General features: G+C 45.3%; 1 protein-coding gene across 2 annotated transcripts; it reads left to right on the forward strand.

The window, feature by feature from the left end:
• Positions 1-13,874: 13,874 nt before the first annotated feature.
• Positions 13,875-78,283, forward strand: NFE2 (nuclear factor, erythroid 2). Of its 2 annotated transcripts, XM_077483792.1 has the most exons (5): positions 13,875-14,425; positions 34,964-35,091; positions 62,727-62,878; positions 65,299-65,464; positions 77,022-78,283. In XM_077483792.1, the coding sequence occupies exons 4-5, from the start codon at positions 65,420-65,422 to the stop codon at positions 78,063-78,065; spliced, it is 1,089 nt and encodes a 362-aa protein (XP_077339918.1). In that variant the 5' UTR covers positions 13,875-14,425; positions 34,964-35,091; positions 62,727-62,878; positions 65,299-65,419; the 3' UTR covers positions 78,066-78,283. The 2 variants fall into 2 exon arrangements, with proteins under 2 accessions (XP_077339918.1, XP_077339916.1); XM_077483790.1 differs by lacking the exon at positions 62,727-62,878.
• Positions 78,284-144,179: the final 65,896 nt, after the last annotated feature.

The following is a 144,179-nucleotide window of genomic DNA, read 5'->3' on the forward strand; positions in this document are numbered from 1 at the left end:
ACCCAGCCATACTCGGTGATACCCTGCAATACCCAGCCATAGACCCCCTCCTCGCTGCCCTCCGGTATTTCTACCAACTCGCCAATACGATCAAAGCCAGAATCTTTTTATTTATTTTTTTATTTTTATTTCAGGCTTCCCAGCCTAGAGGTGACATATGGGGTCTTATTGACCCCATATCTCACTGTAAAGAGAACCTGTCATCCCATATTCCTATTACAAGGGATGTTTACATTCCTTGTAATAGGAATAAAAGCGATCAAAAATTTATTTTTGGGGAAAAAAATGTCAAACTAAAATAAATAAAGTAAAATGAACAATTAAAAAATAAAATTTAAATTTAAAGCGCCCCTGTCCCCATGTGCTCGCATGCAGAAGCGAACGCATATGTAAGCCTCGCCCACATATGAAAACGGTGTTCAAACCACACATGTGAGGTATCGCCGTGAACGTTGGAGCAAGAGCAATAATTCTAACCCTAGACCTCCTCTGTAACTTAAAACATGTAACCAGTAAAATAAATTTAAAGCGTCGCCTATGGGGATTTTTAATTAGCGATGTTTGGCGCCATTCCGCGGGCATGTGCAATTTTGAAGAGTGACATGTTAGGTATCTATTTACTCAGCATAACTTCATCTTTCACTTTATGCAAAAATTGGCCTAACTTTACAGTTTTTTTTTTTTAAGCACAAAACAGTTTTTTTCCCCCAAAAAAACGCGTTAGAAACTTGCTGCGCAAATACCGTGTGAGATAAAAATTTGCAACAACCACCATTGTATTCTCTAGGGTCTTTGCTAAAAAAAATATATAATGTTTTGGAGTTATATGTAATTTTCTAGCAAATAAATGATCATTTTTACATGTAGGAGAGAAATGTGAGAATTGGCCTGGGTGTTCCAGAATGCCTGATGGCGCTCCCTGCATTTTGGGCCTCTGTATGTGCCCACGCTGTGTAAAAATCTCACACATGTGGTATCGCCATACTCGGGAGTAATAGCAGAATGTGTTTTGGGGTGTAATTTGTGGTATGCATATACTGTGTGTGAGAAATAAACTGATAATATGACAATTTTGTGAAAAAAAAAGGAAAAATAAATCTTGATATTGCAAAGAATTGTGGGAAAAAATTACAACTTCAAAAAACTCATCATGCCTCTTACTAAATACCTTGGAATGTCTTCTTTCCAAAAAGGGGTCATTTGGGGAGTATTTGTAATTTTATGGCATGTTGGGGTCTCAAGAATTGAAATAGGCCGTCAGTACTTCAGGTGTGATCAATTTTCAGATATTGGCACCATAGCTTGTGGATTCTATAACTTTCACAAAGACCAAATAATATCCACCAATTTGTACTTATTTTTACCAAAGATATGTAGTGGTATAAATTTTGGCCAAAATTTATGAAGAAAAATTACTAATCTGCTAAATTTTATAACAGAAACGAAGAAAAATTCATTTTTTTTACAGAATTTTCGGTCTTTTTTCTTTTATAGCACAAAAAATTAAAAACCGAGAGGTGATTAAATACCACCAAAAGAAAGCTCTATTTGTGTGAAAAAAGACAAAAATGTCATATGGGTCCAGTGTTGCATGATTGAGTAATTGTCATTCAAAATGTGGGAGCACCAAAAGCTGAAAATTGGTCTGGTTATTAAGGGTGTTTAAGTGCCCAGTGGTCAAGTGGTTAAAAGCAATCCTAGTGGCTAACTAGATGACTAGTTAAAAAAATCTTGATAAAACCCGCGGTTTTATCAAGATTTCCCATCCAACTGGGAGTCCCGTTCAACCAGCTGGTGCTTCTGATCATGGAGCCCAGCAAAGACTTGGTTCGGCTTTGTTGGGCTCTAAGATACGTCTCATCACTTCTGGGTTACCCAGATGTAAACGCCACCATATTAAAAAAAATCAGAAGCATTTGATCTTGGTATGATGCTTTTAAGTGCAAAGGAGGGATTTGGGATCTTATAGACCCCATATCTCTCCATAAAGAGTACCTGTTGTCACATGCCTATTGCTGTCAGAAGGGATGCTTACATTCCTTGTGACAGAAATAAAAGTGCTATAAAAAGTCAAAATTACAGTGTAAAAATAATCGTCTCACACATGTGAGGTATCACTGCAAACGGCAGAGCAAGGGTAGTAATTCTAGCACTAGACCTCCTGTTCTTAATTGGTAACTTGTAAAGGGCTTTAAAACATCGCCCATGGATAGTTAGATTTACGTAATTTGTAGTTTTTGCACAGGCGTGTGCAATTTTAAAGCGGGACATGTTTGGTATCTATTTACTTAGCATAACATCATCTTATATATTTTATCAAAAAATTGGGTTATGTATTGTGTTTTTTTGCATTAACAAAAAAAAAGTTTTTTTTCCTCCAGAAAATTGTGTTTGAAAAACTGCTGCGCAAATACCATGTGACATAAAATATTGCAAAACCCACCAATTTATTCTGTAGGGCCTCTGCTTTAAAAAGGCCAGAAAAGGCCTTGAGGTCAAGGGGTTAATATCACTTTAACCACTTAACGCCCACCCGCAATGTTCTGCATATGTACTGATATGTCGCTGCCTACTTCCAGGTTTAGTGGGCACACATGCGCCCAATGATTCACAGCCGGGACATGCTGATTGGCTGTGTACATTCAAAGTCAAGAGCTCTGTGTTAACATTCCACACAGAGCTCTGTACATGGGGGGGGGGGGGGATCTCTGTTTCTCATTCCTGCAAAGCAGGGTTGAGAAATTGAGAGATCATTAGTAAAAAGCAGCACCCTTTACACACCTTACACAGAGTTAGGCACATATTTAATTTAACCCCTTGATCTCCCTAGATGTTAACCCTTCCCAGCCAGTGTCATTAGTACAGAGACAGTGTATATTTTTAACACTAATCACTGTAAAAAATGGCACTGATGATGTCAGTGGCAGTTAGTCATTTCCCCCCCAGCATCTGTTAGTGTCAGATTGTCCCCCGCAATATCACAGTCCTCTTATAAGTGGTTGATCGCGGCCATTAGTAGTATAAAAAATGTAAAAAATTCCAGTATATATAGAATAGTTCGAAGACACTATAACGCAATCAATATACTGTACACTTATTCTGAATTTTTTCACAAAACATGCAGCAGAATACATTTTGACCAAAATTTATGAAGAAATTTGTTTGTTTTTTTACATTTTATTTATTGAATATGTTTTTTAGCCGAAAGTAAAAATTTTTCTTTTTCAAAAGTTTCAGTCTTTTTCAGTTTATATTGCAAAAAAAACTCAGTAGTGATCAAATACCACCAAAAGGAAGCTCTATTGTGTGAATTAAATAATATATAATTTGTTTGGGTACAGCGATGCATGACCATGCAAGCAGCACTTAAATAGAACAGTGCCGAATAGCAAAAAATAGCCTGGTCATAAAGGGGTAAATCTTCCAGAGCTGAAGTGGTTAAAGCGGGAGTAAACCCGCTGACTTTTTTTTTTTTTTACACCTGCAAGGGAAAAGGCATAATAAACGTATTTATTTATTAAAATGCTTAACCTACGCAGTCTTACCCGAAGGCCTCGATGCGCAAAAACAAAAGAACATTGACATTAACCACTTTCAGACCGGACCATTTTGCTGGTAAATGACCAGAGGTCTTTTTACACTTTGGCACTGCGCTGCTTTAACTGGTAATTGCGCGGTCATGCAATGTTGTACCCAAACAAAATTTGCGTCCTTTTCTTCCCACAAATAGAGCTTTCTTTTGATGGTATTTGATTGCCTCTGCGATTTTTATTTTTTGCGATATAAACGTAAAAAGACCGCAAATTTTGAAAAAAAATGATATTTTCTACTTTTTGTTATTAGAAAAATCCAATAAACTCAATTTTAGTCATACATTTAGGCCAAAATGTATTCAGCCACATGTCTTTGGTAAAAAAAAAGTCAATAATTGTATATTTATTGGTTTGCGCAAAAGTTGTCACATCTACAAACTAAGGTACGTTTTCTGGAATTTACGCAGCTTTTAGTTTACGACTGCCTATCTCATTTCTTGAGGTGCTAAAATGACAGGGCAGTACAAAACCCCCCCAAATGACCCCATTTTGGAAAGTAGACCCCCTAAGGAAATTGATAAGAGGCATGTTGAGCCCATTGAATATTTTATTTTTTTGCCTCAAGCGATTGAATAATGACAAAAAAAAAATTTTTTTTTTTTTTTTACACAAAGTTGTCACTAAATGATATATTGCTCACACATGCTATGGGCGTATGTGAAATGACACCCCAAAATAAATTCTGCTGCTTCTCCTGAGTACGGGGATACCACATATGTGGGACTTTTTGGGAGCCTAGCCGCGTACAGGGCCCCGAAAACCAAGCACCGCCTTCAGGCTTTCTAAGGGCGTAAATTTTTGATTTCACGCCTCACTACCTATTACAGTTTTGAAGGCCATAAAATGCCAAGATGGCACAAAACCCCCACAAATGACCCCATTTTAGAAAGTAGACACCCCAAGCTATTTGCTGAGAGGCATGTTGAGTCCATGGAATATTTTATATTTTGCCACAAGTTGCGGGAAAATTACAAACTTTTTTTTTTTTTTTTTTTTTTTCACAAAGTTGTCACTAAATGATATATTGCTCATGCATGCCATGGGCATATGTGAAATGACACCCCAAAATAAATTCTGCTGCTTCTCCTGAGTACGGGGATACCACATATGTGGGACTTTTTGGGAGCCTAGCCGCGTACGGGGCCCCGAAAACCAAGCACCGCCTTCAGGCTTTCTAAGGGCGTAATTTTTTGAGTTCACTTCTCACTACCTATTACAGTTTTGAAGGCCATAAAATGCCAAGATGGCACAAAACCCCCACAAATGACCCCATTTTAGAAAGTAGACACCCCAAGCTATTTGCTGAGAGGCATGTTGAGTCCATGGAATATTTTATATTTTGCCACAAGTTGCGGGAAAATTACAAACTTTTTTTTTTTTTCACAAAGTTGTCACTAAATGATATATTGCTCACGCATGCCATGGGCATATGTGAAATGACACCCCAAAATAAATTCTGCTGCTTCTCCTGAGTACGGGGATACCACATATGTGGGACTTTTTGGGAGCCTAGCCGCGTACGGGGCCCCAAAAACCAAGCACCGCCTTCAGGCTTTCTAAGGGCGTTACAGTTTTGAAGGCCATAAAATGCCAAGATGGCACAAACCCCCCCCCCCAAATGACCCCATTTTAGAAAGTAGACACCCCTAAATTTAGGGGTACACTAGTGAGACTAGGTAATAAATGGCGGGTGCCCTGAAACTATAAAAAAATAACTAACCAACCAGCGTCACCTGTAACAGTTATATGGTGATCACTGGTGAAAGGGTTAACTAGGGGGCAATCAGGGGGCTTTATGCGGTAGTATATGGGGGTCCCTGGCGCTATAAAAAGCTGCGGCGAACCTAAATACCTACCTGCCTAACTAGCGTCACCTGTGACACTAATACAGCGATCAGAAAAACGATCGCTTATTAGGCTGGGTTCACACTGGAGCGATGCGGGAACGCCACGAATGTGCGGCGGGTTCCCGCATCGCATGCCTCCCGGCGGCAGTTCACACTGCCCTATGCGAACTGCTGGGAGTGTCAGTGAAATGTTAATGACACCCCCAGATCAGTTCGCATATCGCAGTGCGATCTGCAAACTTGGATCGCATGGTGTGAACACCCATGCGATCCGATTCTGCTGCGGACCAAAAAAAGGGTCCCGTGCGAGTTTGCGGCGGGTGCGGCGGGTGCGACACGAATTCAGCCATACTATCTGTATAGCTGAACTCGAATCGCACAGAGATCGGATGTGATTTGCACTGCAGTGCGGTGCGAATCACATCCGTTCTCATAAACCGCTGCAATGTGAACCCAGCCTTAGTGACACTGGCGACGGGGGGTGATCACGGGGTTAAACCTTTATTGGGGGGGTTAGGGGGGTACCTTAGAACTAAAGGGGGCTAACCCTAACTGCCCTAACAGTTATTAGTCACAAATGACACCTGCCGGGTGATCAGGGGGTTAAACCTTTATTAGGTAATAAATGGCGGGTGCCCTGAAACTATAAAAAAATAACTAACCAACCAGCGTCACCTGTAACAGTTATATGGTGATCACTGGTGAAAGGGTTAACTAGGGGGCAATCAGGGGGCTTTATGCGGTAGTATATGGGGGTCCCTAGCGCTATAAAAAGCTGCGGCGAACCTAAATACCTACCTGCCTAACTAGCGTCACCTGTGACACTAATACGGCGATCAGAAAAATGATCGCTTATTAGGCTGGGTTCACACTGGAGCGATGCGGAAACGCCGCGAATCCGCGGCGGGTTCCCGCATCGCATGCCTCCCGGCGGCAGTTCACACTGCCCTATGCGAACTGCTGGGAGTGTCAGTGAAATGTTACTGACACCCCCAGATCAGTTCGCATATCGCAGTGCGATCTGCAAACTCGGATCGCATGGTGTGAACACCCATGCGATCCGATTCTGCTGCGGGCCAAAAAAAGGGTCCCGTGCGAATTTGCGGCGGGTGCGGCGGGTGTGGCGGGTGCGGCGGGTGCGGCGAATGGCTGAACTCGAATCGCACAGAGATCGGATGTGATTTGCACTGCAGTGCGGTGCGAATCACATTCGTTCTCATAAACCGCTGCAATGTGAACCCAGCCTTAGTGACACTGGCGACGGGGGGTGATCACGGGGTTAAACCTTTATTGGGGGGGTTAGGGGGGTACATTAGAACTAAAGGGGGCTAACCCTAACTGCCCTAACAGTTATTACAGTCACAAATGACACCAATGCAAAAAAAAAAAAAATAAAAAAAAAATGACATTGGTGTCACTGTGACTGGGGGGGCAGGGGTAATTGGGGGGGTGATCGGGGGGTAAAGGGGGGGTGTGAGTGTGCCTGGCATGTTCTACTGTGTGTGGGATGTGTTGGTGCAACTCACTGATCCGCTCTCCTCCGTGTCGGAACGAAAAATACCGACACGGAGGAGAGAATACATCACTTCCTCTCCTGTGTTTACATTACAGGAGAGGAAGTGATGTCACCGGGGATTTCCATTCGTCGGGAGCGATCGCGGGGGGGTGGCCATGAATGAATGGCCGTCCCCTCGTCCGGGATCGCTCCCGAACGAAAACCGACCGCCGCAGGCACCGGGCGGGGGCCCGATCGGGCCCCCGACCCGCGGGAGGCAAATCACGTACATGTACGTGCTTATGCCTGCCCGTGCCATTCTGCCGACGTACATCGGCGTGAGGCGGTCGGCAAGTGGTTAAAAGACCTTAGGAAAACCAACAAACCAGCATAGCAAGATACAGAATAAAAGACAGGGAGTCTGCCCATCACACCTCAATTAAAAATTAGGTGACTCCTAAAGCTTGTACAAAAAGTATGGTTTTCACTTTCTTTCGAAATTTCAAAAAGTCATTCTCAAGTCTCAGTTTCAGAGGCAAGGAGTTCCAAAATACAGCTCCTTGTACTTCACTTGTTCTCCCTCCATATGTTTTCTTTCTAAATGTTGGAATCTTCAGTATGGCCAAGTTTGCCGATCTCAAGGATCGGGTAGGCACATACTTGACAAATTTTTCCTTTAAATACTCTGGGCCACGTCCATGCAGTGTCTTATGGACAAGACATCCGGTTTTAAACAGAACCCGTTCTTTCACGGGCAGACAATGCAGGGCTCTAAGGGATGGAGTGATGTGGTCACGGCGACCAAACACCTGTCAGTAACCTTGCTGTGGCGTTCTGAATCATCTGGAGCTTGTAAATGGTACAAGCAGGTAAACCCAAATACAGGGCATTACAGTAGTCCAATTGACTGCTGATAATGGCATTGACCATGGCGATCTTATCAGAATCTGCGATATAGCGAAAAGTCGACCTCAGGAGTCTCAGGTAGAAGTGACATGAACTCACCACCTGATTTACCTGAGGACTCAAGTTCAACCTAGAGTCAAAGATGACACCCAGGTCCCTGACCTGAGTAGCTGGAATCGGAAAAGGTTTGAAAAATTTGGCCATAACGGAAACAAGTTGGGATACACCTGGTTACTAAAGATGATGCATTCAGTTTTGGTGCCATTTAACTTTAGATAATTGGCACCCATCCAGGACTGGATTTCCTCCAGACAGGATGCCAGCTTTACCTGATCCTCCCCTTTCTTGGATAGTTTAAAGTAGATCTGGGTGTGATCAGCATATGCACAGGTTATACACACACATTTTAAAAGCAAAGCATGACTGTGATATGTTAGTAAGGGACAGACTGATTTTGTATAGCTAGTAGGGTTGTACCAATACCGGTATCAGTGCCCATACTAAGCATTTGTATGGGTATTGGTACTCGTGCAAATGCACCAATACCCAAAACCGTTGCCTTCTGGCTCGGTTCGTTCAGCTGTCAGAGGGATTTCCCCCTAACAGCTGAAATGTAAGGAAAAGAATGTTGGCAATTATTGGTTGTTAATTATTGGTTGAGCAGAGCCGCCACATCCTTAACAACCAATGACATTTCAGCTGTCGGTGGGATTCGCCTCCCCCCCCCCTCGCCAGCTGTCACCCACCTGTCCTGAAAGACACAGAGAGCAGTGCTATCTAAGTGCAGTATGACCACAATTTAATGTATAAAAGGTGAGAAATATAATATAAATTATGAATATGATGTTCATCCGCTCTACTCTCAGATGGTAGCCACTGGTGTGTTGGCAGCCAGAGGTCCAGGGGCACTGATCATGTCACTTCCAGGTACTGCTTATACTGCTAGTCTCGGTAGATTTTGATCGAGATTTATTTCTGTCACTACTGTGCTGCTCGCTGTTCTTATTATAGGCTCTGACATGAAGAAGAAAAAGCCCTTACCAAAATGGACACCTCAACACAGTGCAGGTCAAGGCATGGTAAGGCAGTAATTGGGGATGAAGATCAACTGCAGGGAGACCACAGGCAATGCATTTGTCATGGGTAAGGCAGTCAATTAAAATAATTGGGGTACTCTACCCGCGACGTGCATACGCAAACATGCATGCACAGATCTGAACTGAGCCTCATATCACATTCCTGTTCTTACATCACTATCCTTAGTTCCCTCTTCACATCACAGTTCCCTCTCCTTCACATCGTCAGCTCCCATTTACTGTCCTCAGCCCCACAATACTGTCTTCATCCCCCCATTACTGTCCTTAATCCCCCCTCACACTACTGTCCTCAGCCCCCCATCCCATTACTGTCCTTAACCAATGTCCCCATTACTGTCCCCAGCTCCTCCTCCCACCCCCCTCACTGTACTATTCTCAGTCCATTACTGTCCTCAGTCCTCCCATTACTGTTCTCTAGTGTTCACAGCAGGTCTGAAGAAGGAATGGGAGCTGCAAGCTAGTAAATGGTTGCTAGGAGTGCCCTGTTTCCTAGCATCCAATCGCCTGCTTGTTAAATTAGCAACCCCTGCTCTACATCCAGAACTGTCCTGCCTTCCACTGTCGGCTCTGTAAAAAGTACAACAGCTGGGCAGAAAGGCTCCTAAATGGTGGGACTGTGGCAGTCCGGATGAGACATTGACTGGCCAGGAATGGGACCGTGGCCTGCCATTTAGTGATGCCTACTATAGACAGACTGAATCATATATGTATTTTTATATTACCCATAGTTCCACTTAAGTGTATATAAACTCAAACAATTAATTTCTCTTATTTGCTCATATTTGGTCTCCTAAATTACCATTGAAAGTGTTCTGTTGTGTTTGCCTCTAACTGCTATCAGTTAGCATTGTTCCAATCTCTATCTCTGTGAATTGGAGAACATCCCTTTATGTTATGAAGAAAAGGAGAGGAAGAAATGTTCTGTGGTCCAAATCAGGAGTGAGCCTACCCTAGAACATTTGCTGATCTGATTCTGACGGCAGAATGTCCCACTGTCAGAATACAATATCTTGGCAAGGGGATTCCTCCAAACACATTCCTTGTGCGTGTGGGTGGGACTCATCGCCGGATGAGGACGCCTTTGGGAATTCACTGGCTATTGCTTGGGACATAGGCATAGGGGCTATGGTCATGCAAAAATCAGCATTAAGGCGGAACCCCAACTTAGAAGCAAGCTATTGCCTTGTACAGTTCCACTTGATACACTGAGAACTTTACTATAAAGTACTTGTCCCATGTAACCGCACACCTTCTCCTTCTATGCAAATGCAGCATTTCTGAGGGGGCACCGTAGAGCCTGTGTCCCGCTCCACCAGCACAGCCCCAATTGGCATCTTACTGCCAGTGACAATGAGAAGATCATGTCATGCACATAGCGCAAACTTCTGTTATTAAGGAGCTACTGTATATACTTTGCTTGGATACAGTTCTCTCTCTCTCTATCTCTCTCTCTCTCTCTCTCTCTCTCTCTCTCTCTCTCTCTCTCTCTCTCTCTTTCTCTCTTGCCATACCACCAGGCTAGGTCCATAGGTTCCCTGTGTTGTGATGTCAGTCCCGGGTATAGAGTACTGATCGCTAGGGAGGGGGTCAGGCTCACCAACCCCCTCACTTCCAGGGTTACCATCTCCCATGCCGAGGCACTAACTTCCTCTGGCTGGATACTATAACATTCTTCACCACTTCACTAGTATCTCATGACAAGGGCACAGGGTCGCAATTTCCGCCAACTTATGATTACCGTAACCCTTCTGTAATGACCCTCTTACATCTCCTTTTCATTCCCCCTTTTTTTTCCCATTTAGCCCACTGACCTAATGAAAAAAATCAAATCATCTATGGACAACTTAAGGCAACATCCCTGCTCCTCCATAAATACAGTACAGTGAGTGGATGTTGCCATCCTAGGTCTGATAGTGTGTTAGTGGCAGGATCATTATGGGACAATAAAGAAAAAATATAAAGCTTGAAAAAAAACTAAATTAATGAAGCCACCACATCTAAGGACTCGTAGGCTGCAATATATCACATTTTTGTTCCTGGGTGCTCTAAAAAACTTTAGCTGATGTTGGGCTTTAGGATCTTCAACAGCTCTAGCAAGCACATCCTACAGGAAGAATGCACAAGGAATTTATGAAACAGCATTTATAGAAATGTCTTGGGATCCTATGGGAAGAAATGGAGTCCACACCTGGGCAATAGTCCAGCTTGGCTTCTGTACCTACATTTTAGAAGAGAATAAGTGATAGAAATATTAATACATATATATATTTGGTACATATTACAAGCTACATGTGCAGATGTGTATTTTAATACCGCTTGAAACATTTCCAACCAATCACATGTGGATTAACAAACAAATAAATATATTTATGTATGCACAAGGTATTCTAACAGGCCCATAAATAATAGCAGTCACATTAACAGAATAAAATATACATCTATATGCTGTAAGATGAAACTATAACGTAACACAAAACAGGAGCAAAGGCATGCATACTCTCAGCAGGGCCCAGATAAGTATTCTCAGTACAAGTTCTTACTATGCTGATAACAAAGTTTTATCTCTGGCCCACAGGGAGACATTTTTGCTCTACAGCCAGCTGTCCAGTCGCATACACAGCCACAGTCTCACATGCTGATACTTAATTACTACTACACACTGCTAAGAACATACCAGAAAGAAAGGTCATTTTGTATTGGTAGTTTTGGAAAGAGGCTGGTAAACCATGAAGCCGGAGATTATAGTGTCTATCTGAGCCTCAGCAGAAGCCAGGGGGTGGGAGGTGGTGTGAAGCTAATGGGACCAGAAATTCGGGTCATGTCCCATTGCAACACAGACCCACTTGCTGCAGGGACCAATATGAATGTGCTTTCCACTGAGTATGGCTGTTGTAGATGGAGCTAGTCTGCATTTAAGGTCTAGTTCACACAAATTAACTAGAGCTACACAGATCGCTTACGGCCATGTAAGGGCTGTATTTACCCACATAGGGATGTACAGGTGTTTCATGCATGCTCACTCTGGCACTCCCATTCATGTCAATTGGGATGCAGCGGCTGAGTCAGGGAAGGCTTGCCTATAGCACATACAATGTTTCCAGGTGTGCGCATACGCAATCCGGCAACTGGCTGGGCAGAGGTTCATACACGTGTGCATGCCCAGGCGCACGCCTGTCACCAATACAGGTGACAGACGAGCTATTTAAACAGGGCCGCAGCACTGGCTCATTGCTGTTTGCTCTACAGTGTTCTGTATTCTTCATTGCCTGTTCCTGTGCTTGACCTCTGATCCTGACCTGGCTTGCCACTGACCACACTTGTATGCTACATGCTCTGACCTCAGCTCGTCCCTGGAATCTGCTTCACCATTACAGACCTTGGCCGGTGACCTAACTACTCTTCTGCCTGCTGTTTATGCCTCATCTGACTGTCTATTACTGACCTGGCGTGCCTGACCCTGCATCCTGTTCATCCAGCCTGCTATAGCACCCCCCGTCCAGTATGCTCACATCTGGTCCCTGCTTGCTTGCCAAACATCTGCAGACTGTCGCTAGCCAACCAAGCACCCGCTAGTCTGCTACCAGCCAGCCCTTTGTCTGTTGCATCCGTCTGCTGTCAGCTGTCTTTTGGCTTCTTCCCAGTGAAGCATCGGCTACTACCAGCACAGGCTACTGGTCCATTACAGGCACTCATATCTCGCTGTGCTCCCGCAGCCACTGTTCCACTCCCAGTGGTTCCTGAACCAGAGCTGTAAGAGAGGCCTTCCTATTCATGTCAGGCTCAATAACCAGGTACATGACAGGCTGCCAGGGCACTGCTGATGCTCCCAATTTTGACATCCATGCGGGTGTGGGTGCACAGTCTCAAACACACACTTTCTTCTTCCGGAGCTGTGCACCTGCATACAAATTGTGAGCAAAAGCTGTGTCCATGCTGCCACTGTGGACCCCCCTGTAGTACGTCCATGTGAATGAGGCCTAAAGATCGATGCTACTACGCATATGAACTAGCAACACAGTGTTATTACCTTCCTGTCACTACTGCACATGTATCAGGTATTGCCACCATTTTGGCTTATCCCAAAGAGTCTACAGTACCCCAGAGCAAAGCTGCCATTTGGTGACATTGCCGCTGTCTGCTGTCACTAATACATTTTGGTTCCTACACGTCACATGATCTGTTGAAGAGGAACAAATAAGTTATTGGTTATAGGAGACTGCCTGTGGCAGGATAATCAGACACCAGAATATGACGCCCATTGTGAATTCAGTCTTGTCTGCAAAGGTGAACTTTCTTCCGTAAATTTATATTGACAACTTTCCTTGACCCAATATCTGTGAAAATTACGTGCATCACAACTTTGGCACAAATACATTTTATTTTTTGTTTTCCAGTTTGGATTGAATGCCTGTCTGGTTGACCTCTTACACCTGACCTCTGGCTTGTTAGTTGACTAATTTGTTCAACTTTTCTGATACTGTATTTTGTCCCTACCATGCTTAGTTTTACCCGATGATAGTTCACCTGCCAGTCTAGTTCTGACCCAGGACTGTTTGGATAGTCCTTTTCCTGCACCTGATTGGGGACTAGCACATTGTTCCTGCAATGTCATACCCCACAAATATTAAATAATTTTACTGACTAATGTACATTTCCTTTTTATAACTCAGAGTAAAACTAAATAAATAATTAGATGGTAGACTTTGCTTTCCTTTAAATACTATAGCAGTCTTAGCAGCTAAAATATATCTACAACTTTGAAACTTTTCTATACTGATTCTGAAAAGCACACAAACATGTAACTTGTTTATTTTTATCTCGCTTAAACAACTGTCCCTAATCTTTACTCATGGACATCAGTGCCTATGGAGGAGGGAACTGTGATCAGGAGGGTGGGGAGAGCTAAGGGTGGGGAGAGGATGCCCCTGTCTCAAGTTTGTGGTTTTACATCCTAATACAACCAGCAATAGCTGATATAGAACTATGTGCAAGAAACACTTGTACTGATATGTCCCTAACTTTGTCATGTTGGGTACAGAAAGGTAAGGAAAGAATCGATCAATGGAGGGGAAAGCTATGGATACTGAACTATAAATTTGACATATCTGGATGAACGGAAAGAAAGACTGATAGACGGTAAAAAAGGCAATTTTTTTAAGAAGAAAAGAATAAGAAGAATGTAATAGTAAATACAAAAAGGGATCAAGACACAGAAGAATGAAAGTCTGATACAAAGTCAAAAAAGGTCAATTATTAAAAAAAAAAACAAGAATAAGAAGAGGAGATGCAGACAATGAACATTGCATTTTATATTAACAAGGTAACAATTATACATGGCAATTCTACAAAGGAAACCTATTACAGTTTGTAAGCAGTATTTAACCAAGACAGCTGATCACCCTGTGCCTCTACCTACAAAGAAGGATACACTTCAGTGTGAATACGTCTGGATTCCGTCAATTTGGAATTGACCATTGCACCACCTAGGTAAGATAATTCTATGAAACAACTTTAAAGTTGACTGTACCCATGAGATGGGAGTTGGATATTCTGACCACTGAGCAATCGTCTTAATGACTTAGAACCTCCATGTGTTCACGTTAATGTACATGGAGGAGAGAGTTTGGACAGAACCACAGCCTTATGCCCCTTACACACGAGCGGATTTTCCGGTGGAAAAAACTTGGATGGTTTTTCAGACGGAATTCCGCTCAAGCTTAGCTTGCATACACACGGTCACACAAAAGTTCTCGGGACTTTCGACCGCCAAGAATGCGGTGACGTACAACACTACGACGAGCCAAGAAAATTAAGTTCAATGCTTCAGAGCATGCGCCAAATTGTTTATGAGCATGCATAGGAATTTTTGGGTGTTGGAATTGGTACAGACGATCGAAATTTCCGATCGGAACTTTTTACGACCGAAAAATTGAGAACCTGCTCTCAATCTTTTGCTGGCGGGAGTTCCGCCAGCAAAAGTCCGATGAAGCCTACACGCGGTCGGAATTTCCAACCAAAAGCTCACAGCGGACTTTTGCTGGCGGAATTTCTGATTGTGTGTACGGGGCATTAGTTAAAGTACATTTATACCTGTGGATTGCCATTCCTGGCTGCTGTATGAAAACACTAGCTGCCTGCATGTGTGTGCCTCTACTAATTCTCAAAGACTTGGATTATTTTAGCAATAGATTAAATTCAGAGTTATTAAGAATTATTAGGGATTCGTTTAGTAAAGGCAAATAAGCTGTTTTCTTTGCAAGGGAATTTTTCCTTAGCTAAGTGAATGAGTTTGCTAGGAATACCCAAGCGTGTGCAAGGAAAAAAAAAATAATTTCTTGCACACAACTGGATGTCAGAAGTCCGCAGAGCTTCACCTCATTCAATGAGCAGAGGTAAAGTTGCAAAGTGAAAATCCTTAATTGCTTTTAGTAAATCAACCATTTTAGCTTAATTCTTGTTTCAGATCAGCGGCAAATATATTAAGGCCAAAGTTTCAGCATAAGATCTCAGGCAACTAGTATACTCAAGAGGGATCAGCATTTTGACAGCCTACATAGTAATTTTCATGGCAGGTTTCCTATAAGGAAACAGTAGCCGGTGACCAAACAATACAACCATGATGATTGTTTGTTTCCTCAATTGGAAGTGTCTTCTAGTACCCAAAGATATGATCTTACCGCTATCTGGCTAAAATCAGCCAGATCTTGTGAGAATTATCTCCTGTCTGTGGAGATTTTAAATTACGCAGACTAGTATGGCAAAATACTTAATTTAGTCTATCTGTTAATCCAAGCTTAAACGTATCTAAACCCAAAAACAAAAATGTATTATATTGCCGCTTACCAATCCTTATATGTGGTGGTTGCCTTTGTCTTTTATTTATTTTAAATTTATTCTTAGTTGGTGATCTGGCCAGTAACACTCTGTCGTAAGCCTAGTACACGCGGGATGAATGCCGGGCAGCATCGGGCAGTTTAATAAAAACTGGCAGACATTTGGCCCGTGTGTATGGCATCCGGGGATGTCTTCTGGTCAAAGGGTCATGATGAAATAAGGTCTGCTGATCAGCTCCTGATCAGCGCTCACAGCTAATGGCTGAGAGCGCTACCTAGAGTGTTCTGGAAGGGGGCATAATAGAACAGCAGAGGAGATCGCCGTATTAACATCAGATTGTTAGTACGGCGGCTCCGACCTGAACTGTCTGTTTTTTTTTCAGTCAACCCAGCTAGTGGTGTGTACGAGGCTTTAGGCAAGGTTCACACTGGTGTGATACGGGAACCACAGTGATTCCTTTGCAGGTTTCCTCATCGCATCTGAATCGCAGGCAGTTCACACTGCTCTCTGTGAACCTCTGTTTGTGTCAATATAAAGTTATTGACACTCCCAAATGGGTTCGCAGAACACAGTGCGAACTGTGAAATTGGATGGAATCAGATCGCATTGGGTCTGAACACCCATGGAATCTGATTCCAGTGCGGACAAAAAAAGGGTCCTGCTCCTTTTTGGTGCGAATGTAATGTGATTTAAACCATACATGGCTAAATTCATAATGTGGGGTCTCTGTGACTCCTGATCACCGAGCTACAATCCTCAAAGTCGATCTTTTTTATTATTATTTTTGGGGGATTTTTTTTTTTTGGGGGGGATTTTTTTTTTTTTGGGGCAAATGGGCCTATCTTGAGAAAGAGGCCTGGAGCTGCAGCTCCAATAGCCCCTATGTTAATCCGGCCCTGCCTGTAAGTGGTAAATGGTTTGTCTCAACCCTCTAACTGCTAATTTATTAGGACAGCTCGGTCTGTTAAAGAAAGTTGAAAAAAACATACTTACTGGCCAAATCACCCAAGGGGAAAAAGAAAAAAAAAACAAAAAAGAAAATGAATTCAGCAATCACATTTAAAGTGGATCTAAAGACATTCTCTCCCCCCCCCCCCCATATTTACCTGAGCTTGATCTCGATCCAGCAGTGTACATGAGAGCAGCTGCTCCCTCCTCATTGGCTCAGAGACAACAGCGATTAGAGTCAAGAGCCATTAGCTCCTGCTGCTGTCAATTACAGTCAGTGAGAAGAAGAGGGGTACTGGGCTGAGCAGCGCTCTGTGTGTCTATGGACACAGAAAGCTGGCTCAGGAGCACAAAATTTCCCTGAAGCAAGTGGCTTGCTATGTTGGTCACTTAGCGGCCTTGTTAAAAGTACTAATTAACAGGTTAATGTTTGTGACCAGTCTCTTCCATTCCCGTTGCTAACAGTGTTAATAGGTGTACCTCTGGTTCCTGGAGATAGTTCTTAATTGTAATGTGTAACAATAATTCTTTAATTTACTTAAATAACTTTTGTGACCTTCATATGAAAAAATAAATCTTTGGAATAAAGCACACAGAGGCATAATGCATACTAGCATTAGGAGTAAACCTGTGCTGTGTTTGAAACAAGTTGAATTAACTAGAAGTTTAGGAAGGCAGTAACAGTTCTGAGCCCAGGGCAGCCATCAGAAAGTTGGGGCCCCTTATACATCTTTAGGCCTGAGCCCCTGGTGCCTGACCACCAACATTCCCCAGGGCCCGCCCACTGGCCATCCCACCAAATGTGCCCATAATATACACTGATTTGGGTTATTTTCACCAAAGAAATGCAGTAGTATACATTTTGGACTAAACTTTTGAAAGATTATTTATTTGCAAAATTTTATAACAAAAACTAAGAAAAACACATTTTTAATTTATAAAAATATTCGGTCTTTATTTTTTTATTATAGCAAGGTATAAAAACCGAGTGGTGATTAAATACCACTAAAATAAATTTGTATGAAAAAAAATTATAACAATGTCATATGAGTACAGTGTTGCATGACCGTGCAATTGTAATTTAAATTTAGATAGCGCTGAAAGATGAAATTTGGCCTGGGCAGGAAGGGGGTGAAAGAGTCCTGTATTGAAGTGGTTTATTTATAAGGAACATAACTATACACTCATATATACTGTACATATGTATATACCGTTCCATTGGGGAGGGAAGAGGGGATGAAATGGCCATGTGAAGGAAGGAGTGGGTGGAGTGAAATGTACATGTCCATTTTACCTCTCCTTCCTTTACATGCAGTGGGCATGTAATAGAGGGGGGAGGGGTAACATTTCCACCCTTCCTTTACATACCAATTTCATTCCCTCGACTTCTTTCTTTACATGCCCATTTCATTCCAAGCCACCTAAGAGATGGCCTAATCCAGCAGAGACATTCCCCATATATTCAGCAAAGAGACATTCCCATATAATTCAGCAAAGAAACAGCCCCAATCCAGCAAAGAGATAGCCCCATCTGGCAAAGAGATGACCCCCATATAGCAAAGAGACAGTCTCAACCAGCAAAGAGATATCCCTATCCAGCAAAGAGACCTCCCCATCCAGCAAAGAGACCTCCCCATCCAGCAAAGAGACCTCCCCATCCAGCAAAGAGATGTCCCCATACAGCAAAGAGACAGTCTCCATGCAGCAAAGAGACAGTCCCCATTCAGCATCCAATGCAGCAAAGAGACAGTCCCCATGCAGCAAAGAGATGGCCCAATAGAGAAAAGAGACAGTCCCCATGCAGCAAAGAGATGGCCCAATAGAGCAAAGAGACAGTCACAGACAGGCTGGCAGCACTGGAGGACCACATCCACACATGTAGCCCCTCAGCATCCCCGTAACCCCAGTCTGCAGGAATGTCTGCTCAGCATTATAGGAATTATGCAGCAGCAAGTACCTTCATTCAATGGCAGGCCGCCCATCCACAAAAGCTCCCGCAGACCCCCTTTCCTCTTCACTGCAAACGTGCCACCAACCAACTAAACTCAAAAACAGTCAGTGACTGATTGCTGTCCGTCCCCTGTGTACACACTACCCGCTCCATTCAACTTTGTCTTCTGGATTCAGTTTGAGTGTGCCGCACTCGTTCCCACTGGTCACGTGACAACCGATTCTCTGCCCACCCGTCGGCCAAGCAAAGGAAGCTGTAGGTCTCCCCTGAGCTATGTTCTCCGTGCTCCCTCTGGAAGAAAACAGCGTAGCGGCATGCTGCTAGTGCTGCCGGTCACTGGGGGGCAGCCGGGTGACGGGCCCCTCAAGACAGCAACCACAGAGGCAACAGAACATATTTATTTATTACAGGTACTTACAGCGCCTTGAATAAGTATTCATACCCCTGGAAGTTTTCCACATTTTGTCATGTTACAACCAAAAACTTAAATGTATTTTATTGGGACTTTATGTGATAGACCAACACAAAATGGCACATAATTGTGAAGTGGAAGGAAAATGATAAATGGTTTTCAATTTTTTTTTACAAATAAATATGTGAAAAGTGTGGGGGGAATTTGTATTCAATACTTTTTGGGTATTTCTCTATCAGCTTTGCACATCTTCTTTGCAAAATAGCTCAGGCTCTGTCAGATTGGATGGAGAGTGTCTGTGAACAGCAATTTTCAAATCCTGTAACAGATTCTCAATTTGATTTAGGTCTGGACTTCGACTGGGCAATTCTAACACATAAATATGCTGTGATCTAAACCACTCCATTGTAGCTCTGGCTCAAGTCTTTTGCAGACTCTAAAGCCCCGTACACACGAGAGGACTTATGTCCGACAGACTTCCAAAGGAGTTCCGCCGGAGTTCCGACTGAGTTCTGACAGACTTTTCGGCCGAACGGACTTGGCCACACACGATCACACTAAACTCCGACGGATTCGAACGTGATGACGTAAGACCCGACTCGAATAAGGAAGTTCATAGCCAGTAGCCAATAGCTGCCCTAGCGTCGGTTTTAGTCCGTCGGAGTAGCATACACACGAGCGGATTTTTCGAAGGGGACCGGGTCCGGCGGAGTTCCGTCGGGAAAATTTGAAGCATGCTTCATTTCTAAAGTCCGTCAGACTTTGGTGAATCAAAAGTCCGTTGCAGCCCACACACGATCAGATAGTCTGACGGACTCGGTCCTTCGGACTTTGGATGTTGAAAAGTCCGCTCGTGTGTACGCGGCATAATAGGTTTTCTTCTAATGCCGCGTACACACGATCAGACTTTCTGGCAGACTTGGCCCAGCGGACCGGAATCCTTCGGACAATTAGATCGTATGTGGGGGCTCCAGCGGACTTTTTTTCCCCCAAAAGTCCAGCGGACCTAGAAATAAAACAGGTTTCAAATCTATCCCACGGACTAAAAAGCGTGAAAAGTGTTCATCTGTGTGCTAGTCCGACGGACCAAATACGACGCAAGGGTATCTATTGGCTACTAGCTATTAAACTTCCTTGTTTAGTCCCGTTTAAGTCATCACGTTGAAAACAATCTGACTTTCGAATGGACTTAGTCCGCTCGCATGTGGCCAAGTCCGTTTTGTTCAGAAAGTCCGTCGGACTTCCGCCAAAAGTCCCTCGGGAAGACCGTCGGACCTAGTCCATGGAAAATATCAGTCGCGTGTACGCGGCATAAGATTGCCCTGTATTTGGCTCCATCCATTTGCCGATCAACTCTTACCAGCTTCCCTGTCCCTGCTGAAGAAAAGCATCCCACAACACGTGCTGCCACCACCATGTTTCATGGTGAGGGTAGTGTGTTCAGAGTGATGTGCAATGTTAGTTTTCCGCCACACATAGTGTTTTGCTTTTAGGCCAAAAAGTTAAATTTTGGTCTCGTCTGACCGGAGCACCTTCTTCCACATGTTTGCTGTGTCCCCCACATGGCCCCTCGCAAACTGCAAAAGGCTCTCTTTCAACAATGACTTTCTTCTTGCCACTCTTCCATAAAGGCCATATTTGTGGAGTGTACGACTAATAGTTGTCCTGTGGACGGATTCTCCAATCTGAGCTGCGGATCTCTGCAGCTCCTCTAGCGTTACCATGGGCCTCTTGGCTGCTTCTCTGATTAATGCTCTCCTTGCCCGGCCTGTCAGTTTTGGTGGACAGCCATGTCTTGGTAGGTATGCTTTTGTGCCATACTCTTTCCATTTTTGGATGATGGACTGAACCGTGCTGCGTGTTCAAAGCTTAGGATATTTTTTTATAACCTAACCCTGCTTTAAATTTCTCCACAACTTTATCCCTGGCCTGTCTGGTGTGTTCCCTGACCTTCATGATGCTGTTTGTTCATTGAGGTTCTCTAACAAACTTCACAGAACAGCTGTATTTACATGAGATTAAATTACACACAGTTGGACTATTTACCAATTAGGAGATTTCTTAGGCAATTGGTTCCACTGGATTTATCAGAGTAAAGGGGGCTGAATATAAATTCATACCACACTGTTGAGATATTTATATAAAAAAAAAAAAAATTAAAACCATTTATAATTTTCCTTCCACTTCACAATTATGTGTCACTTTGTGTTGGTCTATAACATAAAATCCCAATAAAATACATTTACATTTTTGGTTGTAACATGAACAAAATGTGGAAAATGTGGAAAAGGGGTATGAATATTTTTTTCAAAGCACTGTATATAGCGCCGTCAATTTACGCAGCGCTTTACACATCTATATCGTAAATTCACATCAGTCCCTGCCCTCAAGGAGCTTACAGTCTAAGGTCCCTAGCTCACATTCATACATACTAGGGCCAATTTAGACAGGATCCAATTCGCCTTCCAGCATCCAAAATGGTCATACTGTAGATGGATGCTTCAGCAAGAATGATGTGCCCATCCTTAAATGAACCCACACTTTGCTGGGGTCTGCAGTTATCAACTTTCCAACAACTGATATCTTTAAAAGAAGGCCTCTGCTTTTCCTTCACTACAGGTTTCCTTGAATATTCTTAGAGCATGTCATACATATTTTTGTATTATGTAATTGAATCATAGCATACATTTATTTATCATCTATAGAAATGAAAATTAAGCAATCTTTATAGTTTGCATTTAATACAAATCAATAGGGCATGTGTTTACATTGCCAAGTCACATTATTTCGAGTAAAAAAATTGTCTTTCACAACTTCCAGCCTAAGCAGTCCAGGTATTTTGTCAACAATCCTTACTGTTGTGTACATATTGTTTTTCATCAGCAGTGAGTTAAATCAAACAGGCTGCCCCGTGTAACAGATAATTTCAAAGTATATAAATGTTTTTTTTAAATGAATTTTATGTTGATAAAATGTATAATAACACTAAGTGGATTTATCACACATATACTAAAAAATTGCTAAGAAGAGTTACTGTACATTTCCTATTTGTATCCTAGTGAACTAGGTAGCGATAAGCACCCCCAAACACACACACACACACACACACACACACACACACATACACAGCTATAATTTCCTTTTCTTAAGAACGTGTACAAATACAGTATCATTAGCCAAGTCCTCTGTGTCACAATGTTCTGAGCCAGTTATGCAATAACTGAAAAACCTGCATTGCCACTACTGGGCACATCTGTTTAGGCTTTTGTGCTTAGTTAATAAATGAAACAGTGTTGTGCGGTAATTCATAGAAGCCAATAGGAAATCCAATTTCAGCAATATAAAATAACGTGACTGCTAAGAACTGATTTCTCAGTTTAGATTATGTTACTGAACACATTAGTCTTTGCACTTAAAGTGTTACTAAACCCAGGACCCTGCATTCGCTTTATCTGGTCATTCACAGTACACAGAACATGGAAATGCAATTATTTTAGTAAATATAAACTGCTAAATACCTTTTCTCATTGACGCTATATAGCAGTCTTGTGACATCTGGTTAAAGCTTGTGGGAGGAGTTTTCATTCTACGCTGACTGTCCATTGAGGCTGCAGGACCCCTGACCCTCTGTCTGGAGAGTGCTAATTGGCCCTGTGCTGATCAAATGCACTCTCTAGCAATACACACCAAACTGAGCATATGCAGAGTGACTCCAAAGGCTCTGTTCTATCAGGATATGTATTATGGACAGTGGAAAAAGGGAAGGATCAGAGAAGACAGGATCAGGCAGCCTTTTTAGACGATGCAGATGATTAACCATTTAGGTTACACAGTGAGTATAACAAGCATGCTTTACTGCATATACAGACTGTGTTTACTGTTGTGGGTATAGTAACACTTTAAATATCAAACAACACCAAATGTCCCAATATAACATACCAGTTCCAGGTGAAACTGGGTATGAATTTGTGTAGTTGCATTGATTCACCTTGGACCAATATAAGTATGCTCATTTCATACTTGAGCAATTCCTGTGAAAGTTGCAAATCACTGTAGTAGTAGCCGCCACTACAGTGATAGCAGCAGTCTTCTGGTTTCAGTGCCAAGAAGCTGCCCTTCTCTATAATAACCACAAGGGATTTCTCACTCAGCACTGCCACCATGCACAGAATAGTAATATACATAAATGTACGTGACTTAGCGCATAACCTTTGTGATCTGTTTACCACACAAAATATAACGATAATAATTTACCATATGTGCATCAAAAAAACATTAATTTGGACGTGCTCAATAAATAAAGTGCATTAACAATAAAGTGCATCAAATAGTCCAATATATAAAGTGCACTCCTACTGTTAATGAAAATGCATCCATTATAGTCCAGTGGTAAGGTGAGTTCATAAAGTGCACTCCACTGCAGGCAAAGATAAAGTGATGACAAATAAATATGTGCAAAATGCAAATCTTATAAAGTGCAAACAAATTCTGTGCCAAAAAATCAAAAATCTTGTGTCAATTCACTCCCAATTGCAGTGATTCGGGGTGCGTTGTGAATCCAATAAAGTGCTCTCAGTGCCTTTACCTCATGGGTTTGGGAAAAGCACTCTAATAGATTACACCGATCCTGTCCCCACTTCCGTATATGTAGGTCAATCAATTCGGCAATAAAGGTTAGGTATGGGAGATGAATATCAGCTTAGGCTCCATAGTATCCACATGTAAAATAAATGGGTCCCCAATAGTGCATTACCCAAATAACATAAATTTTATTTATAAAAATGGCTGCTTACATGTAAGTAGCTAAAAATAGGCCAAACTCAGAGTACATCGACGTTCCACGCCACTTCTTACGTTAGTTCCGGCCCGTTGTAAAGACTTCCGGCTCGTGGTGTTTACTTCCGGTTTTACGTCCTACATGTTACGCCACGCCGCACACCTCGTGACTTCATCAGGAAACTGGATTGGATGTTACACACATCCATTTATATCCAGTATACAGGAAGTGGTAAAAATGCCATTTTGTTGTAGACCAAAGAGCCCAATCTACGAAAATCGGTGATTGCTAAGGATAGACTGTATAATCCTTCAAATTAGATAATATGCCTCCCTTTCTGATTCAAAAAACTTTATTGGGAAAATATAATTAAAAAATGCACAGAATGTCTTCTAATTTTTTTTTTCAATTAATACAAGGCATTCTCTAATTGGGCAAGTTGGAAAGGATCTCCACCTTGTCCAATTAGAGAACACCTTTTGTGGCTCTGAACTTGGAAGATTTCTATCACTGTAGCAATGACAACTACTAAAGTGAATTGCAGCTTTCACAGGAATCCCTCAAGTATGTGATATCTATACTTACATTAGTCCAAGCTGGACCAATGTAACTATGCAAAAAAAATCCAAAGTTTTAAAGCATATCTAAACCCCTTAAAAATATGATGTATTGCAATTTACCAGTCTTTAAATGTGGTGGCTGCATTCGTTTTCTTTAACCGCTTGCCAACCAGCCGCCGCCATTATACTGCGGCAGGTCGGCACATTCTCACGAACCGTCATAGCTGTACGTCACCTCTTTAAGCAGGGATAGCACTGCGGGGGTGTTGATGCCTGTGGCTGGCGGACGCGATGACCACCGGCCACGAGCGATCGCGGCCACAAGAGCCAAAAACAGGGACAAGTGTGTGTAAACACACAAATCCCTGTTCTGTGAGGAGAGGAGAGACAGATTGTGTGTTCCTACTAGCTAGGAACAACATTCTGCCATCTCCTCTAGTCAGTCCCATCCCCCTACAGTTAGAACACACACGAGGGAACACAGTTAACCCCTTGATTGCCCCCTAGTGTTAACCCCTTCCCCGACAGTGACATTTCACAGTAATCAGTGCATTTTTATAGCACTGATCGCTGTATAATTGTCAATGGTCCCAAAAATGCGTCAAAAGCATCCGATCTGTCCACCATAATATCACAGTCCCGATAAAAATCGCTGATTATAATAATAATAAAAATGCCATAAATCTTTTCCCTATTTTGTAGACGCTATAACTATTGAACAAACTAATCAATATAGGTTTATCGCGATTTTTATTACCAAAAATATGTAGCATACATATCGGCCTAAACTGAGGAAAAAAATTAGCTTTTTTTAAAAAAGAATTGGAGATATTTATTATAGCAAAAAGTTCAAAATATTGTGTTTTGTTCAAAATGTCACTCTTTTTGTTTATAGTGCAAAAAAAGAGATGATCAAATACTACCAAAAGAAAGCTCTATTTGTAGGAAAAAGAAGACATACATTTTGTTTGGGTACAGCATTGCACGACTGCGCAATTGTCAGTTAAAGCGACGCAGTGCCGTATCGCACAAAATGGCCTGGTCATCGAGCAGCCAAATCTTCTGGGGCTGAAGTGGTTAAAGAGGAATTCTTTAAAGCCCTTCCTCCCCTTCTTGGGTGAAAGAAATAAAATGCCCTTGAAGACTCCTGGGATGTATGACATCATTTTAGCCCAATCCAGAAACCAGGAAGCGACTGAAGAAAATAAACATATTATGCCTTGCTATCTATACACTAATGCTAGCAGCATAAGGATTAAATACAGTTAAAAGAGAAGTATAGCCAATGCTATTTTGCCTGTACTTCTCCTATGGATCACAGGAGTGCAGTTCATTCTGCACTCCTGTGACCTGTTTTCAGCCTACAGCAGGCTAGTCCACTGTCGGCTGACATCACAGACCCAGTCCAGGCTCTGAAACAATCCCAACCAAATGGTCTGGATCCACCCAGAAGCCTGGACCAGCAGCTGGTTCAGCCTCTTAGCAAACTATTTCCTTCACTAACACTTGCACCCACTGTACAAACTGTATGTAGCATTAGCAGCAGAGTATACAGAGCTGTGTTCCAGCAGTGGTACGGCAACTTTCCGCTCTGTTCCTTGAACAAAATTAAGTCAGACTCTTAACTGCTCATAATGGGTATATATCCATGAGCGCAGTCTCAGAAGCCCTCCTGGTGTTAGTCACCCAATACAGCCGGATTTGTTCACACACCGAAATCCCATCAGAATAGCTTGTATACAGATGGTCACCAATATCCTGGGATAGGGAAATAAACAAAGGACATATAGTGCTCTCTGCTAACAAGCATAAATCTGCTAATCAGAGACATAGCTAGAATCTTCAGGGCCCCGGTGCAAGAAACCATGAAGGGCCCCCACCAGGGGTGTTGCTAGGTCTACAAAAGATCTATATATATATATATACCGTATATACTCGAGTATAAGCCGAGATTTTCAGCCTCTTTTTTGAGGCTGAAAGTGCCCCCCTCGGCTTATACTCGAGTCATCGCCGTCTGACTGCTCGATCAGCGTATCGAGCAGACAGACGGCGGACATACTACAATTTGAAAGCCGCGCCTCCTTCTCCGCCTCCGCCTGTGATAGGCGGAACACTGAATTTCCCAGCAGCCTGTGTTCCGCCTATCACGGACATCGTCTCATCCTCGTCCGTAGTACGAGGATGAGACGATATCGGTGATAGGCGGAACACAGGCTGCTGGGAAATTCAGTGTTCCGCCTATCACAGGCGGAGGCGGAGGCGGGGCTTTTGAATTTTAGAATGGCCGCCGAGGCGATCCTGGCAAGGCACGGGACGGAGGCAAGGCAAGGCACGGCACGGGACGGGACGGAGGCAAGGCACGACACGACACGGGACGGAGGCAAGGAGGCAAGGCACGGCACGGGACGGAGGCAAGGAGGCAAGGCACGGCACGGGACGGAGGCAAGGAGGCAAGGCACAGGACGGAGGCTCGGGACACAGGTAGGCTGGACACACACACACACACACACACACACACACACACACACACACACACGGACACACACACATGGACACACACACACAGGGATGGATGGATGGAGACACACACACACAGGGATGGATGGATGGATGGAGACACACACACACAGGGATGGATGGAGACACACACACACAGGGATGGATGGATGGAGACACACACACACAGGGATGGATGGACACACACACACACAGGGATGGATGGATGGATGGACACACACACACACAGGGATGGATGGATGGATGGACACACACACACACAGGGATGGACGGACACACAGGGACGGACACACACACAGGGATGGACAGGCATATCTCACCCTCGGCTTATACACGAGTCAATAAGTTTGCCAGTTTTTTTGGGGGTAAATTGGGGGCCTCGGCTTATATTCGGGTCGGCCTATACTCGAGTATATACGGTATATATATATATATATATATATTACATTAGAGAACCCTTACATCAGGGTCCCCAGAGAGCCCCCACTTACATCAGGGTCCCCAGAGAGTCCCCACTTACATCAGGGTCCCCAGAGCTCCACTCTTACATCAGGGTCCCCAGAGTTCCCCTCTTACATCAGGGTCCCCAGAGAGCCCCCCTTACATCAGGGTCCCCAGAGAGTCCATCCCTCTTACATCAGGGTCTGCAGAGGGCCCCCCTCTTACATCAGGGCCTGCAGAGGGCCCCTCTCTTACATCAGGGTCCCCAGAGCCCCCCTCATTACATCAAAATCCCCAGAGAGCCCCCCCCCTTACATCAGGGTCTCCATGTACCTGGCTGGTCTCCGCTGTTTGTGCATCTCCAACCCCAAAGCACATCTCTGTACCTCCCATCTGGAGGGAGGTGGAAGGCTGCGATTGGCAGCTCTATGGTGCTCGCGGGCGGTGGGATCTCCCTGAGGCTAGTAGTTCTCTTCCTGAGTGTATACAGTGGAGAGGGGAGGGGCCTCTGACCCGGGCATGTATCAGCAACAGCGTACAAGCAGTGACTCACTTGTACACTGAAGAGTGAAACTGATACATACCCAGGTCAGAGGCCCCTCCCCTCTCCACTGTATACACTTGGGAAGAGAACTACTAGCCCCAGGGAGAGCCCGTGGCCACCATAGAGCTGCCGATCTCCCCCTCCCACCTCCCCCACACTGCATACTAAACTGACAATAAGAGGTGCAGGGCGAGATACCAGGTCTTGGAAGCCCCCACAGCGGCAGAACGCCAGGGCCCAGTCGCAGGTGTGACTGCTGTGACCCTGATAGTTTTGCCACTGCTGCTAAGAAAGATAAAAGAAATACACTTACAAAACAGGCACTTCTACTAAGTGCCAGCATATGATCGCTTGTACATAACATCACAAGGAGATGGCCGTGGGTATGCAAGCTATTCTGATAGCTTGCGGATATATACCCATTATGGGAAGCCATATCCCCAACTTTTTGAGCTGGGAATGGAACGAGGGACACCTATTAGAAAAAGTATGTAGGCATAGGACACACCCCCACCACACCTCCTTAAAGGCGAATTATACAAGAAAAATGATTAGTTAAGGCCATAAGTGCTTTTTTTTGTACCACTACTATTCTTTTTTCATTTTTTTATTTATTTATTTACAAAGGCAGCAAGTTAGAAATTGAATGAAAGATTTAGCACTGGGAAACACTTTTTGAAAGATAAAAAGTGCATTTTATATACAACTATATAAATCAGACCAAAATGAGGGACAAATGAGGTGGAAAGAAGGACAGAGGGACATCCAAATCAGGCACAGTTCCTCAAAATCAGGGACAGTTGGGAGCTATGGGAAAGTCTATGTGACCCTTTGTTATTTCAGGAGTCCTGCTGTTGAGGTGAGAGGCTAATGCCCCGTACACACGACCAGACTTTTCAACATCAAAAGTCTGACGGAATGATTCCGGCAGACTATTCGAACGTGTGTGGGCTGCAGCGGACTTTTGATTTGCAAAAGTCTGACAGACTTTAGAAATGGAACATGTTTCAAATTTTTCCGACAGAACTCTGGCGGACCCAGAAATCCGCTCGTGTGTGTGCTAGTCTGACGGACTAAAACCGACGCTAGGGCAGCTATTGGCTACTGGCTATGAACTTCCTTATTCTAGTCCAGTCATACATCATCACGTTCAAATCCGTCGGACTTTGGTGTGATTGTGTGTGGCCAAGTCCGTTCATTCAGAAAGTCCGTCAGAACTCTGTCAGAACTCCGTCAGAACTCCGTCGAAAGTCTGCCGGACTTAAAGAGGGATTCCACAAAAAAAAAAATATTAAAAGCCAGCAGCTATAAATACTACAGCTGCTGACTTTTAATAAATGGACACTCACCTGTCCCCGGTTCCAGCGATGCCGGCAGCCGAGGCCGATCGATCGCTCGGCTCTCGGCTGCTGCCGCCACCATTCTAGGTGAGGGAATCGGGAAGTGAAGCGAATCGGCTTCACTTCCCGGTTCCCTACTGCGCATGCGCGAGTCGCGCCGCACAGTAGGAAATCTCCGCGCTGTCACTGGGACCCGTGTGTGTCCCAGCAGACAGCGCGGCAGGGCAGGAAATGGCGTAGACTCCCACGGGAGTCTATGCCCGGAAGTGGGTGTAAATACCTGTCTTTGACAGGTATCTCCACCCCCCTCCCCCCTGAAAGGTGTCAATTGTGACACCGGAGGGGAGGAGGGATCCGATCAGCGGAGGTTCCACTTTAGGGTGGAATCCCGCTTTAAGTCCTGTCGTGTGTACGCGGCATTAGAGTGTCTATGACATGGAGTCCATTCTCTTAAAGGCACATCCTCACTTTATTTGGAATATTTTCTTAATAGCGCTGCACTATTTTGCACTTTATTAATCTGGGGTGTTGTAAAATAACCCGGAGTGACCAGCTGCTGTTATCATTTTTGCTCCATAAATTTTGCGCTGGTTTTTTTAATTATTGTGATTTTCATTACTGCTCAGCCATACACAGGACACTTTGTATTTTATGAATAAATACAAGGCCCTCTGTGAATAGCTAAGCAGTGCTCAGCCCATTTTTGTTGCGGGAATGGGACAGGACGTCCTTGTACCACTGCCAGAACACAGTGCTGTATACTGTATATAGCTGATACTACATACAGTTTATACAGTAATCCCAATGTGCAGGTGTATTGGTAAAGGAAATAGGTTCTTTGGACCAGTTTGTTCCAAACAAACTATTTAAAGTTGAATACAACTTAGAATTCATCTTTAAGGCATTGCTTGCATGTGTCTCATTTACTTTTTAATGATGGGTGTGAGGGCCAGGATGACCTATACTGCACTGAGGCAAATGTTTCCTTCTGTTGTTTCAGTTTATACTTTAATATAATATTTATTTCAGATGAAGTAAATTCTGTGAAAAAAACTTATCATTTAGGCTTGGTTCACACAGGGGCAACCCGACTTACAATGTGACTTTGCATGGCGATTTGGAGGCGACTTCAGAACGACTTTAAGTAACTTACAATGTGACTTAAAGTTGCCTCCAGGACAGGTGTTTTTGGCTGTGGCCAATCAGAGAATAATCAGCTCTCTGGGAGGGAGGGATTTGTCTGGGTAAACTAATTTATTTTCCTGTAGTCGCTTCAATGTAGGTGGAAATCCAACTTGGAGGCGACTTCTATTGAATTCTATGGGTACAAGTCGCCTAGAAGTCGCCTTGAAGTAGTACAGGAACCTTTTCTGAAGTTTGAGCGACTTCAGTAGTGTACATTAAGACGGCTCTCATTAACTAGAATGGAATTTCTGATGTCAAGCGACTTGGGGCAACTTGAGGTCTGACAAGTCGGATCCCAAGTCATGGCAGTGTGAACTGAGCCTAATAGGGGTGAGAACATTTTGGAGTGTGAAAAAGTGAGGACAAACAATTATTACTTGTAAGGGCTAATATTTCCACATGCAGAAAATGTGGTAAACTGACAATTCAGGAGCACGTGGAACTGACAATACATAAAGCAATGTGGTAACCTGACCTCACCAACAGTTTACAAGCTTGAAGCCAGTAGCTAAACTTATAGTAATTTTACTAAGCATTTACAGCCTGTTTATCACTAGCTTAGCCGTAGTTTCTCCTTCATCAATGAAACGTCCATGTGTAAATAATTCTGTTCTTGAAGTAATACAATGGGAAAATGTAAGGCTAAGGACAGGAGGGGTTAAACAGATAAGAGCATATACCAGACTGAGAACATGATAAAGACCAAAACCAAATGATACCATGGGCATGGGCATGAGATAGGAAATAGCAAGCAGGGCATGTACTCAGGACACTGGAATAAAAGTGTAGGAGCTACGAGCACAAGTCAAAAGCTGGTCAAGGGTCAGATGAGAATATTGTAGAACAAGGAAAATGGACACACATTTAAACAGTTAGCAGAAGTGTAGAAAATCTGGATATGTAGAAATATTGCTGCCAATCACTGAGGGATAGGCAGGAGGCAGCAAACAGTTGGAGGAAAGACAAGAGAGGTATGTGCAGTAAAGACAGTACACCAAACAAGCAAAGTATATTGCTTCCATTCCTTAGGTTTGTTCTTTCTTTAGCAATGAACAGAATTTTACGATTGCATTTTTGTGATATTTTTGTTAGTTATGTTGATCATAATGAAGTAAGTATTTCTGTGCAAATTAGAATTCATCGCTAGTATAGCTAGAAGTTGTTAGTCACATTAAATTGGCCTTGTTCTTTAACCCCTTCATGACGAACGGTGAAACAAAACCTAAACATTGTTTTACAACCTTGACAGGTTTTAGTAAAACTGTACATGCAGTATCGTCACACCTGCTTAGTGTATCTAGATGACGTATGCCTTGTTTTTATCTGGACAAATTGGGCCTTCATTTGATGGTAAAGTAAAAATAAACATGTTTTTCATTTTAAATCCCAGCATGCATCCAATAGATTAACTTTATTGATTATACCATCAGCAATAGTTCTTTACTACTGGTCCCATTGAGCCATCAGCAATAGTTCTTTACTACTGGTCCCATTGAGCACTGCATTTTTGTTTATTTTAGCTGTCTACTTTTCTTCCAGAAGTTTGCAGCCGTACTGGTGTCCAGCTATAATTGTTATGACATGACATAAGTTCCCAATGACTGCCAGTTTTAGCACTTTAGAACTCTTTTTTGTTTTCTGTAAAGTAAATCTCCTGATTTTCTTTTATTATCCAAGGAAAATTGTCACAAAATAGTAACAAAATATATATCTTTTTCAAATTTAGCTGTATATATCTTGCTATTATGATAACCTAAAATAAATTCTTCTACTCCTGACCGTCGCAGCAATACCACGTGTGTATGTTATTTGTTGTTTGTACCAGTAGCAGGGTCTAGAAATAATAGCGTGCATTTTTCTTTTTTTAATCGTACATGAAACATACTGACACTGTCACTAATTTAAAAAAGCTTTTTATTTTTTTTAATTGTTTTTTACTCCTACCAAAAATAAAGTGAGCAAAAACGTGGCAACCACCCCAGCCTATACCTGGCCTTTGCAGAAATGTACACATGGAAGAGCAATGCACATCACAGACAAGCAAAAGATTTCCCAGCACACATTTACCAGCCAGCCTGCAAAACAATCAAATTGAACCTGTTTAACAGTTTATGTTAAAAACAGAGGATCCATTTGGTTGTTTTACAGGCTGGCTAGTAAGTGTGCTGGGAAATATTTTGTCTGACCCTGACCTTTGACCTGACCGTTTGTTTTTGTCTACATTTTTCTCCCCTAGCAAGGAGAGAAAAAAAACACAGGGGATGGGCTGCACAATGACAGTGACAGAATATACTCTGTTAATTCCAGTAATATTGCAATTGCTTTGGTATCTAGTAAACTGGTCAGTCTGAAACTAGAAAAGGAAATGGAGCAATTAACCACAGAAATGTAGTGTCTATTGAAAAGCAGTATAGTAGTAAGATGAAGTACAAACGGCACCAGAGAGGTCACTTTTGAAACCGCAGACTTCAAACTTGTTCAAAGAGGCAGAGTTAAAAAAACAATGCTGCTGTGCATGGTGTCGTAACCCACAGTATCTACCAAACTAACCTTAGTTATGTCCAGTGACCAGGAACAAGTGATTAGTCCATAGAGTTTAAAAACTGCTATTCTCCATACAGGTTCCAGGTCATTGACTCACTAGGCAGTGAAGCCATGCTCAGGATTACTGTTCCATAGATAACCCCTCCCCACCCCCACTGTAAATTAGCTTCTTACTAGCAAGTTTTACAGGATGTTTATAAAAATGCGCTTTCCAAAACTGCAACACCCTTTGGAGATCACTGTAATCCCCTGGGAAGGGGAGAAGATCACCCGCTAGCTGTAATAAGAGATCGGGGGGAGTGGGGGCCGGTGCATCTGTAACATGTTACATGTTACACCCTGAACACTTATTCTTTAACTGATGTGTTTTATGTGTTGAGCTTTTTCGTGAAACTCCCCTCTGTTTCAGGGAGGCACCTTTCTCTTGCAATATCCTATGAAGTCACACTTGCATGCAAGGACTAGAGCTGTGTCTCCTTACACCATGGGTGTTCAACTTATGGCCCTCCAGCTGTCACTAAACTACAAGTCCCACCATGCCTCTGCCTTTGGGGAGTCATGCTTGTACTATCAGCCTTGCAATGCCTCATGGGACTTGTAGTTCTGCAACAGCTGGAGGGCCATAGGTTGAGCACCCATGCCCTACACTGTGTGCATCAACATAAACACACTGTGCCATAGTCAAGGAAAGCAAGGCACTCCTCCCTTCTTCTAGCTAACAGACTGATTGGAGGTGGCACTGTCCAGTCTTGACTGGAAATTCAGGGAAGCAGCACTGGGAAAGCAGGAGCCAGCAGTATTTAAAGTTAGAAATTTTAAGTGCTGGGGTGAGAATAGTAACAAATAATTTACTAGGTAATGTTTATTTTATTGTGCTCAATGTTTTAAGCTAAAAAACACCAGAGTTTAATACAAATTCAACCAAACATTTAGATCTGGATTTTTGTGTACCCTAATGTGGTGGTAAAGGCTTTAATGCATTTCCTGCAATAAAGTAAAAAACCTTCTGTGTGTAGCTCCCCCCACCCCCCTAAAAAAAAATATTATCTGAGCCTGATCTCCATCCAGTGCCTGATAGCAGGGGCACTGCTCTGCCTCCTCACTGGACTCAGTGAGAGCAGCAGGAGCCATTGGCTCCTGCTTCTGTCAATCAAATCCAGTGATGAGGGTGTGGGGGTGGGGTCGAGCCATGCTGTGTGTTAATAAACTAACACAGAGGTGGCTCATGATCGAGCCTGCACGAGTGCCCCCATAGCAAGCTGCTTGCTATAGGGGAACTTGGCAGGGGGAGGGGCCAGGAGCATTGGCAGGGGACCCCCGAAGAGGAGGATCAGGGCTGCACTGTGCAAAACCACTGCACAGAGCAGGTAAGTATAACATGGTTGTTACTTAAAGTGAAAATCACTTTAAGTGGTTCTAAAGCCAAGGAATACTTTGGAGCATTCCCTGCATTAAAGTAAAAAATGTTCCACTATTTGCTCCTTCCTCCCACCTCCCTAAACACTTGCCTGAGTCCTCTCCTGATCCAGCGTAATGCATGTCTGTGCCTGTCATCCTCTCCTCTCAGAACTCACTAATAGCAATCAAATCCTGTGAGAAGGGAGTGAGGGGCATGCCGAGCTACACTGTGTCTATAGGGTAGAAATGTCATCAGCACACCAAGGATTCCTCAGAAGGATCCAAAGCTTCATTCATATGGTCACCGTTTTCGGAGCCATGCAGGGCCTCTTCATCAGGCCCTGATGAAGGGGCCCTGCGTGGCTCCACAAACATTGCCGTATGTGCACCGTGTTACCATATGAATAAATATTTGGATCCTTCAGAGGAATCCTTGGTGTGCTGATGACATTTGTACCCTTTAGATTGCCTACGGTTTCCCTCCGATAATCATTACAGGACACAGCATTACTATAGCCATTTTCAGGAACATGTGTGTGGGGAATATTACGTTTTTTTTTTCTTTTTTACATAGAGACACACAGCCCGGCTCAGGAACGTGCCTGCATGAGTGCCGGGACACTTGGAGAAGAGGAGAAGCAAAGAGTGCTGGTGGGGGAATCCAGAAAAGGAGGAAAGCGGCAATACCATTGCACAGAACAGGTGAGTATAACAAGTTTATTCTTTGTATTTGTTCCTATTATAAATAATTGAAACACATGGCGCTAAACTAAGTGACTATTACACCACTAAATATTATACTACAAAGTGCATAAAATATAGCTCAAAAAATTGTATACATAAATAAAATAAAAAAATGATGATTAAGTCAAGTGAATGACGAAACATGTCGGGACGTGGCTACTAGGTAACTGAGAGTGAGAGGAACCATCGGACGGCTCACGTCTATCTTCACCAAGGTGCTGGCGAGGCCAAGGAGTGGTGAGAGATTTAAAGAGTGTGTCTCGCATACCCTGGGTCCGCTAAAAATCACCAATGCTTTGGCAATCAGCTGTGTTAAAGTGTGCTGTGGCTTGACTTATTTGGCGTGGTTACAAGTTTATAAATGTGAGTGTAACTTAAGAGGATCTTCTTATGTGTGATTAAAAGTTTTTTTACGGTATCACGCTATGGGAGCATTTCCTTTTTTGTATTTCATGAGAGAACTGTCTATGAAAGTGTCAATTGGGTCAGCTTTTCTCCCGCTGAAGTGAAGGATCGTATGCCTGTCATCCACATCCCTGCAAAAAGGGTTTGGAAAGTGCTTTTCTGTCAAACACGTTGAGTGTGAGGCTTATTTAGTCGGTGAGTTAATTCACATTAGGGGGAGAGGAATCACATTTCACAGCGGTGTGGTGAAGGAAAGGCGGTTTGAGAGAGAAAAAAAACACTGATCAATATTGCTTGTTAAAGTGAAATATGTTTTGGAGACTCAGGCCGCGTACACACGCGCGGACTGTTCGCCCAACTTTGTCCGCTGAACAGTGTTTGGGCGGACAGTCCGCTCGTGTGTGGGCTTTCAGCGGACAGTTTCAGCGGACAGTTTGACGAACAAGGTTTTACGGAATTTCCGAAAAACTGTCCGCTGAAACCTTGTTTCAGCGAACAGTCCGCTCGTGTGTAGGCTTGTTCGTCAAACTAAGTTCCGCGCATGCTCAGAAAGGATTTACACGCCGAAAGTTATAATGCAGTGTATAGGACGTCGTATTTTTCGTCCCGTCGTACGTGCCGTTCACGTCATCGCGCACGGTTTCAGCAAACTGTTCGTCCGTCGTGTGTGGCCATGTCCGTCCATGCTAATTTTGAGCGGACTGTTTGCCGAAACTGTTTGACGGACAAAGTTGGGCGAACAGTCCGCGCGTGTGTACGCGGCCTCACAGACTTTTGCAACATTGTATGAACACTGCATATGCTCTGCAATACTCCCTTAGGAGTGTTTAAATGTATAGTGTGAACTATCACGTATTCACTGGGTTATTTATTTTTATTTAATGTTTATTTACTATTAATCATTTATTTATTTTTATTTATGTATACAATTTTTTTAGCTATATTTGATGCACTTTGTAGTATAATATTTAGTGGTGTAATAGTCACTTGGCTTAGCGCAGTGTTTCTCAATTCCAGTCCTCATGGCCCACTAACAGGTCATGTTTTCAGGCTTGCCATTATTTTGCACAGGTGATTTGATCAGTTTCACTGCCTTAGTAATTACCCCAGCTGTTTCATCTGAGGGAAATCCTGAAAACATGACCTGTTACTGGACCATGAGGACTGGATTTGAGAAACACTTTAGCACCACCTGTTTCAATTATTTATAATAGAAACAAATACACAAAAATTACACATTATTTTAAGTGGCTGCTTAGTGGGGAAGGGTTATTTTGCTGGAAGCACAGTGGTAAATACACAGGTGAAAGGGCATTAGTGAGTGTATTATTGATTTGCATAACAAGTTTATTATTTTAACCACTTGCCAACCTGCTCACACAGATACTGCAGCAGGTCTGCTCTCCTGCGCAAACTGACGTACCTGTACGTCAGTCCATAAAAGCAGGACAGCGAGCGCACGCCCATGAGTTCAGCCTATTCCATGTCCGCCGATTATGGCGAGTAGAGGAAGAATGGGTATCTGCCCATAAACAAGGCATTTCCCCATTCTGCCTAGTGACATGACAGGGATCTACTGTCGCCAGTGATCGGGAACAGTGATCTCTGTCATGTTTCAGTAAGCCCATCCCCCTACAGTTAGAACACGCTGAGGGAACACACTTAACCCCTTAATGGCCCCCTAGTGTTAACCCCTTCCCTGCCAGTGTAATTTTTACATTAAACAGTGCATTTTCATAGCACTGATCAATGTAATAATGTCACTGGTCCCCAAAAAGTGTAATTTGGGGTCAGATTTGTCCTCTGCAATGTCGCAGTCCTGCTAAAAATTGTAGATCGCCACCATTACCAGTAAAAACAATAAATATAAATAAAAGTCCCTAAATATTTCCCATAGATTGTAGAAGCGATAACTTTTGCACAAATCAATCAATATATGACTATTGCAATTTTTTTTTACCAAAATATGTTGAAGAATATATATTGGTCTAAACTGATGAATAAATATTTTTTTTATATATTTTTGGGATATGTATTATAGCAGAAAGTAAAACTAAATGTTTTTTTTCAATATTGTCACTCTTTGTCTATAGTGCAAAAAATAAAAACCGGAGAGGTGATCAAATACTACCAAAAGAAAGCTCTATTTGTCAGAAAATGTAAATTTTGTTTGGGCACAGCGTCGCACTAAAGCGCAATTGTAAGTTAAAGAGACGCAGTGCCGTATCGAAAAAAAATGCTCTGGTCATTAAAGGGGTTGTAAACCTCAGTCCATCCTTGTTGTATTTCTATTGTAAAACCAAAATAAACACCTTTTAGGAAAAAAACTTAGGTGAAAAACCTCCTGTAATGCTGCAGCTCCTGAGCCCCGTTTTACTTACCTGTACCCCCTCTATCTCGCACCGGGGACAAGCACACCAGCAAAAGCCAGTGTCTCGGGTCCTGATTGGATGGATTGATAGCAACGCAACCATTGGCTCCCGCTGCTGTCAATCAAATCCAATGATGCGGGAGCCAGGGCCGAGTCCTGCTTTCTGTGTGAATAGACGCCGGAGCAGGACGCCGGAGCTCTCCCGCATGGGTGTCCACGAAGGAGAACGCTTCTCCGACGGGGCACTAGAGAAGAGGAGGAGCCAGAACCGCCACTGAGGGACCCCAGAAGATTAGGATCAGGTAACTCTGTGCAAAGCCAACTGCACAGCGGAGGTAAGTATGACATGTTTGTTTGTTTTTAAAAACCCTGAACCTTTACAACCCCTTTAAGGGGGCAAGTCCTTCCAGGGCTGAAGTAGTTATGAAACAAAAAAGAGCCTCTTTAATTATATCTCCAACCAAGGTATTCCTTAATTTTACACTTTATACTAAAGAAATCGGCTAATACTAGATTGAATTTTGTACAGTGTCGGGTATATGCTTATTCATACTTTATAAACTTGAAATGGGACATTGTATAATAGCGATATATTCATGTGTACTGGACTCTCTGTAAAAGGCACCTTGAACATCTGAGCACCAAAGAATGTGAAAATACATGTTCTTGGTACACAACGCCGAGAGGAGTGACTGTCCTCCGATAATGTGTTATCTAGTCAGTGCAGCACATACAAAGGAAGGGAGGGAAACAACATTGGCTATAGAAGGGAAACGATGGATGCTAATGGTATCTTCGAGGACAATAAAATAGTCCAGCAATATTTCCCAACATTAATGATATCTTGGATATGATATTAATGATATCTATCTTATGTAATAATCATGTGTCTATACTACTCCTAGTCTTCTGCTACCAGCCGTAATATTGGTTAACTGTCCCAGGTACAGTGCCTCGAAAAAGTATTTATGCCTCTTGAAATGTTCCACATTTTGTCATGTTACAACCAAAAACATAAATGTATTTTATTGGAATTTTATGTGATAGACCAACACAAAGTGGCGCATAATTGTGAAGTGGAAGGAAAATGATAAATGGTTTTCAATTTTTTTTACAAATAAATATCTGAAAAGTGTGACGTCTCCTAATTAGTAAATAGTCCATCTGTGTGTAATTTAATCTCAGTATAAATACAGCTGTTCTGTGGAGCCCTCAGAGGTTTGTTAGAGAACCTTAGCGAACAAACAGCATCATGAAGGCTAAGGTACACACCAGACAGGTCAGGGATAAAGTTGTGGAGAAGTCTATTATCATTATTATTATACAGGATTTATATAGTGCCAACAGTTTGCTCAGTGCTTTACAATATAAAAAGGAGACAATACAGTTATAATGCAATAAAATACAAGAGGATTAAGAGGGCCCTGCTCAGAAGAACTTACAATCTAATAGGGTGGGGCAGTTGGTACAAAAGGTTGTAACTGTGGGGAATGAGCTGATGGAAGTGGTAGAAGATTAGATGGAGAAGTGATAGACTTTCCCAAAGAGATGAGTTTTCAGGGATCGCTTGAAGGTAGCAAGAGTAGGGAGTAGCCGGACCGGTGGAGATAGTGAGCTCCAGAGGATGGAAGAGGCTCTGGAGAAATCCTGGAGACAAGCATGGGAGGAGGAGATGAGAGAGCTTGAGAGTAGGAGGTCTGGAGAAGAGCGGAGGGGACGATTTGGGTGATATTTGGAGACAAGATTGGTGATGTAGCTCGGGGCAGAGTTGGGAATGGCTTTGTATGTTGTGGTTAGTATTTTGAATTTAATTCGCTGGGTGATTGGGAGCCAGTGTAGAGATTGAGGGAGAGGGTTGGCAGACACTGAGCGGTTGGTAGGGTGAGTTAAAGAGGGGATAGCTTATGGAGAGGCAGGCCAATGAGAAGTGAGTTACAATAGTCAATGCAAGAGATAACAAGTGAGTGAATGAGGAGGTGGTTTCATTTGTTAAAAAGGGGTGAATTTTAGAGATGTTACGGGGGTGAATTCTACAAACTATTGACAACGATTGGACTTGGGGCTGAAATGACAAGTCAGAGTCTAGGATTACACCTAGTACCCTGGCATGAGGGGAGGGACTGATAGTTGCATTGTTGATTTTGATGGAAAAGTCATGGAGGGGGGCACAGGCGGGGGGAATATTAATAGCTCATTTTTAGAGAGATTTAGTTTAAGGAAGTGATGCGACATCCATGCTGATATGTCAGTTAGTAAGTTAGTAATGCGAGAGGAGACTGAAGGAGTGAGGTGAGAAGTAGACAGATTCAGTTTTTCAATTTAGTTTTATGAGATTCATTTGGGTGTCATCGGCGTATAAGTGGTATTGGAAGCCGTGGGCAGTTATCAAGTGACCAAGGGAGGAGGTTGAGATAGAGAAGAGAAGGGGTCCAAGAACAGAGCCTTGGGGGACAGAAAAGGGCAATGGAGAGGAGGAGACAGAGTTGTAGGTGACACTGAAGGAGTGCTGTGATAGGCAGAGAACTAGGAAAGAGCAGAATCTTGGAAGCCAAGGGAATGTAGTTTATTGAGAAGGAGCGGGTGGTCAACAGTATCAAAGGCCGCAGAGAGGTCAAGTAGTAGGAGTATGGAGTACTGGCTGTTAGTTTTAGCAGTTAGTAAATCGTTACCGAGTTCTAGTAAGGCAGTTTCCGTGGAGTGCTGCAAGCGAAAGCCAGACTGTAAGGGGACAAGGTTATTTTCACTGAGGTATGAGCTAAGACAATTGTAGACTTAAGCTGGCCATACACCTATAGATTATCTGGAGATTTTCTATGGTTAGATGGAAAAAGTGCAGCAGATTTCTCAATGTTCGATAAACTGTGTGGATGTAGGAATCTCCCACTTTTTCCATCTAACCATAGAAAATCTGCAGATAATCTATAGGTGTATGGCCAGCTTAAGCGCTCTAGAAGTTTAGAGGTGAATGGGAGCAATGAAATGGGTCTTAAGTTGTTCAGGTTGATGGGGTCCAGTGAGGGCTTTTTAAGTATGGTAGTGATCTGCGCATGTTTTAGAGGGGAGGGGAGGGGAAGGTGCCACTAGAGAGGGAGAGATTGAAGATGTGAGTGAAGGAACATAGGATAGAAGAAGAGTGTGACCATAGTAGTTGTGAGGGAACAGGATCCAAGGGACAATTGGCTAGGTGGGCATGTGAGAATAGTTTTGTAACCTCTTGAGTAGTAGACAATTCAAAAGAGGAGAGTGTTGAATGTGCTGTTAGGCAAGGTATGTTAGGTGGGAAAGATGTACGCACAGTGAGGTGTCCTCACAAATTGCATTAATCTTGTCTTTGAAGTGATTGGCAATCTCTTGGGCTGTGAGTGAGTTAGTGGGTAGATAGGGTGGGGGATGAAGCAGAGAGTTAAAGGTTGAGAAGAGCTGATGGGGACTGGATGACAAGGTATTAATAAGAGAGACAAAGTAGGCTTGTTTGGCAGCATAAAGGCAGGAATTGTATTTTAGAAGGGCAGATTTATATAGGGTGAAGTCTTGCAGGCATTTGGTTTTACACCACAGTCGTTCAAGAGCACGACAATGGCAATTGAGATTTCTAGTGTTGCCAGTTTGCCAGGGTTGTAATGGTCAGGGCCTGATTCTGTGTGTGGTTAGAGGAGCAAGTGCATCTAGTGATTATGAGAGTGAACTTTTGCAAACAGAGGTGGCCAGGTCAGGACAGGACAGGGGAGAGATTATGTCATATAGGTGGTCAGTAGCAGAATAGAGAAGAGAAGGGTTAAAGTTGCGAAGGTTCCTACAAGTAATTGTTTTCTGCATGGAGGGATGGGTGGTTGGAGGCAAGGATACAGTGAAACTAATGAGGTTGTGATCAGAGAGAGCAAAGGGGGTGTTTGTGAGGTTGCCAGGGTTGCAGAGATGGAAGAATACAAGGTCAAGGGTATTACCATTGGAATGAGTAGAAGTATGTGTCCATTGGGTTAGGTCAAAAGATAAGGTTAAGTTGAGAAGTTTAGCTGTAGTTGGGCTGTTAACATTTACAGGAGTTGAAGTCACCAAGAATGATTGTGGGTATTTCAGAGGAGAGAAAGTAAGGTAGCCAGGCAGCAAAGTCGTCAAGAAAGCATGGTACCGGTCCAGGAGGCCGATAAATTGCTACACTCCTCAGAGAAATAGGAGAAAACAGACAAATACAGCGCATCTCGAAAGAAGACAGGGATAGAGAGGGGGGGGGGGATAGGAAGAACTTGGAAGTTGCTTTGTGGGGATAGAAGGAATCCAACTCCACCTCCTTTCTGTCTGTTGGGTCTGGGGGAGTGAGTCCAATGGAGGCCACCATGGGAGAGGGCAGCAGGAGAAGCTGAGTCAGAATTTTGAAGCTAGGTTTTGCTTATGGCGAGTATGTTAAAGCCATGAGAGATGAAGAGGTCATGTACAGATGTTAGCTTGTTACAGATGGAGAGGGCATTCCAAAGGGCGCATGAGATAGGTGGGCTACTTTGAGGAAGCAGGGGGATAGAAATTATACTGAGTGGTTTGCGGTGGTTGCCAGAGGAGGACGGGTATTGGATATGGGTATTGGATATGTGGCTTGCAGTTGGAAAATGGAGGACCAGGATTAGGAGAAATGTCACCTGAGACTAGGAGGAGGATGGCGAAGAAGGCAAGATGGGAGTGGAATCAGCGCACGTGTCCTGGTGGCCCTGGTGTTTATGTCAGCATGTGGGTACAGCAAACGCAGGTGATGATGGGTGCAGTAGTAGGGAGAGGGTAGGAGTGAGGGTGATATGTGCATGCTGAAGGGTAGAGAGGAGGGGTAGAGCAAGGATAATTTGAGGATAGAAGACACCGATGTGAGAAGGAAGAGAATAAGGAGCATGTTAGTGGATAGAGAGTGGGAATCTGACTTGATATAAAATAAATGTAAAATGCTGGTTTGTTTGTCGTCTTGCATAGTGGAGCAGAGTTCTTGTATCTTCATCCTTATTTAGTTATCCTGCTTTCGTTAAACTGCGGTGGTGAATCTGCATATCACTCGTGACAGAGCCACTCAGGAAAGAGCCATTGTGCTTGCACCTTCCCCCTGTCTGCGCCACCCCATAGGCTGCTTTAAATTTATAGGGGGACTGAGCAGGCATGCATTTCTCTATTGGTCATTATAGGGTCTGTTTTGAGACACCTGAATATGGGAGAGGAGATGGCCAGTACCAGACCAGCTATAGACACAGGCTAGGGTCGTAAAGCTAATTACTTCTCTTAAAGTGGTTGTAAACCCTTACAAACCACTTTGACCTACAGGTAAGCCTAGATTAAGGCTTACCTGTAGGTCCAAGCAATATCTCCTAAACCTATATGGTTTAGGAGATATTTGCCCGAAAACGGGCACCGCTGTCTACGGCGCATGCGCCGTAGACAGCGGCGTGCAGGCGCACTGAGCGCGGCATTCTCAGCGACGGAGCTGCCGCGCGTGTCGGCTCCCGTGCGCATGCGCGGGAGTGACGTCATTGCGGCTTCGCCGAATGACAGCGGCGGAGCTGCGAGACCCCACCAACAAGATGGATGCGGTGGACTACAGGGGACAGCGGCGACTTCGCTGGCTCTTGTGTCAGGTAAGTGACACATAATGGGCTACTATGCGATGCATAGTAGTCCATTATGCTTTGCCTTTGCAGGGAATGAAAGAGGAAGTAAACTCATCAGGGTTTACTTCCTCTTTAATCACTCAAGCCAAATTGGGTTGAGAATCAATCACCAGTAACATTACTATTGCAGTGTGGTTGTTATATAGCTAGCATTAAATATAGAAGTTTAAAAATATGGCAGCATAAGACGTATAGCAAATATGATACAGCAATGTCAGTTCAGTAGAGTACAGATGGACAGAAGAAATTTACTAAATATGATACAGCAAAGTCAAAGTCTAAAGCAGGATTAGGTTATAAAAAAAAATCCCAAGCTTTGAACATCTCACAGAGCACTGTTCAATCCATCATCTGAAAATGGAAAGAGAATGGCGCAACTGCAAACCTACTGAGACATGGCTGTCCACCTAAACTGACCAGCCAGGCAAGGAGAGCATTAATTGGAGAAGCAGCCAAGAGGCCCAACTCTGGAGGAGCTGCAGAGATCTGTCCACATGACAACTACAGTGCCTTGCAAAAGTATTCACCCCCTTGGCATATTACCTATTTTGTTACATTACAGCCTTTAGTTCAATGTTTTTTTAATCTGAATTATATGTGATGGATCAGAACACAATAGTCTAAGTTGGTGAAGTAAAATTTGAAAAATACATACATAAAACTATTTTTCAGAAATAAAAAAACTCATAATTGGCATGTGCATATGTATTCACCCTCTTTGTTATGAAGCCCATAAAAATCTTTGAAGGTACGGATCCCAAGAGATCCCCTAATATATTTTTTCGGACATATGCCGCCTTCACCCACACCGTTGGATACAAGTACACTACAAATCCCTCATTGAGCACATATCTGCCTTCTGGTGGCACGTAGGACAATCATGGCACAATGGATTAAGGAAACACCACCAAATCTGCAGGCTGTGAAAAAAGCGCTTGTGTCATTCTTTTACCTTGAAACATTGGATACTATTTCATTGAACTTCCACTCTACCTCTAGATTCTTCACGAGATGGCGCAAATTCATGTAACATATGTTTTCCCAAGAGGAGATACAAAAAAATATGCAACTGTTCCGATACATAGACTGGTACCTTAAACGAGACCTTACAAAATCTCTGTGTATCCTTAAACTTACCAACCCACTGAACTCATAACGGTCCCTCTCACCCTGAACTACAAAAAGAAACTATGAGACTCTCTGACATCCACAACTAGCTCACCCTGTCACTAGAAAATTCTCTTTGGTATAGTTACCCTATTTAGGCTATGGGATAGATGTGTGGATCCAGCCTTTTTGAACGTTGCCTCCTCTCCTGAAGGCACTAAATGTAGTTACACCTGATAACTCAAATATATTGTTATGAAAAAGTTGTCAAATCTGCCTTAAATGTGTATGTTGCATGTTGAAAACCTTAATAAAAAATGTTTTGGTGCAACCAATTACGTTCAGTAGTCACATAATTAGTGAAATGATGTCCACCTGTGTGCAATCTAAGTGTCACACAATCTGTCATTACATATACACACCTTTTTGAAAAGCCCCAGAGTCTGCAACACCTAAGCAAAAGGCACCACTAACTAAACACTGCCATGAAGACCAAGGAACTATCCAAACAAGTAAGGGAGAATGCTGTTGAGAAGTACAAGTCAGGGTTAGGTTATAAAAAAAAATCCAAATCTTTGATGATTCCTAGGAGCACCATCAAATCTATCCTAACCAAATGGAAAGAACATGGGACAACAGCAAACCTGCCAAGAGACAGCCGCACAACAAAACCCACAGACCGGGCAAGGAGGGCATTAATCAGAGAGGCAGCACAGAGACCTAAGGTAACCCTGGAGGAGCTGCAGAGTTCTACAGCAGAGACTGGAGTATCTGTAGATAGGATGACAATAAGCCGCCCGCTCCATAGAGTTGGGCTTTATGCCATCAAAGAAAATGCTATGTCTGCCACAAACCCAACACATCACATCACCCAAAAAACACCATCCCCACAGTGAAACCGGGTGGTGGCAGCATCAAAAATCCCAGTGGTAAGATGTGGCAAGCTCTGCAAAGTATTGACTTTATTGGGGTGAATAGTTATGTACATTGACTTTTTCTGTAATTTTGTCCTATTTGTTGTTTGCTCTCACAATAAAAAAAAATCATATTCAAAGTTGTGGGCATGTTCTGTAAATTAAATGATGCAAATCCTCAAACAATCCATGTTAATTCCAGGCTGTGAGGAACAAAACACAAAAAATGCCAAGGGGGTGAATACTTTTGCAAGGCACTGTATGTATATATGCCTGCACTGCATATATATTCTACACTGACTACATATATATATATATATATATATTTATACTGTATATATATATATGCTGCAAATTCGGGGACCGCAGAGCGCTCCATAATGCACTGCGAGATCGCAGTGCATTGATGGCTGCTGATTGGCCAAAGCATGCACCTGACCTGCATTCTTTGGCCAAACACAGCATGGCTCTTAAGCAGACTGTTGTTAGTTTAAGCAGACTGTGATTGTCTATTGTTGCGACTTAGATGAAGATCAGATCACATTTTATGACCAATTTGTGTAGAAATACATATCATTCCAAAAGGGATCACATACTTTTTATTGCAACTGTATATACTAACCTGCTTAATTTAGCTCAAGTTCTCCTCTCCACGTTATTATCACACTATACATGGCCACCGTGTAAGCAGCCTTATATAGTGTGGGGCACGGACATGGTGTTTTGAGAGCCATGCTGTGTTTGGCCAAAGAATGCAGGTCAGGTGCATGCTTTGGCCAATCAGCAGCCATCAATGCACTGCGATCTCGCATTGCATTATGGAGCGCTCTGCAGTCCCCGAATTTGCAGCAAACCCCCCATATGTTCGATTTGTTTGCGAGCAAACTAACACCCGATGTTCTCATTGAACTTATGTTCGACTCCAACATCGTGGTCATCCCTAGTAGAGACATACCCTAAAAGACTTGCAGCTGTAATTGCAGTGAAAGGGGGTTCTACAACTCAGGGGGGCTAAATACAAATGCATGCAACACTTTTCAAATTTTTTTTGTGAAAACCATTTATCTTTTCCTTCCACTCCACTTTGTGTTGGTCTATCACATAAAATCTCAATAAAATACATTTATGTTTTTGGTTGTAACATGACAAAATTTGGAAAATTTCAAGGGATTTGAATACTCTTTCAAGGCACTGTAGCTACACTATGAGCTCTTTACTACACCAGGGTAATTTCTCCAGCAATAAAAAATATGTAAAATGAAGTCCTTCTTGAAAGGAAGATAGTAAATACTCTCCTCCCTCACTGCCCACTGATCTCTGCTGTAATGAAGGGAAACTGCTACTCAAAGAATCTTCAGAATTCAACCTTCCAAGAGTGTCAAATGCCTGATCCCTTGCTGAACTCAAAGGTTCTGTCTGCTAGCCCCTCCATCACTCTGGGGTGGCACAGTGGTGTAGTGGTTAGTAGTGATGGACGAACTTCCGACGGGACGTTTCGCGAAAGCGAAATGCGAACGGACCCAAACGTTCGCGAAACCGAACGTTCGCCGCGGGCCCCATTGACTTCAATGGGAGGCGAACTTTGCAAACCTTCATGTCGAATTTGCGGCCACGTGGTAATTATTAGGGGGTAAAACGTAGTCCCACCATCTGGACAATGACATAATACATGTATGAGGTGAATTTGGGATCGATAACTACAAGCATTTTTATTTTATTTGGGAAATTGTTCTAACAATTCAGGACTATGGAGCTAATGAAGGCAATGGAGGAGAGGGAAGGTCAGGGACCAGGGTAGGCAAAGAAGAGGGTGCAGGAGATGATCACCAGCAGCGTGACATACCGGAATGACACATGCACCGTGATAGAGGCATCTGACAGCAGCACCGTAATACAGAGCACTGACAGCAGCACCGTGACATACAGCGCTGACAGCAGCACCGTGACATACAGCGCTGACAGCAGCACCGTGACATACAGCGCTGACAGCAGCACCGTGACATACAGCGCTGACAGCAGCACCGTGACATACAGCGCTGACAGCAGCACCGTGACATACAGCGCTGACAGCAGCACCGTGACATACAGCGCTGACAGCAGCACCGTGACATACAGCGCTGACAGCAGCACCGTGACATACAGCGCTGACAGCAGCACCGTGACATACAGCACTGACAGCAGCACCGTAAGCAGCCCCAGGAGGAAGTCAGCACAGCACAGGGATGGTGTGATCCCCTCATAATAAGAACCCCCAGGAGGAAGTCAGCACAGCACAGGGATAGTGTGATCCCTTCATAATAAGAACCCCCAGGAGGAAGTCAGCACAGCACAGGGATATCATAAGCAGCCCCAGTAGAAATATGACACCGCTCAACCTCTTCAAAGAGGAGGGTAGGGGCATATAGTACGGTGTGCTTTTTTGGGTCAAGGAAGTGAGCCAAATGAATTAAGAAGGTCTGTGTGCTTGATTAAAAAAATAGTTTATAGACATATACATGGTCTACTGGTCACATGTGTTGAATTCCTCCGAGATCCATGCCTCATTCATTTTTAGAAATGTGAGGTAGTTAACACTGTGGTGAGCTAGGCGAGTACGCTTATCGGTCACAATCCCCCCTGCTGCGCTGAACGTCCTTTCGGACAGGACACTGGATGAGGGGCAAGCCAACAGTTCGATTGCAAATTGGGCAAGCTCTGGCCAGAGGTCAAGCCTGCCCACCCAGTAGTCTAGGGGTTCATCACTCCTCAGAGCGTCCACATCGGCCGTTAACCCAATGTAGTCGGACACCTGACGGTCTAGGCGTTCCCTGATGCTGGATCCGGATGACACCTGTCGATGGGTCGGCTGAAAGAATGACCTCATATCCGAAGTCACCAACACATCTTCAAACCGGCCTCTTCTTGCAGGCGCTGTTGGATTGGTACCCGCAAATCCTTCTCTGGGAGTGGGAATTGCTCCTCTGCCAGCGCACGCAAAAGCAGAATGCAGCATTTCTCGAAGCAAGGCCTGGAAGTGCTGCATTCTGACAGCCCTCTGCGACGGCGGTAACATTTCCGCCATTTTGTGTTTGTACCGGGGGTCTAAGTACGTTGCCACCCAGTACTGGTCCTTGACCCTCATGCTTTTTATACGGGGGTCCCTATTAAAACACTGGAGCATGAAGGCCCCCATTTGCACTAAAGTGGAAGCGGTGTGGTGGCCTGGCTCCTGCTCATCATCCAGGATAATGTCGTCCTCTTCATTCTCCTCTCCCCATCCTCGCACAACAGGGATCCCAGAAAGGTTTAAAGCATGCTCTTCTTGCTCCTGCTCATCCGCCCCGGCACCATCCTCCTCTGACTCCTCATCAGACTCCTGTTGTTGACTTGTCTCAGATAGAGTAGCCCCCCCTGGGAATTCATCCAGCATTGCGACTTCCTCATCTTCCCGCTCCTGCTCCTCCACAGCCTGATCAATGACACGACGCAATGCACGCTCCAGAAAGAAGGCATAAGGTACCATGTCACTGATGGCGCCATGGCTGCGACTGACCAGTTTGGTGATCTCCTCAAATGGCCGCAGAAGTCTGCATGTGTCGCGCATGAGCAGCCACTGGCGCGGTGAAAAAAAACCCAGCTCCCCAGAACCGTTTCTTTCGCAGAGTTCATACAGGTAGACGTTAACTGCACGTTTCTGCTGGAGCAGCCTATCAAGCATATAGAAGGTTGAGTTCCATCGCGTCGGGCAATCGCAAATAAGACGTCTGACCGGCAGATGGTGTCGCCGCTGAATGTCAGCAAGGCGAGCCATGGCCGTGTAAGATCTTCTGAAATGGGCCGAGATTTTCCTTGCCTGCCGCAAGATGTCCTGGACCCCAGGGTATTTGACAAGGAATCGCTGCACGACCAAGTTTAAGACGTGTGCCATGCACGGCACGTGCGTGATTTTGCCCTGTTTCAATGCGCTAAGCAGATTGGCACCGTTGTCACACACCACTTTACCAACTGTCAAATTGAGCGGTGTTAGCCACTCATCTGCCTGTGAACGCAAAGCTGAAAGGAGTGCCGGGCCAGTGTGGCTCTTTGCTTCCAGGCACAACAGACGCAGCACGGCATGGCAACGTCTCACCTGGCATGTGGAATAGGTTCTGGGGAGCTTGGGCGGTGCAGTGGAAGAGACGCTAGCAGCGGAAAAGGAGGAGGCAGCTGAGGAGGAGAGGGAGGAGGATGGAGTAGGAGGAGGAGAAGAAGAGTCAGGCCTGCATGCAATCCGTGGCGGTAAAACCAAATCTACACGGGTGCCACGGGTTACATGCTTGACGGCCGTCAGAAGGTTCACCCAGTGGGCAGTAAAACTGATATACCTTCCCTGCCCGTGTTTGCTAGACCACGTGTCTGTGGTCAGATGTATCTTGGCACCGACACTGTGTGCCAGAGATACATTCACTTGCCGCTGAACATGGCCATATAGCTCTGGGATGCCCTTCTCTGAGAAATACTTCCTTCCTGGGACCTTCCATTGTGGTGTTCCAATGGCCACAAATTTGCGAAAGGCCTCCGAGTCCACCAGTTTATATGGCAGTAGTTGGCGGGCTATGAGTTCTGACAAGCCAGCCGCCAACCGTTGGGCAAGAGGGTTATCCGGCGTCATCATTTTTTTACGCTCAAACATTAGGCCCACGGAAGCCTGCCTTTTTGCAGAAAAATGTGAGCTTGGCGTGATGGAAGGTGGAGTGGAGGACAATTGTGAGGAGAGAGGAGAAGGAGAAGTAGAAGACGAGGCTGGACGGTGAGAGCCTGCAGTGTGGCTTTGTGTGTTCCGTTGCTCCCACTGGGCTCGGTGATGGCTGCTCATGTGCCTTCTTAAGGCGGTCGTCCCTAGGTGAGTATTGGGCTTACCGCGACTAACGCGTTGACTGCAAAGATTGCAGATGGCAACGCTATTGTCAGCAGCGGACACGTTAAAAAAAGCCCACACTGCGGAGCCATGTGCCGGTGTCCTGGGAGCGCCAGATGTGACCGTACATGGTCGATGACTCGCTCCTGATACATTTGCAGTCTGCTTTGTCCCTGCTGTGCAATGTAAGTCATTGCTGCTTCTCCTCCCTATCTGCTGGTCCATATCTCCCTCTGAACTCCCCTCCTCTTCCTCTCTTGTGGGCACCCACGTGACATCACTAGACACGTCATCATCAACGTCACCTTCCCCACCGCTATAAGTAGAGATCTCGGAGTAGGCAGCAACACCGGGGACCAACCTCCTCCTTGGGCTGATCTGGGTACTGGCGTCAGACTGCTGAGTAGCGCTTGTTGCTACCTCCTCTTCCTGATCCAATACCAAGAGTGGCTGCGCATCAGAAATGTCCTCTTGATATGGATCGGAAAATAATTCCAGTGACTCAAGCGGAAGGTATGTGGTGGTGGTGGTGGTGGTCGTGTTGTTGGTGGTAGTGTCTTTGGGGGTGCACATAGCAGAGAGTGAAGAAGAGGGTGCAGATCGAGAGGATGAGGAGGGTGCAGAAGAGTAAGGCTGAGCGAGCCACTCAACCAAGTCTGGTGCATCCTTTAAAGTAATTGAACGCACCTTCTGCAACTTCCCACTTTGGCTCAAGCCTGTTGCTCCTGCCCTACCCCTACCACCCCTGCGGAAGGGCCTGCCTCTTCCTCTGCCTGTCATTTTTTAAATGACCCTGTGACAAAACTCTTAGTCCCTATACCGATGAAGGACTGCTGCAGTATAGGGCAGCGGTCAGCAGTGGTGCACGTCAACCCTATCTATTGTGGACCGATAGCGGTCCTTACAGAACAGCAGACTGTACCGCACTCAAGCCTATGTACCGTAGCACCCTATACCAAGTTACCAGTCCTTATAAGAACTTTTGTGGACCAAGCAGGTTGTGTATTAGTGTTTAGCAGACTGTACGTCAGTCCCTATACCGCTGAAGGACTGCTGCAGTATAGGGCAGCGGTCAGCAGTGGTGCACGTCAACCCTATCTATTGTGGACCGATAGCGGTCCTTACAGAACAGCAGACTGTACCGCACTCAAGCCTATGTACCGTAGCACCCTATACCAAGTTACCAGTCCTTATAAGAACTTTTGTGGAACAAGCAGGTTGTGTGTTAGTGATTAGCAGACTGTACGTCAGTCCCTATACCGCTGAAGGACTGCTGCAGTATAGGTGAGCGGTCAGCAGTGGTGCACGTCAACCCTATCTATTGTGGACCTATAGCGGTCCTTACAGAACAGCAGACTGTACCGCACTCAAGCCTATGTACCGTAGCACCCTATACCAAGTTACCAGTCCTTATAAGAACTTTTGTGGACCAAGCAGGTTGTGTATTAGTGTTTAGCAGACTGTACGTCAGTCCCTATACCGCTGAAGGACTGCTGCAGTATAGGGCAGCGGTCAGCAGTGGTGCACGTCAACCCTATCTATTGTGGACCGATAGCGGTCCTTACAGAACAGCAGACTGTACCGCACTCAAGCCTATGTACCGTAGCACCCTATACCAAGTTACCAGTCCTTATAAGAACTTTTGTGGACCAAGCAGGTTGTGTATTAGTGTTTAGCAGACTGTACGTCAGTCCCTATACCGCTGAAGGACTGCTGCAGTATAGGGCAGCGGTCAGCAGTGGTGCACGTCAACCCTATCTATTGTGGACCGATAGCGGTCCTTACAGAACAGCAGACTGTACCGCACTCAAGCCTATGTACCGTAGCACCCTATACCAAGTTACCAGTCCTTATAAGAACTTTTGTGGAACAAGCAGGTTGTGTGTTAGTGATTAGCAGACTGTACGTCAGTCCCTATACCGCTGAAGGACTGCTGCAGTATAGGTGAGCGGTCAGCAGTGGTGCACGTCAACCCTATCTATTGTGGACCTATAGCGGTCCTTACAGAACAGCAGACTGTACCGCACTCAAGCCTATGTACCGTAGCACCCTATACCAAGTTACCAGTCCTTATAAGAACTTTTGTGGACCAAGCAGGTTGTGTATTAGTGTTTAGCAGACTGTACGTCAGTCCCTATACCGCTGAAGGACTGCTGCAGTATAGGGCAGCGGTCAGCAGTGGTGCACGTCAACCCTATCTATTGTGGACCGATAGCGGTCCTTACAGAACAGCAGACTGTACCGCACTCAAGCCTATGTACCGTAGCACCCTATACCAAGTTACCAGTCCTTATAAGAACTTTTGTGGACCAAGCAGGTTGTGTATTAGTGTTTAGCAGACTGTACGTCAGTCCCTATACCGCTGAAGGACTGCTGCAGTATAGGGCAGCGGTCAGCAGTGGTGCACGTCAACCCTATCTATTGTGGACCGATAGTGGTCCTTACAGAACAGCAGACTGTACCGCACTCAAGCCTATGTACCGTAGCACCCTATACCAAGTTACCAGTCCTTATAAGAACTTTTGTGGAACAAGCAGGTTGTGTGTTAGTGATTAGCAGACTGTACGTCAGTCCCTATACCGCTGAAGGACTGCTGCAGTATAGGTGAGCGGTCAGCAGTGGTGCACGTCAACCCTATCTATTGTGGACCGATAGCGGTCCTTACAGAACAGCAGACTGTACCGCACTCAAGCCTATGTACCGTAGCACCCTATACCAAGTTACCAGTCCTTATAAGAACTTTTGTGGACCAAGCAGGTTGTGTATTAGTGTTTAGCAGACTGTACGTCAGTCCCTATACCGCTGAAGGACTGCTGCAGTATAGGGCAGCGGTCAGCAGTGGTGCACGTCAACCCTATCTATTGTGGACCGATAGCGGTCCTTACAGAACAGCAGACTGTACCGCACTCAAGCCTATGTACCGTAGCACCCTATACCAAGTTACCAGTCCTTATAAGAACTTTTGTGGAACAAGCAGGTTGTGTGTTAGTGATTAGCAGACTGTACGTCAGTCCCTATACCGCTGAAGGACTGCTGCAGTATAGGTGAGCGGTCAGCAGTGGTGCACGTCAACCCTATCTATTGTGGACCGATAGCGGTCCTTACAGAACAGCAGACTGTACCGCACTCAAGCCTATGTACCGTAGCACCCTATACCAAGTTACCAGTCCTTATAAGAACTTTTGTGGACCAAGCAGGTTGTGTGTTAGTGTTTAGCAGACTGTACGTCAGTCCCTATACCGCTGAAGGACTGCTGCAGTATAGGGCAGCGGTCAGCAGTGGTGCACGTCAACCCTATCTATTGTGGACCGATAGCGGTCCTTACAGAACAGCAGACTGTACCGCACTCAAGCCTATGTACCGTAGCACCCTATACCAAGTTACCAGTCCTTATAAGAACTTTTGTGGACCAAGCAGGTTGTGTATTAGTGTTTAGCAGACTGTACGTCAGTCCCTATACCGCTGAAGGACTGCTGCAGTATAGGGCAGCGGTCAGCAGTGGTGCACGTCAACCCTATCTATTGTGGACCGATAGCGGTCCTTACAGAACAGCAGACTGTACCGCACTCAAGCCTATGTACCGTAGCACCCTATACCAAGTTACCAGTCCTTATAAGAACTTTTGTGGAACAAGCAGGTTGTGTGTTAGTGATTAGCAGACTGTACGTCAGTCCCTATACCGCTGAAGGACTGCTGCAGTATAGGTGAGCGGTCAGCAGTGGTGCACGTCAACCCTATCTATTGTGGACCTATAGCGGTCCTTACAGAACAGCAGACTGTACCGCACTCAAGCCTATGTACCGTAGCACCCTATACCAAGTTACCAGTCCTTATAAGAACTTTTGTGGACCAAGCAGGTTGTGTGTTAGTGTTTAGCAGACTGTACGTCAGTCCCTATACCGCTGAAGGACTGCTGCAGTATAGGGCAGCGGTCAGCAGTGGTGCACGTCAACCCTATCTATTGTGGACCGATAGCGGTCCTTACAGAACAGCAGACTGTACCGCACTCAAGCCTATGTACCGTAGCACCCTATACCAAGTTACCAGTCCTTATAAGAACTTTTGTGGACCAAGCAGGTTGTGTATTAGTGTTTAGCAGACTGTACGTCAGTCCCTATACCGCTGAAGGACTGCTGCAGTATAGGGCAGCGGTCAGCAGTGGTGCACGTCAACCCTATCTATTGTGGACCGATAGTGGTCCTTACAGAACAGCAGACTGTACCGCACTCAAGCCTATGTACCGTAGCACCCTATACCAAGTTACCAGTCCTTATAAGAACTTTTGTGGAACAAGCAGGTTGTGTGTTAGTGATTAGCAGACTGTACGTCAGTCCCTATACCGCTGAAGGACTGCTGCAGTATAGGTGAGCGGTCAGCAGTGGTGCACGTCAACCCTATCTATTGTGGACCGATAGCGGTCCTTACAGAACAGCAGACTGTACCGCACTCAAGCCTATGTACCGTAGCACCCTATACCAAGTTACCAGTCCTTATAAGAACTTTTGTGGACCAAGCAGGTTGTGTATTAGTGTTTAGCAGACTGTACGTCAGTCCCTATACCGCTGAAGGACTGCTGCAGTATAGGGCAGCGGTCAGCAGTGGTGCACGTCAACCCTATCTATTGTGGACCGATAGCGGTCCTTACAGAACAGCAGACTGTACCGCACTCAAGCCTATGTACCGTAGCACCCTATACCAAGTTACCAGTCCTTATAAGAACTTTTGTGGAACAAGCAGGTTGTGTGTTAGTGATTAGCAGACTGTACGTCAGTCCCTATACCGCTGAAGGACTGCTGCAGTATAGGTGAGCGGTCAGCAGTGGTGCACGTCAACCCTATCTATTGTGGACCGATAGCGGTCCTTACAGAACAGCAGACTGTACCGCACTCAAGCCTATGTACCGTAGCACCCTATACCAAGTTACCAGTCCTTATAAGAACTTTTGTGGACCAAGCAGGTTGTGTGTTAGTGTTTAGCAGACTGTACGTCAGTCCCTATACCGCTGAAGGACTGCTGCAGTATAGGGCAGCGGTCAGCAGTGGTGCACGTCAACCCTATCTATTGTGGACCGATAGCGGTCCTTACAGAACAGCAGACTGTACCGCACTCAAGCCTATGTACCGTAGCACCCTATACCAAGTTACCAGTCCTTATAAGAACTTTTGTGGACCAAGCAGGTTGTGTATTAGTGTTTAGCAGACTGTACGTCAGTCCCTATACCGCTGAAGGACTGCTGCAGTATAGGGCAGCGGTCAGCAGTGGTGCACGTCAACCCTATCTATTGTGGACCGATAGCGGTCCTTACAGAACAGCAGACTGTACCGCACTCAAGCCTATGTACCGTAGCACCCTATACCAAGTTACCAGTCCTTATAAGAACTTTTGTGGAACAAGCAGGTTGTGTGTTAGTGATTAGCAGACTGTACGTCAGTCCCTATACCGCTGAAGGACTGCTGCAGTATAGGTGAGCGGTCAGCAGTGGTGCACGTCAACCCTATCTATTGTGGACCTATAGCGGTCCTTACAGAACAGCAGACTGTACCGCACTCAAGCCTATGTACCGTAGCACCCTATACCAAGTTACCAGTCCTTATAAGAACTTTTGTGGACCAAGCAGGTTGTGTGTTAGTGTTTAGCAGACTGTACGTCAGTCCCTATACCGCTGAAGGACTGCTGCAGTATAGGGCAGCGGTCAGCAGTGGTGCACGTCAACCCTATCTATTGTGGACCGATAGCGGTCCTTACAGAACAGCAGACTGTACCGCACTCAAGCCTATGTACCGTAGCACCCTATACCAAGTTACCAGTCCTTATAAGAACTTTTGTGGACCAAGCAGGTTGTGTATTAGTGTTTAGCAGACTGTACGTCAGTCCCTATACCGCTGAAGGACTGCTGCAGTATAGGGCAGCGGTCAGCAGTGGTGCACGTCAACCCTATCTATTGTGGACCGATAGCGGTCCTTACAGAACAGCAGACTGTACCGCACTCAAGCCTATGTACCGTAGCACCCTATACCAAGTTACCAGTCCTTATAAGAACTTTTGTGGAACAAGCAGGTTGTGTGTTAGTGATTAGCAGACTGTACGTCAGTCCCTATACCGCTGAAGGACTGCTGCAGTATAGGTGAGCGGTCAGCAGTGGTGCACGTCAACCCTATCTATTGTGGACCGATAGCGGTCCTTACAGAACAGCAGACTGTACCGCACTCAAGCCTATGTACCGTAGCACCCTATACCAAGTTACCAGTCCTTATAAGAACTTTTGTGGACCAAGCAGGTTGTGTATTAGTGTTTAGCAGACTGTACGTCAGTCCCTATACCGCTGAAGGACTGCTGCAGTATAGGGCAGCGGTCAGCAGTGGTGCACGTCAACCCTATCTATTGTGGACCGATAGCGGTCCTTACAGAACAGCAGACTGTACCGCACTCAAGCCTATGTACCGTAGCACCCTATACCAAGTTACCAGTCCTTATAAGAACTTTTGTGGAACAAGCAGGTTGTGTGTTAGTGATTAGCAGACTGTACGTCAGTCCCTATACCGCTGAAGGACTGCTGCAGTATAGGTGAGCGGTCAGCAGTGGTGCACGTCAACCCTATCTATTGTGGACCTATAGCGGTCCTTACAGAACAGCAGACTGTACCGCACTCAAGCCTATGTACCGTAGCACCCTATACCAAGTTACCAGTCCTTATAAGAACTTTTGTGGACCAAGCAGGTTGTGTATTAGTGTTTAGCAGACTGTACGTCAGTCCCTATACCGCTGAAGGACTGCTGCAGTATAGGGCAGCGGTCAGCAGTGGTGCACGTCAACCCTATCTATTGTGGACCGATAGCGGTCCTTACAGAACAGCAGACTGTACCGCACTCAAGCCTATGTACCGTAGCACCCTATACCAAGTTACCAGTCCTTATAAGAACTTTTGTGGAACAAGCAGGTTGTGTGTTAGTGATTAGCAGACTGTACGTCAGTCCCTATACCGCTGAAGGACTGCTGCAGTATAGGGCAGCGGTCAGCAGTGGTGCACGTCAACCCTATCTATTGTGGACCGATAGCGGTCCTTACAGAACAGCAGACTGTACCGCACTCAAGCCTATGTACCGTAGCACCCTATACCAAGTTACCAGTCCTTATAAGAACTTTTGTGGAACAAGTGAGTTGTGAATGTTTAGCAGACTGCAGCAGAAGGGCAGCAGTCAAGTATAATATCCTTTCTATATTTGGAAGAAAGAATATTATACATGTACAAGCCTATTACTGTACCACTGATACCAGTCCTGAAAAGAACCTTTGTGGAACTAATAATAACAGCAAGTCTTTAAAATTACCCTCACTGCCTGACAACACTGCTTCCTTCCTGTCCCTATACAAATTGGCAAAAAAAGAGAACGATTAGTGGTTACTGGAACAGCTCTTTTGTGGACCTTGATAGTAACAGCTAATGATGATGATGATGATGATGATGATGAAAGACTAATCTGGCTGTCCCTGTAGCATACACCGTCCTTTCCCTTTCTCTAAACTAACAAAAGACACTCAGGCTGCTGCAAGAATCAGCAGCACAGCAAACCTATCAACACCTAACACCTATACCAGTCCTGAAAAGAACTTTTGTGTACCAAATAGCTAGTGGTTTATCTCTCCCTACTCCACACAGGAACCTGTCCCTATCGTAACAGAAGAAAGAATGTAAAATGGCCACCGGATCGGGTGTATTTATAGGTTAGGGGGAATGTACAAGTGTCCATGTGCTGTCATGTCTCAATTGGCTGTCCTGTATCACATGATAAACGTGTCACCAAAGGTTAAAGTTCTTGTATACATTAAACACGTAAGTCCGCCGCGGCGAACGACGGAAAAAGGCGTTCGAACGTGCGGACCGCGAATGTCGGAAATTCGCCGCGAAACGACCGCCGGGCGAAACGTTCGTCCATCACTAGTGGTTAGCACTCTCACCTAGCAGTAAGAAGGGTCGCTGGTTCAAATCCCAACCATGACACTACCTGCCTGGAGTTTGCATGTTCTCCATGTGCCTGTGTGGGTTTCCTCTGGGTACTCCAGCTTCCTCTCACAATCCAAAGACATGCAGGTAGGTAAATTGGCATCTGTTCAAAATTGTCCCTAGGATATGAATGGGGACCTTGGATTGTGGGCTCCTTGAGGGTAGGGACCAACATGAGTGTGCAATGTACAGGGATAGGGACAATTGTAGACACTCACTCAGGTTGGACTGGTGTCTTTATTCAACCTAACAAACTATGAAACTCCTGTATCCTGAAGTGACATGGGGTGACTGGAGAGACCACAGAATGCAGTTTTCACTATTCTGAAAAGGCTTTTCACAAGATTTTGGAGTTTGTGGGAATTTTTACCATCCACCCAGTGTGAGTTTGTGAGGGCACTTAGTGATGGTAGACAAGACCTGGCTCACAGTTGGCATTACAATTTACCCAAAACATGTTATTAGTGATGAAGTCAATGTTCTATACAGGTCACACAAGTTCCTTACAGTGCTCATTTAGTTGACGAAAATATTTTCATTGACAAAATGAACACTATTTTAGTCAACTAAAATATGGCTAAGGCTGGGTTCACATATGAACCGCATGTGGCTCACAGCAAGGGTCCAGTGTGTCCTGGTTCAACATTTCAGGTGAATGGTGGACCTAAAACGGACCAAAAGATGCATGTTTTTGTGCAAGACGCACAGCTTTTTGTGCAAAACGCACCTGACCCGCTGCAGAGATATGTGAACCGGCTCCATAGAGAGTCGGTCAAAATCTCCTGCTATTGTGAATTAGATGCAGAGAACCTGCATCCAATTCGCAATGGTGTGAACCGAGACTAAAACTAAAACAATTCAGATGACTAAAATACGACTAAAATTTTAGGCAAAAGACTAAATTAACACTTCGCTACCACATAAGAATAAGTAGGGGCTGCCTACTAAGCTGCTGAGAGAAAAAAAATAAGAAAGAAAAAGGCTTTTCTTATTTTTTTTATTAATATTTAATGTTGGTAATAAAATTCAGGTAATATGTGCAATGGCATTACAGTCAATAGAGTTTACCGTTTTTTTAGTTTGTTATATTTTAAAGTTGCACTTCTGTTTGTTAGAAAGTTATTTTTTAGTTTTATGTACAGTATAAAAACCTCTGTCTGTACAGTACATGTTAGAATCTTAACCGCTTGCCGACCAGTGCACAGCGATATACGTTGGCACAATGGCACGCCTGTGCAAATGGGCGTACAGGTACATCCCCTTTAAGAAGCAACATTGTTGGCGCGTGTGTGCTCCGTGAACGCGGGACCCGTGATCATGTCACGGAGCGGCAGAACGGGGAGATGCCTATGTAAACAAGCCATTTCCCCATTCTGCCTAGTGACAAGACAGAGATCTACTGCTCCCTGTCATCGGGAGCAGGGATCGCTGTCATGTCTTAGGTAGCCTATCCCCCCACAGTTAAAATCACTCCCTAGGACACACTTAACCCTTTGATCGCCCCCTAGTGTTTAACCCCTTTCCTACCAGTGTCATTTATACAGTTATCAGTGCATTTTTATAGCACTGATCGCTGTATAAATGACAATGGTCCTAATATAGGGTCAAAAGTGTCCGATGTGTCCGCCATAATGTCGCAGTCACAAAAATCAGAGATCGCCGCCATTACTCATAAAAAAAAAAATTATAATAAAAATGCCATAAATCTATTCCCTATTTTGTAGACACTAACTTTTGTGCAGACCACTCAATATACGCTTATGGCGTTTGTTTTTTTTTGTACCAAAAATATATAGAAGAATACATATCAGCCTAAACTGAGGGAAAAAAAAATTATATATTTTTTTCGGGGGATATTTATTATAGCAAAAAGTAAAAAATATTGCTTTTTTTTCAAAATTGGCACTATTTTTTTGTTTATAGCGCAAAAAATAAAAACCTGGAGAGGTGATCAAATACCACCAAAAGAAAGCTCTATTTGTGGGGAAAAAGGACATCAATTCTGTTTGGGTACAACGTCGCATGACCACGCAATTTTCAGTTAAAGCGATGCAGTGCCCAATCGCAAAAAGTGCTCTGGTCAGGAAGGGGGGTACATTTTTCCGGGGCTGAAGTGGTTAATACAATAAATAATAAGATGTTATTCGATTTTTACTCCAGGAGTATATAATGAGCTTGGCAATTCTAGAGAAATGCTTAAATAATGCATTACTATTTAACTAAACCCATTAGATTTTAGTCAACTAAAATACTACTAAAACTAAAACAATTCAGATGACTAAAACTAAAATGGCATTGTTGTCAAAAGACTATGACCATAGGTGTGTGCCAAGTGTGCCTGGGTACACCCAAATCAAACCGTGCAACAGGGCCACTGTTAAGGCATATATATATAATATATATATATATATATAGATATACCGGGCCCAGGTCCTATCAGTTCAAAAGGGGAGGCCAGGTACCTGACGAGCAGGAGGACCAGCTGTACTGCCTTATTGCAGACACTGTTTCTCTTGTTCCTCCCCCTGCAGCACTACCAGCTTCTCCTCATCTTCCTCCCTCCAGCTGTGTTGCAGGTGGATCAGGGGGAAGGGGCTGGTAAATATGTAATTTACTGGACACTTCCTGTTCTGAATGAGACACAGTGAGCAATCAGTACCCATTGCTCCTGTGTCTATTCATCACTGAAGTATAGTAAACTTTGTTTACTATACTTCACTTTGCGAATTAATAGGAAGCCTGTAAGTGCTTCCTGTTCATTCATATGTGCAACTAAGGCTCAATCTTAAATGTGAGACATCATGGGTCTGTTAAGACCCCTGATATTTCACCAAAGCCCCCCAACAGGGCACTTACAAAAAACAAGTAAAAAAACAGAGAAAGAAAAAAAAGAAAGAAATTTTTTTTTAAAAATACATAAAAATGCTAAAAAATATTGCTTTGCTCTCTATAATTTCTGTCATGGCATCTAATTACAGCTGTGACATGTGCATACCCCTAGCCACTGTCTCTGTTGCTCTGTATTTGAGCTTTGGGGTGCACAACCTAATGCCATAGGCTGCGCACACCTATTACTATGACTAAAATTAAATTGAAATTTGACATCAAAATTAACACTGGTTCCTTGACACCATAAGGCCCCATTCACACCTCAGTGTTTTGCAGCTTGGAGCTTGAAGCTTCAAAATGCTGGAGAAGAAAAAATGTATTATTTTCTATGGAGATGGTTCACATCTCCACTCCAAGTCGCCTGAAGCCAAATGCCTGAAGCTTAAAAATGTTCTGGAGCTTTTTTTGTAGCAGATATTGGGCAGATTTGAGTATTTTTGGCGCTTTTTATTCTCATAGAAATGAATGGGAAAGCACCATTTGCATGTTTTTGTGCGATTTTCTGCTCAAATTAAAAAAATCTAAAACATAAAATAGTAATGCTATATGAAAAAAATAAATAAAATAAAAATGCAAATAACCTATGTAGCCATACATAAATAATTAACCCCTAACCGTAAAAAAATATATAAAATAGATGATAATTATTATTAATAATAACAATAAAATAATAAACACCCAAATCTGAACAAAAAATAAATAAATTAATAAAAAATGTTTTATTTATTTTGTATTAGGGTCTTTAGTTATTATCATTTCATTTTTTTAAGGTTTGGGGTTTAAGGTTAGGGATTCATTATTTATTTATTACTTGGTATTCATTTATTTAAAATATTTATGATTTTTTTATGATTATTTTTATTTGTGTGTTTAGTTTACATTTATTTATTCTAATTAGTAGTAGTAGTATTAACACCCTAACCCTAACAAAATAAATAAATAACCCTAATCCCAATCCTAACCCCAACTCCTAATCTAATCAACTCTAACCCCTTATCCTAACAAAAAAAAATAAGAAGAAGAATAATAAAAAAAAAAAGAAAAGAAATTAAAGCTAACGGAAAAGCTAAAAAATCTGAAATACCTAGCAACAAATGATGCAACAGATAATAGTTTTCTCTATTGGTTAATAAAAAAAAAAAAACAAAGCTCAAAAATGCTGTATAAAACAGTGCAAGTCACGCATAAAAACGTGCCAAAAGCATGCATAAAAACGCTGAAAAAAAGTTTAAAGAAGCTGTGCTTAGGTGTGGATGCAATCTAAAGATAAAACCATACCTTAATGGACCTGGCTATACATTATTAAGCTTTACACACTCTTTCCTGTACTATTTCTTACCTGTGTTTTTTTTTTTTTAAATCGGCCACCTCCTTTTTCCTCCAATTGCAGCAATTCCTCCTAGGGTGTACTCACACTAGCACTCTGAACCGGTCCTGGGTATGGTTCAGCCCCTTGGACCGGTTTGTGTACTGTGAGTGCTCGGAATCATGCCTGAGACCGCTTGGAAAGGGTGGTCTCTGTCGCTGATTACGTCTGATCAGGTACGGTTTGCTGTAGTGTGAGTGCAAAAAATGCCGGAGCACAGAACTTTGCATAGAGAGCTTTGAAGTGAAACAAGGATTGCTGGTCTGGTTAGCAGGGGAATATTTTCAGGAGCACTTACTTCCCATACCATGAGTGCAAACCAGCGGGGGAGTAAGGAGGGGGACAAGTGGACCCTGGCACGATTCACTTAAAGCGATTGCAAAATCTCCTTTTTTTTCTATAAAAATAAAAAGCATGTTATACTTTTCCGCCAACCGCAGAACTGATCGAGTGGCTAATTAGCCACTTGGATCACTTCTGCATGAAAGAGAATCGCCAGCTGAAAAGAATGTTACTGGGATGATTCCTGTAGGTGCAGGCATCATACTGGTATAACCACTGAAACCAGAGGACGTCCATGTACATACTATGGGTGGCAAGTGGTTAAAACAGTCCCACTGTGAGTGCACCTCACAGCAGGCCATAAATTAGTCCTTTTTTTTTTATTCCATATAACCAACAAGTTGAACAAAAAAAAAACTGACCTGATTACCTACACACTCGATATGGATTCAGGAATCCCTCCCGCTGTATCATTGTACTCTAACAGCGAGGACACTTCCTTGCCATCAAAATACACAGACCAGTGCTGTAGTCTATAGCCTGCAGTGCTGATTGAGTAAGAAAATACCAACAAGGCGATCAAACAGAAGTTACAGTGCCTTGAAAAAATATTCACACCCCTTAACATTTTTCACATTTTACCATGTTACAACCAAAAACTTAAATGTATTTTGTTGGGATTTTATGAGACCAACACAAAGTGGCACATAATTGTGAAGTGGAAGGAAAATTACAGTTTTCAAGCGTTTTTATAAATAAATATGTGAAAAGTGTGGTGTGCATTTTTACTCAGTCCCCCCTGAGTCAATAGAACCACCTTTTGCTGCTATTACAGCTGCAAGTCTTTTTGGGGATGTCTCTATTAGCTTTGCACATCTAGAGTGAAATTTTTGCCCATTCTTCTTTGCAAAATAGCTCAGGCTCTGTCAGATTGGATGGATGTGCCTGTGAACAGCAATTTTCAAGTCTTGCCACAGATTCTCAATTGGATTTAGGTCTAGACTTTGACTGGGCCATTCTAACACATGAATATGCTTTGCTCTAAACCATTCCATTGTACCTCTGGCTGTATGTTTAGGGTCGTTGTCCTGCTGGAAGGTGAACCTCCAACCCAGTCTCAGACTCTAACGGGTTTTCTTCTAAGATTGCCCTGTATTTGGCTCCATCCATCTTCCCACCAACTCTGACCAATTTCCCTGCCCCTGCTGAAGAAAAGCATCTCCACAACATGATGCTGCCACCACCATGTTTCACGATAGGGATGGTGTGTTCAGGGTGATGTGCAGTGTTAGTCTTCTGCCACACATAGCGTTTTGCTTTTAGGCCAAAAAGTTCAATTTTGGTCTCATCTGACCAGAGCACCTTCTTCCACATGTTTGCTGTGTTCCCCACATGGCTTGTTGCAAACGGGACTTCTTATGGCTTTCTTCAACAGTAGCTTTCTTCTTGCCACACTTCCATAAAGGCCAGATTTGTGGAGCGCACAACTAATAGTTGTCCTGTGGATAGATACTCCTACCTGAGCTGTGGATCTCTGCAGCTCCTCCAGATTTACCATGGGCCTCTTGGCTGCTTCTCTGATTAATGCTCTCCTTGCCCAGCCTGTCAGTTTAGGTGGACGGCCATGTCTTGGTAGGTTTGCTTTTGTGCCATACTCTTTCCATTTTCTGACAATGGATTGAACAGTACTCCGTGAGATGTTCAAAGCTGTCATTAAGCTGCATGTTCATTAAGGTTCTCTAACAAACCGATGAGGGCTTCACAGAACAGCTGTATTTATACTAAGATTAAATTACACACAGGTGGACTCTATTTACCAGTCAGGAGACTTCTGAGGGCAATTTGTTACACTAGATTTTAGTTAAGGGTATTAGAGTAATGCATGCCACGCTTTTCAGATATTTATTTGTAAAAACTTTTGAAAACCATTTATCATTTTCCTTCCACTTCACAATTATGTGCCACTTTGTGTCGGTCTATCACATTAAATCCCAATAAAATACATTTAAGTTTTTGGCTGTAACGTGGCAAAATGTGGAAAATTTCAAGGGGTATGAATACGTTTTCAAGGCGCTGTAATTGATGGATCAACTTCTGTTCAACCACAGTGGCCACACATGAATCGTAATTCAGATCGCTCCTGCTGAACTCACAGAATTTCGATCCATGTATAGCCAGCTTTAGAGAGTAAAAGAAAATAGGAGGTTCAGCTACCACAGACACCATCTACGTAACTATATGATGGGTTGTTATGTATTTTCTCAGCACAATTATTATGAAAACTTATTACTTGTATCTTTTTTTTTCTTCAAAGGCATTGTAAATCAAGAAATATTGTGAGCTTTCCTGGCTGTTTAACTTTACTATGCTCGGTGGTAAAATGCAAATCTGAAACACTTTTCCTATAAGTGGGAGACCAGTGCACTCAAGGAGACATGGATCTTACTTGGCAAGAGATCATGTCTATTACTGAACTACAGGTAAGTGGAAATGGTAAAGATATGCAAAAACATATTTTATTTTTTATATTATTTTATCATATTTTTTATTTATGGACCAAAGTTATTAGTGGTATAACCCAAGGTTCAGTGTTGGGACCTTTACTTTTTAACCTATTTATACATTGCATCTAGAAAGTATTCAAAACGGTTCACTTTTTCCACATTTTATTATGTTACAGCCTTATTCTAAAATGGATTAAATTCATTATTTTTGGGCAGTTTCTCCCTTTCTTCTTTGCAGGACCTCTCAAGCGCCATCAGGTTGGATGGGGAGTATCGGTGCTCAGCCATTTTCAGATCCCTTTTTCAACCTGACTACCTATGTAATTTATGTACCCTTGGCTGACTTTATAAGCAATGCAGGGAGGCACAAACAAAAATCTAGTGATTTCTCGACACTGAAGAAACCAGCAGATGATTCAAACCATTGTTGTCTCCTCAGAAATTAAGCATCACATTTGGTTAAAGTGGTTGTAAACCCTTCCGTATACCCAGTGAAGTGACTAGCCTCTGGTGATACACACAGATGAAACAAATCCTCCTACATAAGTTGTGCCAGTTTATCTGCAGTCTTCTCTTATCTACATCTGTTCAATGTGCAGGATTTATAAAGCTTGTCAGAGACTTTTAAAAAAAGGGGGCAGAGAGCTGAAATCCCACTCTGCAGAACTCGACAAGGAGAGAACGAATAGATGATTGGAGAGAAGGGACACACCCCCCTCCACACAGCACACAGAAACAGAGCGGCTGTCAATCAGCTGTAGGTCTCTCCCCTGTCATCTTTTTTCTCTTGGTGTCAGGAAAACTTGTCAGAACCATGCTGATAGCAAAGGAATTAAACAGCAAACAGAAATTACACTTAGAGCTCTGGATTGAGACAAGTAAACACTATAGAGCAGGGATATGCAATTAGCGAACCTCCAGCTGTTGCAGAACTACAACTCCCATGAGGCAGAGCAAGACTCTGACAGCCACAAGCATGACACGCAGAGGCAGAGGCATGATGGACTTGTAGTTTTGCATATTCCTGCTATAGAGGGATATTCACAGGGCTCAAGTCCTGCGGGAACGCTTGGGAACGGAGTTCCTGTACTTTTTCCACAACAGGAACTCAGTTCCCATTAGCAGCCATGTCCTGAAAGACTTTGAAGTATGCGAGCTGTGTGGCAGGTGCTACACCAGCAGCCGCTGACACAGCTCGTAATAGTATGTACTAATAGTACCGCACACCTGACCATTTAGACATTGCCAGTAGGGGGCCCAATGACAGCTTCCATTTACCTGTCAATCACAGCTAGCTGATGGGTAGATCAGGTCCCTGCTGCTCAGAGATTGTATTTAGTCAGACCACTCGTGATGCGCTCCTCCCCGCCGGCCCCTCCTGATTTTCTGTCCCCTCATCTCCCCCCCCCCAGTCTCCTGCATACTTGCTCTGTGTGTCCCGCTGCCATATGATGAGAGAACCCAGAGGAGGAGCACAGCTATCTGCTCACAGGACATGCAGGGAGAGAGGTGAGCTGAGGGAGGAACATCAGTTTGGGGTGGTAATGATGTTCACATTTGCATGGAAGCACAATTGAATGAATGCTGATTATTCAGAGAATTACCCTATTTATGTTTATTGAGGATTGTTTTTTTTAATGTACTAACAGTTAAGCTTCATACACACAATATAAAAATTGGATGAAAAATACCACTTTTGAAGCGTTCATGCATATGAGCGTATCATTTATTTTTTTTGGTAGGGGAGTGGATCTTGGGTGGGAGTTCCCACACTTTTTTCCCCAGGACTTGACCCCTGGATATTCATAAGGAGGGATTGTTCATATTACATAGTAGGTGAGGTTGAAAAAAGACACAAGTCCAACCTATGTGTGTGATTATATGTCAGTATTACATAGTATGTCCCTGTATGTTGCAGTCGTTCAGGTGCTTATCTAATAGTTTCTTGAAACTTTCAATGCCCCCCGCTGAAACCACCACCTGTGAAAGGGAATTCCACATCCTTGCTGCTCTTACAGTAAAGAATCCTCTACATACTATGAGGTTAAACCTCTTTTTTTCTAATTTAAATGAGTGGCCACGAGTCCTGTTAAACTCCCTTCTGTGAAAAAGTTTTTTCCCTATTGTGGGGTCACCAGTATGGTATTTGTATATTGAAATCATATCCCCTCTCAAGCATCTCTTCTCCAGAGAGAATAAGTTGAGTGCTCGCAACCTTTCCTCATAACTAATATACACCAGACCTTTTGTTAGCTTTGTTGCCCTTCTTTGTATTCGCTCCATTTCCAGTACATCATTCCCGAGGACTGGACAGCATACTCTAGGTGTGGCCGGGAGCATTATCATTTTATCTCTGGAATTACTCCCCTTTTTAATGTATGCCAATATTATGTTTTCTTTGTTAACAGCAGTTTGGTATTGCATGCCATTGCTGAGCCTATCATCTACTTTGTCCCCCAGGTCCTTTTCCATCCTAGATTCTCCCAGAGGTTCTCCCCCCAGTGTATAGATTGCATTCATATTTTTGCCACCCAAATGCATTATTTTAAATTTTTCTACTTTGAACCTCATTTGCCATGTAGTTGCCCACCACATTAATTTGTTCAGATCTTTTTGCAAGGTTTCTACATCCTGCAGAGAACTTATTGCCTTGCTTAGCTTAGTATCGTCCGCAAATAGAGAGCTTGAACTGTTTACCCCATCCTCAAGGTTGTTTATGAACAAATTAAATTAAACAGGATTGGTCCCAGCACAGAACCCTGGGGGACCCCACTACCCACCCCTGACCATTCAGAGCACTCCCCATTTAACACCACCCTCTGAACTTGCCCTTGTAGCCAGTTTTCAATCCATCTACTCACCCTATGGTCCATGCCAATGGACCTTATTTTGTACAGTAAACGTTTGTCTGTGTCAAATGCTTTTGCAAAATCCAGATACACCACGTCTACGGGCCTTCCTTTATCTAGACGGTAACTCTCCTCCTCATAGAAGGTTAACGTGGCACGATTCTTTATGAATCCATGCTGATTACTGCTAATGATACTGTTCTCATTACTAAAATCTTGTATATAGTCCCTTATCATCCCTTACAAAAGCTTGCATACTATTGATGTTAGACTAACTGGTCTGTAATTCCCAGGGATGTATTTTGGGCCCTTTTTAAATATTGGTGCTACATTGGATTTTCTCCAGCTGGTACCATTCCAGTCAGTAGACTATCAGTAAAAATTAGGAACAATGGTCTGGCAATTACTTGACTGAGTTCCCTAAGTACCCTCGGGTGCAAGCCATCTGGTCCTGGTGATTAATTAATGTTAAGTTTCCCAAGTCTAAGTTTAATTCTTTCCTCTGTTAACGATGGAGGTGCTTCCTGTGATGTGTCATGAGGATAAACACTGCAGTTTTGGTTACTGAAGACCCCCGATTCCCTCGTGAAGACTGAGGAGAAGAATAAATTCAATACCTTCGCCATCTCCCCATCCTTTGTAACCAGATGTCATAGTTACTTAGTTAGTCAGGTTGAAAAAAGACACAAGTCCATCCAGGTCAACCTTAAAAACAAATAAATAAAATAAAAAATAATCGTACAATCCAATATACCCAATTTTATGCCCACAATTGATCCAGAGGAAGGCAAAAAAAAAAACAGCAGAGCATGCTCAAATTTGCTACAGCAAGGGAAAAAAATTCCTTCCTGATCCCCCAAGAGGCAATCGGATTTTCCCTGGATCAACTTTACCTATAAATGTTAGTACCCAGTTACATTATGTACATTCAGGAAAGTATCCAGGCCTTTCTTAAAGCAATCTACTGAGCTGGCCAGAACCACCTCTGGCCTATGTCCTTCCTCATTCTTTAATGGGGCCAATATGGGCTGTCCTCCCTTTTTTACAGTTTACATACTTAAAGCAGGGTTCCACCCTCAAGTGGAACTTCCGCTCATCGGAACACTCCCCCCCTCCGGTGTCACAGTTGGCTCCTTTCAGGGGGGAGGGGGGTGCAGATACCTGTTTAAGACAGGTATTAGCACCCACTTCCGGGCATAGACTCCCACGGGAGTCTATGCTTCTTCCTGTCCCGCTGCGCTGTCTGCTGGGACACACACGGGTCCCACAGACAGCGAGGACCATTCCCATTGTGCTGTGTGACTCTCGCAGTAGGGAACCGGGAAGTGAAGCAGCAACGCTTCACTTCCTGGTTCCCTCTCTGAGAATGGCGGCGGCAGCAGCCGAGCGATAGATTGGCCTCGGTTGCCAACATCGCTGGACCCTGGGACAGGTGAGTGTCCATTTATTAAAAGTCAGCAGCTGTAGTATTTATAGCTGCTGGCTTTTAATATTTTTTTTTTTCCAGTAGACTCCCTCTTTAAAGAATTTCTTGGGATTATTTTTTGGTCTCCTTTTTTTGGTCTCCTGTCTTTCATGTTCTATCTTAACCGTCCTTATTGCACCCTTACATTTCTTGTTGCATTCTTTAGAAAGTCTGAATGCTGATGATGATCCCTCAACCTTGTATTTTTTGAAGGCCTTCTCCTTTGCTTTTATATGCATTTTTACATTGGAGTTAAGCCATCCAGGACTTTTGCTCGCTCTTCTAAATTTATTACCCAATGGGATGCATTTGCTAATGCCCTTATTTAATATGCTCTTAAAGCAAACCTATCTCTCCTCCGTGTTCTTTGTTCCTAAGATTTTATCCAAATTTATGCCTTCTAGCAAGGTTTGTAGTTTAGGGAAGTTGGCTCTTTTGAAATTCAGTCTCTTTGTATTCTCCTTATGTTTCCTATTTGTGTGATTTATACTGAAGCCAATTGCCCTGTATTTCCACATCCATGATCAGGTCTGTATTGTTGGTAATCAGTAGATCCAGTAAGGCTTTATTTCTAGTTGGTGCGTCTAACATCTGACCTATAAAATTGTCCTGCAAGACATTTAGGAACTGGCGGGCCTTAGATGAATGTGTGGTTCCCTCCACCCAGTCTATGTCTGGATAGTTAAAATCCCCCATTATGATAACAAATACGGAAAGGTTTCTTCACAGTAAGAGCTGTGGAAATGTGGAATAGACTCCCTACAGAGGTGGTTCTGGGCAGCTCAGTAGATTTCTTTAAGAAAGGCCTGGATTCTTTCCTAAATTTACATAATATAACTGGGTACTAACATTTATAGGTAAAGCTGATCCAGGGTAAATCCGATTACCTCTCTGGGATCAGGAAGGATTTTTTTCCCCTGCTGTAGCAAATTGGATCCTCCTTTTCTGGGTTTTTTCACCTTCCTCTGGATCAACTGTTGGTATAGGATTGGGTATATAGGATTGTATGATATTTTTTATTTTATTTATTTTTTATAGTTGAACTGGATGGACTTTTTTTCAACCTATGTAAGTTCCCATCCTTGCTGCTAATGCAAATTGTGATAGGAGATCTGTCTCCCCTTCCTCCCTCAGGTTAGGGGGCCTATAGCATACGCCCAGTATTATTTTCCCCTTAGCTTCATATCTTTGGAGCTCTACCCATAAGGATTCCAACTCCTCCCTAGCTCCCTTAGTGATGTCATCTCTCACATTCACTTGTGATAAAGGGTATACCCTTGAATGGTTGCCAGTCAATCATGAGAGCTGTTGAACCAGGTCTCTGAAATTCCCACAAAATCCAAAACCTCATCCTACAACAGTATTTCTAGTTCACCCATCTTGTTCGCCAGGCTCCTGGCATTGGTGAACATGCCATGTAGTTTAGACCGGTCGCATATTATCCTCTTATTGGGTGTTCCGAGATTGCAACTAGGACTTGCTACTATACCTACCTTGGGTTTATGTGCTTTGGTCAGCCTACAATTAATACCCCCAATACTACCATCTGTAAATATGTTCCACGCTGACTATCTCTACCTCTGGACCCCCCCCCCATCACCTAGTATAAAAACCCCTCTAACTTTTTGGCCATCTTCTTTCCCAGCTGATCTGCACCCTTTTCATTTAGGTGCAGTCCATCCATTCTATAGTACTGGTTATCGACTGAGAAGTCGGCCCAGTCCTCCAGGAACCCAAACCCCGCCTTACTACACCAGCTCTTCATGTCTTATGTCTTCATTTTCATGTGTGAGATTTACAACCACTTTAAGTTAGCTTTTAAAACCAACCTGTCACCATCACTATGAGTGGCGCTACTATCCAAAACTTTTGGGCTTCCTGCATCATGTTTTCCCAGTGAAAAGCTGTGATTCTTCATGCTGACTCTGTCTCTACAGAATACATATGCTGGCAGGTAGGTGTAGGTGAGCTGGGTTTATTTTAACAGTAAATGTGGCATTGAGATGCAGTTATCATGATGGAGCATAACTAAAAGCTTGGAAAACAATGTTTTAAGAGATACCAGGAAAGCAAATAAGCTGTATGTTGGACATGGCGTACTTACCCTGTTTTCACAAAAATAAGCCCTAGTAAAGTCCATGTACAAATATATACAGTAGAACCTTGGATTGAGAGTAAGGCCGCGTACACGGGCGGACTGTTCGCCCAACTTTGTCCACTGAACAGTGTTTCAGCGGACAGTCCGCTCGTGTGTGGGCTTCAGCGGACAGTTTCAGCGGACAGTCTGACGAACAAAGTTTTTCGGAATTTCCGTAAGACAGTCGGCTGAAACTTTGTTTCAGCGGACAGTCCACTCGTGTGTAGGCTTGTTCGACAAACTAAGTTTTGTGCATGCTTAGAAAGGATTTACACGGCGAAGATTGCATTGCAGTGTATTGGACGTCGAATTTCTCGTCCCGTCGTACGTGCCGTTCACGTCATCGCGCACGCTTTCAGCGGACTGTTCGTTCATCGTGTGTGGTCAAGTCCGTTCATGCAAATTTTGAGCGGACTGTTTGTCGGATTGTTTGACGAACAAAGTTGGGCGAACAGTCCGCCCGTGTGTACGCGGCCTAACTTTCTTTGAGAGGGTTTTGCAAAACAATCGCATTTTTTTTTTTATAAATCTTGACTTGATAAACAAGCAATGTCTGGATATGAGTAGCGCCATGTCACAACCGAGTATAAAAGAGAGGCGCCTCTAAGTGTAGCAATATGATTACATTTAATGAAGATACAACATTTAGCAACTTACATGGTTGATGATTAAAAGAGGCACATCTAAGTGTGCAGGTATCCTGGGTAAAGCTGTTCACAAATAAAGAATGATGTGGTCCAAGGCACCAAAAGTAATTGGCCTCCATCCCAAATTTTAGACAAAGAAAAGGGAAAGTGGTCAACGTGACTTTAAGTGAGGCCAATCATTATATAAAGTAAACATGTGGGATATAAAACAGTGTTGCTTTTGTGGGTTCCAACAAAAAGGGGGAGTTTTTGAATGAGAGATATATACCAAAAAGCAGTCTTAGCAAAGAACATTTTATTATACCGTGTGAGATCATGTATAACATACTGAATAACACAAAAATGCATACACAGAATCGCATACATGCAGGGCATGAAAAACGCATATAAATATTGATGCCATGGTACTTGGCATATCATAAATATGGGTCCTGAACAACATGGTAAAACAAAATAAAAGACATAAAATCATCTGTATCAACATCATGCATCTATGTAATTCTGACGTGTTCATTGGGGTATACCAACTATTCAGGGGCGAATGCAATGGTGATCTATAAAGGAACATAACCATATGGTATAATATTGTAACTGAATAAAAGGAATAAATATTGTGTAAGGGACAATATGGAAATCCCTATAAATACTCACGTCAACTGCATAGATGTGAACAAAGGATCAGAGCCGTTAAAAAGGTCTGACATGGGAGCTGAGGTAGAGACACGTGGACAAGCAGGGAGCACTGTGGATTCACCAGGGTAAATGTGCAAATGTGGGTGACGGTGAGCCAAAACTTCTGTGAATTGAGATCAGTAATATACTGTACATTGAATGTATGATATTTTTTGATGAAGATTTTGAAAAGCCCACACACCAGGTCAGATGAAGGGAAAAACTGAGCATAGATGAAAAAACAGATACTCAAAAAACATCAAATAAGAAGGAGAAAGAAAGAAATGTGTAGGAAAGAAAGAGAAGAAAATTGTATCCTGGGTGAGATAGTGAAGGAACCAAAGACAATGAAGAACAAAGTGCTAAAAGTATAGGTGAAACCTATGGTGATCTACCTTGTTGTTTAACAAGGAAATGGGGAACCAAAATCAACAGGTGAATGCTTGCATGTGGTGTTACCAGAAAGACAAACACCAAGTGAGGCGAATTTAAATGCAAATTTAAATGCTCCCAGCTGATACATTGTGTCCCGCCCAGCGTCACGTGGGCATGGCAAGAAAGGGGAGGCATCCGTGCTAGATCGAGAAAAAAAAATGCCCATACAGGCTCAGGTACCTCCCCAGTGTCAGCCTAGCTGGAAAGAAAAACCCGCTCATGCGGTGCAACATCAAAAGGTGTCACACACACAGAGTGGTGACGCCAATGCAATAGGGAGCACCTGCCCAAACCATCACCTCCATCCACCACAAACGGGGAGGAAGGGAACAGGTGGGAGAGGGAGGGGTGCCAAAAATCGCATCGCCGCTCCCAGGGAACAGATGAGCAAATGGCCCAAAAACCCATGCACACACTAAGAAAACCCTACCATGTGGAACAGGGTACTAGGAACAAGATATGGTGGACTGAAATTAAGTATAAAATATATATATGTATGAGTAAGTCATGAGAGTTGAGAAAATATAAAGTATAATAAAGCCACGATTGGGTCTATCATGGATTGCAAACATGCAATTGAAAAATGCGTAGCAGACTGCTGAATGGTTACACCCCTTCATCCCTATAAAAATGTATTAATAATAGATTAGAATTTAGCAAAAGTTTCACCTATACCAAAACCAGGATGCAACTTTCTTCTTTTCTACACATTTCTTTCTTTCTCCTTCCTATTTGGTGGTTTTTGAGCAGCTGTTTTTTCATCTATGCTCAGTTTTTCCCTTCATCTGACCTGGTGTGTGGGCTTTTCACAATCTTCATCAAAAAAATATAATACATTCAATGTATATTACTAATCTCAATTCACAGAAGTTTTGGCTCATCGTCACCCACATTTGCATATTTACCCTGGTGAATCCACAGTGCTCCCTGCTTTTCCACGTGTCTCTACCTCAGCTCCCATGCCAGACCTTTTTAACGGCTCTGATCCTCTGTTCACATCTATGCAGTTGGCGTGAGTATTTATAGGTATGTCCATCCTGTACCTTACACATTATTTATTCCTATTATTCAGTTACAATATTATACCATATGGTTATGTTTCTTTATACCATTGCATTTGCACCTGAAGAGTTGGTATACTCCAACAAAATGCGTCAGTCTTACATAGATGCATGATGTCCATACAGATGATTTTATGTCTCTTATTTTGTTTTACTCTAGACTTTCCAACATTATTCAGCCCTTCCAATGGCCCATGTTGTGCAGGACTTGCTTTTACTTTATGATATTCCAAGTACCATGGCGTCAATATTTATATGCGGTTTTCAGCATGCCCTGCTTGTATGCGATTTTGTGTATGCATTTTTGTGTTATTTAGTATGTTATACATGATCTCACATGGTATAATAAAATGTTCTTTGCTAAGACTGCTTTTTGGTACACATCTCTCATTCAAAAACTCCCCCTTTTTGTTGGAACCCACAAAAGCAACACTGTTTTATATCCCACATGTTTACTTTACACAGTGATTGGCCTCATTTAAAGTCCCACTGACCACTTTCCCCTTTCTAAAGCTGTTCACATATAGACCATCCTCCGCACCACCATCCACGTCATCCCTTCCACGCTGCGCTCCACGAGCGCATCAAGCCTCGCTTTCAGATCCCTCTACTGCATGATAGTGTTCCCCACGATTGCAGACAGACAGCAGTGAGAGCCAGTGGTGCGGGGGATGGTCTGTGTGGACAACTTTACCCCAGATGCCTGCATACTTAAATGTACCTGTTTTTATCATCAACCATGTGAGTTGCTAAATGTTGTACCTTCATTAAACTTAACCATATTACTACACTTATAGCTGCCTCTCTTCTCTTTTATACTCAGTAGCTCCTGCTAGATTTTACTTCTAATCCCCTTGTAGAGGCTTCCATTTGTGAATGGACATTTGATGGTTACACAACCTATTACGTTGTTATAATCTTTTTATATGGACTATAAACTGAAGGATTTAGGAATAAATGGCTGTGGAACAAATCATCTGAGTTTCCATTATGTGCCGTGTCCGGGTGACACAAGTGCATCCGGATTGCGTCGCTGCGCGGGAACGCGCATGTGATCCTGCTCCTTCTCAGGGATGTTCTTGAACGTCCACTCAGGAGAGAGCACCCACCCGGCCATACATATGCAGTAGCCAGGTGGGAAGTGGTTAAGTGCATCCGTGTGAACGAGGCCTTACATTATTAATACTGCAAATGGGCACTGATCAGGCTGCAATGATGGGCAATGGCGAAGCTGCATTGATGGGCACTGGTGAGACTGCAGATGGCCACTGATAAGGCTGCATTTATGGGCAATGGCAAGGCTGCGAATGGGCACTGATGAGGCTGCAGATGGGCACTGATAGGGCTGCATTGATGGGCAATGGCGAGGCTGCAGATGGGCACTAATCAGGCTGCAATGATGGGCACTGATCAGGCTTCATTAATGGGCAATGGTGAGGCTGCAGATGTGCACTGATAAGGCTGCATTGATGGGCACTGACCCTTAGTTTGCTTCAAAGTTCTTTATTTAATTTATTTATCATTTTCCTTGCACTTCACAATTATGTGCCACTTTGTGTTGGTCTATCACATAAAATCCCCCAAAAAATACATTTAAATTTTTGGTTGTAACATGACAAAATGTGGAAAATGTCAAGAGGTATGAATACTTTTTCAACGCGCTGAATGTTGGTGCTATATAAATCCTGTATAATAGTAATATAATAATAATAATAATAATTATGTTTTGAATACTGTCTGAGATCTAGTTAAGGTGAATTTCCCCTGCTTCTTGTTCTAAATAAAATGTTTTCATTGCTGTCTGTGTCTCTGCTGGAGATTTTTTTTGAATTCCTATGCTAAAAGAAAGTTGTCACCGGGGCAGGAAGTGAGGTAGTCGCCCTTCCCCATTATCCAGAACAAAAGACATTTGGCTGAAGGTACGCCCCATCGACAAAAGCCCGGCTTCTGTTGGCCCGGCCGTAGTGCACACATTGGGGCTTTACACAGGTGCCATGGCAACAATGTTTCTAATGAAAAACTTTCCCTCTATTTCGGTGCTGGTAACAATGAAATATTTTTAGCTCCTTATTCGGTGATAATAGTTACTATAACAAACAAACAGTGAAGGTGAGTCGAACCCCCCCCCCCCCCCCCCCCCCCCAGTGGAGAAAGAGAAAGCAATACAATTCCAAATTACTTTTTATTTTTACTACAAGATAGCCCGTCACTGCATGACTGAAACCCTTCATGGACAAATATTTAATATTCTTTCTTGTCTTATTCAGGGGCTGGATATGCACCCAGATTCTGCATATAAAACTGAATATGGATGTCAGCCACCTACAGTGCCATTTTTTGGATGCAGTCTTGGAAATAACCCAAGAGACAGTATAGTGCCAAATGCAAGCCAGGGCATGCCAAACTTAGATCGACTTTACCTGGACCCCATTTCTCCTCAAGCTCAGCAAGTGCCCACTCTTTCTATGGTTTCTGAATATGGTCCAACAACCTGCACAGGAATGTTCATGTCAAATGTCTCTCAAATGGGTTGCATAAATCAATATGCATCAAAGCTGGTGCCTACAACTGGGATGAGTGGCCAAGATCATGTAGCTATGCCAGAGGCTTGTCTAAATGGAGTCCATTCCCTACACCAGCCCTGTAAAGGCCAAGATGATTTTGAATCAGACTCTGGCTTATCGTTAAACTTCAGTGATGGCGAATCAATTGAAATAGAGAACATAGATACACAGAGGTTGCAGTCAGACTTTATGGAAATAATTCCACCACATGCCTATGAAAACCAGTATCATATGGCTACAAACCTAACACAGTCTTTTATGGAACACAACCTGTGTGAAACCCAATCCTACATTACATCTCGAACTCAAGAATTGGTCTGCAGTAGGGATGAGCGAAGGGCAGTTGCAATGCAGATTCCATTTCCCATAGAAAGAATCATCAATCTACCTGTGGAGGACTTTAATGAACTTCTGTCACGCTACTCATTAACAGAATCACAGCTGGCTTTGGTCAGGGACATTCGTAGACGTGGGAAGAATAAAGTAGCTGCTCAAAATTGCCGCAAGCGCAAGATGGAGAACATTGTTATCTTGGAAAAGGAGATAGAGCAGTTGAGAACAGAGCGAGAGGGACTGCACAGGGAACGAGAGGAGGTAGAAAGGGTCATGGAAGAAGTGAAGGCCAATTTGAAAGGGCTTCAGCAGGAGTTATATGGCATTTTACAAAATCAAGGCAGTCAGTTTTATCAGGAGGATCTTTTGTTCAAGCAAACACCAGATGCTAGTATTTCTTTCCCTACAAATTAGAAAATTGTTTTATAAATCATTTATTTTGAACTGAATCAAATGACAGAATGGCTGCTGAAAACAAGTTCTGCACAAGCATTCCAGCAGGTAGTCTATGTTAGCAAATTAGCAAAAAAAAAAAAAAAACACTCTATCCTTTTCCTTTTGCATTGTGAAAATTCTGTAGATGAACTTTAGTTATGACTGAAATATTGCAAATTATATGCAAGCTAAATTTCCATTGTTTCATATGTTTCATTATTTGTGGTCATTATATTCAAACATAATTATTGGTCTGTCCATTGACCTATTAAGTAGGGAGATAGAGGAATGCTGTGCTGTGGAAATGTATTGGCTCCCATTGCCAAAGTCCACCAGTAATATTGTATTACTGAACTGTAAAGCGTATGTAAACCCTAGCCCTAAAGTGCTGTTGAGCTTATCAGCAATCCAATGACCTGGTAATTTTTTACACACGCTATCTTTGCTGCATTATTCAAGGCTAATTTCACCTTTCAGAACATGCTACATGTTCCACCTGTATTTAGGGTGGAACATGTAACATATTCCAACTCCTGTAGCCTTTCCCCCTGATCATTGCTTCAGTGTGACAGTAGGCAGGTAATCTTCTCCCTGCAACTGCTGTCACAATTCTGCCCACACGGCCACGTCATTCACTCAAAGTTTCCTGTGAATGAATAGACTACAACTACTGTCAGCCACTGTGGCTGACAGCTTGTAGTTCTGAATTAACTGTGAGGGTGCTGATAATCTCCCTTGTAGTCCATTCACAAGCCTGCAGCTTTGTAACTGAGAGCTCCTAGGCAGGTACAGACTAAAAGCTGCTTTGTCTGCAGAAGCCTGACATTGCACCCCAGATCCACTGTTTAGGGATGCAATGCTTTCCAGGCTCCTGCAGGAGAAAATAATAAATGCCCTAAAGCCATTCCTGCTGAATAGGCATACATTCAAGCTGTGGGAAGCCCTGTTGGCAACACCTGGGTCAGCAAAAGTAGATTTAAAAATCAACTTTGCTGAGCTGAAAATTATTAGCTGAACAGTGATAGCATCCAAACATCCAAACAGATGTAGCTGCATCATAGGCATACACACAGGGTATTCCAGCTGTGCCTGGGCACACCCTAATCACCCATGTGGCCCAGACTTCCCTGTTTATCCAAAGATACCAAAGCCCCCTAACAGGGCTCCTAAAAATAATTGTAAAAAAAAAAGTAAAAAATAATAAAAAATAAAATAATAAAAATAAAAACTAGTGACACCAATCTCTGCCCTACTGACACCTTTTACTGCTCTACTAAGACCGTTCATATATATACACATGCACACATGTGTTTGAGCTTTGGGGTGCACACCCTAATGCAATAGGCTGTGCACAGCTATGGACTGCGCCAACAATTATCTTTCCACCATGGTCAAAATCTCTGAGATCACATAGTACATAGTTACATAGTAGGTGAGGTTGAAAAAAGACACAAGTCCAACCTATGTGTGTAATAATATGTCAGTATTACATTGTATATCCCTGTATGTTGCGGTTGTTCAAGTGCTTATCTAATAATTTATTGAAACTATCAATGCCCCCCGCTGAGACCACCGCTGCTTTACAGTAAAGAACCCTCTACATAGTTTAAGGGTCTCTTCTAATTTTAATGAGTGGCCATGAGTCTTGTTAAACTCCCTTCTACAAAAAAGTTTTATCCCTATTGTGGGGTCACCAGTATAGTATTTGTATACTGAAATCATATCCCCTCTCAATTGTCTCTTCTCCAGAGAGAATAAGTTCAGTGCTCACAACCTTTCCTCATAACTAATATCCTCCAGACCCTTTTTTAGGTTTGTTGCCATTTTTTGTACTCGCTCCATTTCCAGTACATCCTTCCTGAGGACTGGTGCACAGAACTGGACAGCATACTCTAGGTGCGGCCGGACCAGAGTCTTGTAGAGCGGGAGGATTATAGTTTTATCCCTGGAGTTGATCCCTTTTTAATGCATGCCAATATTCTGTTTGCTTTGTTAGCAGCAGCTTGGCATTGCATGTCTTTGCTGAGCCTATCATCTACTAGGACCCCCAGGTCCTTTTCCATCCTAGATTCCCCCCAGAGATTTCCCCCCCCAGTGTATAGATTGCATTCATATTTTTGCCACCCAAATGCATTATTTTAAAATTTTCTACTTTGAACCTCATTTGCCACCCCATTAATTTGTTCAGATCTTTTTGCAAGGTTTCCACATCCTGCGGAGAAGTTATTGCCCTGCTTAGCTTAGTATCGTCGACAAGTACAGAGATTGAACGGTTTATCCCATCCACCAGGTTGTTTATGAACAAATAAAAATAGGATTGGTCCCAGCACAGAACCCTGGGGGACCCCACTACCCACCCCTGACCATTCTGAGTACTCCCCATTTATCACCACCCTCTGAACTCGCCCTTGTAGCCAGTTTTCAATCCATGTACTCACCCTATGGTCCATGCCAACAGACCTTATTTTGTACAGTAAACGTTTATGGGGAACTGTGTCAAATACTTTTGCAAAATCCAGATACACCACATCTATGGGCCTTCCTTTAGCTAGCTGGCAACTCATAGAAGGTTACTGGATTGGTTTGGCAAGAACGATTCTTCATAAATCCATTCTGATTACTGCTAATGATACCATTCTCATTACTTAAATCTTGTACATATCATCCCCTCCAAGAGTTTACATACTATTGATGTTAGGCTAACTGGTCTGTAATTCCCAGGGATGTATTTTGGGCCCTTTTTAAATATTGGTGCTACATTGGCTTTTCTCCAATCAGCTGGTACCATTCCAGTCAGTAGACTGTCAGTAGAAATTAGGAACAATGGTCTGGCAATTACTTGACTGAGTTCCCTAAGTACCCTTGGGTGCAAGCCATCTGGTCCCGGTGATTTATTAATGTTAAGTTTCCCAAGTCTAATTTTAATTCTGTCCTCTGTTAACCATGGAGGTGCTTCCTGTGATGTATCATGTGGATAAACACTGCAGTTTTGGTTACTGAAGCTCCCCAATTTCCTTGTGAAGACCGAGGAGAAGAATAAATTCAATACCTTCGTCATATCCACATCCTTTGTAACCAGATGTCCTTCCTCAAGTAGGTGTGCAACTGTTTTTAAAAAATTGTTTGGTGGGTCCTTTCAAATATTAAAGTAGAAATATACTCACCTTGGCTTCAGCGATGTGCCATCCCGGAACTTTATGCCGACTGCCGACATCTGCGGGCAGCAGGCTTCTGGATCTAGATAATAATTGACCGGGCCAAGATGACGCCACTCCTGTGCATGCAAGGGAGTGCATCAGATTTGGCATTCCTGTATTTGTACAGTGAGCTGTTCTTGTGCAGCTAACTTTAAAGGGGCGGACAGGCATGTAAGTAGCTTTATTGCAGAAGAGATAAAGCATGTCTCTTCTGCACAAAAAATTCTGCCTGTTTGCCAATTTTCATTCCAAGCATAAAGTTCCACTTTAAATAGCAAGCAATCTAATTCAGAGAATCAGCAAGGGTGGAACAGCATATACAATGTTTAAATCTGGATGTTGGAATGCTATTGATAAGTAGTATGGTACTATCAGGTAAACTGAGGATACAAGGATGCGGGAAGAAAGTTTGTACATTAGTAACAAACTGGTTAAAAGATAAAGGACAATTTTTGATGCAACTAAAGGAGAGAAGATTAGCAGGTGAGTGTACAAAAGAGATAAGTCCTGGGTCCAATTCTTCACAATGTGTATATTAATGAGGGGGCTGATCAGTGGCGGAACTACCGCCATAGCGACCCACATGGGCGCTATGGGGCCCGCAGCCGAGTTGGGGCCTGGTGAGTGGTGTTAGTAGGCGGGTGCTGGCCGCTCCGGGATACACTCTGGGGTAGTGGCAGCCGCCCGCAGCGCTAACACTGCTCTCTGTAGTACCTTGTGCCGGGACAGGGACACAGCAGCACGGACCGCAGCCGCCTCCCCCTCCTCTCTGTTTACATCCACAAAAAAGGAGGAGCCTGCGCTTGAGGGACACACGCCACTGTGTATCAGCGCTGTTCTGAGGTATGTAGGGGGCGTCTGCACTACTAAGGGGGTCTGCACTGAGGGGGGTCTACACTACTGAGGGGGGTCTACACTACTGAGGGGGGTCTGCACTGGGGGGTGTCTGCTGCACTGAGGGGGCGTCTGCTCTACTAAGGGGGGTTCTACACTACTGAGGGGGGTCTACACTACTGAGGGGGGTCTGCACTGGGGGGTGTCTGCTGCACTGAGGGGGCGTCTGCTCTACTAAGGGGGGTTCTACAGTACTGAGGGGGGTCTTGCACCGAGGGGGGTCTGCACTACTGAGGGGGGGTCTACACTACTGCTACTGAGGGGGGGTCCTGCACCGAGGGGGGTCTGCACTACTGAGGGGGGGGTCTGCACTACTGAGGGGGGGTCTGCACTACTGAGGGGGGAGGGTCTGCACTACTGAGGGGGGGTCCTACACTACTGAGGGGGGAGGGTCTGCACTACTGAGGGGGGGTCCTGCACTACTGAGGGGGGTCCTGCACTACTGAGGGGGGGTTCTGCACTACTGAGGGGGTTCTGCACTACATGAGGGGGGGTCTGCACTACTGAAGGGGGTCTGCACTACTAAGGGGGAGCCTGCACTACTGAGGGGGAGCCTGCACTACTGAGGGGGGGTCCTGCACTACTGAGGGGGGAGGGTCTGCACTACTGAGGGGGGGTTCTGCACTACTGAGGGGGGGAGCCTACACTACTGAGGGGGGAAGCCTGCACTACTGAGGGGGAGGGTCTGCACTACTGAGGGGGAGGGTCTGCACTACTGAGAGGGGAGGGTCTACGCTGCTGAGGGGGGGAGTCTGCACTACTGAGCGGGAGGGTCTGTGCTGAGGGGGGAGTCTGCACTACTGAGGGGGGGGCTGCACTCAGGGGGGAGTCTGCACTACTGAGGGGGAGTCTGCGCTACTGGGGGGGTGTCTGCACCGCTGGGGGGTCCTGCACAGAGGGGGTCTGTAATGGGGGGTTGTCTGCACTACTGAGGGGTGTCTGCACTGAGGGGGGAGTCTGCACTACTCAGGGGGGGGGTGTCTGCAATGCTGGGGGTATCTGTAATAAGGGGGTGTCTGTACTGCTGGGGGGTCCTGCACTGAGTGGGGGTCTGTAATGGGGGAGGAGTCTGCACTACTGAGGGGGGAGTCTGCACTACTGAGGGGGGTCCTGCACTGAGGGGGGTGTCTGCAATGCTGGGGGTGGTCTGCACTGGGGTCGGTCTGTACTGAGGGGGTGGTCTGGACTGGGGGGGTGTCTGCACTGGGAGGTATTTGTACTGCTGGGGTGGTCCTGCACTGAGGGGGGGTCTGTAATGGGGGGTTTCTGCACTAAGAGGGTGTCTGCACTGCTGGGGGGTCTGTACTTGGGGGGGGTCTGCACGGGGGGTCTTTACTGCTGGGGGGTCTGCACTGAGGTAGGGGGGTGTCTGTACTGCTGGGGGCTCTGCACTGAGGTAGGGGGGTGTCTGTACTGAGGGGTGTCTGTACTGCTGGGGGGTCTGCACTGAGGTAGGGGGTGTCTGCACTGCTCTACTTTAACTGGTAATTGAGCGGTCATGCAACGCTGTACTCAAATAAAAATTATATATTTTGTTCACACAAATAGAGCTTTCTTTTGGTGGTGGTTGATCACCACCAAGTTTTTTTGAGATAGAAAAAACAAAAAACACAAATTTTGAAAAAAATATATATTTTTTACTTTCTGCTATAAATTATATCCAATAAAAAAAATGAAAAAAATCTGATTTCTTCATACATTTTAGCCAAAATGCTTTCTGCTACATGCCCTTGATAAACAAAAATCCCAATAAGTGTATATTGATTGGTTTGCGTGAAAGTTATATCTACAAACTATGGTATACAGTATATACTGTATTTATTTTTTTATACTGCTAATGGCGGTAATCAGTGACTTTTAATGGGACTGCAATAGTGCGGTGGGCAGTCTGACACTGATATCACTAGTGACACAAATACAGTGATCAATTATACACTGTCACTGTACTAATGACACTGGCTGGCAAAGGGTTAACATCTAGGGTGTTCCAGGGGTTAAATGTGTGTCTAACAATGTTGTGTGTGTACTGTGTGATGATTTTACTAAGCAATGTGCCAGTTTTTACTCCCTGCTTTGCAGGGAGAAAAAAGACAGCACATCACTGCTGTATGTAGAGAGCCCTGTGTTGTTTACCAATACAGGGCTCTCTTCTGCCATTCGCTCAGCCATAAATCATTGGCCTGGGCCCGCTGATCAGCTTGTGCTGCAGCGAATGACAGCACAGTCTTTTGGGTGTATGCATGTACACATGTGAATGTGCCTGTATGAGCCGACCTGCCACAGTAAATGTAGTGCAGCGGGTCGGCAAGAGGTTAATGCATTCTCTGCATTAACCACTTGCTGACCGGCTCATGCCAATATACGTTGGCAAAGTGGCACATTCCCGCGAATCCGTACGGGTAAGTCATTCCCTTTAAGAGCTGCCGGAGGGACCCAATGCGTGTGGCCGGCGGGTGCGATCGCCGCCGTCCACCTGTGATTGCAGGAACAAGACCTAGAACGGGGATTTGTGTGTTTATCCCTGTTCTGTCAAGGGAGAGGAGACATATCATTTGTTCCTAGTAAGTAGGAACAGAGATGTGTCTCCTCCCCAGTCAATCCTATCCCCATACAGTTAGAAACATTAACTAGGGAACACATTTAACCCCTTGATCACCCCCTAGTGTTAACCCCTTCCCTGCCAGTGCCATTTTACACCGTAATCAATGCATTTTTATAGCTCTGATCGTATAAATGTCAATGGTTCCAAAAAAGTGTCAAAAGTGTCTGATCTGTCTGCCACAATGTCGTAGTACAGCTAAAAATCGCATATCACCACCATTACCATAGCAAAAAGTGCTTGAACAAAGCCTTTTAAATGTCAGGATTGCTGGGTATTATTTATTGAATACAACAGTTAAAAATTAAGAAAGATAGGATTTTTTGTACTCACCTTAAAATCCTTTTCTCTGTAATTCATCGACCGACACAGCTCCTCTCTTAGCCATTGGGTTGTTATGCCAACCACTAGGAGAATACTAGGCATTACTTTTTATGTAACACTCAGTACTTTCCAGTTCCACCCAGGGGGCGGTCCCTTGGGCAACAACCCTCCAGCCTGCCATGCAGTCATCAGTACGTCAACAAGCAGTATAACGTAAAGAGGAAAAGGAGGGGCGGGTGCTGTGTCGGTCGGTGAATTACAGAGAAAAGGATTTTACGGTGAGTACAAAAAATCCTATTTTCTCTTATATTCACTGACCGACACAGCTCCTCTCTTATGCCGCGTACACACGAGCAGACTGTATGGCGTACTTAGTCCGTCATACAATCCGACGGACAGTCCGTCATACTTTCGACTGAACGGACTTGACCACACACAGATGCACAAACAGTCTGTCGAAAGCTTGCGCGATGACGTGTACAGCACGTACGACGGGACTAGAAATAGGAAGTCCAATACACAGCAAAGCACCCTTCCGCCGTGTAAATCCTTTCTGAGCATGCGCCATTCTTAGTCCGTCGAACTAGCCTACTGACGAGCGGATTGTCCGCTGAAACCAAAGTACGACGGACAGAATTTCGAAAAATCCGAAATACTTAGTACGCCAGACTGCACGCTGAAAAAGTCCGCTGAAGCCCGCACATGAGCGGACTGTCCGCTGAAATGTGTTTCGACGGACTAAGTACGCCATACAGTCCGCCCGTGTGTACGCGGCATTAAACATTGGGACGTCCCCAAGCAGTGCCAAACGAGGGGTGGGAAAAGAGCATAGAAAACTTCATCCACCATGGCAAGTGGGAACTAGTGAAACTCTACCCACAAAAAAAACAACAGTCCGTGCAGAAAACCACCACAAAACCAGGTTACCCTCAACAGGAGTGACTACCCACAACCACGCCAAAACTGCGGAATGTAATGCAACAGTGCATTAACTTAATGGTACTGCGTTTTTATAGAAAAAACTGGAAAAAATAAAATATATTGCATATTCAATTGCAACTATACGGCCCCCTGCAAAACTTTGCGGGCAAAACAGGCATCAGCTAATGCACTGACATCTACCTTGTAGAACTTGGTAAATGTGTGGACAGACGACCAGGTTGCGCATTACACACCTGAGCGACAGATGCTTGGTGTCGGAAGACCCAAGGCGTAGGCTTGCACTACAATCTGTCTGATCCACCTGGAAATCGTGGCCGACTAGACCGCCATGCCTTTCTGTGGACCAGCCACCGAAACAAACAGTGAGTCTGACTTCTGAAAGGGAGCAGTGGCAGACAAATACACCTTTAGAGCACGAACCAGGTCCAGAGCGTGAAGGGCCACTTCCTTAGGGCGTTTCAGCTTAGGACACAGAGATGGTAATACAATGTCCTTATTGATATGAAAAGCCGAGACCACTTTCGGCAGAAAAGACAGTTGTGGACGCAACACCACCTTATCCTTGTGGATAACCAGATAAGGCGACTTGCATGACAAAGCCGCCAGTTCCGAAACCCTCCCGGCTGATGTGATGGCCACTAGAAAGACCACTTTCTGGGAAAGAGTCAACAGGGGAATCTCCCTGATATTTTCAAATGGTGGTTTATGAAGCTCCGATAACATTAGGTTCAGATCCCATGGGGTAACGGTGGACGCACCGGGGGGAATACATGTCACACCCCCTGAACAATGGTACTCACTAATGAGTGAGACACCAGGGGTCGCTGTAAAAAGACAGCCAGGGCTGATATTTGCCCCTCAATGGTGCTTAACGTCAATTTCTGGTCTACTCCTTGCTGAAGAAACAGCAGGATCCTGGATATAGAAAAGGAGGGCGGATGCCATTCTTTCTACTTACACATGGAGATGTAAGTCTTCCAGGTACGATGATATATCTTCTGAGAAGAAGATTTTCGTGCCCTCAACATAGTTGGGATCACCGAGTCCAACAGACCCCGGTTCCTCAACACCTGGCTCTCAATAGCCATGCCATTAAAGCCAGCGATGGTAAAGCAGGATGGAGAATCGGACCTTGACACAGAAGGTCCTCTCATAACGGCAGTTGCCATGGGGCGTTTGCCACCAGGCGTACTAGATCTGCGTACCAAGGTCACTGAGGCCAATCTGGGGCAACCAGAATCACTGGGATCCCCTCAACTTCCACTCTGCGGAGCAGACATGGTAACAGTTTCAGTGGAGGAAAGGCATAGATCAGCTGATACTGATCCCACGGAGCCAACAGCGCATCTGACGAGTCTGCCCACGGATCTCTTGTCTTGGACACGAATCTCGGCACCTTCCGATTGAGACGGGAGGCCAGAAGATCCACGTCTGGTGTGCCCCACCTCAGGCACAGTAGCCTGAATACCTCCGTATGCAACGCCCATTCTCCTGGGTCCAGCATCTGGTGACTCAGATAGTCCACCTGACAGTTCTCCACTCCCGGGATGTAAATGGCCGTCAGGCCCGGTACGTGTCGCTCTGCTCACCGAAGTATGTGGGTGACCTCCCGTGCGGTGGCTGAGCTTCTTGTTCCTCCTTGGTGACTGACGTATGCCACAGCCGTGGCGTGGTCTAACTGGATCCTGGTCGATCCTGTAGTCTCTTCGACCATGTGGAGAAGCACAGATTGATCAGCAACTTGGATTCTTCTGCCGACTGAACCCCCATCACTCCACTCCAGCTGGATAGGCTGGCGTCTGTTGTGATCACTGTCCACTTCAGAGGTAGGAACGACTTCCCGGACTGAATCACCGGGGGACCTCAGCCACCAGTTCAGGGAATCTCTGACTGACTGGCTCACCTGGATCTGTCGATCCAGGGACAATGGAGATTTGTCCCACTTTGTCAAAATCTCCTTCTCCAGGACTCTGGTGTGGAACTGGGCATATAGTACCACCTCAAAGGAGGCTACCATGAGTCCCAGGACTCGCATGCAGAAGCGTAGTGACGACCACTTGCGGTTCATCAGCAGTTTTACCGTGGATCTGAGAGTCTGCAGTTTGTCTGAAGGGAGAAAAACTCTCACTTCCCTGGAGTCCAGCAGCAAGCCCAGGTACACCAGACGCTGGGTCGGTACAATCACCAACTTCTTTAGGTTCAACAGCCACCCAAATTCTTGTAGGGTCTGTAGCATGGTGATTGCCACATCCTCCTCTAATTCTGAGGGGGAAGATGCCCTACCAAAAGGAAGAGCCACAAACTGGTAGTGGGCTTCCCCGACTGCAAATCGCAGAAACTTTTGATGCCAAAGGCATATGGGTATGTGCAGGTATGCATCTTGGATGTCTAAGGACGCCAGGGAGTCCCCTTGATGGACTGCAGCGACTACTGAGAAAACTGATTCCATTCTGAACCTCTGCACTTTCACAAAGTGATTGAGGGCTTTTAGGTCCAAGATTGACGTACCCCTTGCTTCTTGGGAACCACAAACTGATTTCAGTAGAATCCCTGGAAACGCTCCGATTCCGGAAGCGGTAGAACCACCCCGCGACTCAGCAGGTCCCTTACTGCCCCCAAGAGGGCCTCCTGGATGCTGGAGGGCAAGAATCTGTTTGGCGGCCAAGAGAAAAACTCTATCTTGTAGCCTGAGGAAATCAGATCGCAGACCCATTGGTCAGATATTCGAGAGTACCACTGGGCTCCAAACTCCCGAAGGCGACCCCCCCACCCGAGACATGGGTGGGGGCAAACCTTCATGCGGTAGCACTTTTGTTCGCAGGCTTGTTAGGCTTGTGGTTCCAGGGACGTTTCTGTCCTTCCGTGGTCATCCTGTCGGGCTGGGGACATTTAGCCGGAGCTTCAGGCGGACGAAAAAGCCATTTGTGAGTGGAAAAAGAGGGCCCTTGCCTACGGCGTGGCTCCTTAGCCATCCTGGTCTGTGGGAGTAGGGTACTCTTGCCACCGGTGGCATTTTTAATAATGTCATCCAACAAGGCTCCGAAAAGCCGGTCGCCAAGGAAGGGAAGATCCATCAGGGCTTTCTTAGATGCAGACCAGCATTTTAGCCAAATCAGGCGCCTCAGCACCACTGCTGACACTGAAGCCCTGGATAACAGAGGAAGAATATCCAGGTTCGCGTCACAAACATACTTAAGGCATTGCAGTAGCTGGTCTGCTAGTTCCACGCAGACAGAAGAAGCCTGTTGCTCTCCCAATTCACGGTGCAACAGTTTTGCCCACTCAGTTAGTGTCTGCGACACAAGTGCAGATGCCAGTACTGGTCGCAAGGTGGACCCCACCACCGTAAACAAGGAACGAGCCACTGCCTCTGCCTTCCTGTCCATGGGATCCTTAAATGGAGGAGTCCCCTCTACCGGGATCGTAGTTACTTTATTTAACCTGGATACTGGGGGGTCCATGACCGGAGGAGCCGACCACTTTTTGAGAAGGCTCTCCTCAAAGGGGTAACGCACCGTCATGGATTTGGGGACCGAAAAAGGTCCGTTGCGGGCGACCTCATTCCTTGTAAATGAACTTGTCAAAATAAGTCAGATACGGTAACACCTTAGGTGAACGTGCTGGCTTACGGGACCCAAAAGGGACCGCTACATCAGCAGAGGGATCTGCTGGCTCCTGAATCTTCAGGGTATCACGCAAAGCTGTGATAAGTGCTCCAAGAAGTGCTTTGTAGCACACAGACCTGGACGGGGACTCATCCTCACTGTCCGAACGGTCCTGGTCAGCGTCGTCTGACAAGACAGAGCAGGGGTCACCAGCCTCAGCAGGGCCCGAGTCTGCGTCAGAGCTCTCCCCAGAGGACGGGGGGGAGGGGGCAGGGGCCGCTTTTTTGCACCCTTTTGCCCACGTGCCACCTCCATCTTGCCAACTAACGAATTGAGGACCGCCATCAGGGTGTCCAGGGGCACTGCGCAGTCTGCAGGTGACTCCATTGCAATTGTCTGGATTCCGGGGGAAGAAACACCAGTTTCTGAAGCCACGCTGACCCTACCCTGTCTGCCACCCGAAGGGGACTTAGGACAGTGACAGTCCCACCCTCCTTACTGCTGCTGGCTGAGGGGCTCTTTCCTGCAGGACTCACCAGGACTCGGCGAATCACAGCGCCGGAGCAGTGAGACCCGGAAGTCACTCCGGGATACATGGCAGCGGTGAAGATGAAGAAGGAGGACCGCTTTGGGGGCTTCGTTCTCAGGTAAGTTATTCATAATGAGCTAGTATGCTATGCATAGTAGCTTATTATGCCTTTGCCTTGCAGGTTGCATTTAAAAAAAATATATATATAAAGTGCCTTTACTTCCTCTTTAAAAACAAAAACTGAATATATTACAGCTTACCAATTCTATAAGCATATGGACAGGATCCACCCAAGAGCCTGGACCTGCACCTGGTCGGTCATACTTTTAGGCCAAAATGTTTTCAGCCACATGTCTTGGGTAAAAAAAAATTCAATAAGTGTATATTTATCAGTTTTACTCAAAAGTTATAGCGTCTACAAACTATAGTACATTTTCTGGAATTTACACAGCATTTAGTTTATGACTGCCTAATTTTGGAGGTGCTAAAATGGCAGGGCGGTACATTGCTAAGAGGCATGTTGAGTCCATTGAATATTTTATTTTTTTGTCACAAGTGATTGAAAAATTACAAAAAAATAAATAAATGCTTACACAAAGTTGTCACTGAAATTATATATTGCTCACACATACCATAGATATAGGTGGAATCACACCCCAAAATACATTTTGCTGCTCTCCTGTGTACGGGGATACCACGTGTGAGACTTTTTGGAAGCCTAACCACGTACAGGACCCCAAAAACCAATCACCGCATTCAGGCTTTCTAAGGGCCTAAAAATAGGATTTTTTGTACTCACTGTAAAATCCTTTTCTCTATAGTTCACCGACTGACACAGCTTCTTTCTTAGACCATTGGGTTGTTACGCCACCTTCAGGAGAGGACTAGACAGAACATGCTAACACGTTATAATAAAACTAGAACTTTCTAGTTCCGCCAAGGGGCAGTCCCTTAGGTAACAACCCCTCAGCCTGCTACTGCAACCTCAGTACATCAACAAGCAGTATAACATAGACAAAAATAGGAGGGGAGGGTGCTGTGTCAGTCAGTGAACTACAGAGAAAAGGATTTTACGATGAGTACAAAAAATCCTATTTTCTCTTATGTTCACTGACTGACAAAGCTCCTTTCTTAGACCATTGGGACGTCCCCAAGCCGTGCCAAATGAGGGGGTGGAACTAGCATAAAAACTTTACCCACAAAACAACAGTGTGTGCAAATAACCAAGAACTTTTTTACCCACAAAAAAAAGAATGCTCCTCAATCTGGAAGTCACTACCTCCAAACCGCCTCAGAATTTGCGGTAACAAATGCAACAGTGCATTTCTTAAAGGGTACTGTGTTTTTACCAAAAAACAGGAAAAAAATGTAAGTGCAAAAGACCACCTTATCCGTGTGGATAAGCAGATAGGGCGACTTCCAAGAGAAGGCCGCCAGTTTCGAAACCCTCCTGGCCAAAGTAATGGCCACTAGAGAGACCACTTTCTGAGAAAGAGTCAACAGAGGGATCTCTCTGGTATTTTCAAATAGCGGTTTTTGAAGCGCCGACAACACCAGGTTCAGATCCCACGGGGTTAACGGTGGACCCCTTGAACAAAAGTGCTGACTAGAGAGCGAGAAGCCAGGGGTCGCTGAAAAAAGACAGCCAAGGCTGAAATTTGTCCCTTAATGGTGCTTAACGCCAATTTCTGGTCTACTCCTTGCTGTAGAAACAGCAGGATCCTGGATATAGAAAAGGAGTGCGGACGCCACCCTTTCTCCTCACACATGGAGATGTAAGTCTTCTAGGTACGATAAATATATCTTCCGAGAAGATTTTTGTGCTCTCAGCATAGTTGGAATTAGAGTCCGAGAGACCCCGGTTCCTCAACACCTGGCTCTCAATAGCCATGCCCTTGGGACAGAAGGTCCTCTCGTAACGGCAATCGCCATGAGGCCTCCGTCACCAGGCACACTAGGCCTGCGTACCAGGGACGCTGGGGCCAGCAGTGTTACTGGAATCCCCTCGGCCACCACTCTATGGAGCAGACGTGGTAGCAGTTTCAGCGGAGGAAAGGCATAGATCAGCTGGGTACTGATCCCACAGAGCCACCAGATGCGTCTGACGCATCTGCCCAAGGATCTCTTGTCCTGGACACGAATCTCGGCATCTTCTGACTAAGACGGGAGGCCAGAAGATCCACATCTTGTGTGCCCCAATGCAGGCACAGTAGCCTGAACACCTCCAGCATCTGGTGACTTAGATAGTCCGCCTGCCAGTTCTCCACTCCCGGGATGTAAATGGCCGATAGGGTCGGTACATGTCGCTCTGCCCACTGAAGGATGTGAGCATCCTCCCATGCGGCGGTCAAGCTTCTTGTTCCTCCTTGGTGATTGACGTGTGCCACCGCCATGGCATTGTCTGACTTGATCCTGATCGAATGCCCTCGAAGTCTTATCGACCATGTGGACAGGCATAGCCTGATCGCTCTCAGCTCGAGCACATTGATCGGCAACTTGGATTCCTCCACCAGCCAGAGGCCCTGGGTCGACTGAACTCACATTACTCCACCCCAGCCAGTTAGGCTGGCGTCCATTGTGATCAACGTCCATTTCAGATGTAGGAACGACTTCCCGGACTGAAGTGCCAGGGACTAGACATGTGCATTCGTTTTCGTCTGAATGCATTTTCATCCGAATTTCAGGTATTTTCGTTTTCGTTTTGACAAATGATAACGAAAGCACAGAATCTGAAAAACTAAAGATACGACATAAATAAATGCTTTATTTTAGTTTTCATTGTTACAACAGTTCGATATAGAATAGGAGATTCGACGTGACTCTGACAATAACAATCTGTGTCTATAGAACCTGTGGTCGAATGTGCCTAACCTTTCCTCTATTAGTCCAAGATTATATAGAGAAAATATTCGACAGAGAAAAAAGATTTGACAGAGAGAAAAGATTCTGCAAGTTACTGTTCTAAAAAGTGTTTGGGGACCAGAGTCCTGCCCCAGGGGACATGTATCAATGCAAAAAAAAGTTTTAAAAACTGAAGTTTTTTCGGAAGCAGTGATTTTAATAATGATTAAAGTGAAACAATAAAAGTGTAATATTCCTTTAAATTTCATAGCTGGGGGGTGTCTATAGTATGCCTGTGAAGGGGCGCATGTTTCTGGTGCTTAGAACTGTCCCTGCACAAAGTGTCATTTATGCAGGAAAAAAAGTCCTTTAAAATCACTCACTATTATGAATTGTCGGCTCCGTAATACAGAGAACACTCATTGAAAGTCATTGATAAAAATAAATAAATAAAAAAGCGTGGGGGTCCCCCAAATTCAATTACCTGGTCCTTCAGGTCTGGTATGGATATTAAGGGGAACCCTGCGTCAAATAAAAAAAAATTGACGTGGGGGTCCCCCTAAAAATCCATACCAGACCCTTTATCCGAGCATGCAACCTGGCAGGCCGCAGGAAAAGAGGGGGGGACGAGAGAGTGGCCCCCCCTCCCTCCTGAACCGTACCAGGCCACATGGCCTCAACATTGGGAGGATGCTTTGGGGGTCTGTGACCCCTCAAAGCACCTTGTCCCCATGTTGATGTGGAGAAGGGCCTCATCCCCACAACCCTGGCCGGTGGTTGTGGGGGTCTGCGGGCAGGGGGCTTATCAGAATCTGGAAGCCCCCTTTAACAAGGGGACCCCCAGATCCCGCCCCCCCCCTGTTTGAAATGGTAAGGGGGTACAAAAGTACCCCTACCATTTCACAAAGAAAGTGTAAAAAATAGTTAAATAAGACAAACACACTTTGGAAAAATTCCTGTATAAATTACACTTTGTGCAGGGACAGTTCTAAGCACCAGAAACATGCGCCCCTTCACAGGCATACTATACACACCCCCCAGCTACGAAATTTAAGGGACTATTACACTTTTATTGTTTCACTTTAATCATTATTAAAATCACTGCTCCTGAAAAAACTGCCATTTTTAAAACTTTTTTTGCATTGATACATGTCCCCAGGTCCCCAAACACTTTTTAGGACAGTAACTTGCATATTAGCCTTTAAAATTAGCACTTTAGATTTTGAACATTGGAGTCCCATAGACTTTAATAGGGTTCTAAATTTCACACTAAGTATGCTATATACTAGCTTCGTCAAATCTTCTTTATACATTCGACAGACACCATAAGCCTTCAAAGACAGATTCGATCGTAATTCATGTGGATTTGCGGACGAATGCAATTTTTGAACGAAAAACAAAATTTCGGGAGTAACTAAATAAATACATTTTTCAGACGAAAACGAAATTCCGAAACGAAATATTTTACTCCGCACATGTCTACCAGGGACCTCAGCCACCAGAGCAGGGAATCCCTGACTAACTGGCTCACCTGAATCTCACCTGAATCTCCTGATCCAGGGACAACGGAGATTTGTCCCATTTTGTCAAAATCTCCCTCTGCAAGACTCTGGTGTGAAACTGGGCATAGGGTACTGACTCGAAGGAGGCCACCATGAGTCCCAGGACTCGCATGCAGAAGCGCAGCAATGACCACTTGCGGTTCATCAGCAGTTTTACCGCGGCTCTGAGAGTCTGCAGCTTGTCTGAAGGGAGAAACTCTCGCTTCCCTGGTGTCCAGCAGCATGCCTAGGTACTCCAAGCGCTGAGTCGGTACTATCACCGACTTTTTTAGGTTCAACAGCCACCCAAATTCCTGCAGGGTCTGCATGGTGATCGCCACATGCTCCACTAACTCTGAGGCGGAAGATGCTCACAGGAGGAGATCGTCTAGGTAACCCACGATCGCGATCCCGCGGTGTTGCAGCAATGCCAAAACAGGAGCCAATACCTTGGTAAAGACTCAGGGGCTGATGCCAAGTCAAAAGGAAGAGCCACAAACTGGTAGTGAGCTCCCCCGACTGCAAATCAATTTGCAGTCGGGGAGTAATTGAGGGCTTTTAGGTCCAAAATTAGACTACCCCATCCTTTTTGGGGACTACAAACAGATTTGAGTAGAACCCCTGGAAGCATTCTGACTCCGGAACAGGTACTATCACCCCGCAATTCAGCAGGTCCCTTACCGCCTCCAATAGGGCCTCCTGGTGGGCCAGGAATAAGGGTATGCTGGAGGGGAAGAATCTGTTTTGTGGCCAAGAGAGGAACTCTATCTTGTAGCCTGTGTAAATCAGATCACAGACCCATTGGTCGGACAGCCCAGAAGCCCATCGGGCTGCAAACTCCCAAAGGCGACCCCCCCCACCCGTGTTGCGGGCGGGGGCAATCTTTCATGCGGTAGCACTTTTGCTCGCAGGCTTGCGGTTCCAGGGACGCTTTTGTCCTTCAGAAGTTGTCCTGTCGGGGTGGGGATGCTTAGCCGAAGCTCCGGGCGGACGAAAAAGCAGTTTGTGAGCGGAAAAGGAAGGCCCTTGCCAATGGCGTGGCTCCTTATCCTTCCTGGCCTGTGGGAGAAGCGTACTCTTACCGCCTGTGGCATTTTTAATAATGTCATCTAATGAGGCTCCAAAGAGCCGTTCGCCAAGGAAGGGTAGATCCGTCAGGGATTTCTTAGATGCCTGGCTAGCCAACCAGCATTTTAGCGCCAAATCAGGCGCCGCAGCACCACTGCTGACACCGAAGCTCTGGATAACAGAGGAAGGGTGTCCAGGGCCGCGTCACAAACATACTTAAGGCCTTGCACTAACTGGTCTGCTAGTTTCACACAGACAGGAGAAGCCTGTTGCTTCCCCAATTCGCTGTGCAAAAGTTTTGCCCACTCAGTAAGTGTTTGTGACACAAGTGCAGTCGACCCCATTCCTTGTATATGAACTTATCGAAATAAGTCAGATACAGGAAAAACGTAGGTGTACGGGCTGGCTTACGGGACCCAAAAGAGGGATCTGGTGGCTCCTGAACTTTCAGGGTATCACGCACAGCTGTGATAAGTGCTCCAACAAGCGCTTCGCCATGCGCAGACCCGGACGGGGACTCATCCTCACTGTCCGATCGGTCCTGGTCAGCATCGTTTGAAATGACAGAACAGGGGTCACCAGCCTCAGCAGGGCCCGAGTCTGCTTTAGAGCTCTCCCCGGAGGACAGGGGCCGTTTTTTACCACCTTTGCGCCCACGCACCGCCTCCATTCTGAACCTCTGCACTTTCCCAAAGTGATTGAGGGCTTTTAGATCCAAGATTGGACGTGCCCCTTTCCGTCTTGGGAACTACAAACAGGTTTGAGTAGAACCCCTGGAAATGTTCAGATTCCGGAACAGGTACAATCACCCCGTGATTCAGCAGGTCCCCTACTGCCCCTAAGAGGGCCTCCCGGCGAGCCGGGAGAACGGGTATGTTGGAGGGAAAGAATCTGTTTTGCGGCCAAGAAAGGAAATCAGATTGCAGACCCATTGGTAGGACAGTCGAGAGGACCACCGGGCTGCAAACTCAAAAAGGCGACCCCCCACCGAGTCACGGATGGGGGAAAACCTTCATGCGGTAGCACTTTTGTTTGCAGGATTGTTAAGCTTGAGGTTCCAGGGACGTTTCTGCCCTTCCGTGGTCATCCCGTCGGGCTGGGAGGTTTAGCCGAAGCTCCGGGCGGACGAAAAAGCTGTTTGTGAGCGGAAAAAGAGGGCCCTTGCCTACGGCGTGGCTCCTTAGCCTTCCTGGCCTGTGGGAGTAGAGTACTCTTACCACCTATGGCATTCTTAATAATGTCATCCAAAGAGGCTCCAAAGAGCTGGTTGGCAAGGAAGGGAAGATCCGTCAGTGCTTTTTTGGATGCCTTGTCAGCAGACCAGCATTTCAACCAAATCAGGCGCCTTGGTACCACTGTTGACACTGAAGCCCTGGATAACAGGGGGAGGGTATCCAGGGCCGCGTCACAAATGTACTTAAGGCCATGCACTAGTTGGTCTGCCAGTTCCACGCAGACAGGAGAAGCCTGCTGTTCTCCCAATTCGTGGTGCAACAGTTTTGCTGACTCAGTTAGTGTCTGCGACACAAGTGTGGATGCCAGTACTGGTCGCATGGTTGACCCCACAACTATAAACAAGGAACGAGCCACTGCCTCGGCCTTCCTGTCCGTGGAATCCTTAAATGCAGGAGTCTCCTCTACCGGGATCGTGGATACTTTGTTTAACCTGGATACTAGGGGATCCACGACCGGAGGAGCCAACCACTTTTTGAGAAGGCTCTCATCAAAGGGGCAACGCACCGCCATGTATTTGGGGACCAAAAGGTCCGTTGCAGTCAACCTCATTCCTTGTAAATTAACTTGTCAAAATAAGTCAGATACGGGAACACTTTAGGTCAATGGCTGGCTTACGGGACCCAAAAGGGACTGCTACATCAGCAGAGGGATCTGCTGGCTCCTGAATCTTCAGGGTATCATGCACAACTGTGATAAGTGCTCCAACAAGCGCTTTGTCGTGCACGGACCCGGACGGGGACTCACTGTCTTGGTCAGCATCATCTGAAACGACAGAGCAGGGGTCACCAGCCTCAGCAGGGCCCGAGTCTGCGTCAGAGCTCTCCCCAGAGGACAGGGGGGGGGGGGCGCTTTTTAGCACTTTGCTCCCGCGCATCGCCTCCATCTTGGCAACGAACAAATTGAGGACCGCTGACAAGGCGTCCAAGGGCACTGCGCATTCCGCAGGAGAACCGGTTGCAATTGCCTGGACTTCGGGGGAAGAAACACCAGTTTCTGTAGCCATACTGACCCTACTCTATCTGCCACCCGAAGGGAACTTAGGACAGTGACAGTCTCACCCTCCTTACTGCTGCTAGCTGAGGGGCTCTTTCCCGCAGGACTCACCACCCTGAAGGGTTCTACGCTATCCAGCAAGTAGTGCCTGTGGTCTCTGTTGGCTCCCAGGTGCAGAGGGATCTGCTCTGTGTCAGTGGAAACTGCTGGTAATGGTGCTGAAACCGCTCTGCAAAGTGCTCAGGCTCAAAGGAAATGGCCGCCCAGAGTCCAGGATAAGGACAAAAAACACTGGGAAAATGGCCGCCAGAGCACAGGGACACATGCTGCCACTAGAGAAAGCTGAAAAACGTGTTCGGGTTTCTACAAAATGGCCGCCGGCATCCAGTATAAGGACAAATCACAGGGAAAATAGCCACCAAAGCACAGGAGAGCATGCTTTCCCTTGCCCACACCTAACATGGCCGCTGATGCTGAAACCATGAGGGACAGAGCTGAACAAATGGCGGTGATCAGCGCTGCAAGGGACACAGGCACAGCCTCACAGGCACCTCCAGGGACATGAGAAACAGGGCTCAGAACACAGCCAGCCAGCGCAGCCCCCCCCCCAGAGGTGAGAGCCCCCCCCGGAGAGCCCCTGTACAGACACACACACACCGCTCAGCAGCCACATGCAGCATCCCCCACAGGGAGGGGGGGATAGGGGCAGGGAGAGAAGAGAGGGAGGTGAGGGACCCCCGAATCGACCTCCCAGGGAATGCCCAGCTGCTCAGCCCCACCGAGGCAGGGAGAGCTGTACTTACCAGTCCTGAAGAGCTGGGAGACATTCCATTACAGACCCACTCTCTGATCAGTACAGGGTGGCTGCTGGCCTCGGCACACTGTGAAGCAGACATCAGTAGTCCGGTCATATGTGTGCCCCGGAGCATAAAAGCTCACCGACCACCTCTGGAGCTGAGATTTTGTCATGGCCGACCCAGCGCGGAGCTCTGGTCTGAACACGCTCGATGGCCAGGCTGGGGAGACTACAAGGATAAGGGTATCCAGCCTGTCACCCAGCCGGCTGTTGATAGCAGATCACAGGATCTATCATCTTGCGCAAAAAGCAAGCTTCTGCAGAAAAAAAAGATGGACCGATGGGCCTGTCAGGGTTCCTAGGTCCTTCTCCTTCACTAGGCAAAATAAAACTGAGGCTGCAGAAGCATGCTGAGGGCTAAGGGACCGCCCCTTGGGAGGAACTAGAAAGTTCTAGTTTTAGTATCCCATGTTAACATGTAATGCCTAGTCTTCTCCTGAAGGTGGCATAACAACCCAATGGTCTAAAGCGAAGAAGCTGTGCCAGTCGGTGAATATAAGAGAAATATAAAATATTCCATGGACTCAACATATTTTAATGATAGTTCTGTGTTGCACCCTCTGCAGGTTGCAATGATACAAACTTTAAAATCCAACCATAAATAAAATAGAATATACACTATCTAGTTATACCAAAGAACAATATGTATATCCTCTGCAAGATGCAATATCCAATGAACCATGTACTAATGAGTGTGTTGCAACCTCTACCTGATACAGCAAACCAGGACAGAAGCCCTAGGAGGAACATTCAATATTTGGTGATAACACTTATTAAAATAAACCAAATGGTATAGACAAAAGATTTGGGGAAGTGCAGCCCCTTTGGTATGAATATGCTAATGTACTACACCTTCTGCATGAATGTCATGTATTAAATCTTGAATTCCACGTGAAAGAAAAAGAAATGAAGAATTAAATCTTAGTGTAAATGATGTGGGGATTATATCATCAGCCTGAGTGGAGTGTACAAAAGGAAAAAAAATGTATAAAGATTATTAAAAGTAAATGCGTAAAAGTGAGGTGTGTACTTGGGCAGACTTATTGCACAGAGCCCGTGTAAATATGACAAATAATATAAAAGTGTTTATGTGCATTCAATAAATGCTGCTGTAGTGTTTTGTTGGAATTTTTTTAGAGACTATATTGTCCAAAAAATGAATTATAAGCCTATATTATGATGATAATAAATGGCTTAACAACATAAGTAATGAAAAATATATACAATTTGCTAGTGATGGATATAAAAGTCCGAGAACAAACAGACAAAGTGACTAATGCTCAAAAAGTGTCCAGTGATTGCTGAAATCTAATTTTCCAAACAGCTTCTTATTTAGGTGACAGCCGGTGTTGGTGATTCTTATCCGTGCTCTTATTATGAATGCACTGACCAAACAGTCTCACCCCCCGGGGGTACTGCGTAGTCACAGTATGTGCCACTGTGTAGCAATCCTTGGACCCCTGGTGCGTACTTCGCTGGTATTGGCAATGTTTTCACTCATCCACCATCTCTGGTTTCTAGAAGGTTCTGGAACCTCTTTTCTTTTGCTTTGGATAAGTCTCTATGAGCTTGCCACATCTTACCAATGGGATTTTTGCCCATTCCTCCTTGCAAAACTGCTTCAAATTGGATGGTTTGTACTTGTGGATAGAAATCTTCAAGTCTGACCACAGATTTTCTATTGGATTGAAGTCTGAGCTTTGTCTAGGCCATTCCAACACATTTACATGTTTCCCCTTAAACCACTCATGTTGCTTTAGCAGTGTGTTTGGGGTTACTGTCCTGCTGGAAGGTGAACCTCCGTCCTAGCCTCAAATCACACATAGAGTGGTACAGGTTTTGCTTAAGAATATCCCTGTATTTCGCACCATCCATCTTTCCCTCAACTCTGACCAGTTTCCCAGTCCTGCTGAAAAACATCTCCACAGCATGATGATGCTGCCACCACCATGTTTCACTGTGGAGATGGTGTTCTTTGGGTGATGTGATGGGTTTGCGGCAGACATAGCGTTTTCTTTGATGGACAAAAAGTTCAAATTTAGTCTCATCAGACGAGAGGACCTTCCTCCATACATTTTAGGAGCCTCCCACATGCCTTTTCGCGAACTCAAAACGTGCCATTTTGTTCTTTGCTAAAAGTAATGCCTTTCTTTTGGCCACTCTGCCATAAAGCCCAACTCTATGGAGCATGTGGCTTATTGTCATCCTATGTACAGACACTCCAGTCTCTGCTGTTTAACTCTGCAGCTCCTCCAGGGTTACCTTAGGTCCATGTGCTGCCTCTCTGATTAATGTCCTCCATGCCCAGCCAGTGAGTTTTGTTGTGCGGCCGTCTCTTGGCAGGTTTGCTGTTGTGCCATGTCCTTTCCATTTGGTTATGATAGATTTGATGGTGCTCCTAGGGACCATCAAAGATTTGAATATTTTTTTTATAACCCAAACCCTGACTTGTACTTCTCAACAATATTGTCTCTTACTTGTTTGGAGAGTTTTTTGGTCTTCATGGCAGTGTTTGGTTAGTGGTGCCTCTTGCTTAGGTGTTGCAGCCTCTGGGGCCTTTCAAAAAGGTGTGTATATGCAATGACAGATGATGTGACACTTAGACTGCACACAGAAGCGTCTAAGTAGGCTAGTATCAGTACACTTTGAGCCCTTAACCCGGCTAAAGGAGGGGCCAGGATTTGTATACACACTCGAGTTGCAGAAGCTAGCCCAAAAAGGTAGAGCTACAAACTAGAAATTAAGATTTTATACCTCGAAGTGTAGAAATTTCTGGTGAACAGGGAAGATCGGCACATGGAGATAAGCATCCTAGACGTCAATAGATGCCCAAAGTTCTCCCCTTTGTAGGAAGGAGACTACTGATCAGATAAATTCCATGCGGAGAGAAATATTTCTTTTTCTCTGGATCCTTAGGAACATTTGATCAGAGAAAAAAAAAAGAGAAGACATGAACTCTTGTAACTCCAGATTGGAGCTATTGAGGAAGTCCCCCATTGGTCTTCCTGTGGGATCAATGAGAACTGCAGAAGAGTTCTCCCTATTGCGCTAGCGGGGCGCCTCCTGATGAGGCTACAGTATCACCTAGGTTTAACTCTGAGGATTACCTATTGAACCTGATGGCATAAGGCATAGTGACTGCCAGGAGGCTGATGCCCCTGGCATAAAAGGAGTTTTTTAAAAAATAAAAATATATTTACTCCTTTATTTAAATGGACAAAAAAAAGGGGGGTACATTTCCCACTAGAATTTCTTTGGAAGAATTATCCAAACATCCTCAAATAGCTGTTCCACCGCAAGAGGAAGACTAGCCAGGAGTTGATGTGCGTTCCTGCACTCATGTATTTAGCTGTTTGTGTTTAGCAACAATGTGCACAGAACCATGTATAGCACCTGGTATTCCCAGGCGGTCTCTTATACAGGTACAAATTGCCGTAGGCATCTCAGCAGTTATTTGTTTGGCTAGTTTATAAACCAGCACCTGCATGAGGGCCTTGTGAAAGTTCTACAAAAGGAACGTACAAGCAATTTTTGCAAGCATAAAGCTGCCTGCTGAGCAGGACACCTAGAACACCTGTTAAACTGGCCTCGCAATGATTAAGCAATTGCTGTCAGCAGGCTGCTCAATCTGCCAGAGAAAAAAAGGATTTTTAAAACAGCTTACCTGTAAAATCCTTTCCTTTGATGTACATCAGGGGACACAGAGCCATAGTAATTACTATGTGGGTTATATTGGATTGACAGGTGCTGGACACTGGCATGCCTCTAAGGCGTGTACTCCCCCTATATAACCCCCCCCCCCCCCATTACTGGGAGTCCTCAGTTTTGTAGCCAAGCAATACAAGTGTATACCAAGAAGGCAGGGACCTCTGTGCCCCCTGATGTACATCAAAGAAAGGCATTTTACAGGTAAGATGTTTTAAAAATCCTATTTTCTTTTCTTACATCAGAGGACACAGTAATTACAGTAAGTAACTATGTGGGATGTCCCATAGCAATGGCAACTGAAGAGGGGGAGAGATAATAAAAAAACAGGAGGCCAGAGGACTCATACTGCAGTATACTACGCCCAAAGGCAATATCCTCATAACCTTTAATATCGATTTGATAAAATCTGATAAACGTATGGACCGAAGACCAGGTTGCGGCCTTACAGATCTGAGCCATAGAGGCCTGACGATGCACCACCCAAGAGGCACTAATCGCCCTGGATGAGTGTGCTCTAACATGCGAAGGAAGAATTTTCTTCTTTAAGCTCAAGCTTGAATAATCACTTGACAAATCCATTTGGAAAATAGTGGATCTTGACGCTGCCTGTCAACATCTTGGACCCTCTGGCAATACAAACAAAACCTATGTTTTTCGAACCTTAGCAGTTGCCCTTAAATAGACTCTGATCGCTCTTACTACATCAAGAGAATGTAGTGCATTCTCTTCCCTAGATTAAGGCTCTTGGGAGAAAGAAGGAAGAATATCTTGGTTTAAATGAAAACCTGTTACCACTTTGGTAGGAATTCAGGATGAGGACATGAAACCACTTCATCCTTATGCATGATGAAATATGGCTCTTACAAGACAGCCGCTAGTTCTGATACTTCTCTAGTAGAAGAAATAGCAACCAGAAAAGTTTATCTTTCTTGTCAAAAGAACCAAGGAAATTACTCATAAAGGTTCAAACAGCTGCAAAGCCATAAGACCAATTTTAAATCCCAAGGATTTAGAAGTGCCTTGATAGGGGGAATAAACCGTGTTACCCCCTGAATAACCTATGCACCAAGAGTGGGAAGCAAGAGGCCATAGGAAAAACACAGACAAGGGATCTGGCTCTTGATAGAAGTCAAGGCCAGCTTCATTTCAGATCCCATATGCAGGAAATCAGGAATCCTGCCTATGACATACTTCCTGGGGCCAACCCCTGGATCCACACCAAGAAACATATGCCTTCCAGACTCTAAAGTAAGTGATTCTGGAAGCCGGCTTCCTGGCATTAGTCAAAGTAGACACTACCGAAGGAGATCACCCACAATCTTTTATAGAGTGGGATTCAACAGTCAAAGGTTAGGTATGGTGAAATACCATAAGGTAGGATGAAATAACGTAAGGTAGGATGAAATACCACACCTTGTGCAAGAAGGTCTGGCTATAATGGCAGAGTCCGAAGGACTCCTACTGCCATCTTTATGATCTCGGTAAATCAAGATCTTCTGGGACACGCTGGGGCCGCCAGAATCACCTCCTTTTGTTCCTGCTTAATCCTGCGGAGAAGGCGCGTAAGTAGCAGAACTGGAGGAAATGCATAGATGAGTGAAAAACTGATCCCATGGGAAGACTAATGCGTCCATTCCGCCTGCTAGCGGACCCCTTGTTCTCAACATAAAGTTGTCGATTTTGTTGATGAATCTGGACGCGAATAGGTCCATGTCCAGAATTAGAGGTGGCCTTTCGGTTAGCAGCGAATTTTGCTTTTTCGCGATTCACCAAACCGGTGGACTTCTGGCGCTGTTCGCGGCGGACATATGCGTTTACATTGTGAAGAACTTTGACCCATGACACATCCATCATGGGGTACAGGACAGCCAATTGAGACATTTTAGCACATGGACACACCCCCTACCTTATAAATAGACCTGATCTGGCGGCCATTTTACATTCTGTCTTTTGTCAGTGTAGGGCAGTGTTTCTCAAATCCAGTCCTCAGGCCCCCCCCAACAGGTCATGTTTTCAGGTTTTCCATTATTTTTCACAGGTGATTTGATCAGTTTCACTGCCTTAGCAATTACCACAGCCGTTTCATCTGAGGGAAATCCTGAAAACATGACCTGTTGGGGGGGCCTGAGGACTGGATTTGAGAAACACTGGTGTAGGGAAAGGACGCAGTGTGAAGCAGGGACAGTCAGTCTAATCACTAGCTATTACTATTAGGTCCACAAAAGTCCTTTTAAGGACTGGTATAGGTGTACAGTATATAGGGTTGTAATACACTTATAATATACTTTCTTTCAAAAATAGAAAGTATATTATGGTGCACTGCTGTGCTGCTGAGTGCTGAACGATTCTGCAGCTGTCTTTTATCAGTGTAGGGAGGGACAGTTTGGTGTTTGGAGCAAGGACAGTCTGCAATTCACTAGCTACTGGGTCCACAAAGGTCCTTTTAAGGACTGGTATAGGTGTACATGATATAGGGTTGTAACACACGTATAATATTCTTTTTTTCAAATATAGAAAGCATATTATCCACTTTCAGACCGGACCATTTTGCTGGTAAATGACCAGAGGTCTTTTTACACTTTGGCACTGCGCTGCTTTAACTGGTAATTGCGCGGTCATGCAATGTTGTACCCAAACAAAATTTGCGTCCTTTTCTTCCCACAAATAGAGCTTTCTTTTGATGGTATTTGATTGCCTCTGCGATTTTTATTTTTTGCGATATAAACGTAAAAAGACCGCAAATTTTGAAAAAAAATGATATTTTCTACTTTTTGTTATTAGAAAAATCCAATAAACTCAATTTTAGTCATACATTTAGGCCAAAATGTATTCAGCCACATGTCTTTGGTAAAAAAAAAGTCAATAATTGTATATTTATTGGTTTGCGCAAAAGTTGTCACATCTACAAACTAAGGTACGTTTTCTGGAATTTACGCAGCTTTTAGTTTACGACTGCCTATCTCATTTCTTGAGGTGCTAAAATGGCAGGGCAGTACAAAACCCCCCCAAATGACCCCATTTTGGAAAGTAGACCCCCTAAGGAAATTGATAAGAGGCATGTTGAGCCCATTGAATATTTTATTTTTTTGCCTCAAGCGATTGAATAATGACAAAAAAAAAATTTTTTTTTTTTTTTTACACAAAGTTGTCACTAAATGATATATTGCTCACACATGCTATGGGCGTATGTGAAATGACACCCCAAAATAAATTCTGCTGCTTCTCCTGAGTACGGGGATACCACATATGTGGGACTTTTTGGGAGCCTAGCCGCGTACGGGGCCCCGAAAACCAAGCACCGCCTTCAGGCTTTCTAAGGGCGTAAATTTTTGAGTTCACTTCTCACTACCTATTACAGTTTTGAAGGCCATAAAATGCCAAGATGGCACAAAACCCCCACAAATGACCCCATTTTAGAAAGTAGACACCCCAAGCTATTTGCTGAGAGGCATGTTGAGTTCATGGAATATTTTATATTTTGCCACAAGTTGCGGGAAAATTACAAACTTTTTTTTTTTTTTTTTTTTTTTCACAAAGTTGTCACTAAATGATATATTGCTCACACATGCCATGGGCATATGTGAAATGACACCCCAAAATAAATTCTGCTGCTTCTCCTGAGTACGGGGATACCACATATGTGGGACTTTTTGGGAGCCTAGCCGCGTACGGGGCCCCGAAAACCAAGCACCGCCTTCAGGCTTTCTAAGGGCGTAAATATTTGACTTCACTCCTCACTACCTATTACAGTTTTGAAGGCCATAAAATGCCAAGATGGCACAAAACCCCCACAAATGACCCCATTTTAGAAAGTAGACACCCCAAGCTATTTGCTGAGAGGCATGTTGAGTCCATGGAATATTTTATATTTTGCCACAAGTTGCGGGAAAATTACAAACTTTTTTTTTTTTTTTTTTTTTTTCACAAAGTTGTCACTAAATGATATATTGCTCACGCATGCCATGGGCATATGTGAAATGACACCCCAAAATAAATTCTGCTGCTTCTCCTGAGTACGGGGATACCACATATGTGGGACTTTTTGGGAGCCTAGCCGCGTACGGGGCCCCGAAAACCAAGCACCGCCTTCAGGCTTTCTAAGGGCGTTACAGTTTTGAAGGCCATAAAATGCCAAGATGGCACAAACCCCCCCCAAATGACCCCATTTTGGAAAGTAGACACCCCTAAATTTAGGGGTACACTAGTGAGACTAGGTAATAAATGGCGGGTGCCCTGAAACTATAAAAAAATAACTAACCAACCAGCGTCACCTGTAACAGTTATATGGTGATCACTGGTGAAAGGGTTAACTAGGGGGCAATCAGGGGGCTTTATGCGGTAGTATATGGGGGTCCCTGGCGCTATAAAAAGCTGCGGCGAACCTAAATACCTACTTGCCTAACTAGCGTCACCTGTGACACTAATACAGCGATCAGAAAAACGATCGCTTATTAGGCTGGGTTCACACTGGAGCGATGCGGGAACGCCACGAATGCGCGGCGGGTTCCCGCATCGCATGCCTCCCGGCGGCAGTTCACACTGCCCTATGCGAACTGCTGGGAGTGTCAGTGAAATGTTACTGACACCCCCAGATCAGTTCGCATATCGCAGTGCGATCTGCAAACTCGGATCGCATGGTGTGAACACCCATGCGATCCGATTCTGCTGCGGGCCAAAAAAAGGGTCCCGTGCGAATTTGCGGCGGGTGCGGCGGGTGTGGCGGGTGCGGCGAATGGCTGAACTCGAATCGCACAGAGATCGGATGTGATTTGCACTGCAGTGCGAATCACATCCGTTCTCAAACCGCTGCAATCTGAACCCAGCCTTAGTGACACTGGCGACGGGGGGTGATCACGGGGTTAAACCTTTATTGGGGGGGTTAGGGGGGTACCTTAGAACTAAAGGGGGCTAACCCTAACTGCCCTAACAGTTATTAGTCACAAATGACACCCGCCGGGTGATCAGGGGGTTAAACCTTTATTAGGTAATAAATGGCGGGTGCCCTGAAACTATAAAAAAATAACTAACCAACCAGCGTCACCTGTAACAGTTATATGGTGATCACTGGTGAAAGGGTTAACTAGGGGGCAATCAGGGGGCTTTATGCGGTAGTATATGGGGGTCCCTGGCGCTATAAAAAGCTGCGGCGAACCTAAATACCTACCTGCCTAACTAGCGTCACCTGGGACACTAATACGGCGATCAGAAAAATGATCGCTTATTAGGCTGGGTTCACACTGGAGCGATGCGGAAACGCCGCGAATCCGCGGCGGGTTCCCGCATCGCATGCCTCCCGGCGGCAGTTCACACTGCCCTATGCGAACTGCTGGGAGTGTCAGTGAAATGTTACTGACACCCCCAGATCAGTTCGCATATCGCAGTGCGATCTGCAAACTCGGATCGCATGGTGTGAACACCCATGCGATCCGATTCTGCTGCGGGCCAAAAAAAGGGTCCCGTGCGAATTTGCGGCGGGTGCGGCGGGTGTGGCGGGTGCGGCGGGTGCGGCGAATGGCTGAACTCGAATCGCACAGAGATCGGATGTGATTTGCACTGCAGTGCGGTGCGAATCACATTCGTTCTCATAAACCGCTGCAATGTGAACCCAGCCTTAGTGACACTGGCGACGGGGGGTGATCACGGGGTTAAACCTTTATTGGGGGGGTTAGGGGGGTACATTAGAACTAAAGGGGGCTAACTCTAACTGCCCTAACAGTTATTACAGTCACAAATGACACCAATGCAAAAAAAAAAAAAAAAAAAAAAAAAATGACATTGGTGTCACTGTGACTGGGGGGCAGGGGTAATTGGGGGGGTGATCGGGGGGTAAAGGGGGGGTGTGAGTGTGCCTGGCATGTTCTACTGTGTGTGGGATGTGTTGGTGCAACTCACTGATCCGCTCTCCTCCGTGTCGGAACGAAAAATACCGACACGGAGGAGAGAATACATCACTTCCTCTCCTGTGTTTACATTACAGGAGAGGAAGTGATGTCACCGGGGATTTCTATTCGTCGGGAGCGATCGCGAGGGGGTGGCCATGAATGAATGGCCGTCCCCTCGTCCGGGATCGCTCCCGAACGAAAACCGACCGCCGCAGGCACCGGGCGGGGGCCCGATCGGGCCCCCGACCCGCGGGAGGCAAATCACGTACATGTACGTGCTTATGCCTGCCCGTGCCATTCTGCCGACGTACATCGGCGTTAGGCGGTCGGCAAGTGGTTATACTGCACTGCTGTGCTGCTGAGCTGAGTGCTGACCGATTCTGCAGCTGTCTTTTCTCAGTGTAGGGAGGGACAGTTTGGTGTTTGGAGCAGGGACGGTCTGCAATTCACTAGCTACTAGGTCCACAAAGGTCCTTTTAAGGACTGGTATAGGTGTACATGATGTGGGTTGTAACACACGTATAATATTCTTTTTTTCAAATATAGAAAGCATATTATACTGCACTGCTGTGCTGCTGAGCTGAGTGCTGACCGATTCTGCAGCTGTCTTTTCTCAGTGTAGGGAGGGACAGTTTGGTGTTTGGAGCAGGGACGGTCTGCAATTCACTAGCTACTAGGTCCACAAAGGTCCTTTTAAGGACTGATATAGGTGTACAGTATATAGGGTTGTAATACACGTATAATATACTTTCTTTCAAATATAGAAAGCATATTACACTGCACTGCTGTGCTTCTAACCGATTCTGCAGCTGTCGTTTCTCAGTGTAGGGAGGGACAGTTTGGTGTTTGGAGCAGGGACAGTCTGCAATTCACTAGCTACTAGCTAGCTACTACTAGGTCCACAAAGGTCCTTTTAAGGATTGGTATAGGTGTACAGTATATAGGGTTGTAATACACGTTTAATATACTTTCTTTCAAATATAGAAAGCATATTATACTGCACTGCTGTGCTGCTGACCGATTCTGCAGCTGACGCTTCTCAGTGTAGGGAGGGACAGTTTGGTGTTTGGAGCAGGGACAGTCTGCAATTCACTAGCTAGCTACTACTAGGTCCACAAAAGGTCCTTTTAAGGACTGGTATAGGTGTACAGTATATAGGGTTCTAATACACGTATAATATACTTTCTTTCAAATATAGAAAGCATATTATAGCGTACTGCATGCAGTGCTGCTGATCGATTCTGCAACTGTCATTTCTCAGTGTAGGGAGGGACAGTTTTGTGTTTGGAGCAGGGACAGTCTGCAATTCACTAACTACTAGCTAGCTACTACTAGGTCCACAAAGGTAATTTTAAGGACTGCTATAGGTGTACAATATATAGGGTTGTAATACACCTATAATATACTTTCTTTCAAATATAGAAAGCATATTATACTGCATTGCTGTGCTGCTGACCGATTCTGCAGCTGTCGTTTCTCAGTGTAGGGAGGGACAGTTTGGTGTTTCGAGCAGGGACAGTCTGCAATTCACCAGCTAGCTACTACTAGGTCCACAAAGGTCCTTTTAAGGACTGGTATAGGTGTACAGTATATAGGGTTGTAATACACGTATAATGTACTTTCTTTCAAATATAGAAAGCATATTATACTGCACTGCTGTGCTGCTGACCGATTCTGAAGCTGTCGTTTCTCAGTGTAGGGAGGGACAGTTTGGTGTTTGGCGCAGGGACAGTCTGAAATTCACTAACTACTAGCTAGCTACTACTAGGTCCACAAAGGTCCTTTTAAGGACTGGTATAGGTGCACTATTTGGTGTGCAGTATATAGGGGTGTAATACATATATAAAATACTTTCAAATATAGAAAGCATAGTATAGTGCATTTCAACTGTGCAGCATTGTGACTGCTGAGCGGTTCTGCAGCGATACTACAAAGAGTGACAAACGCAATTAGAAAAAAGTATTATAACTGGTGTGATAGACCAGTGGTCCCCAAAAAAAGACAGATTGAAGCTGGGTGTTATATACCTTCATGGTGCCATCAGTGACATCGTACCTTATGCCTTCTTTATGGAGTGTGCATTGCGTTGTGTTATTGATCAAGCCGTGGAGGAGCAGGAAGATGAGGAAGTCGCAATGCTGGATGAATTCCCAGGGGGGGCTACTCTATCTGAGACAAGTCAACAACAGGAGTCTGAAGAGGAGTCAGAGGAGGATGGTGCCGGGGCAGATGAGGAAGAGCAAGAAGAGCATGCTTTAAACCTTTCTGGGATCCCTGTTGTTGTCCGTGAATGGGGAGAGGAGAACGAGGAGGACGACATTATCCTGGATGATGAGCAGGAGCCAGGCCACCACACCACTTCCAGTTTAGTGCAAATGGGGGCCTTCATGCTCCAGTATTTTAACAGGGACCCCCGTATAAAAAGCATAAAGGTCAAGGACCAGTACCGGGTGGCAACGTACTTAGACCCCCGGTACAAACACAAAATGGCGCAAATGTTACCACCATCACAGAGGGCTGTCAGAATGGAGCACTTTCAGGCCTTGCTTAGAGAAATGCTGCATTCTGCTTTTGCGTGTGCTGGCAGAGGAATTCCCACTCCCAGAGAAAGAGTTGGTACCAATCCAACAGCGCCTGCAAGAAGAGGGCGGTTTGAAGATGTGTTGGTCACTTCTGATATGAGATCCTTCTTTCAGACGACCCATCGACAGGTGTCATCTGGATCCAGCATCAGGGAACGCCTAGACCGTCAGGTATCCGACTACATCGGGTTAACGGCTGATGTGGACGCTCTGAGAAGTGATGAACCCCTGGACTACTGGGTGGGCAGGCTTGACCTCTGGCCAGAGCTTGCCCAATTTGCAATGGAGCTGTTGGCTTGCCCCTCGTCCAGTGTCCTGTCCAAAAGGACGTTCAGCGCAGCAGGGGGGATCTTGACCGATAAGCGCACTCGCCTAGCTCATGACAGTGTTGACTACCTCACATTTATAAAAATGAATGAGGCATGGATCTCAGAGGAATTCAACACATGTGAACAGTAGACCATGTATATGCATAACTCTATAAATAATTTATATAATCTAGCACACAGACCTTTTTTCTACCTTTGGCTCACTTCCTTGTACAAAAAAAGCACACCGTATTATATGCCCATACCATCCTGTTTGAAGAGGTCGAGTGGTGTCATATTTTTGGGTCCCGCAGCGAGTTGCTGGTATCAGTGCTGGTGTCAGTGCTCTCTATCTCGGTGCTGGTGTGATGTCAGTGCTCTCTATCACGGTGCTGGTGTGGTGTCAGTGCTCTCTCTCTATCTCGGTGCTGGTGTCAGTGCTCTCTCTCTATCTCGGTGCTGGTGTGGTGGCAGTGCTCTCTATCTCGGTGCTGGTGTGGTCTCAGTGCTCTCTATCACGGTGCTGGTATCAGTGCTCTCTATCACGGTACTGGAGTCAGTGCTCTCTATCTCGGTGCTGGTGTCAGTGCTCTCTATCACGGTGCTGGTGTCAGTGCTTAGTCTTTATCGCGGTGCTGTTTTCAGACAGTGAGGGAGATAGCAGCAGAGAAGCCAATCAGCAGGCAGTGCCAGCACCATGGCTGAGGATCAGCACTGGACTGGGACCTCCGGACCACCGCAGTGGAGCCCTGCATAGGTGGGGGTAAGGGCCAGGCAGAGGGAGGAGCTCAAGCACAGGTTAACAAACTGGGACACTGACACAGGACTGCTCTGCCCTGACTGTGGCACTGATCATCTCCTGCACCCCCTTCATAGCCTGCCCTGACCTTGACTCTCCTCCAGGGCCTTCATGTGCTCCTGAATTGTCAAAATTTCACAGATAAAGAAAGAATGCTTGTCGTTGTCGATCCCAGATTCACTTAATACTTTTGTTATGTCAGTGTCCATGTTGTGGGACTATGTGTGCACAGCTAGTAAGTATTTTGTGGCTGAAAATATGACCTGGAGGTTTTTAAGGTTCGCCTGCCATTAAAGTCAATGGGGTCCGCCGCAAAACCGGAACTTTTGGCCACGTTCGTGGTTTACGAAACATCCTGCCGGAAGTTCGTCCATCACTATCCGGAATACCCCATCTCTGACATCTCGCTAGGAAGATGCCGGGTTGAAAAGATCACTCTCCTGGAAATAATTGTTGGCGACTCAAGTAGTACGCCTGCCAATTCCCTATTCCTGAAAATGAAAATTGCCGATAGGCAAGAAATGTTGTGTTCTGCCCAAGCTAGAACATTATTCACCTCTCTTTGGGCTGCACAACCTCTCATGCCTCCTTGGTGATTGATGTAAGCCGCTGTGGCCTTTGTCAGACTGAATCCTGACAGGACAGTCCCGTTGTCTGACCGTCCCAGATTCTAGGGCCAGACGTACTGCCTGAAACTTCCACAAAAGTTGGTAGGCAAGGTCCTCTAAACTGGACCATCTCCCCTGGACAGAATCCTCCTCCAGGGCTGTTCCCCAGCCTAGAAGAATGGCATCTGTTGTTAACACCCTCCAAGATAAAGATGTTCCCTTTTTCTGGATAACAACCACCAATTTAGGCTATGACTTATGTCGGGAGCCAGAATCTTTTACACATCTGAGCGATAGACGATTGATGTCGGAAGGCCCAAGACGTTCTGATTGTCCTTGTAGCTTGGGCCGTGACCAGAAAGGGGGCACCTGCCCCTTCAAGACATAGGCCTGTACAACAATCTGTATAATCCACCTGGAAAAGGTGACCGATGAGACCGCCATGCCTTTTTTCGGACCAGCCACCGAAACAAACAAGGAGTCTGACTTTTGGAAGGGAGCCGTGACAGACAAATACCCCACAGAGCCCGATCCACGTCCAGGGAATGGAGGGCCACCTCCTTAGGATGTCTCGGCTTAGGACACACAGATGGTAACACAATGCTTTATAGATGTATAAAGAGGGAAAACACTGCGCTATAGTCTGTGAAAAGATGGCCACAACGGCCACAACAGCAGCCAACACCAAAAACAAACAAAGTTCAACAGATAAATTAATAAAAACAGTGTAGCGCTTCAATAATAATAAATGTAATCAACACAAATTATAAAAATAATAATGGTAAAACAGAAATCGCACAGAACCAAATGCCTAGAAATAAAAGTCCAACATAAGGCACTCATTCCACTATGTTGATGGCATAGAAGTGACCAAACCGTCACATAGAAGGAAAATGGTGTACTGGACGAATGTGTTCATGCGGGTAAACTTGATTGTAAGCATCAGTGAAAAGTAGATAAATACTTCTTACCGGAACAGTTGGACTCACACAGTCATATGACGGTTGAGTCTAGAAGGCTTGAGGTCACAATCTGGGACCAAGGAGTGTAAGGAGAGAGGTCAGTTGAGCTGGTGGAGGAGCTCCAGGCGGTTGTAGGCTCAATGGTGGATCCTTTCAGATGGAACATCAAAGGTCAAAGTAATCAAGCTCAGACGTAGCCCGTTGTGCCAATACTCCAGCCTCCCCCGAATGGGGAGGGGGGTGTTTGTGAAGTTTTAAACCAAAGCAATGGAGAAAAGGAAAAAGAAAAAAAGGCTCCACATGGTGCGGGTCAAACGATATAAAAACGTGGTTTATTGAAGTCAAAAGGTAATAAATGACTTGGTGATCACATAAAAAACAAAATGAACTTAAAAGCAATGTGGGGTACCAACAGCTCGCCCAAAATGGGCGAGCTGTTGGTACCCCACATTGCTTTTAAGTTCATTTTGTTTTTTATGTGATCACCAAGTCATTTATTACCTTTTGACTTCAATAAACCAACGTTTTTATATCGTTTGACCCGCACCATGTGGAGCCTTTTTTTCTTTTTCCTTTTCTCCATTGCTTTGGTTTAAAACTTCACAAACACCCCCCTCCCCATTCGGGGGAGGCTGGAGTATTGGCACAACGGGCTACGTCTGAGCTTGATTACTTTGACCTTTGATGTTCCATCTGAAAGGATCCACCATTGAGCCTACAACCGCCTGGAGCTCCTCCACCAGCTCAACTGACCTCTCTCCTTACACTCCTTGGTCCCAGATTGTGACCTCAAGCCTTCTAGACTCAACCCTCATATGACTGTGTGAGTCCAACTGTTCCGGTAAGAAGTATTTATCTACTTTTCACTGATGCTTACAATCAAGTTTACCCGCATGAACACATTCGTCCAGTACACCATTTTCCTTCTATGTGACGGTTTGGTCACTTCTATGCCATCAACATAGTGGAATGAGTGCCTTATGTTGGACTTTTATTTCTAGGCATTTGGTTCTGTGCGATTTCTGTTTTACCATTATTATTTTTATAATTTGTGTTGATTACATTTATTATTATTGAAGCGCTACACTGTTTTTATTAATTTATCTGTTGAGCTTTATAGATGTAGAACGCCAAAAACACCTTTCGGCAGAAAAGACGGTTGTGGACGCAACACCACCCTATCCTGTGGATAACCAGATAGGGCGACTTGCAAAACAAGGCCGCCAGTTCCGAAACCCTCCTGGCCGAGTTATGGCCACTAGAAAGAACAATTTCTGGTAAAGAGTCAACAGAGGAATCTCTCTGATATATTCAAATAGCGGTTTCTGAAGCACCGCTAACACTAGATTCAGACCCCACGGGGGTAACGGTGGACACACCGGAGGAACTACATGTGAGATGCCAGGGATCGGTGAAAAAAAAGACAGCCAAAGCTGATATTTGTCCCTTAATGGTGCTTAAAACCAATTTCTGGTCTACACCTTGCTGTAGAAACAGCAGGACCCTGGATAAAGAAAAGGTGGCGCGGACACCATCCTTTCTCCTCACACCTGGAGATGTAGGCCTTCCAGGTACGATGATATATCTTCCGAGAAGAAGCTTTCCATGCTCTCAGCATAGTTGGTATCACTGAGTCCGAAAGACCCCGGTTCCTCAACACCTGGCTCTCAATAGCCATGGCATTAAAGCCAGCAAGGGCAAGTCAGGATGGAGAATCGGACCTTGAGACAGACGGTCCTCTCACAACAGCAGTTGCCAGGAAGCGTCTGCCACCAGGCACACTAGGTCTGCGTAAAGAGGACGCTGAGGCTAGTCTGGAGCAACCAGTATTACTGGGAACCCCCCTGGATTCCACTCTGCGAAGCATACGTGGTAACAGTTTTAGTGGAGGAAAGGTGTAGATCAGCTGCTACTGATCCCTCGGAGCCACCAGCGCATCTGACGCGTCTTCCCATGGATCCCTTGTCCTGGACACAAATCTCGGCACCTTCCGATTGAGACGGGAGGCCAGAAGATCCATGTCTGCTGTGCCCCACCGCAGGCACAGTAGCCTGAACACCTCTGGATGCAGTGCCCATTCTCCTGGGTCCAGCATCTGGCGACTTAGATAGTCCGCCTGCCAGTTCTCCACTCCCGGCATTTAAATAGCCGACAGGGCTGGTACATGTCGCTCTGCCCACCGAAGTATGTGTAAGCGACCTCCCGTGCGGCGGCCGAGCTTCTTGTTCTTCCTCAGTGATTGGCATATGCCACAGCTGTGGCACTGTCTGACTGGATCCTGATCGAACGCCCTCGCAGTCTCATCGACTATGTGGAGAGGCATAGCCTGATTGCTCTCAGATCGAGCAGATGGATCGGCAACTTGGATTCCTCCATCGACCAGAGGCCCGGAGTCTACTGAACTCCCATTACTCCACCCCAGCCAGATAGGCTGGCCTCCGTTGTGATCACCGTCCATTTCAGAGGTAGGAACAACTTCCCGGTCTGAAGTACCAGGGACCTCAGCCACCAGATCAGGGAATCCCTGACTAACTGGCTCACCTGAATCTATCGATCCAGAGACAACGGAGATTTGTCCCACTTCGCAAAACTCTGGTGTGGAACTGGGCATATGGTACTGCCTCGAAGGAGGCAACCATGAGTCCCAGGATTCACATGCAGAAGTGCAGTGACGACCTCTTGTGGTTCATCAGCAGTTTTACTGCAGCTCTGAGAGTCTGCAGCTTGTCTGAAGGGAGAAAAACTCTCGCTTCCATGGAGTCCAGCAACAAGCCTAGGTACTCCAAACGCTGAGTTGGTATGATCACCGACTTCTTTAGGTTCAATAGCCACCCAAATTCCTGCAGGGTCTGCATGGTGATCGCCGCATCCTCCTCTAACTCTGAGGCAGAAGATGCTCTCAGGTGGAGATTGTCTAGGTAACCCATGATTGCGATCCCGCGTTGTCGCAGCAATGCCAAAACAGGAGCCAATACCTTGGTAAAGATTCAGGGGGCTGATGCCAAACCAAAGGGAAGAGCCACAAACTGGTAGCAGGCTTCCCCAATTGCTAATCGCAGAAACCTCTGATGCCGAAGGCATAAGGGTATGTGCAGGTACGCATCCTGGATGTCCAAAGACGCCAGGGAGTCCCCTTGATGGAGTGCAGCGACTACTGAGCGAACTGATTCCATTCTGAACCTCTGTACTTTTACAAAGTAATTGAGGGCCTTTAGGTCCAAGATTGGACGTACCCCTTCCTTGTTGGAGACTACAAACAGCTTGAGTAGAACCCCTGGAAACTTTCCGATTCCAGAATAGGTACTATCACCCCACGATTCAGCAGCTCTCTTACCGCCTCCAAGAGGGCCTCCCGGCTGGAGGGGCAAAATCTGTAGCCAGAGGAAATCAGATCGCAGACCCATTGGTTGGACAGCTGAGAGGTCCACCGGGTGCAAACTCCCGAAGGCGACCCCCCACCCGAGTTGTGGGCGGGGCAAACCTTCATGCGGTAGCACTTTTGCTCGCAGGCTTGTTAGGCTTAGGGGGGTCCACGACCAGAGGAGCCGACCACTTTATGAGAAGGCTTTCCTCAAAGTGGTAATGTACCTCCATATACTTGGGAACCGAAAAAGTCCATTGCGGTCAACCCCATTCCTTGTAAATGAACTTGTCAAAATAAGTCAGATACGGGAACACCTTAGGTGAACGGGCTGGCTTACGAGACCCAAAAGGGACCGCTACATCAGCAGAGGGATCTGCTGGCTCTTGAATTTTCAAGTTATCACACACACAGCTGTGATAAGTGCTCCAACAAGTGCTTTATCGTGCACGGACCTAGATGGGGACTCATCCTCACTGTCCGAACGGTCCTGGTCAGCGGTCAGCATCATCTGAAACGACAGAGCAGGGGTCACCAGCCTCAGCAGGGCCCGAGTCAGCGCTCTCCCCGGAGGGCGCGGGGGGGGGGCAGGGGCTGCTTTATAGCACCTTGCGCCCATGCACCACCTCCATCTTGGCAACAAACAAATTGAGAACCGCAGACAAAGCGTCCAGGGGCACCACACATTCTGCAGGTTGCAATTGTCTGGATTTTGGGGGAAGAAATACCAGTTTCTGAAGCCATGCTGACCCTACCCTGTCTGCCACCTGTTGCGGACTTAGGACAGTGATGGTCCCACCCTCCTTACTGCTGCTGGCTGAGGGGCTCTTTCCCGCAGGACTCACCACCCTGACAGTTTCTGCGCTGTCCAGAAAGTAGTGTTCTCTGACAGCTCCCAGGTGCAGAGAAATTCACTCTGTCATTCAAAGCTGCTGCTTATGGCACTGAAACCGCTCTGCAATGTGCTCGGGCTCAAAGAAAATGGCCGCCAAGTGTCCAGCATAAGGACAAAGTGCTGGGAAAATGGCCGCCAGACTACAGGGATACATACTGTCTGTAGAGAATGCTGAACAAAATGTGCTCAGGCTTCGAGAAAATGGCCAGTATAGAGGACAAAACTACAGGGAAAATGTTCACCGAGAAACAGAAGAACATGCTGTCCCTTGCCCATACCTAAGATGGCCGCTGACACTGAAAACCATGAGGTACAGTGACTGAAAATGGTGGTGATCAGCGCTGCAGAGATCACAGACACAGCCTCACAGGCACCTCCAGGGAATTAAAAAAACACATCACAAGACACAGCCAGCCAAAGTAGCCCCCCCACAGATGAGAGCCCCCCGGAGAGCCCTTGTTCAGACACACACACCGCTCAGCAGCCACATGCAGCATCCCCCACAAGGAGGGGGAAGGAAAGATAGGGACAGGGAGAGAAGAGAGGGAGGTGAGGGACCCCGAATCGATCTCCCAGGGAATGCCCAGCTACTCAGCCCCACCGAGGCAGGGAGAGCTGTACTTACCAGTCCCGAAGAGCTGGGAGACATTCCATCACAGACCCACTCTCTGATCAGTACAGGGTGGCTGCTGGCCTCAGCGCACTGTGAAGTAGACATCAGTAGCTCGGTCAGATGTGCGTCCCGGAGCATAAAAGCTCACTGACCACCTCTGGAGCTGAGGTATGTCGTGGCCGGCCTAGCGCATAGCTGCGACCTGCACATGCTTGCTGGCCAGGCTGGAGAGACTACAAGGATAAGGGTTAATTTGGCTTAAAGGTGCTGTGGCTAAGCCTAAAAAAACACAGAAATTTCTAAGAGCTTTCACATGGTGCTTCGGCTGATCAATATTTCAGCCACAGAACTCTGTGAGAATGCACTAGCCCAAGCATAAGCCATAAGGCTTAAACAATAGAGTCTTTCATAACATCTACTGTGAGACATAGTGCGTCAGATACATCAGCCCTGTCATGGTTATGCAATAGAGTTTGTCTGCTTACCTGTTTCCATGTGTTCATCTCTAGAGACCAGCTGACACTCTTTTGTAATCCATCCTCTGGCATGGCTCCACCCTAGCTCCTATCAGAGAACTCTATATTAACCTGTGCACTGCAGGCCAACCCTGCTGATAAACCTTTGTGTGTTTAGCTTCCTGTTACCTGCCGTGTGCTCTTCTGTTGTTCCGTTACCGACTTTGGCGTGTCCTTGACTATCCCTGTTTGCCTGTGATCCTGACCTATTGGCGTGTCCCTGACTATTCCTGTCTGCTTGTGGCCCGGACCTTGGCTTTATCCCTCACTATCCCTATCCTCCTGTTGCCTACTGTGGGTGCGAGCTGGGTGACCCTAGGGGGTCGCGAACTGGAGCCAGTTGCAGCCCAGTCCATCCTCACCACTAGAGGCTCTGGTGAACACCTGCTGGCTCTTAGACTCCGCGCCCTAGGGAATCTAACACTCTAACCCCGGTGGGATCTGTCTTGGTGTTCTGCGGCCCTGCCTTCCTTATCACCTTGACTCCCGTCAGCAGCAGTCAGCCATAGAGTCCACAACCTTGCGGTGCACTCCTGATCCCTATGGTGTGCATCTGTCACCTGGCCTCAAGGTGACCTGACAGTTTGATCAGCCATGGACCCTGCTGACGTGCCGCTTCCTGCAGTCGATCCATTGCAGGGCATAGTTCGGAGACTCGAGACCCAGGAATCTAATCAGACTCAGGTTATGCGATTCCTTCAAGATCTGGCTTCCCGATTCGAGCAGCTACAGGCTTCCTTGGGAACCCCGAACCTGCAGCCTCAAGTACAGTCAGCAGCTGCACCTATTGCACCAGTCGCATCCACGCATGCATTATTACTGCCAGCTCTACCCCGTTTCTCTGGGGACTCCAAGGCCTGCAGGGGCTTCCTCAGCCAATGCACCATTCATTTTGAGCTCCAGCCTCAAAACTTTCTGTCTGATCGGGCAAAGGTAGCCTATATCATTTCCCTCCTCTCCGGTGAAGCTTTAGCCTGGGCTACTCCCCTGTGGGAGAAAAATGATCCGGTGGTTTCCAGCCTGTCCAACTTCTTGAAGCTCTTTCATAATATCTTTGAGGAGCCAGCTCGGGTTTCTTCTGCGGCTAGTGCCATTTTACGCCTTTGCCAAGAATCTTGTTCAGTGGGTCAATATGCACTTCAGTTCCGTATCCTCACAGCTGAATTGAGCTGCAACAATGAGGCCCTGGTTGCAACCTTTTTACATGGCCTCTCTGACCGAGTGAAGGACGAATTGGCAGGAAGAGCTATCCCCGTCGGTCTGGACGATGTAATTTCCTTATGCAATCAGATTGACATTCATTTCCAGGAGAGGTCCTTAGAAAAAAGACGCCAGCACCCCCTAGGTCCTAGTCAGCCTGAACTTTTCCCCCGTTGCCCTGTGGAGCATCCTCTATCTGCTGAGGAAACCATGCAGCTGGGCCGGACCAGACTAACCCCCAAAGAACGTGCTAGACGCAGAACTCTGGGCTTGTGTCTTTATTGTGGGGGCAAGGGTCATTTTCGTGACAACTGCTCGCTTCGTCCGGGAAACGCTCGGGTAATACATTTGGAAGGTGGTGTATTGGACCCAGAAACATCAGATTCTCGTCTTCTTCTTCCGGTGTTCTTCCATGTAGGCACTTCTCCCCAATCGGTCCTAGCATATCTGGACTCCGGGGCTTCCCGGCAATTTTATGGACTGGAGAACTGCTTCTTCTATGAAGCTTACCCTTTCTCCCCTCGCTACTCCACTGGTAGTCTCGGCAATTGATGGCACTGTGCTTCCCGGGGGCCCTATCCGTTTCCAGACGCTACCTATTAGGATGTTGGTATGGATACTCCACCAGGAGTGGATCTCCTTTCTCATCCTACCCAAGGCCTCTACCCCCATTGTATTGGGCCTTCCTTGGCTACAGCTCCACTTGCCACATGTGGTCTGGGTCTCTGGGCAGATCCTGGCTTGGGGTCCTTCATATTTCTCATCCTGTCTTCTCAAGGTGACCCCCAAGGGGAAACTTCCCATTGCTACCACATCCGTATCGTCTGATCTTCCCGCGGCATTCAGCGATTTCCAGGATGTGTTCTGTAAGAAGTCTGCTGAGGTGCTTCCTGGCCACAGATCTTTTGACTGTGCTATTGACCTTGTCCCTGGAGCAACCCTGCCCAGGTGTCGTACCTACCCTCTGTCCATTCCAGAGACCCAGGCCATGTCTGAGTATGTCGCCGAGAATCTGGAGAGAGGTTTCATCTGGAAATCCTCATCGCCTGCAGGAGCAGGGTTCTTTTTCGTTGCCAAAAAGGATGGTACCCTCAGACCCTGCATCGACTATAGAGGTTTAAACGCAGTGACTATTAAAAAACGATACCCCTTACCTCTAATATCTGAGCTATTCGACAGGTTGAAGGGGGCTTCCATTTTCACTAAGTTGGATCTCAGAGGTGCATACAATCTCATTCGAATACGGGAAGGTGACGAATGGAAGACTGCGTTTAACACTAGGGACGTGCATTACGAATACCTGGTTATGCCTTTTGGTTTGTGTAATGCTCCATCCAGCTGTGTTCCAGAACTTCGTCAATGAAATATTCAGGGATCTACTGTACCAGTTTGTTGTCATCTATCTGGATGATATTCTCATCTTTTCTGAAAATCCCTGTACGCACCATACTTCAGCGCCTTAGAGAGAACAATCTCTATGTCAAGATGGAGAAATGTTCCTTTGAATGTTCTGAGGTCCTGTTTCTGGGATGTTTTGTTGCTAGTGCGGGTCTTCACATGGATCCCGGAAAGGTCTCAGCCATTACCAACTGGCCCCTTCCCGCTAGCCTCAAGGCCACACAGTGCTTTCTTGGCTTCACAAATTATTATAGGCAGTTCATAAGGAATTACTCTTCCATTGCCACTCCTATTATCGCTTTGACCAAGAAGGGTGCGAATGCCAAAGACTGGCCTTCCGAGGCTGTCTCTGCGTTTCACGATCTGAAACAGGCCTTTGTCCAAAAAAAATTCTCAGGCAGAGAGAAATTATGCCATTGGTGATCGGGAACTTCTCGCAATTAAATTGGTGTTGGAGGAGTGGCGTCATCTCTTGGAAGGTTCCCCTCACTCCATAATGATCTTTACTGATCACAAGAATCTACAGTACCTACAGAATGCTAAACGTCTTAACCCCAGACAGGCCAGGTGGAGTCTCTTCTTTTCCAGTTTTAAATTCACGATTATGTACAAACCTGGTTCCTGCAACGACCGAGCCGATGCGCTCTCTAGGTCATTTGACACTTTGGATGAGGAGTCCACCCCTGATCCTGAGCCAATCATTCCTACCTCATGCATTGTTGCCCATTCTACCACCCTGGAATCAAAAATTCCTCCTGGCAAAACCTTTGTTCCCACAAAGTTAAGAGCTAAGATCCTTAGTTGGGGACATGATTCCAAGGTGGCAGGTCATGCTGGGTTCCTCCGATCCTTCCTGCTCATCAGTCGTCACTACTGGTGGCCTAATCTCCGCCCGGATGTTAAAGACTACGTTAAGGCTTGTCACGTCTGTGCTCAGTCTAAATCTTCCACTCAAGCCCCTGCTGGTCTTCTAATGCCCTTGCCCATTCCTAAGGAGCCCTGGTCTCATATCGCCATGGATTTTATGACTGATCTTTCACTGTCGGAGAATAATACGGTCATTTGGGTGGGAATCGATCGGTTTTCCAAGATGGCTCATTTTGTTCCTCTTCCTGGTCTTCCTTCTGCCCCTGCCTTGGTTCCCATTTTTGTACGAGAGATTTTCCGCCTTCATGGTGTTCCTTCTCATGTTGTTTTGGACAGGGGTGTGCAGTTTACTTCTCGTTTTTGAAGAGCCTTTTGCAAATCCCTCGACATTACCTTGGATTTTACCTCTTCTTATCATCCCCAATGACCAGACTGAGAGAGTTAATCAGGAGTTGGAGGTCTTTCTCCGTACCTTGGTCTCAGACCATCATGATGATTGGGCATCACTATTACCGTGGGCTGAGTTCTCCACAATAATCATGTCAACGTCAGTTCTCAGAAAACACCCTTTGTCACTGTTTATGGAAGACATCCTCAACTCCCTCTTCCTATGACTTGTTCTTCTGACATTCCAGCTTTGGCTACTGTTCAGGAATCATTCAATTCCATGTGGGCTGACATTCATGATTCCCTCCAGAAAGCTGCCAACAAATTCAAGAGTTTTGCTGACCGTCGTAAGCCACCTTCTCTTCAGCCAGGAGACAAAGTCTGGCTCTCCACCAGGAACATCAAACTCCGGATTCCTTCTCTCAAATTTGCCCCAAGATTCATTGGTCCGTACACCATAACTTCTAAACTGAATCCGGTTTGTTTCAAGCTCCAGATTCCCAAAAGCCTCAAAATCTCTAACTCCATGTTGCCCTTCTGAAGCCTTTAGTCCTCAATAAGTTCTCTCGTCCTCTCTCTACCATAGCACCGGTCTCTGAGGATGATCAGGAGTAAGAGGTTAGCCAAATTTTGGATTTCCGACTCTGTAGAGGCATTTTCCAGTACCTCGTGCACTGGAAAGGGTTTGGTCCTGAGGAGAGGTCGTGGATTTCGGCTTCCGAGGTCTTTGCACCTCGTCTGTTGAGGGAGTTTCATTTGAAGTTCCCCTCTAAACCTGGTCCCAGGCGGGGAAGGGGGAGGCCTCATAAGAGGGGGGCACTGTCATGGTTATGCAATAGTTTGTCTGCTTACCTGTTTCCATGTGTTCATCTCTAGAGACCAGCCGACCCTCACCTGACTGCTTTTGTAATCCATCCTCTGGCATGGCTCCACCCTAGCTCCTATCAGAGAACTCTATATTAACCTGTGCACTGCAGGCCAACCCTGCTGATCAACCTTTGTGTGTTTAGCTTCCTGTTACCTGCCGTGTACTCTTCTGTTGTTCCGTTACCGACTTTGGCGTGTCCTTGACTATCCCTGTTTGCCTGTGATCCTGACCTATTGGCGTATCCCTGACTATTCCTGTCTGCTTGTGGCCCTGACCTTGGCTTTATCCCTCACTATCCCTATCCTCCTGTTGCCTACTGTGGGTGTGAGCTGGGGGACCCTGGGGGTCGCGACCTGGAGCCAGTTGCAGCCCAGTCCATCCTCACCACTAGAGGCTCTGGTGAACACCTGCTGGCTCTTAGACTCCGCGCCCCAGGGAATCTTACGCTCTAACCCTGGTGGGATATGTCTTGGTGTTCTGGCGGCCCTGCCTTCCTTATCACCTTGACTCCCGTCCGCCGCAGTCAGCCGTAGGGTCCACAACCTTGCGGTGCACTCCTAATCCCTACGGTGTGCATCTGTCACCTGGTCTCAAGGTGACCTGACAAGCCCATTGCCAGGCCTGCTGATCAGGCAGAATTTCAGGTATCTCCACAAACTGTTCCTTAACCCTTTCTAGTCCACATTTTTCAATGAGTTAGTGTGACTCAAAATGTACTCCACCAAAATGGTGGAGCAGACATTAAAGGGTTAATGGACTGAGATACACCAATTGCAGCAAGAACCAGCTGCGCTACTGAACTGCAAAAGACATCTTGTCTTTAATAAGGAAGTTCCAACTTTAATTTGCTGGATCCTTTAACATCAGTGCATTATTCACCGGACATGTGAGACTCTGCTCACAAAGGTGATTGCCCCTCCTTTTCTTCATAGAAATGTTCCCATTCAGAATACCTAAGCTATGCATGAATAGCAAAAAACATCCCTAGGTGGAAGGGGGGGGTTCTAATGAACCCAATTAGAGGTAGATACCTCAAGAGCCTGTGCTGCAGACAACAAAAGGGTTAAGTAAGGGAGTACACAAGCACCTGACTTGTGATGCTACTCCTTCCATACTAGGATCCTCCAAAGAGGAAAAATAAGTATCTTCCAATATTTGGGAAAATCTACCTGATCCCCAGCCTCTTGCACCTCAACAAAAGGGCCCTGAGGACTAGATGAGAATCTGCTATGTTTAGTCCTACTATGGAGAGACATCATATACATCAGTTTGATCCAACCAATAAAAAAAGGTCCAAAACCATATTTTCCCAAAACTGCCCATAAGTACTCCCACTCTAAGCTGTCAAAGGCCTTAGCCATATCTAGGGATAAGATAGCTCTTGGTCCCCTATTTACCGCCAGCATCTGGATATTTAGGAATGCTCTTCTAATATTCATACTAGTAGATCATCCCTCAATAAATCCTGTCTGATCTGGGTGTACAGGTTTTTTAACAATTTTATTTAACCTATTTGATTGTACCTTAGCTAGAATTTTGACATCTGTGCAAAGGAGTTATATCGGCCTATACGAGGCTACATCCAAAGGGTCTTTTCCTTCTTTTGGTATCACAATAATAGTCGCCTCCATCATAGAGGCTGGCAGCGCCCCCTCAAGCATCCCCTCCCTCAGGGTCCTGAGCAGCTCTGGGAGTAAGATTTCACTGTATTGTTTATATGTCTCCACCGGAAGACCATCTTGTCCTGGGGATTTTTGGGCGGCCATCCCAGCCACAGCCTGCTGTAGCTCATATAGGGTTATGGGCAGGGGTCATGTCCTGGAGATAAAAGTGTGGGAACTCCCACCCAAGATCCACCCCCCCACCAAAAAAAATAAAAAATGATACGCTCATATGCACGAACGCTTCAAAAGTGGTATTTTTCATCCAATTTTCGTATTGTGTGTATGAAGCTTAACTGTTAGTACATAAAAAAAAAAAATCCTCAATAAACATAAATACAGTAATTCTCTGAATAATCAGCATTCATTCAATTGTGCTTCCATGCAAATGTGAACATCATGTTCTGATCTTTATTGGGGAATGTTATTTTGTATATAGAGTGTTTATGTGGTGAGTTTACACTTTTCATTGAACAGAGTTTGGATAACACAGGGTTAAACGGAAAGGTCATAAATGAACTGCACATTATCTGGACAGAATGCTTGGGGAGATAGTGATGTGTTCCTGCTTAGGAGATGTATGTTAGCTTGGGGGGCTGCAAACTCTGCAGGGCTCCAACACACACTCTCTGCTATTCCAACCCTTCACATATTTCCACATAAACTTCCTTCCTGGCATTAAACTTTGCTAGGTATTGTGCTCAGCTTACCACCCCAAACTGATGTTCCTCCCTCAGCTCACCTCTCTCCCTGCATGTCCTGTGAGCAGAATAGCTGTGCTCCTCCTCTGGGTTCTCTCATCATATGGCACTGAAGATAGAGGAGGGGGGATTCAGCGGGACACACAGAGCAAGCATGCAGGAGACTGGGGGGGGGGAGGACGACGATACAGAAAATCAGGAGGGGCCGGCGGGGAGGAGCAAATCACGAGAGATCTGACTAAATACAATCTCTTAGCAGCAGGGACCTGATCTACTCATCAGCTAGCTGTGATTGACAGGTAGATCGAAGGGGAAGCCGTCATGGGGCCCCCTACTGGCAATGCCTGAATGGTCAGTCCACCCCTGTGTGCGGCACTTACTATTGCGAGCTGTGTCGGTAGCTGCTGGTGTAGCACCTGCCACACACCTCGCATACTTCTTGCAGGACATGGCTTCTAATGGGAACTGAGTTCCTATTGTGGAAAAAGTACAGGAACTCCGTTCCCATGCGTTCCCGCAGGACTTGAGCCCTGGTTATGGGGGTCTCCAGGTCCTCCCTCTCCACTTGAGTGAGGATTGGAAGCTTCACACTCTCCAAGAAGGCACACATATCCCCCTCCGCTCCCTGTCCTTGTGACTTATATAATTCTTTGTAGAAGGCTCCAAAAATGTCCACTATCTCCTTCCCACTTGAAGAAACCATACCTTTCGTATTCCTAATCATTGGGATAACAGATGGAGGTGAATTGGTTTTCACCAATTGAGCTAACATTCTTCCTACTCCCTCTCCTTCTGCAAAAGAATGCTGCTTATGGAACAGCTGCCTATTTTCCTCCCTTTTTTATTATTGCTATTTTGTACCCCTGTTGTTTATTTAACCATATTTTCTGTTTCTCCTGGTGTTGGATTCTTAATAAAATTATTCTCTGCCTCTAGCACTTCCTTCCTCATACTTTCCTCCCATCTCCTAGATTTTTGTAAAATTTTTGACACCTGCTGAATCAAGATACCTCGGGTGAATGCTTTTAGGGTGTCCCAACTTATATTAGTTGAGGCAGTATCTATATTAAACACTATAAACTCTTTTAATTTTTTTGGAACTTCTTCTACATTTTTTATTAGTTCAAGCCAAAATGGACTTATTCTTCAACCCCCCTGTGATCTTTCCCTCCCCAGACTCAGTGAAACCTTCAAAAGTGAATGGTCCGATACCCCTCTAGGCATATACTCTATATTTCTCATGCTTTGTAGCGCTTCCACATTGCCCAGAGCCATGTCTATTATGGACAAAGTGGAGTGAGATCCTGAAAAACAGGAGTATTGCTTAACATTAATATTCCTCTCTCTCCACATGTCCAGTAATCCCACTTCCTTCAAAAAATGACTTAGCCTTGTTGCTCCCATTTCCCCGGACTGGATTCTAGAGGGAAATCTATCGGCTCAGGTATCCAGTACTTCATAAAAATCTCCCATTATTATAATGGGCACCTCTTCCTTGTCTGCCATAAAATCCGTAAATATATACACCACCTCCATTTTAAACGGGGGTGGTATATAGATATATAGATACGTAGTGCCTACCCTCCAGAACACAATACAGAAAAACGTAACAATCCAATTCATCAATGCTGGCCTGTCTGCAGGAGCAACTCACTCCCGTTCCTATCATCACGCTCACCCCCCTAGAATAGGATGTATAAGTAGAATGATACTGGTTTTGATACCTACTATTCTTAAGTTGGGGCACAGTCGATTTTCTCAAGAGTGTCTCCTGCAGGCAGGCCAGCCCAATCCCATGTCTCTCCAGCAAAGAAAAGACTGTCACTCTTTTAATCGGGTTACCCAAGCCTCTTACTTTCCAAGAGGCAATGTTAAGTATTTTATCCTGCATTATCTAGATGTAAAAGAATTGAAATAATAATATAAGAAAGGACAAGAACATAAGCAGTGAGGGCAGTAAGAAAGGAAACCTTATAGTGCACTATTACACCCACGTTCAACCCACTTCCTCTTAATTTACCAATGATTCTGTTTACTTGTGCATTATACTTTAACCTCCATATACGCATCACCATTTTAGTGTTATCTACCTTCTGAACTATTTTTTTTTGTGTAACAACCATATCATATTTAACCTTAATCAACTTATGAAAATTTGCATAAACGATTTCTTTATCCCCTTTACCCTCCCTCTCCACCCACCAGGTTCTACCACCCCCACCCCTCCTTTCTCTCCCAACCCTCCACCTGCTTAGGTGTTCCCCAAGGGGATTTAACGTGGCCATCTCACACACTTCTCTTCCACCCCTTCTTTCACCCAAATTTCCAATCTCATTCCACCCCGAAAAAAGCAGACAATAATAAAAGTAAAGTGAAAAAAAAACCACTCTTTTTCCTCACCTCCGTGTCTATCATATTTTCACTCTTCTTTTATACCTCTCTCAACTAACTCCCTGTGTTTCTAAATACTTTAACCCCCTTCTCCCCTCTCTCCTCTTGCCCTCCCCTCTAACCTCCTTCTGCCACCTTTCCTCCCTTTCTATCTCCTTAATGCATTGATAGTAACCCCTTATTAGCTTCCAGCCATGTTGTCGCATCAGCCGGAGAGTCAAACATCTGAGTCCCACCCAGCGCTGCTACACGCAGCCGTGCGGGGTATAAAAGTGCATATGTGACCTTATATAACCGTAAAGTCAGTTTGATTTCCAAGAACTCGGGTCTGCGTCTCTGCAGATCAGGCGAATAATCCGTGTACAGAGAGATCATTGCGCCATCATAAATTATGTTGCCCATCTCTCTTGCTTTACGCATCAATGTCACCTTATCATTATAGTTAAAGAATTTCAACAGCAATGATCTGGGATGACCCCCAGGGGGTGGGGCTCTAAAAGGCACTCGGTGAGCTCGTTCTATTGAGAAAAAAGATGAGAAGCTGTCCTTTCCAAATAATTCTATAAGCCATGTCTCCAAGAATTTAATAGGGTTGGGACCTTCACTTTTCTCAGGTAATCCCATCATCCTGACATTGTCCCTTCGAAGTCTATTTTCTATTTCGTCCATCTTGGAAGTTTGATAGGTCAATTGTTTTCTCATACTTTTAATCTCTTGGTGCAGTGGGTGTAAATCATCTTCTACCTGGCTTATCCTTGTCTCTGATGCTGCTGTTCTTTCCGCTGCTCTCTGCATATCCTGTCTTATCAATAGTAGCTCCCCCTTCATCTCTTTAAATTGATCACATAATTCTCCTAATGAAGATTTACATGCATTTACAGCTTGGAGAACCTCTCTTGGTGTTGGATTCTCATCAGCTAGAGAGCTACTCTTGGAGATAGCTTCAGGCTCACTTTGGGTTCCCCCTGGCGTTTATTACTAGCGCTCTTTTGGCCAGGTGCCACCACAGCGTTTGAAGATGTATAGCCTTCTGTCCGCTAACCCCCCCCTGTTAGGTTTTTACTTGTACCACTTGAGCTTGTTGTATCAGCTGCTCTCCCTTTGTTGGAGACTGACCTGGGGTACAAACATAACGCTCTAATTTCGTTGCAGCTGCTTGCGCCAACAGGACATTCTTTTCTTTTGAGGAGCGAAGTTGTTGTGCCCTTTCCATTCTCCTGTGACGTCTGTTCCCCCCCACGCCGTCTTGACATCTCTGCTCTAGATTACTATAAAAGCACAGTCCCAGACAGTCCCCAAATGCAGGGGGTAAAACACAGCAGGGCGACAAATTACAAATGGAGGAAAAAGTAGAATAGCAGCGCACACAAGATTTTTTTCTTTTCTTTCCCCCTCCGCCAATATAGGGAAGAGGAACACAAAAAAAAAGGAGAAAAAGGAAAAAAAAACTTTATGCTGGGTTCACTGTAGATATACGAGTATCAATAAATATTTCCCGTGAGCTTCAGGTGGGGGCGCTGTTCAAATCGCTATCCAGCTATAGGCAATTATACAACCCCTATGCTTTTTTGATAATGTTCAATGTCATACAATAGTTATTACTCTGGTTCACCTGCTGCACAGAGTAGACAGAGCACTCAGTATACTGGTTTTGTTGGTATGAGGCAGGGTTCCTTTAAAAAGTTCCTTTAGCAGTTCTCTTAGTGCCAAACTTGATGTGATTTACAACATACCAGTGCATACCAAAGCATAAGTCCTTATATCAAATCAGCCACAGATGAGGTAAAAGCAAAAGGTAGCCTACAATATGCTCCTCTTCCTCATATAGACAGCCTCTGCATCTGGCACAGTTGATCACCTCTGCATTAATCCACTCACCTTGTCGCCACCACACCGCACATACCTCCGGATTTCTCCCTCTCTGTTCTCTCTCCTTTTCCAAATGGGGGGGGTCCCTTCCCAGGTGTAGCCAAGCCAAGCCTCCAGGTCCCTGCTCCACCCGTCCCGCTCCACACAGCGTCCCGCCGTGAGCGCTCAGCCCACACACTATTTACCAGTGATCTTCGGAGGGCTCCGGCAGTACTCGTGGGTCTCCAGGTATCCTCGGTGGCTTACGCCAGTCCTCGGCTAGTCTCTGTGGCTGTTCGTGTCTCTACGTCCTCCGCGCTCACCACCCTATCAATATTAATCAGCAAACACCAGCATTATCACAGGGAGAGAGCTCAGCAGCATTCACTCACATCTCCTCCTCCTCCCACACACTCTCAGCTGCTCCATTCACATCTGGCCACTCCCCGCTCCCTGGAGAGACATCATAGCATTACTCTTCTTTTCAAATTTTTAAATGGTAGAAGAAAAAAAACAGTTTGTATGATATATACGGGGACTGAAGTGTTATACCCCTGATGGCTCAATCTGACTAGCCGTAGAGGAGGATGACATTCTTTTGGAAATGCATTTAGTTTACAGTGTAAAACAAATGACCTTTTGGAGAAGTTCCTGGTCCCATTACCATTTATAGTCTGAAGCATAAAGCAGGGGCACTATGCAAAAGAATGTACATTGCTAGGCTATAGTTCAGCGCCATTAGCTGCTATTAACCTTAGCTTCAGTAAAGTATAATGTGCCAAAGGAGTAAGCCTGTGTACACTAACCTGACCAAGCCATCCACCTGCTCTGTCACTCCACAGCCAGCAGCAGCTTTCACACATACAGCGCTGAGACCAGCTTCCTTCATGTGTGGCCGGCGTCTGATGCCGTTAGCCACGCCCCCCAAGAATTACAGCCCCCCCTTTCCTTGAAGGTGTTTTCCTGCGCCAGCGGCATCCTGTGGACCTGTAAGCATGGCGCAGGGGGGTAAATCCTCCACTGATGCGGCCACGGTCTGACCTTTATATTTTTCTTTTAAAAGAGAGGCAACTGTCTTGGCATGCCCCCTGAAGGGGAATAAAGCCAATTTGGGGGCACAGGAAGAGGGTCTGTTTTGGCTGGAGGAGAGTGAAGGCTTCTGCTGTTTCCAGCGTCAGGACAGTGAGTGCTCAGTACAGCCCCCAGTGGTGACACATAGGCATGACAACATTATTTCTTCTATTCTTCAGAAAATCTCCCTTACCTTATCCTACGTATAATGTTGTCATGCCTATGTGTCACCACTTGGGGCAGCAGGGTTTTATCAGAGATAAAAACCCAATCTTCACCCTTCACGGTAGGCTCCGAGACCCTTTAGGAAACCTTCAGGAACCGGGGAACCTCGGGTTACCCACAATCCTGGACCTGCGACAGCACCCTGCCAGTAAAAACATTATAGCCTTACTACCAAAAAGTACTGGATCCCAGGGCCCAGCTCTCTAAGAGAAGCATTCGCAAGAAAAACATTGTTTCTTCGGACACGAGGCCTGGGTACCATTATTTTAGCCCATGAAAAGACATCAGAACGGATCTGGTCAGCATGGCTAGCCCTCATCATGGATTACTACCCGTGGAGCTCAGCACAGCACAGCACATCTTTACTTGTGACCAACACCTTAGACACTGGAAAAAAAACTGAGGACTCCCAGTAATGGGAGGGGTTATATAGGGGAGTACATTCCTTAGGGGCGTGCCAGTGTCCGGCACCTGTTGGTCCGATATAAGCCACATCGTAATTACTATGGCTCTGTGTCCCCGATGTAAGAAAAGAAAAAGTGTTTTTTTGTTTTGTTTTTGAGAGGAGTCAACAAGGCCTATGATGCAAGATATGGAGGCGCATTGCTGATATTTTGGGGATGTGTGAGCTACAAAGGCACAGGAAATTTGGTCAAAATTGTTGGCAAGATGAATGAAGTATGTTATCAAAAAATACTGGAGGAACATTTGCATTCATCAGCCAGGAAGCTGCACATGGGACATACTTGGACATTCCAACTTGACAATGATCCAAAACACAAGGCTAAGTTGACATTACATTGGCTACAGCAGAATTGAAGGTTCTGGAATGGCCATCTCATGCTCCTGACCTCAATATCATTGAGCCACTCTGGGGAGATCTCAAACCGTGCAGTTCATGCAAGACAGCCCAAGAATTTACAGGAACTGGAGGCTTTTTACCAAGAGGAATGGGCAGCTTTACCATCTGAGAAGATGAAGATTCTCATCCACAAAAGACTTCAAGCTGTCATTGATTTTTTTTTTTTATTTCATAATCTTAATTCATTTTCAACATTCTTTTACATAATAAAAACAAGAAGCATATTCTCTATAGCACGTGTAACACTTATTACACCTTTACAAATACAGTAATACTATAGTGAGTAATAAAACCTTTAGAAAACGTTCCTATCCATGATGTGTCAATAATTCTTCTATCTAACCCCTCTTTTTTCACTCATTGCTCAGATATTCCTCCTTCCCCTCCTACATCCTCTCTCTCTACCCAACTTCCTCCTCTCCCATGCCTCATTCTGGATATCTCATTCTATCCAGCCAGGGTTTCCACATCTTTTTAAATTCTTTAAAATTTCCTCTCCTCAAATATAACACCCTCTCCTTCCATATTGTCTCCATGATTACTAACTGCCAGTCCGCTACTGAGGGGGCATTTTTTGCTTGCCACCTTTGAGCTAACAATTTTCTTGCCTGAAACAGACATCTCAGTATTGCCTTATTTGTATGTCGCGATCTTCCTATTGCTTCACCCAGGCCCAGCACACATATCCTGGGATCCCCCTTGATCGCTACACCAAATGTTTCATTCAAGATGATAACAATCTCTGACCAGTAGCGAAACAATTTTGGGCATCGCCAGAACATGTGTGCCAGGTCTCCAGACTCTTGACATCTAGGGCATTTGTCATCTGCTCTGCGTCCAAAACTAAACAGTCTTTTTGGTGTATAATAAGCTCTGTGTAGCAGCATTAAGTGTGACATCTTCTGGGCAGGCGAGACTGAGACTGAATAACCATCCTCCAGTATTTTCCTCCACTGTTCGTCCGTAAGTATTCCCAACTCCTCCTCCCATTTCCTTCTACATTTAAACCTTTCTGGGCTTCCTATACTTCCTTCACATATGACTGGATATACATCCGCTATAAATCCTTTTGTCCTTACTGGGGCATTTAATCTGCTAAAAATAGGGGAGTTATTCCACACGGGACCTTGCCTATTAAATTGTTTCCCTAAAGCGTGTCTAATTTGAAGGTATTTATAAAATGATTGTTTTGATATATCAAACTCTGATCTTAAAGCACTAAATGTTTTTAATATTTTCCCTGTGTATAACTGGGCCAACTTATCTATCCCTTTAACTTCCCATTCTTTATATACCCCTATGTCTTCCATTTCCTGCAGGTTCCGGTTATCCCACAATGGGGTGTACTGAGTTAAGCCCCCCAGGCCCTTAATCGCCTTAACTGCCTTCCACACCTTCACTACTAATTTTATTGTAGGTATTTTTTTTTTGGGAAATTAATTTGCCTCCAGAGCTTCTACCATATTCTTATGGGGTGTCTCCATTAATATTAGGGCCCTGTTAGTTCCTCCACCCATCTCTTCACTCATTTCCAAATGTTGTAATTGAGCAGATAAAAAGTAGCTCCTTGGATGTGGAACTGCCATTCCTCCTTTTCTTGTAGGTGATTGCAAAGTTTGCAGAGCAATCCTAGATACTCCCCCTTTCCATATAAGTTCTCGAAATAATACTTCTATTTTCCTAAACCACATTACATCTACCCAAATCGGAGAGTTATGTAACACATATAATAACTGAGGCATCCATACCATTTTAATCAAATTGCATCTCCCTGCATTCGATAATGGGAGTTTTTTCCAGATTTCGATTTTCTTTTTAAATTTAGCTATTAATGGGACCAAATTGTCACTTATATATTTATTAGGATCTCTTTGTATGTGTATCCCCAGGTATTTCATGCACTCCACTACTTCCAGCTGCGCACCTATCCCTGGACTTTGGGCCCTACTTTTATCCAATGGCATAAGAGCTGATTTTTCCCAGTTTATCTCCAGGCCTGAGAACCTCCCGAAATCTGTAATCAGTTTCATCCCTTGTCTGAGGGACTGCTCTGTGTCCCCCAGAAAGAGGAGAATATCGTCCGCATATAGCGCTATCCTCTCTTCCCTCGTCCTCCTTTGAAAACCGACCATATTCCTACTAGATCTAATTGCAATAGCTAAAGGTTCTATTGCCAGGGCAAAGATCAGGGGTGACAAGGGGCACCCCTGTCTTGTCCCCCTCTCTAGGAAAATCCTATCTGAATATTCATTATTAACCCTAATTCTAGCACTAGGGCCGTTATACAGGGTTTTTACCCATGCAATAAGATTAGGGCCAAACCCAAATTCCCCCAGTACCCGCCAGATATAGGGCCATTCTAAACTATCGAAGGCTTTGATTACATCTAAAGCCATTATTGCCTTATTGCCATCATTCTCTATAGGTACCTGCATGTTAAGATATAATCTTCTTATGTTCGTGCTTGTAGTTCTACCTGGGATAAAACCTGTTTGGTCGGGGTGTATCAGCCTGGAAATAATTTTATTCAATCTAATGGCTAATACTTTAGCTAATATTTTGGCGTCCGCACAGAGAAGGGAAATGGGTCGATAGGACTGTGTTTCCAATGGGTCCTTCCCCTCCTTGTGTAAGACTATTATTGTTGCCTCAGTCATTGAAGTCGGCAATCTCCCCTCCTTTTTTGCCCAATTAAATACTTTAAGGAGCTCTGGAAGCAATATTTTACTGTAATATTTATAAGTTTCCACAGGAAGACCATCTGGTCCTGGGGATTTCTTATTGGCCATTTCTGCTACTGCGCACTGGATTTCCTCAATTGTTAATGGGGCTTCCATTATCTCACTCTCCTCCTTTGTTAGGGACGGCATTTTGATATTTGAAAAAAACCTATCCATATCCTCGCCAACCTCTGTCCCCCGAGAGGAATACAGTTTGGCATAGAATATCCTAAAGGTATCAGTAATCACTGAGCTCTGTGCTGATATTTCTCCTTTCTCAGTCCTTATCACTGGGACAGTGGATGGCGAGGAGTTACTTCTTACAATCTGTGCCAACATCTTTCCTACTTTTTCCCCTTCCCCATATTCCACTTGTTTCTGGAACAATCTTTTATTCTCTATTTTCCTAGTAACCACTACCTTGTGTTCTTGTTGTTTCTCTAACCATATTTTTTTTTTCTCTGGGGTGGGGTTTTCTATATATGCTCTCTCTGCTATTACTAAATCCCTTTTAACCCTATTCTCCCATTCATTAGATGTTTTCTTAACATTCGCTACCTGTTGAATAAGAATACCCCTAAGATAGGCCTTCAATGCGTCCCATATTACTCCTACTTCTGCAGACCCACTGTTAAACTCCACAAACTCTGCCACTCTAAACAGCACCCTCTCGGGGTCTCCAATTAGCTCAAACCACACTGGATTCATATTCCATACTCTTGGGGGCTTTATCCCCCCTAGATTTACCGATACTGTCACTAGCGAGTGATCTGACACCCCTCTAGGTTGATAAACTATTTCCCTTACTACACGGCTTGCCTCCTCATTCCCAAGGACTAAATCTATCCTAGAGAGTGAGGAGTATGAGCTTGAGAAACATGAGTATTGCAACTGGTCCGGGTTACGCATTCTCCATATATCAAACAGGCCCCCCTCCAGCAAAAATCGAGCCAGCCGGGTCTCAGCCTCCGTTTGCATATATATTCCTGGCGGAAACCTATCCTGGCTTTTATTTATGACCTCGTTAAAGTCTCCCATTACTATAACAGGAATCCCCGATTTATCCGCTATAAATTCCATCAAACAATATAAAACTTCCATCTTAAATGGAGGAGGAATGTAGACATTTGCAAAAACATACTCCTGATTTTCAATTACACAGTGTAAGAAGATAAACCGCCCTTCTTTGTCTATATTGATCTGCCGACAGGAGAACGCAACCTCTCTCCTTACCAACACGGCCACTCCCCTCGAATAAGAGGTGTGGACTGAATGGTACTGGACTTGAAATTTCCTACTCTGACTTTTTAATATGGTTTCTTTAGTTAGGTGCGTCTCCTGTAGGCAGATCAATCCTACCCTACACCTTTCCAGGGTATCAAACACTACTGCTCTTTTGGCAGAGGCTCCTAGCCCTCGGACATTCCAAGAGCCAATATTCAAAACTCTAGACTGCATAACTCTAGGAAGTGCGGAAAAAGAGAAAAGAAGAGCAAAAAAAGAGTAAAACCTGGAGGCTCAACATTAACATTTAAATTCCCTGAATTCCCTGACGTTAAGCAGAAATAATCCCTGCTTCTCCCCCTATAGTTCATACCGAGGAGGAGAATGCACGGGGGGGATGAAAAAAGAAAGTGCAATCCCACTTAGTGAATACGTTAATAAAATTATACAATCTTTTATACTTCCTAGTGTCAACCCTTCTCGGTCTCCCCTTGTGAGCATGAGATCCAAACCTTCTGTCTACACACACCATTACCCCGTGTTTACTCATTACTTTTAAATTATCATCTATAACTGTGCAAGTATTACCCTTTTTCCTTTCCTGAATTTTATATGCTTCCATTTTCCCTATTCCCTCCCCCCTACCCTCTCCGTACCTATCTAGGTTACCCCTAGGGGCTTTTTCCGTGACCACTACACTCCCACACACACCCTCATACTCCCCCCACCCCCCTCCTTCTCTCATGCTTCCGTCCCCACCCACCTCCCACTCCCCCACTCCCCCCTAACACTCAACAACCTCCCCCTTTGACCCTCCCCTTTCTCATACATAAATTCTTACTATACTGTGTGTCATTCTCTACACTTCTCTGTATATCAACTTCCCTTTCTTCATTTACAGTGCACCCGTTACACCCCTCCTTCGCTGATCTTCCCCTCTCCTGATAAGAGAGGGAAGGGGAAAGGAGAGAAAAACAAAAAATAAAATAAGAAAATAAGAAAAAGGGCAAGGATGAATGAAAAAGGGGTCATACACATACATATATAAAAAAGAAAAACACATCACTTCTTCAATAACTGATCTCCCTTCTCCTGCATCCATGCTTCTACCCTTGCCGGAGTGTCAAAAAATAAGGTCTCTCCTAATGCTACTACCCGTAACCTTGACGGATAGAGCAGAGCATATGTAACGTCCAATTTCTGGAGTCTACGCTTGACCTCTATAAACTCTGCTCTACGCCTCTGCAGATCAGGGGAAAAATCTGAATAAAATGAGATTTTGGCGCCCTTATAGATGACACTCTCCATCTCCCTGGCCCTCTGAAGCAAAACAACCTTATCCCGAAAATTCAAAAATTTGATTAATACAGATCTGGGCTGCCCTCCCCGATGCATGATTCTAAGCGGAACTCTATGTGCCCTTTCTATAGCAAATTGTGGGGAGAAAGTCTCTCTGCCAAACACTTCAACAAGCCATTTTTCCAGGAACTCAGCTGTATCAGAGCCTTCACACTTCTCGGGGAGGCCTACCAATCTTATATTGTCCCTGCGGAGTCTGTTTTCCAATTCATCCAGTTTCCCTTCATATTTGCCCATCTGTATTTTTAAATCTTTGACCTCTTGGTTTAATGGATACACCTCATCTTCAATCTGAGAAATTCTACCTTCTGCTGCTGTTAATCGGTCAACCGTTATCTGAAGCTCCTGCCGCATAAAGGCCAGCTCTTCTTTAATACTTCTTGTTTGATCACATAGCTCTAGTAATGACTGTTTACAAACGTTAACTGCCCCCAGGACCTCCTTCAGCGTCGGTTCTTCTTCACCATCTATTGAGGGCACCTGCATGGGGTTTATATCAGATCTTCCAGTCGCACTCGTGCTTTTGTTATTTGTATATTTTACACCTGCTTGTGTCGACTGCCCTTGACTCTTTCTATCCATTGGAGGTTTCACTTGACTCCCCTGTCCCCCCTTAGTTGGCGTGTTATCAGGAGTATGAGCATGAGCATATTTTTCCAGCTTGGCTGCTGCTGAAATCCCAGCTGTTGTTGCAATGGACTGGGGGTCTTTTTCCTTATCTTTGTCCTTGGCCGATCTCAATGATTGTGCCCCGACATTTTCTTGCCTGGCATGCTCCTCCCCTCTCCTCCTTGCAGACATAATTCAGATCTGCAAGTGTCCCACAGGGACTCCCCTTTCCCCTTTATCTTGCACTTTACTTACTCAAAAAAAAAAAAAAAAAAAAGGGGGGGGGGTAATTTTTCCTGGGCCAGGGCACAAAAAAAAAAAAAAAAAAGGAGTTTTCACAAATTTCAGCTTCTCCACAGCTGCTCCACAGTTTTAAGAATGGACCAATTCCTCTCCTTTGCTCCTCTTCACCCCCTTTTTCAACAACTCCGAGAGATAGCAGCCGCTAGGTTACCAAATATGTGTATATATATATATATTTCTTATTATTGAACTTTCCCCAAAGATAATGCAACGTCCACAACGTCCCCCCCTTTACTTCTCCTATAATTCAATCAAGTTCAAAGAGCAGTGGTAAGGGATCTGGACTTAGAAAATTGAATCAAATGTCTCTCCACAGTCCCTGTTTAATATTGTAACTGTGCCTTTAATTTTCTATGTGTGCGTTGTACCTGGCTGTAGCTGTGACACTCTTTCCAGTCTCAGTACTGCAGCTCCTCTTGAACGGATCACATGAGATCTAACCTCCGAGAGCTAAGAGTCCTCTCCTCCGCCCTCCGCACGCTGTCAGTGGAGGACTCGAGGGACCCCACCGCTCCACCGCGCGCCGCCGGCACACGCCACCGCTCTCACCGGGCGTCCAGCACCGGCCTCCGTTAGACTCCGCAGATCCTCCACAGGTACACGAACATAATCACTGTTTCTCCACTGGGGGAATCCGATGGGGGGGTACCGCGGACGCAGCCTCACATCAGCGTGCAGTGAGAGCACACATCTCCTCTCACTCCTCACTCCTCACGCAACCCCGCTGCCGCCATCACCATCCGGTCACGCCCCCTGTGCTTGTCCTTCAAGCTGTCATTGATGTTAAAGGGGGCAATAAACAGTATTAAGAACTGGGGTATGTAAACTTTTGATCAGGGTCATTTGGATAGTTTCTGTTGCCATTATGATTTAAAAAGTGTAAACACGGTTGATAATAAATGGCTTCAGCCAAACACTAATTATGAGTGAAAGAAAAGTTGTTATGATTCATATTTTCTGAAAAATGGCCAAGAAATCAAATTCTCCCAGGGTATGTAACTTTAAGAGCACAACGGTATTGGTGCGTACCACATTCAGAATGCCTGCTGCTGAAGTCGCTACGTCCTCTGTTTCCTCCCTAGGACTCAGGAAAATCCCACAGACTGCTTTTTCCTTCCCAATTCATCCCTTAATGGATAAATTAATGTATGAGGATTGAGGACATCCCGATAAACTGTTTTCTCCTCCTAAAAGGTTTTCTATGCTTTATCATCTGGAGGAAAGTTTCACCAAGAAATGGGGGGTCCCATCTGTCAATGCGGCTGTTTCTTGTGTGAATAAAAACCTGACCTGTCCGTTGGATAATGCTCAGGTGTTTAATGATCCAACTGATAAGAGGTTGGAAACATTATTAAAAGCCTCCTTTTCCATGACTGGTGCTGTAGTGCAACCTACAGTCGCAGCCGTGGGGTTGTGTCAGTTCCTCAAGGAACAGGTTAAGCGGATGCTTGGCCTCCTTCCCAGTGAGGAAGTGGAGAATTATGCAGAAATACCTCAAATTCTGTGTTTCATGATTGATGCGATTTTGGATTCTGTCCAACAAGCATCTCGTTTATCTCTCCTGTTGGTACACATGCGAAGGGCCCTATGGCTAAAAAATTGGGCAGCTGAGCTATCGTGCAAGAAGCATTTGATTGGGTTCCCATTTAAAGGGGAATGTCTGTTTGGAGAAGAATTAGACAAATTCGTCCAAAAAATTTCAGGGGGTAACTCTACTCTCCTTCCAGTCAAAAAGAGCAAACGTCCGTCATTTAGGCATTCTCTCTCTCCCGGAGCATCAAGCTCTAAACAGTGGCGAAGGCCTTCTCAACCCTCCTCTACAGGAAAGGCTCAGGGCCGGGCCCAAGAGCAGAAAAAGACTTGGGGGCGGAAGCCTGCCAAGCAGAGCCCGAAAGCTTCCTTGTGAAGGGGCACCCCCGCTCGGTCGAGTGGGGGGAAGGCTTTGGCAGTTTGCGGAAGCCTGGTGGGAAGAGATCCGGGACAAGTGGGTGATCTCTTCGGTGTCTCTGGGCTACAAGCTAGAGTTTCAGGAGATTCCACCTTCTCGCTTTCTAAGGTCAAGGATCCCCAGGGATCCAGTAAAGCAAAAACCGCTTTTTCTGGCCTTGGATCACTTACTATGCCAAGGGGTAATAGTAGAAGTGGACCCAAAAGAACAGGGTTGTCAAGAAGGTCAGCCCAGTCATCCGACTGCTCCTGAAGGTTCGGGCCGCAAAGCCCCTGTTGAGAGTGTCTGTCGGCGCACGCGGGTGCGCGCTAACGCAGGTGGGCGCACGCGGGTGCGCGCTAACGCAGGTGGACGCACGCGGGTGCGCGCTAACGTAGGTGGGCGCACGCGGGTGCGTGGATGTCCTGATGGGCGCACGCGGGTGTGCGTTAACGCAGATGGGCGCACGCGGGTGCACGCTGGTGTTGTTGAGCGCACGCGGGTGCGCGGGAGCGCGTGCGTGCGCGTGCACGCGGGAGCGTGCCGTGACGGCTCTTGGCGCCAAAGGGGTTACTTAAAGGGACCTGTTGCCTTGCCTCCTTGCTGTCCGGTCTACAGTGTTCCTGTCGTGATCCCTTTGCACCTGCTTGATACTTGTAACTCCTGTGACCCGGCTTACCCTGACGACCACTTGTTTGCTGCCTGCCCACGACCCCAGCTTGTCTGACGATTCTTCTGCCTGCTGATTCGGTACCTATCTGCCTGCCTGTTCCTGACCCGGCTTGTCCACGACTTCGTTCAGTCTGCTGTCCCTCCACGGTGCCAGCCTTCCAGTATCCTGCCCTACCTGCTTGTGGGTCTGCTGAGAGAAACCGTACTACAGAACACCTTCCCCCCTACTTCAGCGTGTGCATCTTCCACTGCTCTCACCTCCTGCTGGTCGCTGTTCCTGCTGCATCTGCTCCTCTCCAGTACCCGGAGCCGGATCAGTCCTGACACCTGTGTCCTGCTTGGCACTTGTGCCCCTTCCGCGCTCTTGAACCTCTGTCTCCTCTACCAGGAGTTCCTGAGCCGGAGGAATATGAGTAGCCGCTCCCAGCATCCGTGGGCTCAACCACCAGGTACGTGACAAGGGTTCAGGGTTTTACTCGAATCTCTTCACCGTTCCGAAGCCAAATGGAAGTGTCAGACCTATCCTGGATCTGAACGGGTTTTTACGCATCCGGTCCTTCCGAATGCAGTCAATTCACACTGTGGTCTCCTCCCTGCAAGGGGGAGACTTTATGGCATCAATTGACATCAAGGATGCATATCTCCATGTGCCAATTTTTCCACCAAAAGGTATCTAAGGTTCGCGGTAGAGCAGCGACATTTTCAATTTGTGGCCTTGCCGTTCGGGCTCGCTACGGCCCCTCGAGTCTTCACAAAGATTCTGGACCCTCTCTTGGCAAACCTAAGAGCTCAGGGTATAGCCGTCATGGCTTATCTAGACGACTTGCTTCTCATGGAGAAAACAGTAGCGTTCCTGAACCACAGTGTTTCCAGAACACTAGAACACCTGGAACGTCTAGGTTGGATTATAAACCTAGAAAAGTCGTCCCTACAGCCTGCTACCAGGTTGGCATACCTGGGTATGTTTATCGACACCGCTCAGGGCAAGGTGTTTCTTCCAAGGCCAAAAGCCTTGGCCATCGGGGATCTGGTGCGCCTAATTCTGGGCAGGAGATCTTCCCCCATTCGGTTATGCATGAGACTGTTAGGGAAAATGGTCACCTCCTTCGAGGCCGTTCCATTTGCCCAGTTCCACTCAAGGCCTCTGCAAAGATGCATCCTTGCGGCCTGGAACAGGAAGCCCCAATCCTTGGATCTTCCTATGCGTCTATCCCCAGGGACACGCAGGAGTCTCGTCTGGTGGTTACAAACCGAGATTTTGCTGAAAGGCAAAACCTTTCTTCCTTTTCCATGGAAGGTTATTACGACAGATGCCAGCCTGATAGGCTGGGGAGCAGTGTTAGAGGAGACATGCTCGCAGGGGAAATGGTCTGCGATCGAGAGGCTATTGCCCATAAATGTCTTGGAGATCCGGGCTCTCATAAGGTGGTCTTCCAGACTACGGGGTCTCCCTGTTCGGGTTCAGTCTGACAATGCCACAGCAGTGGCCTATATCAATCACCAGGGTGGTACCAGGAGTCTGGTAGCGCAAAAAGAGGTGAATCGCATACTTGTCTGGGCAGAAAAGCATGTTCCATGCCTTTCTGCAGTCTTCATTCCAGGAGTGGAAAATTGGCAGGTGGATTTTCTGAGCCACCAGCAGTTGTGCCCAGGAGAATGGGCTCTGCACCCCGACGTGTTTTTGGACATATGTCGCAGGTGGGGTACTCCAGATATAGATCTGTTTGCGTCCAGGTACAACAGAAAACTGTTGATTTATGCTTTCCCCCCGTGCCCGCTTCTGTCGCGGTTCCTGGGAAGAGTCAAGAGGGAAACGAAGTCGGTCCTTTTGGTAGCCCCGGCTTGGCCCAGGCGACCGTGGTACGCAGAGATCATGAAGTTGGCCATTGGCAGGCCATGGATCCTCCCTCTCCGGCCAGATCTGCTCTCACAGGGTCCAATCTACCATCCTGCCTTACACAGTCTGAATTTGACGGTTTGGCTGCTGAGACCCACATTCTGAGAGACCGTGGGCTTTCGGGGCCAGTCCTTTCTACTCTGGTTAATGCCAGAAAGCCGGCCTCCAGGCTTATTTGCTACAAAATCTGGAGGGCATATGTTTCCTGGTGTGAACTCAGGGGATAGCATCCTAGAAAGTATGTCATTAGCAGGATCTTGGCCTTTCTCCAGTCAGGCCTAGAAATGAATTTGGCCGTAAGCACTATCAAGGTGCAGATTTCGGCCTTGTCAGTATTTTTTCAGAAGCCACTTGCATCCTATTCCCTGGTGCAGGCTTTCATCCAGGGGGCTATGCGGATAAGGCCGCCAGTCAAACCTCCGGTATGCCCATGGGATCTAAATTTGGTTCTCTCGGCCTTGCAGGGGCAACCTTTTGAACCTTTGCATCTGGCTTCATTAGTTCTTTTGGCCAAAAAATTGGTTTTCTTGGTAGCCATTTCCACGGCTAGAAGAGTGTCAGAACTAGCAGCTCTCTCCAGTAAAGAGCCGTATCTAATTGTTCATAAGGACCGGGTGGTCATGCGCCCCAACAGGTCCTTTCTACCTAAGGTGGTTTTGGGATTCCATTTGAATCAAGATGTAATCCTACCATCCTTTTTTCTGGACCCACAGTCCGCGGAAGAAGAATCCTTGCACACTTTGGATGTGGTTAGGGCAATTAGTATCTATCTTCAAGCAACGGCTCAGATAAGGAAAACTGATTGCTTATTTATTTTGCCGGAAGGCCCTATGAAGGGCCAGGCGGCATCAAAATCCACTCTCTCAAGGTGGATCAGACAGATTATTTCTCAGGCCTATAGTGTTAGAGGAAAAATCCCTCCTTTTCAAGTGAAAGCGCACTCTACTAGGGCTGTAAGTGCTTCTTGGGCAGTGCATCACCAGGCCTCCCTGGCTCAGATCTGTAAGGCTGCAACTTGGTCATCAGTCCACACATTCACCAGATT

The sequence above is a fragment of the Lithobates pipiens genome, unplaced genomic scaffold (assembly GCF_037356315.1).
Source record: "Lithobates pipiens isolate NorthernLeopardFrog02 unplaced genomic scaffold, aLitPip1_a1.2 Scaffold_16, whole genome shotgun sequence".
In the NCBI taxonomy this organism is placed as follows: domain Eukaryota; kingdom Metazoa; phylum Chordata; class Amphibia; order Anura; family Ranidae; genus Lithobates; species Lithobates pipiens.

Bases quoted from the DNA above. Each gene is read 5' to 3' on its own strand.
- NFE2 (XM_077483792.1), top strand. From the start codon at position 65,420: ATGGATCTTACTTGGCAAGAGATCATGTCTATTACTGAACTACAG. The intron at 65,465-77,021 runs GTAAGTGGAAAT...TGTCTTATTCAG, and splicing joins TGTCTATTACTGAACTACAG to GGGCTGGATATGCACCCAGA.